At 54.2% G+C, this 110,278-nt stretch overlaps 4 protein-coding genes and 1 long non-coding RNA gene across 8 annotated transcripts; 3 read left to right on the top strand and 2 right to left on the bottom strand.

The window, feature by feature from the left end:
* Positions 1–3,551: 3,551 nt before the first annotated feature.
* PPP1R12C (protein phosphatase 1 regulatory subunit 12C) lies at positions 3,552–31,807 on the top strand. Of its 2 annotated transcripts, none has more exons than XM_050771689.1 (22): positions 3,552–3,872; positions 8,275–8,405; positions 8,485–8,603; positions 18,980–19,139; positions 24,119–24,263; positions 24,356–24,430; positions 27,010–27,083; positions 27,166–27,293; positions 27,404–27,477; positions 27,739–27,897; positions 27,979–28,046; positions 28,525–28,662; positions 28,881–28,971; positions 29,475–29,555; positions 29,632–29,692; positions 29,840–29,922; positions 30,045–30,085; positions 30,163–30,265; positions 30,394–30,498; positions 30,815–30,865; positions 31,021–31,071; positions 31,165–31,807. In XM_050771689.1, the coding sequence occupies exons 1-22, from the start codon at positions 3,552–3,554 to the stop codon at positions 31,249–31,251; spliced, it is 2,346 nt and encodes a 781-aa protein (XP_050627646.1). In that variant the 3' UTR covers positions 31,252–31,807. The 2 variants fall into 2 exon arrangements, with proteins under 2 accessions (XP_050627646.1, XP_050627645.1); XM_050771688.1 differs by having other exon boundaries at positions 29,837–29,922.
* On the top strand, positions 8,444–84,417 carry RDH13 (retinol dehydrogenase 13). 2 transcript variants are annotated; one of them, XM_050771777.1, is made up of 8 exons: positions 8,444–8,449; positions 63,250–63,439; positions 67,688–67,806; positions 70,631–70,786; positions 79,971–80,075; positions 80,500–80,712; positions 81,513–81,614; positions 84,036–84,417. In XM_050771777.1, the coding sequence occupies exons 2-8, from the start codon at positions 63,375–63,377 to the stop codon at positions 84,269–84,271; spliced, it is 996 nt and encodes a 331-aa protein (XP_050627734.1). In that variant the 5' UTR covers positions 8,444–8,449; positions 63,250–63,374; the 3' UTR covers positions 84,272–84,417. The 2 variants fall into 2 exon arrangements, with proteins under 2 accessions (XP_050627734.1, XP_050627736.1); XM_050771779.1 differs by lacking the exons at positions 8,444–8,449; positions 67,688–67,806 and having other exon boundaries at positions 63,308–63,439.
* On the bottom strand, positions 10,726–11,830 carry LOC126943277 (uncharacterized). 2 transcript variants are annotated; one of them, XR_007721724.1, is made up of 5 exons: positions 11,736–11,830; positions 11,608–11,671; positions 11,416–11,479; positions 11,092–11,159; positions 10,726–10,779 (listed from the first exon to the last, which is right to left on the bottom strand). It is a non-coding gene; the product is annotated as an uncharacterized LOC126943277 (long non-coding RNA). The 2 variants fall into 2 exon arrangements; XR_007721725.1 differs by lacking the exon at positions 11,608–11,671.
* Positions 34,632–46,975, bottom strand: EPS8L1 (EPS8 like 1). The gene is made up of 20 exons (XM_050771872.1): positions 46,780–46,975; positions 45,909–45,962; positions 43,953–43,993; positions 43,501–43,559; positions 42,707–42,868; positions 42,280–42,429; positions 41,694–41,776; positions 41,068–41,329; positions 40,661–40,787; positions 40,379–40,467; positions 40,210–40,284; positions 39,957–40,105; positions 39,038–39,179; positions 38,890–38,918; positions 36,570–36,702; positions 36,349–36,480; positions 36,038–36,149; positions 35,673–35,847; positions 35,124–35,256; positions 34,632–35,025 (listed from the first exon to the last, which is right to left on the bottom strand). Exons 2-20 carry the CDS (start codon positions 45,923–45,925, stop codon positions 34,939–34,941), a joined length of 2,157 nt encoding a protein of 718 aa, XP_050627829.1. The 5' UTR covers positions 45,926–45,962; positions 46,780–46,975; the 3' UTR covers positions 34,632–34,938.
* A 6,210-nt stretch (positions 84,418–90,627) lies between the features above and the next one.
* GP6 (glycoprotein VI platelet) lies at positions 90,628–108,590 on the top strand. Its single transcript, XM_050768358.1, has 7 exons — positions 90,628–90,661; positions 95,395–95,427; positions 95,540–95,797; positions 99,674–99,958; positions 104,087–104,146; positions 107,071–107,121; positions 107,643–108,590. The coding sequence occupies exons 1-7, from the start codon at positions 90,628–90,630 to the stop codon at positions 107,876–107,878; spliced, it is 957 nt and encodes a 318-aa protein (XP_050624315.1). The 3' UTR covers positions 107,879–108,590.
* Positions 108,591–110,278: the final 1,688 nt, after the last annotated feature.

Raw genomic sequence — 110,278 nt, 5'->3', positions numbered from 1 at the left:
TACACATAAGTATCTGATAGGTATGTGATGGTGGCTGTGTACATCTTCATATGCCACCCAAGAACATCATCTTTTGCTCTTGTCTTTCTGTGGTAAAGGTTTTGTTTTCACTTCTAGGGCCTGCCGTTTGCTCTCAATGATAACGGTGGAATGCTGGTGCTTAACCTTGGAACTGCAGGCCCTCCTCACTGGTGTAAATAACCTCAGAAAGATAAGAAGAAAATGTTCCCACTTCTGTAACAGCAGAAAAATAGACAGTAGTCTGCATCATAAAGATGGTTCAGATAAAGAGGTGAAGTTAGAACATCCACAAAAGTATAAAATTGACTCTTCTGTCCAGCGTGGAGAGAGGGGTAAGAGTATTAGAAGCCCATTCTGATTTCTGTTATTTTACTCTTTTTTGGTTGCGCCATTGCAATCCAGCCTGGGCGCCGACAAGAGTGAAACTCCATCTCAAAAACAAAAACAAACAAAAAAACCCAAAAAACCAAAACATAAACACAAACATTCATTAACAACATACACCCGGCCACAGACATGATTGCAAATACATACGATTACACATAAAGGCACAGAATACATATAGAACCAGAGCTACAGGATAATACCCTGAAGACTGACTTCCTGTTTTCCTGGGGGAAGGAGGTTGGTGTGTAAGTATGTGGAAAGTGTGGGGTTCAGGGACCACACCTAAGAGCCACCGGAACTATCCCTTTCTATAGAAACAGGCTTCGTGGTGGATGAAGACCCCATCATGGGTTTCCATCAGATATTCCTGTTGAAGAACATCTGCTGGGTACGGTGGCTCACGCCTGTAATCCCAGCAATTGGGGAGCCGAGGCAGGAGGAACACTTGAGGTCAGGAGTTCGAAACCAGCCTGGCCAACATGGTGAAACCCTGTCTCTACTAAAAATACAAAAATTAGCTGGGCGTGGTGGAGCACGCCTGTAATCCCAGCTATTCGGGAGGCTGAGGCAGGAGAATCACTTAAACCCAGGAGGTGGAGGTTGTAGTGAGCCGAGATCATGTCACTGCACTCCAGCCTGGGCGACAGAGTGAGACTCTGTCTCAAAAATAAAACCAAACCAAACCAAACCAAACCAAACATCAGTGAGGCAATGATGTTTGGGTTTCCACCAATGACATGTTCAGGCTTGCCCTGCACAACTTCAGCTGACCTCCTCTCCACCCAGCCCTTGCGCTGCCTCCTCCTCCCTCCTCTTTCCAGAACTATTCCCACTGCTCCAGATGCTCCAGATACGATGCACAAATGAGCAGGGCCGCGGCAGGAGAGGGCACAGTGAGCTGCTGCCACCGAGGTGTTGTGTGTGATGTCTGGACACTAGACTAGCTGCATCTGACGGGAGAAGTTTGTGTTGCACCAGCGCATGCCTCGGAAAGACTTAATGCAAAAGGTTGTCCTTTTTTTAGAAACACAAATCTGGCCAGGCGCAGTGGCTCACGCCTGTAATCCCAGCACTTTGGGAAGCCGAGGCAGTCGGTTCACGAGGTCAGGAGTTCAAGACCATCTTGGCCAACATGGTGAAACCCCGTCTCTACTAAAAATAAAAATTAGCCGGGCGTGGTGGAGCACGCCTGTAATACCAGCTACTTGGGAGGCTGAGGCAGGAGACTCCCTTGAACCCAGGAGGTGGAGCTTGCCGTGAGCCGACATTGCGCCACTGCACTCCGGCCTGGGTGACAGAGCAAGACTCCGTCCCCCCCAAAAAAAAAAAAAAAATCTGACAAGTTGCTCTAGTAACCCAAAGAAAGAGAAGGAGAAAGCAGCTGCCTCACCCAGACAGAGTGGTTCGAATGTTTCAATGCCTCATGATACAATAAAACCACAAAAATTTTCGTAACAACAACAACAAAAAAAAAAAAAAAAAAAAAAAAAAGGAAAAGAAAGAGAGAGGGAAAGAAACAGGCCTCGTGGGATGCACAGTTTACTTCTCCGCGCAAACCCAGGACTTCAGAGTGGGTGGGAAACTCCCACAGCGCTTGGGAAACCGTCTGTAGCCTGTCTGGATTTTGGCCCAATTCTGTGTGATTTTGGTCGGTCTCTTCCTGTCTCAAAGTGCCAGCCACCTTCCCAATTTGGAGCTAGGCGCGGGATCCGCAAGGTGAAGATTAAAGTGTGCTCATCGCTTGGGCCCGCTGTAAGGTGATTCGCCCCCCACCTGCTGGAACTCCTCGCCCGGGACCACCAATCCCAGCATGCCTTGAGAGCGCGCGGGGGCCTGGACGGGTCCCGGGAGGTCCGGTTGGGCGCAGAAGAAGCGCGGACCAGTGAAGGCTCTGGGAGCCCTGTCACTGTTGGGTTCCTTTCCTCCGTGTGGTTCAGGGATTACCACTAGGGACTGTGGACTTCTCCTGCCCCGAGCCCGAGATGCCTTCCACCCGCTGTGTTTTTAGGGGTGTGGCCCTGTGGGCTACATTTCCCAGCGTGCCCTAGGATCGTGGTCCTGACCTTTGCACCGCAAATTTCATTTCCCAGCATGCCCTGGGAGGTCACCCAGGGAAGCCTGGATATGGACCGTCTTTCACGGCTTTTGGGTGGTGGACTCAGTTTCCCATGGTGCCCTGGTGAACCCATTCATTCATTCATTCCAAAAATATTTGCGATCACGTACTCTCAGGTTCTGTTCTACGAACCAAGGACAAGTAGTGCACAGAAGACAAAAGTCCCTGCCCTCGTGGAGCTTATTTCGAGTTAAGGGGTCAGGAAAAAACCCAAAATAAATAAAACCCAGCCGGGCGTGGAGGCTCATGCCCGACATCCCAGCAGGATTACAGGCCGAGGAGGGCAGATCACGAGGTCAAGAGATCGAGACCATCCTGGCCAACATGGTGAAATTCCGTCTCTACTAAAAATATAAAAATTAGCAGGGCGTGGTGGCGGGCGCCTGTAATCCCAGCTACTCTGGGGGCTGAGGCAGGAGAATTGCTTGAACCTGGGAAGCGGAGGTTGCAGTGAGCGGATATCGCGCCACTGAACTCCAGAGTGGAGACAGAGCGAGACTCCGTCTCAAAACAAACAAAACAAAATAAAACAACAATAACAAAACAACCCTGCCTCTCCCCGCACTCCCTCCCACGCGGCTGTCCAGTCGATTTCCTAACTGCCCTGGGGCAGCCTGCTCTTCGTCCCCTTCACCCGGTACTCTACACTTCCTAGTATGCCGTGGGGCATCCCTGCGGTCTGCAGACTCCATTTCCCAGCATTCCCCCGAGGAGGCCCTCATTCGGTGATTTCCACAGGGCGCCTCGGAGCTGCGGACTTCCCAGTGTGCATCGGGGCACAGCGACTCCTGAAAGTGGCCAGGGGCAACTTCCGCTTATGGACTCCATTTCCCGGCGCTCCCCGCGACCTGCCCAGCACACCCTGGGGCAGCGCCGTGACGTCGGCGCGCCGGGCGGGGGCCGGGAGATCCCTGCGGCGGTGGGGGGGGCCAGCGGCAGTTCCCGGCGGCCCCCGGGGCGGGCGGGCGGCGGCGGCAGTTGGGGTTGGGCGCTCGCTCGCTCGCTCGCTGGGCGGGCGGGCGGTGCGATGTCCGGAGAGGATGGCCCGGCGGCTGGCCCGGGGGCGGCGGCGGCGGCTGCCCGGGAGCGGCGACGGGAGCAGCTGCGGCAGTGGGGGGCGCGGGCGGGCGCCGAGCCTGGCCCCGGAGAGCGCCGCGCCCGCACCGTCCGCTTCGAGCGCGCTGCCGAGTTCCTGGCGGCCTGTGCGGGCGGCGACCTGGACGAAGCGCGTCTGATGCTGTGCGCCGCCGACCCTGGCCCCGGCGCCGAGCTCGACCCCGCCGCGCCGCCGCCCGCCCGCGCAGTGCTGGACTCCACCAACGCCGACGGCATCAGCGCCCTGCACCAGGTCAGCGCCCCCTCCGGCTTCTCCCGGGGCCAGGCCCACCCTCCGCAGCGCCGCCTGGGGCATCCTCCTTCCCCGGTTCCGAGCCGCCGTTGCCAGTCTCGATCCGCCCCGTCGTTCCTAGCCCTGGGCTTTGCCACCCTATGCTGACACCCCGTCCCAGCGCCCCCTTACCAGCCCTCTTCGACCACCCTGCTTCCGAATTGGGGCTGCTTCAAGTGGCCCTGGGCTTTGCCACTCTGTGCTTACCACCCTGCCCCAGGCCTCCTTACCAGTCCCCTTCGATCTACCCTCTTCCGCATTGGAGTCGCTTTAACCGGCCCTGGCTTTGCCAGCCTGTGCTGACCCCTGCAGTCCCCCTTACCATCCCTCCCTCGACTTCCCCTCTTCCGATGTTGAGCCTCTCTAGCTGGCCCTGGACTTTGTCTCTCTCCCTGCCCTGCCCTCTCCTGAACCTGAGGCAGCTCCCATAGCTCACTCTGGTCTATCTCCCTGGCCCTGGCCATTGTCACTTTGCGCTGCCCTCCACTCGCCGCCGAGTGCCCTTGCTGTGCCGCCTCTACTCTGCCCTCTAATGCGGCCGTCTCTCTCCGGAGTCCGGACCACTTTGAGCTCTACTGGCTTCTGCGCCGCCTCTGGCCCGCTGTTTCCCCTTTCCAGGCGGGTCCTGCTTTCACTGACCTGCATTCTCTCCCCTGAACCTGCGCCGCTTTCTGCCTGCAGCTTGTGGCCTGGGCCACCCCTACGGCTAGGCCCAGATCCTTCCCCACCACCTCCTTCAGGTTCCAGCTTCCTCCGATCCCTCTTCCCCTTGCTCTGTGCTGTGCGTTGCTGCCCAAGGATGCTCTTTCCAGAGCACTTCCTTCTCGGCGCTGCACCACGTGGTGTCCTCGGAGCGGATCCTGCCCTTGTCTGGGTCCTCTCCGGGCATCCTGCTCCCTACCCCAACCCCCATGCCATCTTCACTCGCTGGGTTCCCTTTTCCCTCTCCTTCTGGGGCCTGTGCCATCTCTCGTTTCTTAGGATGGTCTTCTCCGTGGGAGAAGGGGAGGTGGGGACGCCTCTCCCTTGCGTCCCCACCTCCCCTTCTCGCAGGCCTGCATCATCACCGTTTTTCCCGACAACCCCAAAGTCCCTGTCTCCCTGGCTTTAGCCACCTCTCCGTCCTCTTGCTTTCTTTGCCTGGACACCCCCTCCTCCTGTGGATTTGGGTCACCTCTCACTTCTTTAATTCGGGCAGCTCCCATACCCCCTTTACCTCTCTAGTCTGTGCTCGCTCTTCCGGCCCCTGTCACGGCATCTTCCAGGGGTCCCAGAGCTCGGCTGGGCCTCTTCCTCCAAGCCGGGCCCCCATGGCCACTTCAGGACAAGATCTTGTGTCCCAGAGCCGGGACCACCTTATATTCCCAGGACCGATTAATATGGCTCTGGTTCTGGGTACTTTTATCTGTCCCCTCCACCCCACCGTGGGGCCACTAGGGACAGGACTGGTGACAGAAAGCCCCATCCTTAGGCCTCCTCCCTCCTAGTCTCCAGATATTGGGCCTGACCCCCACCTCCTTTTAGGCACATTCCTTATCTGGTGACACACCCCCATTTCCTGGAGCCACCTCTCTCTCCCCGCCAGAACCCCTAGGGTTTGCTTACTGATGGAGCCAGAGAGGATCCTGGGAGGGAGAGCTTGGCGGGGGGTGGGAGGTAAGGGGGATGCTCGACCTGCTGGTTCTCAGTGGCCGCCCTGCGCTGCCCTCTCCCGGAGCCTGAGCTGCTCTGGCGCGGCCGTCTGGTGCATTTCACTGAGCCGGGTGCTGCTGCTTCCTTACGCTTCCCAAGAGGAGAAGCAGTTTGGAAAAACAAAATCAGAATAAGTTGGTCCTGAGTTCTAATTTTGGGTCTTCACCTTTCTAGCCCCGAATTTGTACTGTTCCTCTGTGCATCAGTTTTCCCTGTGAGATAAGGCCAGTAGCCGCCCCGCCCTGGCAGGGCTGTGGCGAGGAGGGCGTGTCCGTGTGGAAAACTCCCTTTGTGAGAATGGTTCGTCCTAGGTGTTCACCAGGTCGTGGCCGCCTCTACCCCCTTCTCTTTCTCCATCCTTCTTTCCTTAAAGAGGCCCAGTGCTATCTGGGACATACTCCTCCGCCCGGAGCGGGGTCCCGGGGACCCTCTTCCCTAAGGCCCTGCTCCGGGCCCCTGGGTTTCAGTCCTTGGCAAGCCCAGGAGAGGCGCTCAGGTTCCCTGTCCCCCTTCCTCGTCACCATCCCATACCCCTGGCTCTCCTGCACTTTCCCTACAGGGGTTCCTGGCTCTGCTCTTCAGACTGAGCCCCCTTCCCCTGCATCCCCCAGAGGCCCCAGGCCACCTAGTTGGCCTGGACCCGGCGAGAGGTCGCCCCAGCCCAGTCCGCCAGGCCGGCTTTCAGGTGGATTCTCCTCCCACTGTGGGGTGACTGCTTGGCAAACTCACTCTTCGGGGTATCCCAGGAGGCCTGGAGTATTGGGGTGGGCTGGAGTTCAGGGAAGAGGGGAGTCCCTTCTCAGGTTACGTGGCCAGCAAGCAAGGGAGCTGGGTTTGGGTCAGGTCTGGGTGTGGGGTGACCAGCTTATGCCGTTTGCCCAGAACAGCCTGGTTTTAACGCTGAAACCCTAAGTCCTATGAAAACAAGGACGGGATCACCGTCTCTGGGTGACTCTTGAGTCCCGGCCAGTTTCTCCACCTGGGGCTGTGTTTCTCCTGCATCCTTCTTGAGGCAGGTCCCCAAGCATCAGCCCCCTGCTATAGCAGTTTCTGAGTTCTTAGGGTACCCCATGTGGGTTTATCAACCACTTGGTGAGGCTGGTACACTCCCCCCATTGCTGCCCTCCCACTGCCTTAGTGGCTAGGGGATTGGGGGCTAGAGTAGGAGGGGCTGGGAGCCAGGATTCTTAGGGCTGAACAGAGAAGAACTGGGGGCCTGGGCTCCTGGGTCTGAGGGAGGAGGAGCTGGAGCCTGGACTCCTGGGTCTGAGGGAGGAGGAGCTGGAGCCTGGACTCCTGGGTCTGAGGGAGGAGGGGGCTGGAGCCTGGACTCCTGGGTCTGAGGGAGCAGGGGCTGGAGCCTGGGCTCCTGGGTTTGAGGGAGGAGGGGCTGTGGCCTGGACTCCTGGGTCTGAGGGAGGGGGTGCTGGGCCTGGACTCCTGGGTCTGAATGGGGAGAGGCTGGGGGCCTGGGCTCCTGCATCTGAGGACGGAAAGGCTGGGGCCTGGCCTCCTGGGTTGAGTGGGGGAGGGGATGGGCCTGGCCTCCTGGGTTAAATGGGGAGGGGCTGGGCCTGGACTTCGGAGTCCCTGGTGCCCAGGCCTCAGGCATCTTTCACAGGGATGCCTGTACTGGGCAGGTCCTTGAAAGGGAAAGGCCCATCGCTCTCCTTGCCCCCCTCCCCCATTGCCATGACAACTGGATGGAAATAAACGAGTCGAGTTCATCCCGTTCCCAGGGCACGTGCGGCCCCCTTCACAGCCGAGTTTCCATGACCTCATGCTCTTGGCCCTCGTAGCTCCCTCCCCCCTTCTCCAGATGGGCAGCTTTGGAGAGGTGAGGGACTTAGTGGGTAATTTATCCCGTGGATCTAGGAGTTTAGCTTCACTCCTCCCTCAGCTCCAGTTCAGGTCCCAGGGCCCATCCAGTGTCCACAAGGCCTGGGGCAGGTTTCTCCCCCAACCCCCTGGACTTTGGCTTTTGTCCCCCCAAGTTTTGGACTCCTAAGGGAAGAATGAGAAACGTTGGCCCGTGTAAGTCCCTGGCTGCAGTGCCCCGTGCAGAGGAGGCCTCGGTGAACTGGAGTGTGACCGCCTGGGGCCCGGGCACACAGGTGTGCAGCTGTCATCTGGGAGTCCTGCCCGGGCCCCTGAGTCTGTCTAGCACAGGGCGGCCTTCCCCCACCCTGCATAGCCCTGGGCCCGCAGCGTCGCTCCTGCACAGTGTCTGCCGGGGTGGTTTCTAGGCTTGACCCTTGGAAGGACCTGGCTGAGTTTAAGGCAGGAGGGGCTGGGGCCAGGACTCCTGGCTCTGAAGGAGGAGGGGCTGGAACCTCTTCCCTAGTCACAGCCCTGGAAGCGCCACCTGCGGGTGGTCAGGGGGTTTTGCTGTGTCTGACAAGTACCATGTGGGGTTCCCGCACTCTTCCTGTTTGCAGGTAGCCGGGAGTCCTTTTGTAGTTTCCACTGAGCGCGGAAGGTTTGGCGGACCTGACCATTGGGCAATCGGGGGTATCTTAAACAGCTGGCGGCCAGAGGCTCTTGGGGTCGTTTTCCCCACTGTCCTAGCACCATGTCCCTGGATCTGTTTTCATGGCTGCCTCTGGAGTCCTGCCTTGCTGGGACACCGTGGCTGGCGGAGGTGCGGCTGACGGCTGTTTCCCACCCCCAGGCCTGCATTGATGAGAACCTGGAGGTGGTGCGCTTCTTGGTGGAGCAAGGCGCCACTGTGAACCAGGCGGACAACGAGGGCTGGACGCCCCTGCATGTGGCTGCCTCCTGTGGCTACCTAGACATCGCCAGGTGAGGCAAGGGAGGGCTGGGCAGGACCTGGTCGGGGTGGGGGCCTGGACCCTCAGCCCTGACCAACCCCCACCCCCAGGTACCTCCTGAGCCACGGGGCCAACATCGCCGCCGTCAACAGTGACGGGGACCTGCCCCTGGACCTGGCCGAGTCGGACCCCATGGAGGGGCTGCTGAAGGCGGAGATCGCCCGCCGAGGTGGGCTCTGGTGTGCTGTGTGTGGGGTGGGGGACACCTCCTCACCTCTGGTCTCCAGGCTGAGAGCTTTAGAGGCCGCCTGGGCACCGAGGCTGACCCTGCTTGCTAGGATTGTCTTTCTGTGTGCCTCAGTTTCCTCACCTGTGAAATGGGGGCATGGAAGCCTGCCTCCAGGATTGCTTGAGCCCAGCAGAGGCACAGGATAAGAACTCAAATCCCTACCAACTGGGATTGTGATTTCACTCCTTGAGTAGCTGAGGAGATTGAAATGCCAGGGCGGGGGGAGTGGGTGGTTGGACTCACCCTGGAGTGCGTTAGGTAGGATTGCTGGAACCCTGCCACAGGTCTTTCTGGGAGGGGATGCGTTTACTCGGGGGGGAGTAGGGGCATGCAGGGGTTGCCAGGGACTGGTCTCCCTGTCCTCTGAGACTCATAGTACCCCAGGAGCCTTCATATGGGGTCCAGGAGTCCCTGAAACTGTGGCCAGGTTCATTTTTCTAGAGAAGGGCTGTTGCTTCTAGTAGGTGTGTGATGGCCACACAGGATCCCTGGGTCCCCAGCGTGGCTTCTAAAGTCCTGGGCTCACCTCCCCCCTCTGCCTGTGACTGGCGACTCCAGGCATGTCCCTGCAGCTCGCTTCCCTGATTTCCTAAAACAGGACCACCGGCACCGCCGCATGGGGTGGTTGTCAGGGTCTGGCTGGGTTTGGGTGGAAGGGTGTGAGCATGGTTCCCTGCAGGTTCTGGGGGACCGTGTGGAAGGAAAGGAAGCCTGACGAGGAAACGAGATACTGGCAGCCTCCCAGACTTCTGACGCGGCTGTCCTTACAGGGCCGCTGGCCAGGCTGAAAAAGGATAGGATTCCTCAGGGGTTCAGGGGGCCACAAGAGCCACACAGGAGGAGTAGCTAGTGAGACACGTGACGGCGGAGATCTGAGGTTTGGGAGCCCTTCTTTGGTTGAAATGGGGAGTGGCTCAAATCAGCCCTAGACCTGGATTCTTTCTCCTCCCTCCCCCCAACTTTTTACTTTGGGAAAGCTTGAAATTTACAGAAAAGTTGGAACAATAGCATGTGACTACCCATATGACTTTCACTAAGTGTCACCAGTGTGTGGTGGTGTTTTTTTTTTTTTAGACAGCTTTTTGAGATATAATTCACGTACCCTACAATTCACCCAAAGTGCACACTTCAGTGCTTTTTAGTATATTCACAGGGTTGGGCATTCATGACCACATTGATTATAGAACATTTTCATCATCGCCCAGCGAAACCCTGCAACCCCTTAGCCATCACCCCCAACCATGCAGCCCGCCCTCATGCAGCCCTCTCTGTCTTCTGTCGCTGTAGATTTGCTGTTTTGTATGCGTCACATAGAGGGAATCATACAGTATAGAATCATCAGTTTTTAACTTTTTGGTACATTTGTGTTCTCTCTCTCTGTCCCTCCCTTGCGATCTCTTCCCAGGTACAGACATGAACACTTTTTTTCCTATGCTTCCTCCTCCTCTTTTTTCCTTCCAAATCTCCCTTCCTTTCTTCCTTCCCATCCCTGCCTTTCCATTCCTGAGCTTTTTTTTTTTTTTTTGAAATGGGGTTTCACTTTTTGCCCAGGCTGGAGTGCAATGGCATGATGGCATGATTTCGGCTCACTGCAACCTCTGTCCCTCTGGGTTCAAGCGATTCTCCTGCCTTAGCTTCTGGGTAGCTGAGATTACAGGCGTGTGCCACCATGCCCAGCTAATTTTGCATTTTTAGTAGAGATGGGGTTTCACCATGTTGACCAGGCTGGTCTGGAACTCCTGACCTCAGGCGATCTGCCGGCCTCAGCCTTCCAAAGTGCTGGGATTACAGGCATGAGCCGGGCTATTTTGAGACTGTGTTGCAGACATTGTAAATCTTCCCCTGATGCACAGCAGGTATCTCCTGCCACAAGGAAAACCTCCTGCAGAACCACAGTAGGGATGCAACACATTACCCCCTGCGTTGACCTTGAGGCCACACTGTTACACACTGTGTTAACTTCGATGCTACACTATTACCCACTGCACTAACCTTGAGGCCACAGTTATACACTGTGTTAACTTCGATGCTACACTATTACCCCCTGCACTAACCTTGAGGCCACAGTTATACACTGTGTTAACTTCGATGCTACACTATTACCCCCTGCGTTGACCTTGATGCCACACTGTTATACGCTGTGTTAACTTCGATGCTACACTATTACCCACTGCACTAACCTTGATGCCACAGTTATACACTGTGTTAACTTCGATGCTACACTATTACCCCCTGCACTAACCTTGATGCCACAGTTATACACTGTGTTAACTTCAATGCTACACTATTACCCCCTGCGTTGACCTTGATGCCACACTGTTACACACTGTGTTAACTTCGATGCTACACTATTACCCACTGCACTAACCTTGATGCCACACTGTTACACACTTAACTTCGATGCTACACTATTACCCCCTGCGTTGACCTTGATGCCACACTGTTACACACTGAGTGTGTTAAGTTTGATGCTGCACTATTACCCACTGCACTAACCTTGAGGCCACGCTGTTACACGCTGTGTTAACTTCGATGCTACACTATTACCCACTGCACTAACCTTGATGCTGCACTGTTACACACTGTGTTAACTTCGATGCTGCACTATTACCCACTGCACTAACCTTGAGGCCACGCTGTTACACGCTGTGTTAACTTCGATGCTACACTATTACCCACTGCACTAACCTTGAGGCCACGCTGTTACATGCTGTGTTAATTTCGATGCTACACTATTACCCCCTGCGTTGACCTTGATGCCACACTGTTACACGCTGTGTTAAGTTTGATGCTACACTATTACCCACTGCACTAACCTTGATGCTACGCTGTTACACGCTGTGTTAAGTTTGATGCTACACTGTTACCCACTGCACTAACCTTGATGCCACGCTGTTACACGCTGTGTTCAGTTTGATGCTACACTGTTACCCACTGCACTAACCTTGATGCCACACTGTTACACGCTGTGTTAAGTTTGATGCTACACTATTACCCACTGCACTAACCTTGATGCCACACTGTTACACGCTGTGTTAAGTTTGATGCTACACTGTTACCCACTGCACTAACCTTGATGCCACGCTGTTACACGCTGTGTTAAGTTTGATGCTACACTGTTACCCACTGCACTAACCTTGATGCCACGCTGTTACACGCTGTGTTAAGTTTGATGCTACACTGTTACCCACTGCACTAACCTTGATGCTACACTGTTGCCTGCGTTTCTCCTTGAGATTCTTTGTCACCTCTCCCCCTCTGGTTCAGGACCCAGCTAGGGATCCGGATCTGGGTGATTTAGGCTCCCTCTGTCTGGATCAGTCCTCGTCCTCCCTTGGACCTCAGGGAGGCGGGGAAAGGCCTCCAGGGGGTCCGTGGCCTTTCTGCCACTGTATTTTCCTGCAGAAATTGCTCATAACTGGCATCAGCTTCTCAGAGGGGGCCACGCTTCTTCCCTCCCATGGGGTGAGGAGAAGGCTGGAAGGGATACATTGGTGGGGGATGTTGGCTTGTAGGATCAGCCGGGAACGAAGGCCACTGGTGCCACTGGAAAGACTCTCAGCTGTGCTGCTCAGGGTGGGGCTCTGCTGCCCCAAATCACAAAGCCTCTGCCTGTGACACCTCGTGACACCCAGCTCCACACAGGAGCCTTAAAGGGGCTGCAGTACGCAGGACCTGGGTCACAGGCTGCACCCCAGCTCTCAGGTGGGCGGAGGCTTTTGCGCCCCCTGCAGGACATGCCGACATGATGCAGAATTCCCCGAGGTGCTGGCGTGCAGACTGGTGCTGGCCATAGTGTGGCCCTGGCAGCCACTCACAGGCAGGGCTGGGAGAGCAGACAGACCGGCCACAGGTGCGGCCATCCCCTTTGCTTTTCCCTGGATTGCTTGCTGATTTCCTCTCTCTGGGTCTGGGGTTCAGTGAGAGCACATGATCTGCTCAGCCAGTCACCCCGTGGCCTGGAGCTACCGTTCCCTTCAACACCACGAAGGCCTCTGGCCCAGTCGACTCGGGCTGAATCGGGCATGAGTCTTTGCAAGAACCAAAACCCATTCCGCCTGGCTCAGGCCAGAAAAGGCCATTTGAGGCCTGGAGCAGTGGTTCAGACCTGTAATCCCAGCACTTTGGGAGGCCAAGACAGGAGGATCTCTTGAGCCCAGGAGTTTGAGACCAGCCTGGGAGACCTAGTGAGAACTCATCTCTGTAAAACAAAACGCATTAGCCAGGCATGGGAATGCACTTGTGCTCCCAGCTACTCAGCAGGCTGAGATGAGAAGATTGCTTGAACCTGGGAGGTGGAAGATGCAGTGAACCACTGCCACTCCGGCCTGGGGGACAGGCGAGACCCTGTCTCAACTAAAATAAAACAAAAAAGGCAGGTTATGTACGCATGTTCATAGCATCGTTCACAATAGCCCAGAGGTAGGAGCAACCTAGTGCCCATCATCGAATGAATGGAAAATCAACATGCGGTCCTTCCATGCAATGGGATATGATTCAGTCTTAATCCCAGCACTTTGGGAGGCTGAGGTGGGCGGATCACCTGAGGTCGGGAGTTCGAGACCAACCTGACCAACATGGAGAAACCCTGTCTCTACTAAAAATACAAAAGTTAGCCGGGCGTAGTGGTGTGCACCTGTAGTCCCAGCTACTTGGGAGGCTGAGGCAGGAAAATCGCTTGAACCCGGGAGGTGGAGGTTGCAGTGAGCCGAGATCCCACCACTGCACTCCAGCCTGGGCAACAGAGCAAGACTCCATGTCTCAAAAAAACAAAAAAAACAAAAAAAAAACAAGATGGTAAATTTTTCGTATCATGTGTATTTTACCACATTTTTTCCCCCCGAGATGGAGTTTCACTCTTGTTGCCCAGGCTGGAGTGCAGTGGCATGGTCTTGGCCCACTGCAACCTCTGCCTTCCGGGTTCAAGTGAATCTCCTGCCTCAGCCTTCCAAGAAACTGGGATTACAGGCACCCGCCACCACGCCCAGCTAATTTTTGTATTTTTAGTAGAGATGGGGTTTCACCATGTTGGCCAGTTTAGTTTTGAACTCCCGACCTCAGGGGATCCTCCCGCCTTGGCCTCCCAAAGTGCTGGGATTGCAGGCGTGAGCCACCTTACCTGGTCATAAATATATATATATATATATATATATATATATATATATATATATATATATATATATATATATATTTTTTAAAGGCAATTTATGGCCTTATGTAGCTGAAGTCCATGAGTTCTATGGACTTGAGGCATAGTTTGATCCAGGGGCACAAGTGAAGTCCAGAACGTCTCTCCGTCGCTCTGCTGCACTCTGTGCTGGCTTCACTCTTAGGCAGGTTCTCTCCATAAGGCCCTCAGTGTGGGTCCTAACTGCAGGCCCATATCGCAGCCAAAACACAGCGCCTCTTTCCCAGTGCATGATGCTCACGGGGCCACCTCGGTCAGATGGCAGCTCCTGAGCCCACCAGTGTTGCAAAGGTGGCAGGAAGTCCTGGTGATGTGCCCACCCGGGAGCCAGGCTATGGGCCCAGTCACACTGAAACCATGTGGGGCAAAGTGTGGGTGAGGAAAGTCAAGATGAGGTCACAGGGGATGGCAGAATGGATTTTTTAGGCCCGAGCAGCAGCTGTGCTGCAGGGACACACAGCAGCACCATGTCCTACGCAGAAGGGACCCTCCCTGGCCACTTTGCACAGGGGCATGGAACTGGCGGGAATGAGACATGATGTTTTTGAAGCATTTGAAGCCAACTCTCTTGGAATCCCAACATCCGAGTCAGCTGGACGAGGGGGCGTTACACTTGGAGGCAGGCGGAACTGACCATTGGTTCGCTCCAAGTGCTGACAAGGGCGGACCTGGGAGCTGATTTCTGCCTGGTGGGAAAGGCGATGATTACAGCTACTTTGGGAAATGGTTGATCGGCATCGATTATAGCTGAAGGCCCCATCTTTGCCTTGTTCTAGCAGTTCCACTCCTGGGCAACCTGAGAGAGGCCTCCCCGCCCATGGACAAAAGTTCATCGTAGTATTGTGTGCAGTAGTAAGAGGTTGGAGCCCACACTGAAGAGAGAATGGATCAATCACTAAACTAAATGAGTGATCTAAGCAGGGGTCAGCAAACTTTCTCTATAAAGGGCTAGACAGTGAATGTTTGAGGTGTTGCAGGACACACTGTCCCTGGCACCACTGTTCCACCAGTGCTGTGGAGGGACACTGCCAGGGACGGTGTGAGTGAATGGGAGTGACTGTGTCCCGTTCCACTTTTATTGACAAAAATTGCTTTTCAGAATAGGCAAATCCATGGAGACAGAAAGATTGCTGGGTGCAAGGGGCTGGGGGGAGGGAGGTCTGAGAAGTGACTTTTTTTTTTTTTAAAGACTGGATCTCATTCTGCCTCCCAGGCTGGAGTGTAGTGGAGTGATAATGGCTTACTGCAGCCTTGACCTCCTGTGCCCAAGTGATCCTCCCACCTCAGCCTCCCAAGTAGCTGAGACCATAGGTGTGCACCACCACACCCAGCCAGTTTTATGTTTCTAGAGACAGGGTCTCCCTGTGTTGCGCAGGCTGTTCTCAGACTAGTGGGCTCAAGTGATCTCCCATCTTGGCCTCCCAAGTGCTGGGATTACAGGCGTGAGCCATGGTGCCCGGCTGGGAGTGACTTCTTGGATACAGTATTCACTGGGGATCATGAAAAAGCTCAGGAAGTAGATAGTGGTGATGGTTGCACAATATTGGAGGTATCCTAAATGCCACTGAATTGTGCACTTTAAAACAGGGAAGTTGATACATTTTATGTTGTTTATTTTACCACCGCCACCACAACAAAAGATAAAACACAACAGGTGGTGAGCACCCACAAGCTATGGCTTGCTGACCCCTGGTCAAGGGCTCTGTCTACAGCCACAGACAGATCTCAGCAACATGTTGAGCACAAAAAGCAAATCGCAGAGGATGTGCGGCAGACATGCAGAGGGCGCTGACTGGTTGAGTAAAAAGCCAGTCACCCTCCCTCCCCGTCCCTGAATTGAGACCCATCTGGCCATAATAGGATTGAACTGTTGGCGATTCCTTTACAGAAATGACACAGCCAGGCTCGGTGGCTCAGGCCTGTAATCCCAGCACTTTGGGAGGCCAAGGCAGGAGGATCCCTTGAGCCTGGGAATTCGAGGCTTCAGTGAGCCATAATTGCACCACTGCACTCCAGCCTGGTTGACAGTGTGAGATCCTGTCTCCAAAAAAAGAGGGGGATCAGATGTGGTGGCTCACGCCTGTAATCCCAGCACTTTGGGAGGCTGAGGCGGGCAGATCATGAGGTCAGGAGTTCTTCAAGACCAGCCTGACCAACATGGTGAAACCCCATCTCTACTAAAAATACAAAAACAAATTAGCCGGGCGTAGTGGCCGCGCCTAGAGTCCCAGCTACTCAAGACGCTGAGGCAGGAGAACCGCTTGAACCTGGGAGGCGGAGCTTACAGTGAGCCGAGATCGTGCCACTGCACTCCAGCCTGGATGACAGAGCGAGACTCCGCCTCAAAAACAAAACAAAAAAGAACTGCTTGAGGGCAGCAGTTTGCGACCAGCCTGATCAAAATCAGGAGACCCCCTACCTCCCTCATCTCTATAAAAAATAAAAGTAACGGCTGGGCGCGGTGGCTCAAGCCTGTAATCCCAGCACTTTGGGAGGCCGAGACGGGCAGATCACGAGGTCAGGAGATCGAGACCATCCTGGCTAACATGGTGAAACCCTGTCTCTACTAAAAATACAAAAAAAAAAAAAACTAGCCGGGCGTGGTGGCGCCTGTAGTCCCAGCTACTCCGGAGGCTGAGGCAGGAGAATGGCCTAAACCCGGGAGGCGGAGCTTGCAGTGAGCTGAGATCCGGCCACTGCACTCCAGTCTGGGCGACAGAGCGAGACTCCATCTCAAAAAATAAAAATAAAAAATAAAAATAATAAAAATAACTAGCCGGGCATAGTGGCATGTGTCTGTAGTTCTAGCTACTTGGGAGGCTAAAGTGGGAGGATGACTTAAACCCAGCAGATGGAGGCTGCAGTGAGCTGTGATTACGCCACTGCACTCCACCCTAGGTGGCAGAGTGAGGCCCTGACTGTTTAAAAAAAAAAATGTTTGGCCAGACACAGTGGCTCACGCTGTGATCCCAGCATTTCGGGAGGCTAAGGTCGGAGGATTGCTTGAGCCCAGGAGATTGAGACCAGCCTGGGCAAGATATTGAGACTCCATCTCTGTTTATTCTTTGGGAAAAAAAAAGACTGGGTGCAGGGGCTCACACCTGTAATCCTGGCACTTTGGGAGACTGAGGCAGGTGGATCACCTGAGGTCAGGAGTTTGAGACCAGCCTGACCAACATGATGAAACCCTGTTTCTGCTAGAAATGCAAAAATTAGCTGGACATGGTGGCAGGCGCCTGTAATCCTAGCTACTTGGGAAGCTGAGGCAGGAGAATCACTTAAACTCGGTAGGCAGAGGTTGCAGTGAGACCCTGTCTCCAAAAAAAAAAAAGAGAGTTTATAGCATGCAAAAGAATAAGTATCCTCAGAGGCTGTCAGTAGATACGATTTCAGCCTCAACAAGGGTACCTGTTTTGATCCAAAATCAACTTATATTTAATTTTAGGTCATTACTTGCCTTTTTTTTTTTTTTTTTTTTTTTTTGAGACGGAGTCTCGCTGTGTCTCCCAGGCTGGAGTGCAGTGGCGTGATCTTGGCTCACTGCAAGCTCCGCCTCCCGGGTTCACGCCATTCTCCCGCCTCAGCCTCCCAAGTAGCTGAGACTACAGGTGCCCGCCACCACGCCCGGCTAGTTTTTTGTATTTTTAGTAGAGACGGGGTTTCACCATGTTAGCCAGGATAGTCTCGATCTCCTGACCTCGTGATCCACCCGCCTCGGCCTCCCAAAGTGCTGGGATTACAGGCTTGAGCCACCGCGCCCGGCCCCATTACTTGCCTTTTACGTCTATAATACAGTGCAGCAATTGGAGTACATGAAATTGACTGGTTGGGAAACAACAATTGGAGTACATGAAATTGACTGGTTGGGAAGCATGCTTTTCCCAGATTGCTTGCTGTAGGTGGTCGCATGTTTGCAAACGGGTGGAACACCTGGGTAGGAAAGGAGCTGTTGCACTAATGGCACAAGTCCTTCATTTAGTGGCTTTTTGCTTGGTTTATTCTCCTCATGAGAAAAGTGGTAATGGTGATAAAATGTATGAAGATGCTGGATTAAGATTATATTGGGGGCGACACAACAGCTCATGCCTGTGATCCCAACACTTTGGGAGACCAAGGCGGGCAGATCACCTGAGGTCAGGAGTTCGAGACCAGCCTGCCCAATGTGTTGAAGCCCTGTCTCTTCTAAAAATACCAAAATTAGCTCAGCATGGTGATTTATGCCTGTAATCCCAGTTACTTGGGAGGCTGAGGCAGGAGGATCTCTTGAATCTTGGAGGCGGAAGTTGCAGTGAGATTGTGCCACTGCACTCCAGCCTGGGTGACAGAGTAAGACACTGGCTCCAAAAAAAAAAAAGTTATATTGGGAGTGACAGGAAAAGTTAGATGTAATTGAGCACTGGATTTGCTCAGTAAACTTCAGGTTTATATATATATGTTATGTATATAGGAAATATATGTATAGTGTATATATATAGGAGATTGTGTGTGTGTGTGTATGTGTGTGTGTATATATATATATGGTTTTTTGTTTTTAGAGTCTTGCTGTGTCGCCCAGGCTGGAGTACAGTGGTGTAATCTCGGCTCACTGCAACCTCCGACTCCTGGGTTCAGGCGATTCTCCTGCCTCAGCCTCCCAAGTAGCTGGGACTACAGGCGCCCACCACCACATCCGGCTACATTTTTTTTTTTTTTTTTTTTTTTGTAATTTTAGTAGAGATGGAGTTTCACTATGTTGGCCAGGCTGGTCTTGAAGTCCTGAGCTCGTGATCCACCTGCCTTGGCCTCTTAAAGTTGCTGGGATTACAGGCGTGAGCCACTGCATCCAGCCATGGTTTTATATTAAAAATAATAAAAGTAAGGTGATTTTCTGGTTGAGATGGGGAAAGGCCTGTGATCTCCATTTTCCCAGCGCTTAGCACTGACTCAGAGACCCTGAGTGGGACACGTGACTGCATGGAGCACAGTTGGGAAACAACTGGGCTAGTCTAGGCCTCCCACGTCTCAGAGGGGAGCAGCGGTGAAAGCTCTGGGCAAGTCACAGGGCCAAACCCCGGCCAGCCCAGTGTATAACCCTGGGTATTCCAGGTCTTGGGATGTGAGTCCTACTTCGTGCCTCTTCTCCTCCTAGGTGTGGACGTGGAGGCAGCCAAGCGGGCGGAGGAGGAATTGCTACTTCATGACACAAGGTGCTGGCTGAATGGGGGCGCCATGCCAGAGGCCCGGCACCCCCGCACAGGCGCCTCTGCCCTGCACGTGGCTGCTGCCAAGGGCTACATTGAGGTGATGAGGTGAGTCGGGCCGGTGTGTTCCATCTTGCTGTCTTATACCTTCCTGTGGATCCTGTCCTTTCCCTTTCTTTTTAAACGTATGTACCGAAGACTGTATTTCCCTGTAAATAACAGCCTTAGCTGTACCCACAAGTTTTGATGTGTGGTCTTTTTTTAATTGTCATTCCGTGTAAAATATTTCCCAATTTTTTATCTTTTATTATTTATTTATTTTTAGACAGGGTCTTGCTGTATCGCCCAGGCTGGAGTGCAGTGGCGCAATCGTGGCTCACTGCAGCCTCAAACTCCCCAGGCTCAGGTGATCCTCCTACCTCAGCCTCCTGAATAGTGGGGACTACAGGTGCACACCACCATGCCCTGCTAGTTTTTGTAGAGACAGGGTTTCACCATGTTGCCCAGGCTTGTCTCAAACTCCTGGGCTCAAGTGATCTACCTACCTCAGCCTCCCAAAGTGCTGGGATTGCAGGTGTGAGCCACTGTGCTTGGCCTAATTTCAAAATATACAGGACTTCTCTAGTCATCATTTTGTTACCATTTTCCTGGCTTAATTGCACTGTGGTCAGAGAATGGGTTCTATATGATTCTAGCTTTTGAAATGTATTGTTTTGCCTTACATACCCCAGTATATGTAAGTTGGAAAAGAATGGAGTCGTCAAGTACAGTGTTCTCTGTAGGTTATTAGGTCAGCCTTGTAATCATGCTGTTTTATTTGTAGTGCTTCTTTATCTGTACTGACATTTCCCCGCTGCTTATTCTGTCAGTTACTATGAGAGGTGCGTTTAAATTCTTGCTATGATTATGGACTTTGTTTCTTCTTATAGTTCTGTCAGTTACAATTTGTATATATTTTAAGACTGGATTATTTGGTACATATATAGTTTATTTTTGTTTTTGAGATGGAGTCTGGCTCTCTGTCACCTAGGTTGGAGTGCAGTGGTGTGATCATAGCTCACTGCAACCTCTGCCTCTTGGGTTCAAGCAGTTCTCTTGCCTCAGCCTCCCCAGTAGCTGTGACTATGAGAGTAAGCCACCACACTTGAAAATACTTTCGTATTTTCAGTAGAGATGGGGTTTCTCTATGTTGGCTAGGTTGGTCTTGAACTCCTGACCTCAGGTGATCTGCCTGCCTCAGCCTCCCAAAGTGCTGGGGTTACAGGCGTGAGCCACTGCACCCAACCAAGGTGCATGTAGAGTTTAAATTGTTTTGGTGCACATTCCCTTTCTGTCATCCTCACCTCAGTCTTGGGTCTTATTTTGTTCCTATTTGGCTGCCTTTCCCCTTTCTATTAAAGTTGTTGGTTCCAGTTCTCATCCTCAGGCTTCTCATTCTTTTTTCAGTTCCCTCTTCTCTCTTTCATGACCTTATACTTTATTATTTAGTATAAAAATGAAGTTAACATGAATTCCTCCCTCTCTCTGCTCACCTCTCCGTTGACAGTTTTTAGTCAGGTTTTCTCAGTGAGGTACATAAGATGATTCTAACAGCTCCAGACCTCTGTCCCTTCTGCTTAGCACCTGCTGCTGAAGTAGAGCTCCTGGACCTCCGTATCTGGCCCCAGTCCCAGCTCTGTTGCTGACTGGGCCCATCCCTGAGCTGATCCTTTCGACAAGGGGGACTGGAAACTGAATGGTTGGGCCTGGTGATGTGCCCAGGCCTGCAGGCCGTGTCCTTTTCCTCCCATGGCTTCCACCCCTGAATCCTGGAGGCAGCTGCATCTCCTCCACTGCACCTGCATCCCAGCCAGCAGGAAGAGAGGGGCCAAGGAGCAAACACCCATTCCTTTCCAGAGAGCAGTCTGCAAGTGGCACGCACCACTTAATGCCAAGACCCTAGTCACATGGCCACTCCTCACTGCAAGGGACAGTTGGAGATTTGTCTTCAGCTGGGTGGCCTGTGTCCGGCCGGGGGCCTGTGTGGGTACTGTTAGTAAAGGGAGGGATAGAGTCCATATTCGTGGGCAACCTCATTCATTCTCTGCCATAGAACTGAAGCGCTTTGGACTTAGAAATATTCACTGACTGTAATTTCATTACTGCTGCTTTGTAAGGGTACATGTTTACACTCAGATCTATTGACTGCATTTTTAATTTTATTTATTTATTTATTTTGAGGCGGAGTCTCGCTCTGTCACCCAGGCTGGAGTGCAGTGGCACGATCTCCACTCACTGCAGTCTCCATCTCCCGGGTTCACGCCATTCTCCTGCCTCAGCCTCCTGAGTAGCTGGGACTACAGGTGCCCGCCACCACACCCGGCTAATTTTTTTGTATTTTTAGTAGAGACGGGGTTTCACCATGTTAGCCAGGATGGTCTCGATCTCCTGACCTTGTGATCCGCCCACCTCGGCCTCCCAAAGTGCTGGGATAACAGGTGTGAGCCACCGAGCACGGCCATTTATTTTTATTTTTATTTTTGAGATGGAGTTTCACTCTGTCATGCATGCTGGAGTGCAGTGGCTCAATCTCAGCTCACTGCAACCTCTGCCCCCTGGGTTCAAGCACTTCTCCTGCCTCAACCTCCTGAATAGCTGTGATTACAGGTGTGTGCCACCCTGCCCAGCTAATTTTTTGTTTGTGGTAGAGACAGGTTTTGCCAAGTTGGCCAAGATGGTCTCGAACTCCTGACCTCAAGTGATCCTCCTGCCTCAGCCTCCCAAAGTGCTGGAATTACAGGCATGAGCCACTGCGCCCAGCCTGACTGCATTTTAAAAAGAATGTAACCAGTATTCGCATCAAAGATCTGTTGCAGGCTGGGCGTGGTGGCTCACGCCTGTAATCCCAGCACTTTGGGAGGTTGATACATGCGGATCATGAGGTCAGGAGTTCAAGACCAGCCTGGCTAACACAGTGAAACCCTGTCTCTATTAAAAATACAAAAAATTGGCCGGGCGCGGTGGCTCAAGCCTGTAATCCCAGCACTTTGGGAGGCCGAGGCGGGCGGATCACGAGGTCAGGAGATCGAGACCATCTTGGCTAACACGGTGAAACCCCGTCTCTACTAAAAAATAGAAAAAAACCAGCCGGGAGAGGTGGTGGGCACCTGTAGTCCCAGCTACTCGGGAGGCTGAGGCAGGAGAATGGCGTGAACCCGGGAGGCGGAGCTTGCAGTGAGCCGAGATCCGGCCACTGCACTCCAGCCTGGGCGACAGAGCGAGACTCCATCTCAAAAAAAAAAACAAAAAAAAAAAAAAAACAAAAAAATTAGCTGGGCATGGTGGCGGGCGCCTGTAGTCCCAGCTACTTGGAAGGCTGAGGCAGGGGAATGGCATGAACCCAGGAGGCAGAGGTTGCAGTGAGTGGAGATCGTGCCACTGCACTCCAGCCTGGGCGACAGTGTGAGACTCTATTTCAAAACAAAACAAAACAAAAACACTTGTTGCAGAGTAGAGGTATATGTTTATTTGATGATACTGATTCGATGCTTATTTTCTGAGCCCCTGCTGTGTGCCAGGCAGTCTGTTAGTTGCCAAGGAACTGGGTAAACGAGAGAGATCTGGGCCTGTGTGCGGCTCGTACCTCGTGGGGAGACACACATTGTGGACTGATCGCTCTTTGCTGCAGCGCTGTCCCGTGCATCACAGGATGTGGGGCAGCCTCTCTGGCCTCTACCTATGGGACGTCGGGAGCATCCCTGGTTGTGAGACCTAAAAATGTCTCTGGACTTGGCCAAATGTCCCCAGGGGGGCGCATTGTCCCAGATGTCCCCTGGGGGGCGCATTGTCCCAGTTGAGAACCGCTGGCTTAAGATGCAAATAGGGTGATGGGAGAAGACAAGTGTGATGAGGAGGGGCTTCGGGGTCAGGAGACATGGGGGTGAAGGGGTGGTGACTGCCAAAAAGGGGCTCGGCGTGAGACGCTGCAGGGCACAGAACACTCTCCAACGGAGAGCAGCAAGTGCAGAGGCCTGTGGGGTGCGCGCTTCCGACGGAGAGCAGCAAGTGCCGAGGCCTGTGGGGTGGGCGCTTCCGACGGAGAGCAGCAAGTGCAGAGGCCTGTGGCGGGTGGACGCTTCCGACGGAGAGCAGCAAGTGCAGAGGCCTGTGGGGTGGGCGCTTGGGGAAATAGCGGGGGCCGCACAGCTGGGGCTGGGTGAGCTCTGGGCAAAGCGTGGGAAAGGTGAGGGGCGAGGTGAGCGGGGCCAGATAGAGGGACTTGTGCTTATAAGGCTTCTTCGTAGAATATCCCAGGCTGTCCATCTGTTCCCACTTTGCGAAGCTCTTTCTCATTGACACAGAAACTCATTCCAGTTCTCCAAAAATAGACACGTCCTACCCTAAGCTGAGCTTGGAGAGTGCCCTTGGACTTGGAACCCTGCCTTTGCCCTCAAATTGAATGGTTTAAAGTGGTTATTGTTTTCTCGCAGAAAATTGTCTTGAGTGAGGGTTTCTCAGCCTGGGCGCTAGCCACATTTTGGGGCAGATCCTTCTCCTTGTGGGGCAGCTGCTGAGCGCTGCTGGGTGTGGAGCCGCCTCCCTGGCCTCTACCCAGCCGATGCCACTAGCCCCTGCGCCAGGTTATGACAACAAAGATGCCCTGGTTGGGAGTCACTGCTTTAAGCCAGCCCAGGTCCTAGAACACTACTGCCCTGAGACAGCCCTTTGGGGTCCAATCCTTCTGACAGGCGTGAGGGCTGGCACAGGGTCCTGCACCTGCATCCTCCGGGGCTGCCTCCTTATACCCCACTGCCGTCACCTTGGAATCCCACAGCCAGGGTGACCCCCTGCCGGCACCAGGAGCAGGTTCCAGAGGCCACCTGCAGGGCCAGGGTTTAACATGTAGCTGCTGGTCCAAGGGGAGGGACAAGGCCTGGTGCAAAGGGGCCTCTTGTGGCCGGGGACGCTGGGCAGTGGCTCTTTACCAGCCTGTCCGGGGCATTTTAGTCTCGTGGCCTGGGACCTCAGTTACCGCACCACTGGCCGAAATCAGCCCCCGGCCCAGGGCCTCGCCTTGGCCTCTGACCCTGAGACTCCCTGGCCCCCAGGTTGCTCCTTCAGGCTGGCTACGACCCGGAGCTCCGGGACGGGGACGGCTGGACCCCCCTGCACGCGGCGGCGCACTGGGGCGTGGAGGACGCCTGCCGCCTGCTGGCCGAGCACGGCGGGGGCATGGACTCGCTGACCCACGCGGTGAGGGCCAGTGCCCAGGCTGGTGGGGGGCAGGGCGTGGGGAGGACCCAGCGCCTCCTTCATTGTCTGCTCCTGCTCCTCCCCCGACCCAGGGGCAGCGGCCCTGTGACCTGGCTGATGAGGAAGTGCTGAGCCTGTTGGAGGAACTGGCCCGGAAACAGGAAGACGTGAGTGTTAGGGCTGAGGGGCTTGTCCCAGACTCCCCATGTCCCCTCAACTCCTTAGAGGAGGGTGCAGAGGGGGTACCCCACCCCGACTTCTGACACCCACCACCCCAGCGACCTGCTCTTTCCCACTTGGTGACCCAGCTCCAGCCCCAGCCTCAGGAGAGACCCCCAGCCGGGGCAGGATAGAGATGGGGCTGCAGAGCTTCCTACCTGCCTGGTGGGGAGGCAGCAGAAGGATCTGGACAGGGTTGTCTGACACTCAGACAAAATAACAAACCAGCTCAGCGCACCTCATCACCTCAGGGTGGCCCTTGGCAGCAGCCATGTGCAGGACTGTCCTAGACTTAGGCTGGGCTGGTCACCCGCAAGGTGTCCCCCAGCCATCCCCAGGGCAGCCTTGCTGGGAAAACTTAGAGTGAAGGAGTGAAGGGCGTGAGCCCTGGCCAGACTGCCTGGGTTGGAATCCTGGCTCTGCCATGGATCTGCCGTGAGTCCCACCCAGCCACTTTCCTCTCCAGGCCTCAGTTTCCTCATCTGTCAAATGGGAATGGTATGGTGCGCATCTGTATGAGGGGTTGTGCGTGACATGTGGATTGTGCTGTCAGGAGCTCAGGAGTACGTGCCACGGGAAGCACTAGAGCCACGCCAGCGTTCAGTGAGCTCTGTGGGGTGACAGGAAGCTCCCGAGGCCAGGCCTAGGGCTCCTGGTGCGTGGGCAGCAGAGTGGAGACAGCTTCCTCTTTTGAAAGGTTGGCAGGAGCAAGGTGGAGGCTGACGGATGTAGGAGAAGAAGGTCTCACACAGTCTGGGGGGCAAGTGTGGGTGCCCTGAGGTGCCCAGGGAGAGGAGTGTAAGGCAGGGCAAACCCGGGAGGACCATGAGTGCCAGGCGAGGAGCAGGGTGACTTTTGCCCTGAGGGTGATACGGCCAAGGGGGGTTTAATGGGTGGGGCAGGATCAGCTTAGGTGGCCCAGATATGAGGGGAGCCCAGCCTGGGAGCATCTGGGGACAGTTTCTAGAAGACGTGAGTACTACAGCACTAAGAGTTTGCTAGAAGGGCAGGAATGAAGGGCCCTCCCAGTACTCCTGGGCACCACATGCAGAGGCCCGAAGGTGTGAAGACAGTGGTGAACTGTGTGGGGAAGGTGTGAAGACAGTGGTGAACTCTGTGGGGAAGGTGTGAAGATGGTGGTGAACTGTGTGGGGAAGGTATGAAGACAGTGGTGAACTGTGTGGGGGTGTGAAGACGGTGGTGAACTGTGTGGGGAAGGTATGAAGACAGTGGTGAACTGTGTGGGGGTGTGAAGACGGTGGTGAACTGTGTGGGGAAGGTGTGAAGACTGGCGAACTGTGTGGGGGTGTGAAGACAGTGGTGAACTGGGGAAGGTGTGAAGACAGTGGTGAACTGTGTGGGGGTGTGAAGACAGTGGTGAACTGTGTGGGGAAGGTGTGAAGAGGGTGGTGAACTGTGTGGGGGTGTGAAGACGGTGGTGAACTGTGTAGGGAAGGTGTGAAGACGGTGGTGAACTGTGGGGAAGGTGTGAAGACGGGTGAACTGTGGGGAAGGTGTGAAGATGGCGGTGAACTGTGTGGGGAAGGTGTGAAGATGGCGGTGAACTGTGTGGGGAAGGTGTGAAGACAGTGGTGAACTGTGTGGGGAAGATGTGAAGACAGTGGTGAACTGTGTGGGGAAGGTGTGAAGATGGGTGAACTGTGTGGGGAAGGTGTGAAGACAGTGGTGAACTGTGTGGGGAAGGTGTGAAGACGGCGGAGAACTGTGTGGGGAAGGTGTGAAGACGGCGGTGAACTGTGTGGGGAAGGTGTGAAGACAGTGGTGAACTGTGTGGGGAAGGTGTGAAGACGGTGGTGAACTGTGTGGGGGTGTGAAGACGGTGGTGAACTGTGTGGGGAAGGTGTGAAGACGGTGGTGAACTGTGGGGAAGGTGTGAAGACGGTGGTAAACTGTGTGGGGAAGGTGTGAAGACAGTGGCGAACTGTGTGGGGAAGGTGTGAAGACTGGTGAACTGTGTGGGGAAGGTGTGAAGACGGTGGTAAACTGTGTGGGGAAGGTGTGAAGACAGTGGCGAACTGTGTGGGGAAGGTGTGAAGACTGGCGAACTGTGTGGGGAAGGTGTGAAGACGGTGTTGAACTGTGTGGGGCAGGTGTGAAGACGGTGGTGAACTGTGTGGGGAAGGAGGAGGTGAGTGCCAGCGGCAGAAGCCGGGGCAGCTGAGGGCCCACCAGTGCCCTGGGTGTGCTGAGGGGTCGGGATGAGGTCTGAGCAGGTCGCCCCTGGGAGCTAGAAGGACCCCTCTGGGGATGAGACTGGAGGCTTCTCATGGGTGGGGGCTGTGAGGACAAGACGGCAGTGCCTGCACGTGGCAGCCACAGGCACCTGCTGGACACAGGGCGCCTCCTCTCTCTGAGGTGTGCCGCCATCTGTAGGAGAACCAGCAAGCGCTTCCACGAGCCCTCGGTGCCCGCCTGGGCACTGAGCTCCTGACAGCTGTTCATGGTGGTATTGCTGTGGGGGACGTGTGCTCCACCCCTCCCCTGCAGCCTCCTTCCCTCCTTGCAGCTTCGGAACCAAAAAGAAGCTTCCCAGAGCCGGGGCCAGGAGCCCCAAGCGCCCTGTAGCAGCAGACACAGAAGGTATAGGGAGGGAGGAGTCTGGGGCTGGCGGGTGGCTGGAGGCCCCGGGCTTGCACCCCAGCACCCTCTCCTTCCCCAACAGGAGCTCTGTGTGTCGTCTGAGCAGTCGAGAGAAGATTTCCCTCCAGGACTTGTCCAAGGAGCGCCGGCCTGGTGGGGCTGGGGGGCCCCCCATCCAGGACGAGGATGAGGGGGAAGAAGGTCCCGCCGGTGAGGAGCCTGAATCCGGACTCCTGGGTCCGAGGGAGGAGGGGTCGGGTTCTCTGAATCTAGAGGCAGCTGGCATCTTCTGTGACCTACCCGGTGTTCCCACATCACAGAGCCACGCCCTGCAGAGCCCGGAACCCTCAATGGCGTCTCCTCCCCACCGCACCCGAGTCCTAAGAGCCCCGTGGTGAGTGGATGCCCTGAGAGGTCCTGTGAGGCCGGGAGGGCCGGGAGGTGGGAGTCCATAAAGCCTGTGAACCTCTCTGGCAGGGGCAGGTAGGGTGAAGACTATAGTTCCCAGAGTCCTCCTGGACAACCGGCTTCCTTTGTAGGTTGCGCTTGCCCCAGGGGCTGATGGGAATTGTAGTTTGGTGCAGTCCTTTGGGGGCTAACCCTTGAGGTCTGAGAAGAGGGATCCTTTCTCCCTGAGACCTCCTTCTTCTCCCAGCCGCCTGAAGAGGCCCCCTTCTCCAGGCGCTTTGGCCTCCTGAAGACAGGGAGTTCTGGTGCCCTGGGTCCCCCGGAAAGGCGGATGGCAGAGGGAGCCCCGGGGGCTGGGCTGCAGCGCTCGGCTTCCTCCTCCTGGCTGGAAGGGACCTCCACCCAGGTGAGTGAGGGTTGGGCGGGGTCCGGGCCCAGGCCCCTGCCCAGTTGGGGGAACTGCCCCTTCCTCCTCCTCTCCACACAGGCCAGGGAGCTCCGTCTTGCCAGAATTACCCCGACCCCCTCCCGGAAGCTGCCGGAGCCCTCTGTCCTGTGAGTCCCCAAGGCCTGGGCCCCTTGGGGGTAGGCGGCAGATGTGGGTTCCAAGCCTGTCCGTATGATCCTGAGTGAGCCCGTGTACCCCCCGGGTCTGATTCCTGCTCCCACCCCAGAGCCTGTGCTGTGTTCCTCCTGGCGGCTGGCTCCCTCCCTCAAGCCCGTGTTGAAACGTCACCTTCTCCCCATCATCCCCCACCCCGAGGCGCACGGACCACCTGCTGCCACCTCTGACACACGCCCCTCCCGCTCCGCTCCCAGTTCTCGCGCTGCTGCTTCTGTCCAGCGTGCTTTACCCTTCTGACCGGCTGGGTAGAGTGCTGGTCTTTTCATGGCTGTTGTCAGTTTTGTGTATTTCTGCTCAGCTCTGACTCTGGTGGCCCAGATAATTTGTTTCTTTTGTTCACGGCTGCATCTCCAGTGCCGGCACACAATGCACCTGGGTAATGTTTGTTGAATGAATGAATTGATGCAGGTCTGAGGTCACCAAGCCTCCTCCTTGCTTGGAGAACTCCTCGCCTCCCTCCAGGATTCCGGAGTCTGAATCTCCAGCGAAGCCAAACGCCCCCACCGCCTCCACAGCACCCCCAGCGGACTCCCGGGACCGACGGAGGTGCAGAGGCCAGGGCAGGAAGCTGCCGCCCCAGCCAGCAGAGACTATGTCAAGCCGGAGTCCCGGGGCTCTGGGTGGGCTCCTGAGGGAGGGCTGGCCCCGGGTCTGCTGGGAGTTGGAGTCGCCTCCCACAGAACTTGCCTCCCGCGGAGGGTGCCCGCCACGGAATGGGACAGGGTCCCCAGTGCCCCTCTCTGAGGTTGGGACCCTTCCCTCAGGTCCTACCAGATGCCTGTGCGGGATGAGGAGTCGGAATCCCAGAGAAAAGCTCGCTCCCGTCTCATGCGCCAGTCTCGGAGGTCCACGCAGGTGTGGGGTGGGCTGGGGTCTGGACTCCTGGGTCTGAGGGAGGAGGGGACTGGGGGGTCTGGATTCCCGGGTCTGAGGGAGGAGGGGCTGGGGGTCTGGACTTCTGGGTCTGAGGGAGGAGGGGCTGGGGGTCTGGACTCCTGGGTCTGAGGGAGGAGGGGCTGGGGGTCTGGACTCCTGGGTCTGAGGGAGGAGGGGCCGGGGACCTGGACTCCTGGGTCTGAGGGAGGAGGGACTGGGGGTCTGGACTCCCGGGTCTGAGGGAGGAGGGGCCGGGGACCTGGACTCCTGGGTCTGAGGGAGGAGGGACTGGGGGTCTGGACTCCTGGGTCTGAGGGAGGAGGGGCTGGGGGTCTGGACTCCCGGGTCTGAGGGAGGAGGGGCTGGGGGTCTGGACTCCTGGGTCTGAGGGAGGAGGGACTGGGATCTGGACTCCTGGGCCTGAGGAAAGAGGAGCTGGGCCCTGACCCCAGCCTCCCCTGACTGTCCCCTTTCCCTGCCAGGGTGTGACTCTGACAGACCTGAAGGAGGCAGAGAAGTCTGCAGGGAAGGCCCCAGAGTCAGAGAAGCTGGCGCAGAGCCTGGTGAGAGGGGTCAGCGAGGGCGCGTGGGGTGGTGCGGGATGTCCTGGTCCCCTGACTCACCAACCCCTCCCGACAGGACCCTTCCCGGAGGCCCCGCGTCCCTGGAGTGGAGAACTCCGACAGCCCGGCCCAGAGAGGTGAGGTCTGCTCTCTGGGGGAGGTCATTCCCCGGGAATCATCGTCTCTCCGAGTCTTCCTGCTTTCCTGGGGGCTTGACCCGGGGACCCGGGCCCCCAGAGGCGTCTCTGGAGGTGCCTGGACTGATTCCTGCCCCTCCCCAGCAGAGGCGCCTGACGGGCAGGGTCCAGGACCGCAGGCGGCCAGGGAGCCCCGCAAGGTCGGAAAGGAGTGGAGGGGGCCTGCGGAGGTGAGGGGGGCTCAGGTGGGGCCGGGCTGGTGCAGAGGGTGGGCCGGAGGGCGGGCAAAGCCCCTCCCATACCCACTAAAGCCCCTCCCATGCCCATTGAACCCTCCTCTACCTGCCCACAGGGGGAGGAGGCGGAGCCGGCTGACCGCAGCCCGGAGTCCAGGTAGGGGCGGGGTGGGAGAGGTGGGGCCTGCGTGCGGCCCGGGCCGGCCCCTGACGCGCGTTCCGCCCCCGCCCCAGCACCCTGGAGGGCGGCCCCTCGGCCCGCAGGCAGCGGTCACAGCGGGACCTCCACCCAGAACCTGAGCCAGAGTCGGAGGAGCAGGACGGAGGCTTTAGGAAGGTGTGATCCCACCCCTCCTTTGGGGCTCCGCCTGCCGGGTGCCCACCTCCTGGCTTCCCTGCCCCCAGCGTCGCCCCTGCCCTCCACCTGACCCTCCTCCGCCTGACCCTCCTCCACCCGACCCCCAGCTGTATGCAGAGCTGCGCAGGGAGAACGAGCGGCTTCGCGAGGCTCTGACCGAGACCACGCTGCGGCTGGCGCAGCTCAAGGTGGAGCTGGAGCGGGCCACGCAGGTAAAGGCGCCGAGGCCAGGGTCACCAGAACTGGCAGGGCCGCCTGGGTGGGGCTCAGACTGTTGGGAGGCAGAGCCTGGCCTGGAGGGGCCGATGGGGCTTCGCTCCACCTGAGGGCCTGGCCGAGATCTCGGAGGCGGGGTCTGAGCAAATGGGGGTGGGGCTGTGGGCTTGCTGGGGGCGGGGCCTGGCCCATGGGGGTGGGGCTGGTGGGCTGCCTAGTGGGCGGGCGGATCCCCAGCAGGAACGTAGGACCCCTCCTGAGGGCAGTGCTGGCTTCCCCTGCTGACCCCTGTGCTTTCCGTGTCCTCACCAGAGGCAAGAGCGCTTCGCTGAGAGGCCAGCCCTTCTGGAGCTGGAGAGATTCGTGAGTAGGGACAGTGGGGACGGGAGCCAGAGGCGTTCCCAGCCTCACATCACTAAGTTTGGACCAAGAGAGCCACATTGCCCTTCCCAGCTGGCCCCCGGCCTTCCCCTGTCCTCAGCCTCACTCGGTTTCTGAACTTTCCCTGTTCATTCCAGGAGCGCAGGGCCCTGGAACGCAAGGCTGCAGAGCTGGAGGAAGAGCTGAAGGTGGGGGCTGTGGGGGCTGTGGGCAGAGGGCCGAGGGTGGGCGGGGGGCGCAACCCACCAGGGCTGCCCAGCTGACCCTTTGCCGTCCCCCAGGCCCTGTCTGACCTCCGCGCTGACAACCAGCGCCTCAAGGATGAGAATGCAGCGTTGATCCGCGTTATCAGCAAACTCTCCAAGTGACCTGGAGGGACTTTCCCGCACCCGTATTTATACAGCTGCTTCTGCCACACGCACCCCTTCCCCCGTGTGAACACGAGTGACAGGGCTCCGGGGGAAGTCTCAGAGAAGCCATAGCCCCCCTGGGACCTCCGAACTGGGAGGGGAGCAGAGTCCCCAGGAGCCAAGGGGGCCACCCGAGGCCAGGATGGAGGTGGGAGGCCGAGCCAAGTAGGGGGACGTTGCCAGAGGGGACCAGGGCCAGAGCCGGGACTAGGAAGGAACTGAGGACCAAGAAGTGCAAGGACCAGTAGCCAGGACCAGAGTGGCCGCCTGGAGGTCCCCTCTCACGTGTGATGCCACCCCGTCACCCCCCCTCCTGAGCAGGGATCCAAGACTGTGCCGAGAGTCCTGCCGGCCTCAGCCAGGTGGGCCTGTATATAGGGTCCATGTGCAATAGGGAGGGACGTCTTCTATTTTTTGCTGCCCCCTCCCCGCCCACTGTCTGGGGCAGGGGGAGAAGGTATTTTCGAGATAAAGCACAGGCACCACAAATAAAAGTCGTGAAGTTGCCACTCAAGGTCTGTGTTCCCAGCCAGAGGGAGGGCGCCGTTTCCTGCTTCTGTGCTGGGGGGCTGTGCATGTCTGTGACCAAACCACTGGGCCGCTGGGTGGGGTGCCAAGGGGTGGGCTGGTGCTTGCTCACCTGTGTGGCAGAGGAGCTTCAGGATGAGCCCCCAGCGGGAGTGAAGGCTCCAAGACGGAGCCGGCGTGATCACAGGCAGGGGGCTGAGGGAAAGTTGATGGGGGCAGGAAGGATCAGCGGGCAAGACCTCGGGCCAGGGATATGGAGCTGCGGAGCTTGGGTTTTGCCATCAGTGTCTTTGGAACAGATTTAGTCAATTGCCAACATTTAACATTTGGAGTAATCTGTGTATAAAAATCTGGAATTCCGGCTGGGTGCGGTGGTTCATGCCTGTGATCCCAACACTTTGGGAGGCTGAGGCAGGCAGATCATTTGAGGTCAGGAGTTCAAGACCAGCCTGGCCAACATGGTGAAACCCCATCTCTAGTAAAAATGCAAAAATTAGCCAGGCGTGGTGGCAGGCGCCTGTAGTCCCATCTACTCTGCTCGGGAGGCTGAGGCAGGAGAATCGCTTGAACCTGGGAGGCAGAGGTTGCAGTGAGCCGAGACCGAGTCACTGCACTTCAGCCTGGGCAACAGAGTGAGACTCCATCTCAAAAAGGGGGGAAAAAAGGAATTTTGACTTCTTTTGAAAAAACAGGAATCTGTGACAATATGAACTCTTCAGTCCTGCATAGCCACAGTTGACTAGAGCTGAGTAGGAGCCATCTTCTGAGATGAGGCATTCATTCATTCATTCGGTAATTACTGTAACACCAGGAAGAACAGGACTTAGTAAGTACAGTGTGACTGATAATTACTGAACAAAACAAAGATCCAATACTTTTAGGAGGGGAGCATCCAATGTTAAAATAAATGTATTTCAAGGCGGCAGCGCTCTGGAGAAAAGAAGGTTTGGGAAGGCGGGTGCGTGTGTGTGCACATGTGTTTTGAATAGAGTGGTCTAGGCAGGCCTCACGGAAAAGCTGGCACAGGTAGAGGCTTGAAGGTGGTGGAGAGGGAGCTGTGTAGTGACGGAAGGGTGCTCTGGATGATGAGAGCTGTGTGTGTGGAGGCCCTGGGGTAGGAATGCACCTGATGTGTTGCAGGAAGCTGAGGAGCTGGAGAAAGCAGGGAATGAGGTTCGAGAGGTCACGGCGGCTGTGTGGGGACTTGGCCCTGGGAAGGGCTTGAGCTTTGAGGTGAGAGCCCTGGGTGGCTTTTGGAGCATGGCCATGGCCTGACTTAGGTTTTAACAGGTCCCTCTGGCTGTTGTGTGGAGAACAGACTGGGGGTTGGTGGTGAGGACTGGGGAGACCAGCTAAGGGGCTACTGGTAAAATCCCGGCAAGAGAGATGGTGGCTCTGGCCGGGGTGACGGGAGTAGAGATGGTGAGAGATGGTCAGGTTCTGAGAATATTGGAAGATGCAGCTGCCAGGATGTTCAAACAAGCTGGCCTGTGACGGTAGTAGGGCTGAGGCCCAGCTGGCTCACTTGGTCTCTTGTCGGGTTCCTGCAGACCTTTCAGTTTGCAGCCTGGGTGGTGTGAGCCCCGGGGGCTTATTGGGGAGGGGAAAATGGAGCAAGGAGGTTTGGGGGAATTGCCTACCTTTCCGATTCCCCTGTTAAGAATGAGTGGTGGGGCCCTGGGCAAGTGGTAGAGGGGCTGAGAGTATTCTGGGCAGAAGCGACCACATGAACCAAGCCTGGCAGCAGGAGGAGGGAGCTGAGCCCTGTGGGGTCGAAGCCGGTGAGCCAAGTGGCAGCCTGTGACTGCCAAGCTGGGGCCTGGGTTTTGTCTGGTGGGCCATAGGGAGCCAAGGGAAGTGTGTGAGTAGGATCTAGGGACGGGGCAGATAGGGGAAGGACTCTTGGAGATCCAAAGAGGAAGGAAGGAACCGGAAGGAACCAGGCAGGAGTTGGCAAAGTGGGGACTGAGAACTCCTGCCTGCCCCAGGAGGATCTCTCTGATCCTTTCCCATCTTGGAGGGCGCCACCTGGTGCCCCAGGTTGGAACAACTCGGGGACAGGCTTGAGGCCCATAGGCCCGCAGTAATCTGGGGAAGCGGAGCCACGGAAGAAAGAGAAAGGACCATTCTTCCCAAAGGCAGAGAGTGTCCAGTCTGGAAACGGGGGGATCCAGAGAAAAGCAGACCTTACCAGCCGCTTGGACAATGGGGAAAAGAATGTTACAGGGCTTGCCAGAGGGGAAAGGAGTTAGTTCTTGAGGGAGTAGGACGTTTTCAGTTGGCTGCCATCTCCCAGGACAAAAAGTGACCAGAAAGCTGTGGCATGCTGGGGAGGCTGCCAGTTCCACCTGGCAGGGCCATGGCAGGAGGTGGGGAACTAGCTTCGGGGATGAGGGCAGGCTTCGCCACAGTGAGTGAGTGAGCTGAATAGGAGGAGTTTGCCAGGCAGGGAATGGCTGTTTCGGCCAGCAGAGGTAGCAAGTGCAAACCGCAGAGGTTGAAGGGGCTTGGGAGAGTTTGGAGAAGGGCAGGGCCAGGATGCAGGAAGGAATGAAGTGAGAACCTTGGTTCTCAGGGAACCAAGGGAGCCGCGAGCCAGGGAAACCCGAAGATGGGGCAGGCTGGACTTGGCTGGCTAGGAGGTCAGGAGGGAGCCTGGTTTGGGACCCGGGGGATGGAAAGGAGGGTTCTGAGAGAGAAACCAAAGAAGGTGGAACATCTTCCAGGTTCCTTGAGGCTGTGACTGGGGCAAGGGGAAGGTTTCTGGGCCCCCTGGTAGCCGGGTAGAGGACAGCAGTTGACACACCATCTGCCAAGTAAGGAGGCTGTTTATAGGCTGGGCGGCATATTACAATGCTCAGGGCTCTACTGCACCCTCTTGGGGGTCTGCTCGCGCTTTCCGTAGACTGTCTCCACGCCCTCCCCACTCACAGCCACTCCAGATCTGCCCCGGAGGGACTGCAGCAAGGATTATTCAGTCTGTCCACAGGGATGGGGGAAGACCGGGGCCGGAGCAGATTGGCCATCCTTCAGAAGACCGACTTCTGCTATTGAGGAGTCTGAAGAGTCCGTTCTCACACGGGGCCTGGTCACTTTTTGCGAAGGGCGCCGGGCAGGTCAAATGACCTCCATTTCCATCCCGCCTTCCACCTTCTTCTTTTGCTTCTCCATCACTGCCTCCAGCTCTGACACTTTCTCTTTGTCCTAGAGAGCAGGGTGGAAATCGCTTTGTCCTGGTGTCCGAGCCCTCGCCCTCGGCGTCCCAACCCCACCCAGACCCAGGGACCAGCGGCCCGGCTCACCTCCAGCAGGGCGCGCTGCACGGTGACCTGGCTGTACACACGCGCCCCCTCCTCGGGGCTCACCGCCCGCAGCTCCTCCTTCTGCAGCGAGAAAAGCTGCGCCCCAGTCAGCACACCCAGCGCGTCCACGGTCCTGAGCGAGGGCAGCCGGGGCGCAGTCAGGCAGGTCGCCGTCAGGCAGGTCGCCGGATGCCCCAGCCCCCGTCACTCATGTCACGCCCACCCGGCGATGATCCAATCAGAACAGCTCCGGGGGGCAGGGCCCACACCCCCTGAACCCCACCCACCAATCACAATGTGCCACCCGGGGGGCGTGGTCATATGCTTTCGAAGGGTGCGGGATTTCCCTAAGGAATCCAGTCGGAGTCTGAAAACACATGGCAATCACAGCCTGCCACTGGATGTTGCTACCAGACAGACCTTCACTTCGGGCTAATCCCGGCTCCCTGTGGTCTCCACGACTGCTGCCCCCCGACTCCCGGCCGATCGGAACGCTCCGCTCCCAGCCTGCGTATCAACCCGCGCCGAGCCGGCCCCCGCCCCACTCACCCGGAGCTAAAGCCCTTGGCCTGCAGCCAGGCTCGGACCTCGGAGGCGTCCGATTGCGGGCTGAGCTGCGGTTCCGGAGCGCGGGGCCCTGGGACTGCGCGGCTCGGGCCCGAGCGGCCCTGGGCCAGGCGCGCCTGCAGTTCCTCGTTGACAATGAGCATCTGGGAGAATTTCTCTGCAGGTGGGAAACCCGGAGGGAGGGAGTGGGGGCTCAGGGCGAGGGGTCCTGGGGCCAGAGGGCGGGGGGGTGCTCCAGCCTCCCCAGAATGGGGCAGGAGTCCATTTGCTCTTTCTGAGCCCCCGTTTCCCTGCCTGGAAAGCAAGGATAAGAACCTCTCCCCACAGCCGGCGTCCCCACCACTCACCCTTCTCGCTGGGGTCCAAGCTGTTGAGGCTATCGCAGCTGTCCCAGCGGGGCCGAGCCAGAGCTGGAGGTGGGGCTGGGGCTGGGGCTGGTGGCGGAGGAGGAGTGCTGTTCTGAAAGGGAGCAGAGGAGAGCACCTGGGTTAGGGAGAGGAATCAGAGTCCCAGCCTCTCCCCTTTCTGGAGATGCATTTATGAACCCCCAGTCACCACCTGCACCAGCACTCTTGACAGCTGATCCCCACGCCCCTTGTTCCCAGTATCTGGTCCCAGCCTCTCCTCCCTCAAGACCCCAGCGTCTGCGCCGGCTCACCAGGCTGCGGGCAGAGCTTTGGCAGTGGTGCAACCGGGGTCCGGGGTGGGGTGTCAGGATGTTATAGGGCACATATCCCTCCTGCCCCGCTGGGTCCCGAACCTTCCACCACTTGCGCCTGTCATCCAGGACCTGCGTGCGGTAAAAGGCAGAAGGTTCAGAGCCTGCATCTGCAGCTAGGGCTGCCTAATTCCTGCCCCTCAGCCTCCCGCTCCTCTAACCTCCAGTACGTCCCGCTGCTTGACCGACAGCTCACTGCTGTTGCGGGCCTGGAAGTCATAATTACACAGGACCCATTTTCCTGCTGTCTCTGACTCCAGCTGAGGCTCAGATTCTGGCTCCAAGTCTTGGTGACTGAGGAGAAGCAGGAGGGTTGGAGATAAGGAGGCAGCCAGCCCCATTGCTCTGGGGTGCAGGGTGCTGGTGTGAGCTAGGGTTAGAGCCAAGCAGGGGGCACAGCAGGGGCCAGGTTAATACTGTTAATAGAAATTTGAAACGAGAATAACAGCCTGAATATGTTTTGCCCCCTCCGTTGTTTGGCATTGTGCTGTAGGCATATGCAGTGGGTACTATCCCATCATCGGTTCCATTTTACAGAGGAGAATGAGGCTCAGAGAGATAAAACCACTTGCCTACATCACACAGCTAGAAACAGCTGTCATTTATTGAGCATCTAATAGGCACTGGGCTTAAATATCATAACTCATGAGCATAATAAAAACAATAGCTATGCCGGGCACGGTGGCTCACGCCTGTAATCCCAGCGCTCTGGGAGACCGAGGAGGGCAGATCACAAGGTCAAGAGATCAAGACCATCCTGGCCAACATGGTGAAACCCTGTCTGTACTGAAAAATACACAAATTAGCTGGGTGTGGTGGCGCGTGCCTGTAGTCCCAGCTACTCTGGAGGCTGAGGCAGGAGAATCGCTTGAATCTGGCAGGCAGAGGTTGCAGTGAGCTGAGATCTCACCACTGCACTCCAGCCTGATGACAGAGTGAGACCCTGTCTCAAAAAACAAACAATAGCTACCACTTCTGTAGCACTTACTATGTGCTAGGCACTGTTATGTATATTAGTTGATTTGACCTTCATGACAACCGTTGGTAGAACCATGAATTTGGGCTCCCCTCTCCCCGTCCCCAGTTTCTTCCTCCCCCAGAGACCCTATTATCTTCTCCATTTTCACAGAGGAGGAAGCTGAGGCACAGGGATGTAAAGGTCACAGGTGGCATCGCCAGCCTGGGACCAGGGCAGTCCATGTCTGAATAATGCTGCCCTCCTTTGCAGGCAGCTGGACTTGAACTTGAACATGGTCACAGCCTTGAGCCTTGAACTGCTAGTTCCTACAACACCACAGACTTCTCACTGTTCCAGGAAGGGATTACCATCATTCCCAGTTTCCCTGCAAAGAACTTGAGGCTCAGAGAAAGTGACTTGAAGCTGTGAACAGGGAGGGGGGTTGCGATATCAGGCAGCTGGGGGCAGGGGTGGGATTTCAGCTCTGACTCCCAATAAGAGGGACCTCAGCCTGGATCAGGCCTACCTGTGCAGGGGGGAGGGGGGGTCTTCAGGGCCGCGGCACCCCCTGTGTGGGGCTGGCAGCTCCCAGCACGCTGTCCCTGCTGAGACCCTCTGCCCAGGCCCTCACCTAGACCCCCCTTTGTCTCCTCCAGCCTCACTGCTTTGTTTTCGTCTCCTCCCATGTTGTTTCCCTCCAATCTGCCCTCTATTTGCTCAAGGACCCTAGAGTTCTGGTCCATCTACTTCATTTCCTCCCCCAGGACCCAGAGTCTGAACCCCCACTGCTTGGTAGAACATGACGTGGAATGTCCTTTTTTCCCCCAGGGACCTAGGAGTCCAGGTCTCAAGCTTCAATCTTATCCTTTTAACCCTTAAACCTTTTAACCCAGTCCGACACCCAGCAGTGACTTAGACAATTGCATTAGCGCGTCTGGAAAACCAAGAGGTTAATCACCCAGCCTTTACCCCTCTCCGGGGCCCAGAGATACTACCACTTCCTAACTTTCCCAGAAACTTGCCCCTAAGCCCTTGAAGTCCCAAGCCTGCTCCTCTGGGTCTCCAGGATCCCAAGCACCAGACTTGGGCTCTTCTTCAAAACCCAAAGGTCGAATTCCCCAGCCTCTCCCCTCCAATATCCAGGGCTCTGTCCTCGTAGGGAGCCCAGACATGGTGCTTCCCAGGCCCTGAGAAACCAAACTGCCTTCTTCCAGCCTTTTGGGGATCCAGAGATCCAACCTCTCAGACTTTACCCACTCCCAGCCCCTTTCCTCCCTTAGGCCCGGAAACCCCGGTCTCCATTCCCTCCTCCCTTGGCCCCAGAAGTCTGGATCCCGCCCCCTCCCTCCCTGCTCCTCCCTGTCTCCCGGCCCCGGCCCGCCCCTTCACCATCTCACCCACCTGAAAAGAGCCAGGAAGACAGAAGGAAAAACACAGAAAAAAAGGGGGCGGAGTCAACACCGGGAGCCCCCGGGAAGCACCCCTCCTGGACCCCCTTGCCCTGCCCTGGGGCGGACACTCACCCATTGACAGCGACCTGGGGGGCGCTTTGCTGCAGGAAGTAAGAGAGTCGGGTCAGGCGGGGCCAGGCGGACCGGCCACGCCCCCACCCCGGACTTCCCAGCCTCGGCCCTGCCCTGTCGCTTGGGGGAGCTGGCTGCTCCTCCTCACCTGCCGGCGCCTCCGCTCGTGCTGTAGCTGTTTCTCAACTGGGTCTTCCCAAGCGCGGCCCTGCGGGTCAGTAACCGGCGGCTCCCAGCCGCTGAAGAACTCGGGTCTGTATGGGGGTCCCTCTTCCGGGGGCAGCTCCAGCCTGCAGCCAGGGACAGGGCCAAGAGCTCAGGGATCCTGGTACAGCCCCCAGCTGAGCTCTGTCATTAACTTCACTAAGTTTTCCCCTAAAGCTCTCTGTATCTAGCCCCGCCACTTTTCACCAAGTCCTGCCGGTACCTCCAAGCCCAACCCAACAGTAATTTATATTTCTAGGCCGGGTGCAGTGGCTCACGCCTGTAATCCCAGCATTTTGGGAGGCCAAGATGGAAGGATCGCTTGAGGCCAGGAGTTCAAGACCAGCCTGGGCAACATATTGAGACCCGCCCCCCACGCCCATCCATCTCTCTCTCTCTCTGGAAAAAAAATTGCCTTATCTAGCCTCTAAATTTCACCTCTGATTCCAAATCAGGTTTTCCTTAAGCTCGGTTTCAGGTTCTGACCCTTTCCCTACGAAACTCCCAGCCCCCAGTGCACAGACTCTGTCCCATCGCCAAAGTTATAGACCAAACTTTCCAGAAGCCCCGCCCCTTCGCGTAGCCCCGCTCCTGCCCCGTAGCCCCTCTATTCCTTTAAGCCCCACCTTTTCTTTCAATCTGATTGGTCTGCTGGTCTTAAATCTTTCCTTCATATTAATTTCTGGCCTTTCCGCCAATTGAATCTTGGCATCTGTCCTAAGCCCCGCCCCAACACAACGAAGCCACGCCTCCAACCTGTCCCTTTCCTCCTAGTCTCATTTTCCAATCATCATGCCACTCATCTCCCAGCCCTTAAGCTCCTCCAATTACCACGCCCCCCGCCTCCCAGTCCCGCCCCTCACCCGGGGCGGGTCCACGAGTCCCCCAGCGAGGTCCAGAGCTCGTTTTCACGTGGAGTGACGTTGTCCCGCAGCAGCGCCACGGCATCCGACGTCAGGTGCGGCTGCCGCACGCTGCTCGCGAACTCGGGCCCCCCCGACGTGTTCACAATCTGTCAGGGGAGCGGGAGGGGGCAGGCCGTGCCGTCACACCGTCTGCAAGTCGAACCGATTCCTCCCGCCGCAGGGGGGCCCGAGGACCTGGGGCGGGTCTCACCATCTGCAGAGGCCCGAAAAGGAAGTGCAGCAGCTCCGGGGAGGAGGGGTCGGCGATGTTGCCGCGCAGCCGGGCCTGGGGCGTGGGGAGGGAGGTGGTTGGCGTGGGTGCGGGGACGGGGCAGCTTCGCCGTGCCCGCGCCCCGGCCCAGGGGCGGACGCGTCCTCACCAGCAGGCTGAAGGCGTACTTGATCTTCTGCAGCACATCGGTGTACTCGGCCTCCGAGGGCGGCTTGGCCCGCAGCGTCAGCAGGCCCTCTGCGGGGGCCGACGGGCGCGGCGATGGGGACGCGGGGCCAGCACCAGGCAGGCAGAGAGAGAGATGGACACCCGGTTAAGATGGCTGTGAGGTCAGCCCTGGTAAGTGGCGGGAGGGGAGACCCTGGGGAGAGGGGGGGCATCTGGAAGTGATCGGGAGGGGGGTTCAGATCCCACGCGGGGGTGCCCTTACCCCCAGCCGCTCGGCGCCGGGTCCTGCGGCCGCGTTCCCGGTGCTCCAGCACCCTGGCCGCCTCCGCCGACTTCTGCAGCCTCGATACGAAGCTCTCTACGTCGTCGAACACGTGGTTCAGGATGTCCTGGGGGACAGAGGAGGGGGACGCTCAGGGCTCCCGAGTTCCAAAACCATCCCCGTCGAAGCCCTGAACCTGAGCACCTAGACACGTCCCCAGACAGGCCCCGCCCCAAACACCTGGCCACGCCCTACAACCAAGCCCCGCCCCTTCCCCGCCTCCATAACGCCGAAGTCTGACCAGATTGACGGAGAACTCCTATCCCGCAGCTGGCCCCGCCCCCCACGCCCTAGCCCCGCCTCCAGTCGTCTGGCCCCGCCCCCAGCCCCTTTCCCGCGCGACTCACCACTTCCCGCTCCGCCTGCAGAGCCGCCAGGTCAGGACCCCGGGGACCCAGGTCCGGGGAGGCCGGGTCAGCGCTGCTCGAGGTCCCCGCGGGCCCAGGCCTCTGCGTCTCCTCTGCCTCGGGAATGGGCTTCGCCTGGGGTCGCCCGCGGCCTGCGCCCCGCTCCACGGTGCTGATCACTGCGCGGACGGACGGGCGGCGCTGCAGGGGCGGGGTCTCAGCGGCGGGCGAGCGGTCGCGCTGCAACTCCTCCTGCGTGGCCCTGCAGAGGGCGACGGGGACACCAAGGCTGGGTCCACTGAGGGGTCCATGGAGGGGGAAATCCGGGGCGCAGAACGAGACACACTGAGGCTCAAAGGGAGTAAACAAGTTCAACGAGGTAGGGAGAAATCCGATATGGGGAGGGGTAGCACCTCTCTAGAGTGAAACTGAGGGCCTGGACAGGGAACAGGGAAAAGAAGTAAGAGTTCTGGGGAGTCATCTCGTCTGGGAGGTACAGACAAGACTCGACTAGGTTGTGCTTGACTCCATGCAAAACTTGCTCCGTTCCAGTCTGGTGTTGTAGACTGAGGCACAGGGAGGGGAAACCGGCTTCCCAGAGACCCCGCCAACTTCTTCCTTCTCACCTGAGCGCCGCCGCCCTGCGCTCCCCGCGGCCGGAGCGGTAATTGTGCAGAGCCCCCTGGATGTCCTCTCGGATCAGCTCCGCCTGCCAATCACACATCAGGCCACGCCTCCCCACGCCGCACCCCCTTCCTACCCGGGCCACGCCCCTGGCCGATTTTTCTGCTCTGTCCCAGCCCACGTGCGGCCATCGTTCACGCCTATCTTCCCACGCACGTCCACACTCTGGACTCACCCCTCGCCCTACACCTGTCCCTGCCCCAAACCACGACCCGGCCCATGGAGACCCAGTCCAGGTGGTTTCTCGCCCCCATCCTCGTCCTGGTTGCTCCCCCAGGCCCTACTTGCCCATGTTCTGTTCATGTCCTCATCCCACCCTCATGTGCTATCTTGACCCTGGGTCCAGTCTCCTCAAACCCCACTCCCTTTCAGAACTTCCTTCCCAGGTCCCATGCCCTTCCTTGCTGTGATCCCGCCTTAGCCCTACGCCCCGCCTCACCTAGAGGCCCCACCCATTTCCGCCCCGGCTCCAGGCTCCGCCCAGTTCCAGCTCCGCCCCCAGAGCCAACCCGAACGCCGTCCGCTCACCCCAAGGCGCAGGCCCTGGAAGAAGTGCACGTCGGGCTGCGCGCGCTCGGGTTCCTGGCACACGAGCAGCAGCAGCGAGCGGCTCCGGCCGGGTGGCATCACCGCATCACAACGCACGATGGCGCCCAGCGGGTATGACTCCAGCTCCTCCTGCCGGGTGGGATGGCAGGGTAAACTGAGGCCCCGAAATGATGGTACTACTAAATGGCGACGGGAGTGTGGGCCAGCAGGTCAGGGCAACCTCACGCAGTTAGGGAGTTAGGGATAACACCCCTGTTTAATAGATGAGGCTATTAAGGCTCAAGAAGGGGGCTGGGGTCCCTCGCCAGAGTTCCCAGAGGAAGGACATGCAGGAGCCAAGATTCACACCCAGACCCCCTGAAGTCCCTGCCCCAGACACTCCTCCCACCCACGTGCCCCCTGGCACCTTGGAGGCCGGGTCGAGCAGCGTGACATGGTCGGGAGACACTCGCAGCAGCATCTCCTGTGCCCAGACTCGGCCCTGGCTATCCATGACGGCCAGCTTCCTGGAGGCATCCTCCACGGTGTGCACGCCATCGTCCTCACCCAGGCAGAACGTCACCAGGTGCTGGTACGGACCAGGGAGACAGCAGTGAGGCCCAAGATGATGCCAGGTGGGCTCAGAATCCCCCAGAATAATCAGACTTTCAGCCTGAGACTAACCACACCTCCTCCAGGAAGCCTTCCTTGATCACCTGCTCCACAAATCAGCTCCTCCTCCCAGTGCTCTTTGTTTCCCTTTCATCAGAGTGACTAGCACCTGAGTCTGGCTTCTCACAGACTGGAGGCTCCTTGCGGGCAGGGAAGGAGTCTGGATTACAGCTCTCTCCTTCTAAATGCCTCCTCGGGTCTCCCGCTGTGCCCCCTGCCACCTCCATTAGAGCACCAGGCACCTCCGTGGGTTCCTCTGGACCTTGTCTACCCCCTCCTCATGCAGGGCTGTGTCTTGATTTGTCCCCATGGTCCCACTGTCCAGCACAACAGCTAGCCCGGAGAAAAGGCTGGCAGATTTGAGTGGACCCGAGGTCCCTGACTTCATATCCATGACTGAGGTGAGGCAACGGAGGTCCGTTTTACAGATGGGCAAACTGACTTTCCACATGCTTCCTGCTTGGGGGCCCAGCTGCTTTCCAAAGCCCTATCTCCTGAGGCCACCTTTGCCCTAGAAGATGTCCTGGGGAACATAGATCCCAGACTCACATTGACTGGGTACTGGGATACATCGGCCATAACCACTGTGGAGTAACGCTTCCTCTGCTCTGCCAGGGGAGAAAGAAAATGAGCCTGGGAGTCCAGGCCCTCAGCCCCTCCTCCCTCAGACCCAGGAGTCCAGCCTCAACCCCTCCTCCCTCAGACCCAGGAGTCCAGAGCCCCCAGCCCCACCTTCCTCAGACCCAGGAGTCCAGAGCCCCCAGGCCCTCCTCCTTCAGACCCAGGAGTCCAGGCCCCCAGCCCCACCTTCCTCAGACCCAGGAGTCTAGACCTTCAGCTCTTCCTCCTCCCTCAGACCCAGGAGTCCAGAGCCCCCAGGCCCTCCTCCTTCAGACCCAGGAGTCCAGGCCCAGCCTCTCCTCCTCCAAGACCCTGGATTCCAGGTCCTGTTTCTTTAGACCCAGTTCTATGGGCCTGGGGCTCCCTTGCCTCCTACTTACCATAGATAGACTTGGCACTTGGCTTTGGGGCAGCTTCTGGGCTGGTGAAGAAAAGAGGGATCAGTGAGACTGTGGAATTGGGGGCGGACCCTGCGGAAATGCCAAGCAGGGCAGCAAGGGCTTCATTATGAAGGTAATGGGGAGCCATGGAAGGGTTATTATTATTATTTTTACTATTATTGAGCAGGAGAGCTCAGAGCCAGAGCTGGACTTTAAGAAGACAGGTAGACCGGACGAGGTAGCTCACGCCTGTAATCCTAGCACTTCGGGAGGCAGAGATGGGCGGATCACAAAGTCAAGAGATCGAGGCCGGGCGCGGTGGCTCAAGCCTGTAATCCCAGCACTTTGGGAGGCCGAGACGGGCGGATCACGAGGTCAGGAGATCGAGACCATCCTGGCTAACACGGTGAAACCCCGTCTCTACTAAAAAATACAAAAACACTAGCCGGGCGAGGTGGCGGGCGCCTGTAGTCCCAGCTTCTCGGGAGGCTGAAGCAGGAGAATGGCGCAAACCCGGGAGGCGGAGCTTGCAGTGAGCTGAGATCCAGCCACTTGCACTCCAGCCTGGGCCACAGAGCGAGACTCCGTCTCAAAAAAAAAAAAAAAAAAAAAAAGAGATCGAGACCAGCCTGGCCAACATGGTGAAACCCCATCTCTACTAAAAATACAAAAATTAGCTGGGTGTGGTGGCGGGTGCCTATAGTCCCAGCTACGTGGGAGGCTGAGGCAGGAGAATCACTTGAACCTGGGAGGCGGAGGTTGCAGTGAGCTGAGATCGCGCCACTGCACTCCAGCCTGGCAACAGCGAGACCCCACCTCGAAAAAAAAGAAGACAGGTCAGGCGGTGGTGCTGGGTGGTAGGGGGAGCGTGGTCTCGACCATGGCATAGTCCTGGATTCAAATCCTCTGTCTACTGCCTCCTTGCCGTAAGACCTTGAGAAGGGGACTTAATCTCTCTGCCTCGGTTTCTTTCTGTAACATAGTAACTATCTGGTAGGGCTGTTGGGCAAATTCAGTCAGATGATGCAGGTGAAGTATTTTGAAGCCTCAATAACTGTTATTATCATTCTTAAGATGCTGCCAGGGCTTAGCACACAGAAGTTGCTCAATAAATGGGGATTGTTACAATAGCATTAGTAGTATCTGAAGTAGACAGGGAATTATCTGTTTCCCCTCCCACCCCCATGGGCCAGGCGCTTCCCAGCCGCATCCCTCTCTGTCTCCTCTTGTCCTTGATTTCTTCCTAAGGTTACCTTTCCTAAGAATTCTTGGATCCCCACTTCCATGCGCATAACAGAAGCTCAGAGATCAGGTGGCGTCAGGGGAACTGATAAACCCTTTTTCCCAAACTCCTGTTCCTCATCCCGCTCCTGCCAGTCTGATGTCACCAATTTGATTACCTCTGGGCCAGAGAACTCACTACCTACCATGCAGGTATTTTGACTCATCGCTCATTGTTTTTCTCCCTGCTTACTCTAGGAGACTTGAGTCTTCATTATGAACAGTCCTGATTTTCTAGCAAAGGGTTACTATTTACTAACAAGATAACAATCCCAACAGAGGCTCCTATGAGCTGAGCACCGGCTGTCAGTGAGGTGGCCGGCTAAGTCCTGTAATGCACTATCCCACCAATGTTTCAAAATTGTCCCTGTGTCACAGAGGAGGGGGCTGAGGCTCCAAGAGGTGATGTCCTTTGACCGGGGTTACATCAGCATGGAGTGTGAGGGCCGAGCTGGAGCACAGGCCTGTCTGCTCTACAGTGGGGGCCCCTAACCCCAGGCTGGGCAGGGAGGAGAGTGGCTCTGGCTTCCTCCTGAGTGTCCGGGCTTGGGCCAGAGTCTGGGCTGCCAGAAACAGGATCTGCGGGTGTGGGTGAGGAGGCGAGGGGAGGCGGGAGGCGTGCTGGGGCTGGGGCTAGGGGCTGGGGCCTGGGGCCTGGGGGCCAGGGGCACTTACCCGGTGGCGGTGCTCATGGTGCTGAGTGGGAGCTCCTGCCCACCTGGAGGTGCCCTGGGAGCCAGCAAAGATGTGAGGGCCTGGCCAGTAGGAGCCTCTAATTCCTACCCCAGCCTCCTCCCTCAACACAGGCATCCAAGCCCCAGCCCCTCCTCCCTCAGACCCAGGAGTCCAGGCCCCCAGTCCCTCCTCCCTCAGACCCAGGAGTCCAGGCCCCAGTCCCTCCTCCCTAGACCCAGGAGTCCAGGCCCCCAGCCCCTCCTCCCTCAGACCCAGGAGTCCAGGCCCCAGCCCCTCCTCCCTCAGACCCAGGAGTCCAGGCCCCCAGCCCCTCCTCCCTCAGACCCAGGAGTCCAGGCCCCAGCCCTTCCTCCCTCAGACCCAGGAGCCCCGGTCCCCAGCTCCTCCTCCCTCAGACCCAGGAGTCCAGGCCCCCAGCCCCTCCTCCCTCAGACCCAGGAGTCCAGGCCCCCAGCCCCTCCTCCCTCAGACCCAGGAGTCCAGGCCCCCAATCCCTCCTCCCTCAGATCCAGGAGTCCAGGCCCCCAATCCCTCCTCCCTAGACCCGGGAGTCCAGGCCCCCAATCCCTCCTCCCTCAGACCCACGAGTCCAGGCCCCCAGCCCCTCCTCCCTCAGACCCAGGAGTCCAGACCCCAGTCCCCTCCTCCTTCAGACCCAGGAGTCCAGACCCCCAGCCCCTCCTCCCTCAGACCCAGGAGTCCAGACCCCAGTCCCTCCTCCCTCAGACCCAGGAGTCCAGACCCCAGTCCCTCCTCCCTCAGACCCAGGAGTCCAGACCCCAGTCCCCTTCTCCCTCAGACCCATTGGTCAAATCCCGGCCTCCTTCTCTCTGAACCCGGATCTCCTCACCTGCCTGCTCAGGCTCTGCCCTGCTCTCCGCTGTCCTTTCCGTTCCAGGCTGCCGGCCCCTCCTCCTGCTCCCTCCCAGGGCTGTCCTGCCTCCGCCTCCGCATACCTGAGCGTTCACCTGGCACAGCCTGGCTGGAGTGACCCAGGGGCGGGGCTGGCAGACAGATCCAGGAGGGGCTGACTGCAGGGGAGCCGGGAAACTCTCTGCCTCGTAACAACAGACTAATAGCAAACAGTAAATTTGATGTCACACTTGTTCACAGGTCAGAGTTGAAAGCTCTGTCTTTAAAACTCCCTTGAAATTCTAACAACGGGAGGAAGTTCGAGGTTTGATTTCTGCTTGACAGATGAGGAAGCCGAAGGCTAGAGAGGTTCAACAACTAGTCCATTTCAGCACTTGGCTAAGGGAGGATTTGAACCCGGGGCTGACCTTCTGTCTCCAGGGCCAGTGGCAGTCCCCGTTCTGTGGACACCTCCTGTCCGTTGTCACTGCCTCTGCCTATGCCCTCAACACCCCCCCACCCATCCCGTTCCCCCTTCCTTTGGAAATTTTCCTCCATGACTTCCCCCTGCCATTCTGACAAAAGTTAGATTTAGCTCGATAAGTGCCTGGCCCAGCTCCAAGGATATCACAAAAATGAACAGGCTTCCCAGGCATAAACACCTTTCTAAAATCGCTTTTTGAGAACTCCCTCCATGCCGTAGAGGTTACTAGCAAAGCTTTCCACAGTATTTCTCCCCAGAGCCACGTGAGGGAAGTGTGTCTCGGTGGGAGGCTGTCTTAGTCTTACACATGAGAAAATGAGGCAGAGAAGAGTTAAGAAACTTGCGGCCGGGCGCGGTGGCTCACGCCTGTAATCCCAGCGCTTTGGGAGGCCGAGGCGGGCGGATCACAAGGTCAGGAGATCGAGACCACGGTGAAACCCCGTCTCTACTAAAAATACAAAAAATTAGCCGGGCGCGGTTGTGGGCGCCTGTAGTCCCAGCTACTCGGGAGGCTGAGGCAGGAGAATGGCGTGAACCCGGGAGGCGGAGCTTGCAGTGAGCCGAGATCGCGCCACTGCACTCCAGCCTGGGCGACAGAGCGAGACTCCGTCTCAAAAAAAAAAAAAAAGAAAAAAGAAACTTGCGTGGGTGCTGTAATCCCAGCACTTTGGGAGGCCGAGGCAGGTGGATCATCTGAGGTCAGGAGTTCGAGACCGGCCCGGCCAACACGGCAAAACCCCATCTCTGATAAAAACAAAAATTAGCCAGCCATGGTGGTGGGCACCTGTAATTCCAGCTAGTGAGGAGGCTGAGGCAGGAGAATCACTTGAACTTGGGAGGCGGAGGTTGCAATGAGTCAATATTATACCATTGCACTCCAGCCTGGGTAACAAAGCCAGGCTCCATCTCAAAAAAACAAAAAAACAGGCTGGGCGCGGTGGCTTACGCCTGTAATCTCAGCACTTTGGGAGGCTGAGGCAGGCGGATCACTTGAGGTCAGGAGTTCGAGACCAGCCCAGCCAACATGACGAAACCCCATCTCTACTAAAAACACAAAAATTAGCTGGCCGTGGTGGCGGGCACTTGTAATCCCAGCTATTCAGGAGGCTGAGGCAGGAAAATCACTTGAATCCGGGAGGCGGAGGTTTCGGTGAGCCGATAATCGCACCACTGCACTCCAGCCTGGGCAACAGAGCAAGGTCCACCTCAAAAAACAGAGCCAAGCATGGTAGCTCACGCCTGTAATCCCAGCACTGGGAGGCGGGCAGATCATGAGGTCAGGAGATCAAGACCATGGTGAAACCTTGTCTCTACTAAAAATACAAAAAAAAAATTAGCTGGGTGAGGTGACAGGCGCCTGTAGTCCCAGCTACTTGGGAGGCTGAGGCAGGAGAATGGCATGAACCCAGGAGGCGGAGCTTGCAGTGAGCTGAGATCTCACCACTGCACTCCAGCCTGGGCGACAGAGCAAGACTCCGTCTCAAAAACAAACAAACAAAACAGACTGGGCACGGTGGCTCACGCCTGTAATCCCAGCACTTTGGGAGGCCAAGGCGGGCAGCTTACAAGGTCAGGAGTTCGAGACCAGCCTGGCCAATATGGTGAAACCTTGTCTCTACTAAAAATACAAAAATTAGCCGGGTGTGGTGGCGCGTGCCTGTAGTCCCAGCTACTCAGGAGGCTGAGGCAGGAGAATCGCTTGAACCTGGGAGGCGGAGGTTGCAGTGAGCGGAGATCACGCCATTGCACTCCAGCCTGGGCGACAGAGTGAGACGCTGTCTCAAAAAACAAAACAAACCCCCCCCCAAAAAAACAAAAAACTACTTGCCCAAGATTACCTATGCAGTGAGTGGATGATGAGACTGTCAGACTCCAACACTCAGATTGCAGAGAGCAGAGAGCAGAGAGCAGGGCACGGGACGGACCTGCCCATTCTTAGCCTTTTGCATGATCAGTGATTCCCATCTGGTTCCCGCCACCGCTGCCTCTCACCTGGACCATTGCAGTAGCCTTCTAACTGGTCTCCCCGCTCCCTGCGAAGCCCAGTCTCCGTTCAGGGATCCTGTAGAAACTGAAGTCGGCTCATGTCATTCCTGTTTAGAATCTTCTATGGCTCCCCATTTCTCTGTGTATAAAAGCTGACATCTTGCAAGGCCTTACGGGATGTGATTCTGATCTCATCTCTTCCTTCTGTGTGTCAGCACACCGGCCTCCTTGCTGCTCTTGGAACACCGAGACCCGGTTCTGCCTTTGGGGCTTTGCACCTGCTGTTCTCTCTGCCTGGAATGCTCTTCTGCCAGATACCCTCATGCCTCACTTCCTTGCCTCCTTCGGTCTTTGCCTGAATGTCACCTTCTCAGGACTGGGTGACCACCCTGTTTCAAATGGTGGCATCCCTTACCCGACTTCTTTTTTTTTTTTGAGACAGAGTTTCGCTCTTGTTGGCCACGCTGTAGTGCAGTGGTGTGATCTCAGCTCACCACAACCTCCGCCTCCTGGGTTCAAGCCATTCTTCTGCCTCAGCCTCCTGAGTAGCTGAGACTACAGGTGCGCGCTACCACGCCCAGCTAATTTTGTATTTTTAGCAGAGACGGGGTTTCACCAGGATGGTCTCCATGTCGTGACCTTGTGATCTGCCTGTCTCGGCCTCCCAAAGTGCTGAGATTACAGGCATGAGCCACCGTGCCTGGCAACCCAACTTCTTTTTTTTTTTTTTTTTTTTTTCTGGAGACGGAGTCTCGCTCTGTCACCCAGGCTGGAGTGCAGTGGCCGGATCTCGGCTCACTGCAAGCTCCGTCTCCCGGGTTCACGCCATTCTCCTGCCTCAGCCTCCTGAGTAGCTGGGACTACAGGCGCCCGCCACCTCGCCCGGCTAGTTTTTTGTATTTTTTAGTAGAGACGGGGTTTCACCATGTTAGCCAGGATGGTCTCGATCTCCTGACCTCGTGATCCGCCCGTCTCGGCCTCCCAAAGTGCTGGGATTACAGGCATGAGCCACCGTGCCTGGCAACCCAACTTCTTTTTAGTGTCTTTCCTCTCTCCCTACTTTATTTTTGTGTGGAGCACTTTTCACCTTCTTACCCACTGTGTTCCTGGTTCATTTTGTCTGTGTCTCCTCTGTTAGAACGCAAGCTTCACAGGCCGGGCACGGTGGCATATGCCTGTAATCCCAGCACTTTGGGAGGCTGAGGTGGGTGGATCACTCAAGGTTGGGAGTTCGAGACCAACCTGGCCAACATGGTGAAACCCTGTCTCTACTAAAAATACAAAAATTAGCCGGAGGTGGTGGTGCACACCTGTAATCCCAGCTTCTTGGGGGGGCTGAGACAAGAAAATCACTTGAACCCAGGAGGTGGACGTTGCAGTCACCTGAGATCACACCACGTCACCAACATGATAAAACCCAATTTCTACTAAAAATACAAACAATTAGCCGGAGTTGGTGGTGCACACCTGTAATCCCAGCTTCTTGGGAGACCAAGGCAAGAGAGTCGCTTGAACCTGGGAGGTGGAGGTTGTAGTGAGCCAAGATGATCATGCCACTGCACTCCAGCCTGGGTGACAGAGCAAGATTCCATCAAAAAAAAAAAAAAATGCAGGCTTCACAAGGGCAAAGATTTTTGTGTGGTCAGTCCCCGACTTAGTCTGCAGCACACGGAATTGGGTCTAGCACACAGGAAGTGTTGGAGAGATACTTGTTGAGTGAATGAGCTTTTGGCATTTGGTGCATTCATGTGCATTATTGCTTCATTGCTTCATTCAAGATATGTTGCCTCCACAGTCTATGCTGAGTGAGGCTGGAAATCAGAGAAGGCATGTATTTTTGCCTTGGATTGATGGGAATGAAGGAACAGAGAAAAAGAGATATAGTGTGGTCCGACGGCAGAGAGCCTTGGGCAGGTGTGGGTCTGAATCCTGGCTTTGCCACTGCATAATTTTGGAGATACTTATTGTGTGCTTATATCTTCTTCTCAGTACATCATAAATGTGTGTGTGCGTGTGTGTGTGTGTGTGCATAATCCTCACCATATCCTATGGAATGGGTCCTCTTATCCCCATTTTACAGATGAAGAAACAAAGGCACAAACAAGCTAAGTAATGTATTCACAGCCCCACAACAAATACATGGAGGAGACGGTTGAACCCATGCCATACAGTTTAGACCTTTGCATCCTTTGATGCTACCCTATGCTGCCACCTTGGGATCCTGCTCTTTTCTAGCTGTGTGACCCTGGGTAAATTACTTAACCTCTCTGTGCCTCAGTCCTTCAACTATAAAATGGGAATAACAATGTTGGAAGAATTTTTTTCTTTTTCTTTTTTTCTTTTCTTTCTTTTTTCTTTTCTTTTCTTTTTTTTTTTTTTTTTTTTTTTTTTTTTTTTTTTTTGAGATAGAGTCTCCCTCTATTGCCCAGGCTGGAGTGCAGGGCCATAATCTCGGTTCACTGCAACCTCTGCCTCTCAAGTGATCATCCTGCTTCAACCTCCCAAAGTGCTGGGATGACAGGCATGAGCCACCGCGCCCAGCTTATTAGGAGGATGAAGTGAGGTTGTAGAGAGTTGTCAATACAGTACCTGGCAAAGAGGAAACGCAAGGCCGGTGTTAGCAATGGCGAGGATGATGGCCTTTCTTCCCGTGCGTGGTGCAAGGGAGGACACGAAGGGCTCTGCCACGGCCAGGAGAGGCTGCTGAGGGTCAGGACAGGCTGCCTAGAGGAGGAGGGCAGGCCAGGAATCACTTTGAAGGATGAGTTTGACAGCCAGTGTCAAATCCTAGAGGATGAGGAGTGTTCCAGGCCATGAAACTGCCTGAATGAAGGAGGGGGCTGCAGGGGTGGCCAGCGGGGCTCCTGGCTGTGAGCTCCTGGCTACCCAGCAGGTGGTCCTGGTGTGTGAAGCAGCAGGTGGGGGAGGTAGGGGGTGGAAGGAGGGTCCTTATACTTCTCTTTCTTTGGCTTCTGCAATTCTGTGTTCTCATCACATTCATGCCACAAGTATTTCCTGTGCTTGACCCTACCTGGGTTGGTGTTTGAGGGAAGGAGCAGACCCCTTGCCCCATGGACAGAGGAGAAAACAGAGGCTCAGAGGGGGAGGTCAGTAGCCGAAAGTTACAGTGGCTCTGGGCTGTGACACAGATGCAGATCTGACTGGGCCTGGGCTCATTTCTTCATGGGCAAGTGGAGAAAACTATCTCATAGAAGCATTCGGTGTGGGTCTGAGGCCTCTTGGGTCTGAGGGAGGAGGGGCCGGGGACCTGGACTCCCGGGTCCGAGGGAGGAGGGGCCGGGGGCCTGGACTCCCGGGTCCGAGGGAGGAGGGACCGGGGGCCTGGACTCCCGGGTCCGAGGGAGGAGGGGCCGGGGGCCTGGACTCCCGGGTCCGAGTGGGGAGGGGCCGGGGGCCTGGACTCCCGGGTCCGAGTGGGGAGGGGCCGGGGGCCTGGACTCCCGGGTCCGAGGGAGGAGGGGCCGGGGGCCTGGACTCCCGGGTCCGAGTGGGGAGGGGCCGGGGGCCTGGACTCCCGGGTCCGAGTGGGGAGGGGCCGGGGGCCTGGACTCCCGGGTCCGAGGGAGGAGGGGCAGCGCCTATCTCCTTGCTTTGGGGGTGGCGCAGGCAGCCCTCCAGGCCGTGGTCTGGAGCAGCAGGTAAGACCGAAACCCGAGCCTCCACCCTAGTCCCAGGGCCCAGGGCCTCTTTCCTCCTTCTCTGGCCGCAAAGCAGGCCCCTCCCTCTCTGTAACCCACAGCAAATGCCTCCCAAATACCAGTCAAAGTGTCCACCCCTGCACAGTCTGACTCAGCCAGTCCAGGGCGGAGGCAGTAAAGCCCTGTCTTGGCAACGCACCAGGGAAATCCATCAGCGAAGCACCTCTCTTGCCCCCTCGGCCTGGCTATTCTGTCATTGGCAGCTGTTCTTGGGTGAGTGACAGGGCCCTGTGGTCAGGGCAAGGAAGGAGACCACTACTCCTGCTGCCCTCCTCCCCCGACCTTGCCTCGTTCACAAGACAGGAGGAAAGAGAGAAAGAAACAAAAGTAAGATAAATAGCCAGACAACCTTGGCACCACCACCCGGCCCTAGGAGTTAAAAAAAGGAATAATAATAACATCAACCCCTGGCCTAAGCTACTTGTGTTATCTGTAAATCCCAGACACTGTATGAAAAAAGCGTTGTAAAAACTTTTTGTTCTGTTAGCTGATGCACGTAGCCCCCAGTCACGTTTCCCACGCTTGCTCGATTTATCACGACCCTTTCACGTGGACCCCTTAAAGTTGTAAGTCTTTAAAAAGGCCAAGTATTTCTTTTTCAGGGAGCTTGGCTCTTAAGACGCACATCTGCCAACGCTCCCGGCCGAATAAAAACCCTCTTCCTTCTTTAATCCGGTGTTTGAGGAGTTTTGTCTGCGGCTCGTCCGCCTACAAGGGTGTGCCTCTATGCCCAGTCTGGGATAGCTGTCTTGGGGGGCTGGACTTTCTTCCCTGTCACCTAGGATGTCCCAGGAATGGAACAGACTTCTCCCCTGGGGCTTGAAGAGTTCACCCCTCCCCCATCTCCTCCGTTATCCCCACCCCTACACCACCCCACGCATAACCTCCAGTCTGTAGGACTCGCTGACAAATTCCTATGACAGCCGGGTGCGGTGCCTCGCACCTGCTACCCAGCATTTTGGGAGGCCATCACTTGAGATCAGGAATTCAAGACCAGCTTAGCCAACACGGTGAAATGCTATCTCTACAAAAGTAGCCGGGTGTGGTGGCGTGCGCACTTGTAGTCCCAGCTACTAGGGAGACTGAGGCAGGAGAATCGCTTGAACCTGGGAGGCAGAGGGTGCAGCGAGTCATCGTGCCATGCACTCCAGGCTGGGTGACTGACTGAGATTCTGACTCAAAAAAAAAAAAAAAAAATCCTATGACAAGGAGAAAGGTCAGATTCCCTGCCAATGGGAGCTGAGGCATGCTCTTGAGAAGGGGGGAGGTTGTAAATTAGATGGGGGCTGGGTCTCAGAGAGATATAGCTACTTACATATTAAATAATGAGGCAGAGTGTGATGTCTCACACCTATAGTCCTGGTACTTTGGGAAGCGGAGGCAGGAGGATCCCTTGAGCCTAGGAGTTTGAAACCAGCCTGGGCAACATAGGAAGATTCCATCCCTACAAAAATAATTTAAAAATTAGCCAGGCACAGTGGCATGCACTTGTGGTCCTAACTGCTTGGGAGGCTGAGGTGGGAGGATTGCTTGAGCCTGGGAAGTCAAGGCTACAGTGAGCCATGATTGCACCACTGCACTCCAGCCTGGGCGACAGAGCAAGACCTTGTCTCAAAAAAAGTAATTACCATCCTGGCTGACACAGTGAAACCCCGTCTCTACTAAAAAATACAAAAAAACTAGCCGGGCGTGGTGGCGGGCGCCTGTAGTCCCAGCTACTCGGGAGGCTGAGGCAGGAGAATGGCGTGAACCCGGGAGGCGGAGCTTGCAGTGAGCCAAGATCACGCCACTGCACTCCAGCCTGGGCGGCAGAGCGAGACTCTGTCTCAAAAACAAAACAAAACAAAACAAAACAAAACAAAAAAAGTAATTAGGCCGGGCGCGGTGGCTCAAGCCTATAATCCCAGCACTTTGGGAGGCCGAGACGGGCGGATCACGAGGTCAGGAGATCGAGACCATCCTGGCTAACATGGTGAAACCCCGTCTCTACTAAAAAATATAAAAAACTAGCCGGGCGTGGTGGCGGGCGCCTGTAGTCCCAGCTACTCGGGAGGCTGAGGCAGGAGAATGGCGTAAACCCAGGAGGCAGAGCTGGCAGTGAGCTGAGATCTGGCCACTGCACTCTAGCCTGGGTGACTCCAGAGCGAGACTCCGTCTCAGGGAAAAAAAAAAAAAAGTAATTAATTCATTCATTCAATACGTAGTTCCTGAGACAAAATGTGTGCTTTACTCTAGACCCTGCTGGTGTGCACAATTCATGGGGGATATGTGCACTAATGGAAGTGTGTCACAGGGCATGTGTGTCCCCAGAGAAAGCCCTAATCCAGCTTTATGGGTGGTTGTATGAGACACAGAAGCCTTTCTTGGTTAAGGGATAAATGGATGGGGATTTAAAGGATGAATAGGAGTTTGCCAAGGACAATGAAGCAACAATTGAGATTCTAAGCACTGGGAGTGTCCTATGCAAAATCCCAAAGTGACGTAGTAGCAAATACTTAAGCACCTACAGTGTGCCAAGCATGTTTTATGTGCTGGAGACACAGAGGAGGAGGAGACAGATGAAACCCCAGCCCTTGTGATATTGTCATCCTAGTGGGTGTGGTGGGGAGATAAACAAGTAGACACCTACGTGAATAAGACTTTCAGATTGTAGTAAACGCTGTAGAGGAAACGAAACAGAGGTGAAGGGACGGAGTGACTACGAGTAGGCAGGTGCGGCTGCTTCAGATAGGGTGGTCAGGGAAGGAGGCGGTTTTGACCTCAATTTCGAGAATGAGCCAGGAATGCGGAGAGGATTTCAGGCAGAGGAAACCTTAGGGAGGCTGGCGGCTTAAATGTGCAGGGGTGTGGCTGGCCGGAGGACGTGAGGTGTGAGACGGTCACGTTGATGGTGACAGCAGTGACCGTAGCAGCTGAGACGGTGGCTGATGCTTACGCTAATGGGCTGGCCCAAGCCTGAGTCTCTAGACTTCCCAGCCCGCTTGAGGAAGGAAGGAAAATGCAGGCAGCTCTAAGCGTGCGATGAGGGAGGTCTCATCGGCAGTGAGGAAGCCCAGGCGGGTCCCCTTCCCAGTGGAAAGGGGTTCGGGTAGATTTTTCCTGGGCGTTCCTCTGAGACCAGCCAGCACTGGTGAGGGTGTGGGGAGAGGCGCTTATGGCACAGGGAGGGTGGGTCTGGGAACCGGCCTGGCAGGAAGAGGAGGGAGACCTGCGGCGGCCGGGAGCTGTTTGCTCTCTGGGAGGGATCGTGGAGGGGCGGTTTGTGCCGCCCTTTCCTGAAACCGGAGGAGCCTGGCTCCTTCCCAGGTCTGTGGTGGATGGGTCGGGGAGCGGGTGGTGACGGGGACAGGACCCCAGACAGACTTGAGTTTGGATCCTGGGTTGGAGCCAGTGATTTCACTCTCAGCTCCCTGAACATCAGGGTCTTCTTTCTTTCCTCCTTCCTTCCTTCCTTCCTTCCTTCCTTTCTTCCTTCCTTCCTTCCTTCCTTCCTTCCCCCTCCCTCCCTCCCTCCCTCCCTTCCCTTCCTCCCTCCCTCCCTCCCTTCCCTTCCTCCCTCCCTCCCTCCCTCCCTTCCCTTCCTCCCTCCCTCCCTCCCCTTCCTCCTTCCCTCCCTCCCTCCCCTTCCTCCTTCCCTCCCTCCCTTCCCTTCCTCCCTCCCTCCCTCCCTTCCCTTCCTCCCTCCCTCCCTCCCTCCCTCCCTTCCCTTCCTCCCTCCCTCCCTCCCTTCCCTTCCTCCCTCCCTCCCTCCCTTCCTTCCTCCCTCCCTCCCTCCCTCCCCTCCCTCCCTCCCTTCCCTTCCTCTCTCCCTCCCTTCCCTTCCTTCCTCCCTCCCTCCCTCCCTCCCTCCTTCCTTCCCTCCCTCCCTCCCTCCCTCCTTCTTTCCTTCCTTCCTTCCCTTTCTTCCTCCCTTCCTTCCTTCCTTCCCCCTCTGAACATCAGGGTCGGTCCTTCCTTCCTTCCTTCCTCCCTTCCTTCCTTCCTTCCTTCTTTTTTCTTTTTTTTTTCAGACAGGATTTCTCTCTGTTGCCCAGGCTGGAGTGCAGTGGCACCATCTCAGATCACTGCAAGCTCCGCCTCCCTGGTTCACACCATTCTCCTGCCTCAGCCTCTCAAGTAGCTGGGACTACAGGCGCCCGCCACCACACCTGGCTAATTTTTTGTATTTTTTAGTAGAGACAGGGTTTCACCATGTTAGCCAGGATGGTCTCGATCTCCTGACCTCATGATCCACCTGCCTCAGCCTCCCAAAGTCCTGGGATTACAGGTGTGAGCCACCAGCCTCCTCTGACTTTTTCTGAGACAGAATCTCGCTCTGTCGCCCAGGCTGGAGTGCAGAGATGCGATCTCTGCTCACTGCAACCTCTGACTCCCGGGTTCAAGCGATTCTCCTGCCTCAGCCTTCCGAGTAGCTGGGACTACAGGTGTGAGCCACTATGCCAGCTAATGTTTTGGTAATTGTAGTAGAGACAGGGTTTCATGTTGGCCAGGCTGGTTTCAAACTCCTGATCTCAAGTGATCCTCCTGCCTCGGCCTCCCAAAGTGTTAGGATTACAGGCGTGCACCACCATGCCCAGCCATGGGGGAGTTAAACTTATCTTACACTGCTGAGGTCTCTCAAGCTGTGTGTAGGAAGAGAAAGTTGGGGGGAGAGGGAGAGACAAAGGAAAAGAGGAAGAGAGAGAGAGGGAGAAAGAGGAAGAGAGAGAGAAACAGAGAGGAAGACTGAGAGGAGAAAGAGAGTAAGGGGGAGAGAAAGAGAGATGGAGAGAGAGAGAGAGAAGGAGACACGGGGGGGGAGAGAAAGAGGGAGAGAGAGATGAGAGAGAGAGAGCGATGAGAGAGAGAGAGAGAGAGGAGACACAGAGGAAGGGGAGAGAAAGCGAGGGGGGGAGAGAGAGAGAGAGATTGATAGCACCCAGCTGCCAATCAGTGGCTCTAGTGCCGTGAGCCGGAAGGGAAGAATGGATACCGAGGAAGTTACTTGACTTTCCTTAGTGGGACAGTTCCTCCTTCTAGAACTGCCCTTCCTATGTCCCCTGTGCTCCTCTCCAGTCCATACTCTACATCTCAGCCAGAAAAAACGGCAATTCTAAAGCACGTATCTGCCCACGACCCTCCGTGGCTCAACACCCTTCAGTGGTACCCAGCACCCTCTGAGTCTACGCCAAGCTTCCTACCATGGCATTGGAGCCACGCTCTGGGTCCTTTACTGATGGCTCCTGCCTCATCCCTTCCACCCCCTCCCATACCCTGCATGCCAGCCCAGGCAGCCCCTCCCCCCTCCCACAATAGCTTCTCCTGCATTCCTGTCCCCTGCCTTCTGCTTAAGCTGTTCCCACAGCCTGGAGTCTCCCTCCTGGCTGGAGGAAATCCTGCCGGCTCACATGGCCGTGATCCCCATCATTTCCTACAGAAAAGCTTGCCCAGCTCTCCAACACAGGGGCCTTCTGCCCCTCCTGAGCCCTGAGTCCCCTCCGTCTTAACTGGGAGGTCACCTGTTCGCGTGGTGTCTGCTCAGTTTGCAGGCAAGGCCACCAACACGCTCCTTTCCTGTCTTGTTTCCTTCCTCCCATGCTCTCCTGTCCACCCTCTGCCCCTCCCTCCCTTCTTCTTTTCTTTCCTTCTAGTTACTGAGCCATGCCACGTGCTGCATGCAGCGAGGATGAATAAAATAAACCTAGAGCAATCATTCCAGTTACTACAGCCATATAACAAATTATTCTAAAACTCAGTGGCTTCAGACAAGGACCGTATTTATTTTGCTCAAAAACTTACCATCTGCACAGGCCCTGGTGGAGGCAGCTTATCTGTGTGCCCTTTGGTGATGGCTGGGGCTGGCAAGAAGCTGGGGAGGTGCTGGGGCTGGAAAGATTCAAACGGCTGGAGTCTGGGACAACTGGAGCTCGTTGGCCCCTGTGCTTATCTCTGCACAGCTTCAGGGTAGCTAAACTTACCTTACACTGCTGAGGCTTCTGAAGATGTATGTAGGTAGAGAGAGCTGGGGGGAGAGGGAGAGAGAGAAAGAGAGAGAGAAAGAGAGAGAGAAGAAGAGAGAGGGGAGAGAGACAAGAAGAGAGAGAGGAAGAAAAAAGGAGAGAGAGGAAGAGAGAAGGAGAGAGGAAGACAGAGAGAAGGAGGGAGAGGGAGAGAGAGAGGAAGAGAGAGAGGAAAGAGAAAGGAAGGGAAAGACGTGTGTGTGTGAGAGAGAGGGAGAAAAGAGAGGAGACAGAGAGAAAACAGAGGAGAGAGAGAGAAAACAGAGGAGAGAGAGAGGAAGAGAAAAAGGAGGGGGGGGGGGAGAGAGGAGAGTTAGAGAAGAACAAGAAAGGAGAGAGAGAGAATGAGAATGAGAATTGGGTGCCATAAACCCTCTGATGGGGAAAGCAAAGGGCATTGTGGGAGAATCCTCTCAGCACCTGGGACAGCACCCGATGCTGACCAGGAACTTAACAACCAGGAAAATGGTAAAGGGGTGCACAGCCCACCTGGAGTCCAAATAGATGTTCTAACTCTCTTGGGTGTGTCTGGGAATCAGGTAGGAGGTCTTCAGAGGAGGAATTTGCATGCGTTGTTCTCTTTATAATAACCATACTAACGGCCAGCAATGTTCTGGCACTTACTATGGATTAAGTCCTTGTTATGAATGACTTCACGTCATCCTTCCAAATTCAATGACAGGTAGCCGGGCGCGGTGGCTCACACTTTGCAATCCCAGCACTTTGGGAGGCTGAGGCAGGTGGATCACCTGAGGTCCGGAGTTCGAAACCAGCCTGGCCAACACGGCAAAACCCCGTCTCTACTAAAAATACAAAAATTAGCCAGGTGTGTTGGCGAGCACCTGTAATCCCAGCTACTCATGAGGCTGAGGCAGGAGAATCGCTTGAACCCAGGAGGCAGAGGTTGCAGTGAGCTGAGATTGCGTCACTGTACTCCAGCCTGGGCATCGGAGCGAGACTCTCAAACAGGAGCTGGCAGACTATGGCCCACTGCTTGTTTTTGAAAATAAAGTTTTATGGGAACACAGCTATGCTCACTTGTTTTCATATCATCTATGACTGCTTCCCAGTTACTATGGCAGAGGAGGTGCAAGAGCCACTGTATGGGTCACAAGTCTGAAATTATTTACTATCTGGCTGTTCGTAGAAAAAGTTTGCTGATACCTGTCCTGGAGGTCAGTGATATTAGGATTTCAGTTTACAGAAAAGGAGAAAAAGATATAGAGAAAAACAGTTTTTTTTTTCAAGGTTGAGAAAATGAGCATCTGAACCAATTGCCCGTGTTATTAAATTTAAACATTTATTATTATTTTTGAGACAGGGTCTTGCTGTGTCACCCAGGCTGGGGTGCAGTGGCGCAATCACGGCTCATCATAGCCTTGACCTCCTGGGCTCAAGCAATCCTCCCACCTCAGCCTCCCAAGTAGCTGAGGCCGCAGATGCATGCCACCAAGCCTGCTAATTTTTGTATTTTTTGTAGAGATAAGGTTTTGCCGTGTTGTCCAGGCTGGTCTCAAACTTCTGGGCTCATGCTATTCTCCACTTTGGCCTCTGAAAGTGCTGGGATTACTGCCACCATGCGCAGCCTAAAATTTTTACTTTTAGTTGTGGTAAAATATGCATAAAGTAAAATTTACCATCTTAACCATTTTAAGCGTGCAATTCAGTAGTGTTGAGTATATTCACATTGTTGTGCAACCATGTTGCACAAAAGACCTTCAGGTCTTTTTTTTATTTTGCAAAACAAACTCTGTATCTATTAAAAAACAGCCTCCCCCGGCCGGGCGCGGTAGCTCAAGCCTGTAATCCCAGCACTTTGGGAGGCCAAGACGGGCGGATCACGAGGTCAGGAGATCGAGACCATCCTGGTTAACACGGTGAAACCCCGTCTCTACTAAAAAATACAAAAAACTAGCCGGGCGAGGTGGCAGGCGCCTGTAGTCCCAGCTACTCAGGAGGCTGAGGCAGGAGAATGGCGTAAACCCCGAAGGTGGAGCTTCCAGTGAGCTGAGATCCGGCCACTGCACTCCAGCCTGGGCGACAGAGCGAGACTCTGTCTCAAACAAACAAACAAACAAACAAAAAACAAACAAAAAAAAAAAACAGCTTCCCGGCCAGGTGTAGTGGCTCACGCCTGCAATCCCAGCACTTTGGGAGGCCCAGGTAGGTGGATCACCTGAAGACAGGAGCTTGAGACTAGCCTGGCCAACATGGTGAAACCTCGTCTCTACTAAAAGTACAAAAATTAGCTGGGCTTAGTGGCAGGCACCTGTAATCCCAGCAACTTGGGAGGCTGAGGCAGGAGAATGGCTTGAACCCGGGAGGCGGAGGTTGCAGTGAGCCAAGATCACATCACTGCACTCCAGCCTGGGGACAGAGTAAGACTCCGTCTCAAAAACAACAACAACAACAACAACAACAACAACAACAACAACAGCAACAACAGCTTTCGGGCTGGTGCAGTGACTCATGCCTATAATCCCAGCACTTTGGGAGGGTGAGTCAGGTGGATCACCTGAGGTCAGGAGTTTGAGACCATCCTGGCCAACATGGTGAAACCCCATCTCTACTAAAAATACAAAAATTAGCTGGGTGTGGTGGTGCACGCCTGTAGCCCCAGCTACTCGGGAGGCTGAGGCAGGAGAATTGCTTGAACCCAGGGGGCGGAGGTTGCAGTGAGCCGAGATCACGCCACTGCACTCCAGCCTGCGCGACGCAGTGAGACTCTGTCTCTCAAAAAACAAAACAAAACAAAACAAGAAACAAATCCTGCGACTTCCCAATCTCATCTCCTCCAGCCCCTGGCAGCCACCACTCTTATTTTCTGTCTCTATGAATTTGACTCCTCCAAGTGCCTCATGTAAGAGAAATTATACAGCATTTGTCATTGTGTAACTGGTTTAATACGTTTGAGATGGTGAGAGCTTAAGGTCTACAGGACTAAGGTGTTTTTTTTTTTTTTTTTTGTCTTTTTTTTTTTTTTGACAGAGTTTCACTCTGTCGCCAGGCTGGAATGCAGTAGGGCGATCTCGGCTCACTGCAACCTCTGCCTCCCGAGTTCAAGTGATCCTCCTGCCTCAGCCTCCTGAATAGCTGGGACTACAGGTGAGCGCCACCACAACCGGCTAATTTTTGTATTTTTAGTAGAGACAGGGTTTCACCATGTTGGCTAGGATGGTCTCGATCTCCTGACCTCGTGATCCGTCCACCTCCACCTCCCAAAGTGCTGGGATTACAGGCGTGAGCCACCGCGCCCGGCCATGGACTAAGGTCTTAAAATAGCTCTTCCTGTCTGTGTAATCTCCATTATGGCAGGACTCATATAAGAAGATGACAGTTCATCTGATGCGGAAGAAAACTTACTCCTAGTTAGAGTGACTTGGATTGAATTCTTCCCTGTTCCCAGCAGTGTCTGCTCATGGAGTCTCAGGCACTGTCAGGGGTAGGAGGTGGTAATCAGATATGCTCGCTCTGAGCAGTGCAAGGGGAAGCAGGTGCCCAGAGGTGCATCCCAGTTTGGTGGGGGTGATAAACATGGACAGGTAAGTGCAGGAGTGTCTGCAATACTCAATCTAAGAAAGGTAGTTCCGGCAGAGTTCAGGGGAGAGATCTCTGTGCAGAACCAGACATGGGGATGAGATTCTGAGAATTTGGAAATGAATAGGCCACCAGCCCCTCCTCCCTCTGAGTCAGGAGTCCAGGCACTTGTCCCTCCTCCCTGGGACCTAGAAGTCCATGCCCCCGGCCCCTCCTCCCTTGGACCCAGGAGTCCAGGCCCCCGGCCCCTCCTCCCTCGGACCCAGGAGTCCAGGCCCCTAGCCCCTTCTCCCTCGGACCCAGGAGTCCAGGCCCCCAGCTGCCTTCTCCCACAGGACCCCAGGAGCTTGGGTACCCGCAGGCTACTAGATCCTTGTTTCTGTGCATGGAAATTCTCAAATTATCCCCAAAAGTCTATGAAGAAGGTAAACACACATTTCCAGATGAAGGAATAGGCTGATATATTTGAAAGACACACAGAGGGTCACAGTCTGGAATTGACAGTGGTGGGATTCGAACCTGTTTCACTCCAGAGCTGTGACGCGCCTTACATGGCGCGGCAAGTATGACGTCATTCGAAGAAACCATAGGCCCCGCCCCCTGACGTAGCCACGCCCATAGGCTACTGAAACCACTTCTCCCAGCTGTGACAGCGCTCAGGACCGTGCTCATAGGTCCGGCCCCTGGGATCCCCGCCCCCTCCGTCCGCGCCCCGCCCCTCGCAGCCCAGTTCCGGAACCCGCGGGCCCCGCCGCGCCTGCGCCTCCGCACGTGGGTAGCTGCGCCGCGCGCTCTTCCTCCGAGGGGCCGGGGCGGCAGGTGTGCAGCCAGCTCCGCTTCGACCCCCGACCCCTGTCCCCGGCCCGGCATGAACCGCTACCTGCTGCCGCTGTCGGCGCTGGGCACACTAGCAGGCGCCGCCGTGCTGCTCAGGTGAGTACCTTCTAGCCCCGCGTGCACGGTCTAGGCGGGCCTCCCGCGCAGGGGCAGGGAAGACGGCGGAGACCCCCGCCCCTCGCACCCGGGTCCAGCCCCCGCAGCTCCCGACCGGCAGTGTCCGCCCCAAGTGGGGCAAATCTGCGCTCTGGCCGGCCAGGTCACCGGCCCAAGGTCACTCGGAGGGAAGGGCGAACCAGGGCCCTTGTAAATGTTGCTTTCCTTCCAGACTTTTAAACTCTTTATTTTATTGTATTATTTATTTGTTCGTTTATTTTTAAAGGCAGCATCTGGCTCTGGCGCCCAGCCTGGAGTGCAGTGGCGCGCTCTTGGCTCACTGCAGCCTTGTCCTCCTGGGCTCAGGTGATCCTCCTACCTGAGCGTCCCCAGGAGCTGAGACCACAGGTGCGCCACCACGCCCGGCTAATTTTTGTTTTTTTTAGGAGAGACAGGGTTTTTGCCATGTTGGCCAGGCTGGTCTCAAACACCTGCGCCTCAGGTGATCCGCCCGCCTTGGCCTCGCAAAGTGCAGGGATTACAGACGTGAGCCACCTCGCCCGGCCTTCTTAATTTAAACTTACTTAAATTTTTTACTTATAAAATTAGTGGCTGGTGGACACTGTATTGCATGGTGCCCTTCTGTCCTGTGGGTGCAGTGCTGTTAACCTGCTCAGCCTCCTGTTGCTGGAGACTGGCTTGTTTCCAGCATTAGCCTCTGTGGGACATGGGTGTGGTGGGCATGGCTCCACAGAGGGGTCCACGTCCTAATCCTCGGAACCTGTGACTACATTACCTCAGGTGTCAGAGGTTCTTGCTGATGTGTTAAGTGAAGGATCTTTTTTTTTTTTGAGACGGAATTTTGCTCTTGTTGCCCAGGCTGGAGCGCAATGGCGCTACCTTGGCTCACCACAGACTCCGCCTCCCGGGTTCAAGCAATTCTCCGGCCTCAACCTCCCGAGTAGCTGGGATTACAGTCATGTGCCACCACGCCTGGCTAATTTCTTTTTTTTTTTTTTTTTTTTTTTTTTTTTTTTTTTGAGATGGAGTCTGGCTCTATCCCCCAGGCTGGAGTGCAGTGGGGCAATCTCGGCTCACTGCAGGCTCCGCCTCTCGGGTTCCTGCCATTCTCCTGCCTCAGCCTCCCGAGTAGCTGGGACTACAGGCGCCCGCCACGACGCCCAGCTAATTTTTTGTATTTTTAGTAGAGACAGGGTTTCACCGTGTTAGCCAGGATGGTCTGGATCTCCTGACCTCGTGATCAGCCCGCCTTGGCCTCCCAAAGTGCTGGGACTACAGGCATGAGCCACCGTGCCGAGCGCCTGGCTAATTTTGTATTTTGCATGAGATGTCTCCATGTTGGTCAGGCTGTTGGTCTCGAACTCCTGACCACAGGTGATCTGCCCACCTCGGCCTCCCAAAGTGCTGGGGTTACAGGCATGAGCCACCATGGTCAGCCAAGTGAAGGATCTTATGATTATCATGTAGTCTTTTTTTTTTTTTTTTTTTTTTTTTAAGACGGGTCTCTCTGTCCCTGGGCTGGAGTGCAGTCACGCTGTCACAGCTCACTGCGGCCTCAGCCTCCCTGGGCTCATGTGATCCTCCCACCTCAGCCTCCTGAGTAGCTGAGTCTATAGGCGCGCACCACCAAACCCTGCTAATTTTTGTATTTTTAGTAGAGATGGGGTGTCAGCATGTTGGCCATGGCTGGTCTTGAACTCCTTACCTCAAGTGATCCTCCTGCCTTCCCAAAGTGCTGGGATTACATGTGTGAGGCACTGTGCTGGGCCTGCCTTGTGGTCTTATAGGGTCCTTATAAGAGGGAGCAGGAGGCTCAGTCAGAGGGGAGATGGAAGATAGGAGAGGTTGTCAGGTGCGGTGGCTCACACCTGTAATCGCAGCACTTTGGGAGGCCAAGGCAGGCGGATTGCAAGGTCAGGAGTTCGAGACCAGCCTGACCAACGTGATAAAAGTCAGCCTCTACTAAAAATACAAAATAAATTAGCTGGGCGTGGTCGCACGTGCCTGTAATCCCAGCCACTCAGGAGGCTGAGGCAGGAGAATCGCTTGAACCTGGGAGGCGGAGGTTACAGTGAGCTGAGATCATGCCACTGCACTCCAGCCTGGGCGACAGAGTGAGACTCTGCCTCAAAAAAATAAAAATAAAAGCCAGGCGCGGTGGCTCACGCCTGTAATCCCAGCACTTTGGGAGGCTGAGGCGGGCGGATCACAAGGTCAGGAGTTCGAGACCAGCCTGGCCAATATGGTGAAATCCCGTCTCTACTAAAAATACAAAAATTAGCCGGGGGTGGTGGTGGACGCCTGTAGTCCCAGCTACTCAGGAGGCTGAGGCAGGAGAATTGCTTGAACCCGGGAGGCGGAGGTTGTAGTGAGTCGAGATCGGGCCACTGCACTCCAGCCTGGGAGACAGAGTGAGACTCCGTCTCAAAAAAAAAAAAAAATAAATAAATAAAAATAAAAATAAAAAAATAAAAATAAATAAAGGAGAGGTTTCAGTGATTATGCGGTTTGAAGATGGAGGCGGGGCCAGGAGTGGAGGAATGTGGCGATTTGTAGGAGCTGGAAATGGATTCTCCCCTAGAGCCTCCAGAAGGAACCTGACTCTGCCAATACCTTGATTTATTCCAGTGAGACGTATTTTGGACTCTTGACCTAAAGAAATGTGGGAGGATGCACTTACGTGGTTTTAAGCCACTAAGTTTGTGGTAATGTGTACAGCAGCCGCGGAAATCTCATTCAGTGGGCATTTTAAATTTAAATTAAAATTTTTTTGAGACGGCGTCTTTTTTTTTTTTTTTTTTTTTTTGAGACGGAGTCTCGCTCTGTCGCCCAGGCTGGAGTGCAGTGGCCGGATCTCAGCTCACTGCAAGCTCCGCCTCCCGGGTTCACGCCATTCTCCGGCCTCAGCCTCCCGAGTAGCTGGGACTACAGGCGCCGCCACCTCGCCCGGCTAGTTTTTTGTATTTTTAGTAGAGACGGGGTTTCACCGTGTTAGCCAGGATGGTCTCGATCTCCTGACCTTGTGATCCACCCGTCTCGGCCTCCCAAAGTGCTGGGATTACAGGCTTGAGCCACCGCGCCCGGCCAGAGACGGCGTCTTACCCTGTTGCCCAGGCTGGCGCCATTTTGACTCACTGCAACCCCCGCCTTCCGGGTTCAAGCAATTCTCGTGCCTCAGTCCCCGGAGTAGCTGGATTACAGGTGTGCACCACCATGCCTGGCTAATTTTTTTTTTTTTTTTTTTTTTGAGACGGAGTCTCGCTCTCGCCCAGGCTGGAGCGCAAGTGGCACGATCTCCTCCGCTCACTGCAAGCTCCGCCTCCCGGGTTCACGCCATTCTCCTGCCTCAGCCTCCCAAGTAGCTGGGACTACAGGCGCCCGCCACCACGCTCGGTTAGTTTTTTGTATTTTTAGTAGAGATGGGGTTTCACCGAGTTAGCCAGGATGGTCTCGATCTCCTGACCTTGTGATCCGCCCGCCTCGGCCTCCCAAAGTGCTGGGATTACAGGCGTGAGCCACCGCGCTCGGCAATTTTTGTATTTTTAGTAGAGACAGGGGTCTCCCCACGTTTGCCAGGCTGGACTCGAACTCCTGACCTCAAGTGACCTGCCCCCCACCCCCGACTTTGGCCTCCCAAAGTGCTGGGATTACAGGTGCGAGCCACCTTGCCCAGCTGGGAATCTCATGCAGTGGGCATTTATAAAATAACGACTGTCACCAGGCACAGTGGCTCACACCTGTAATCCCAGCACTTTGGGAGACCGAGGCAGGTGGATCACGAGGTCAGGCGATGGAGACCATCCTGGCTTACACAGTGAAACCCCGTCTCTACTAAAAATACAAAAAATTAGCCGGGCGCGGTGGCGGGCGCCTGTAGTCCCAGCTACTCAGGAGGCTGAGGCAGGAGAATGGCGTGAACCCGGGAGGCGGAGCTTGCAGTGAGCCGAGAGCGCACCACTGCACTGCAGCCTGGGCGACAGAGTGAGACTCCATCTCAATAAAAAAAAAAAAAGACTGTCACTTGCGGAAGGCGTTCCACACACCAGACACTGGGTGGAGTCATTTATGGAGAACAGGACGGAGATCCCGTGGTGTGATGTGATGACGTCTGTGTTTCAGTTGGGGGATGTGAGTGAGCTCAGACGGCTTTGCCTGAGATCACTCAGTCAGGGGCACGTGGAGTGAGAGTTGGCAGATAGGACTGACCATGCCGCTGCTCACCCTCAGGGACTATGTCACCGGTGGGGCTTGTCCCAGCAAGGCCACCATCCCTGGGAAGACGGTCATCGTGACGGGCGCCAACACAGGCATCGGGAAGCAGACAGCCTTGGAATTGGCCAAGAGAGGTAAAATCTCCCCTGCTTTGGCTCTCAGAGAGATATCTGCACATCCATGCTCACTGCAGCATTATTCACAGTCCAAAGGTGGAAGGAAGCCAGGCACCCATCCACAGATGAACAGAGAAACAGAATGTGGCTTCTGTAGACAGTGGTATATGATTCAGCCTTAAAAACGAAGGGCATTGGCCGGGCGCAGTGGCTCAAGCCTGTAATCTCAGCACTTTGGGAGGCTAAGGCGGATGGATCACCAGGTCAGGAGTTCGAGACCAGCCTAACCAACGTGGTGAAACCCCATCTCTACTAAAAATACAAAAATTAGCCAGGCATTGTAGTGGGTGCCTGTAATCCCAAGCTACCCGAGAGACAGGTAGGAGAATCGCTTGAACCCGGGAGGCAGAGGTTGCGGTGAACCGAGATCGCACCACTGCACTCCAGCCTGGGCAACAGAGCGGGACTCCATCTTCAAAACAAAGCAAAACAAAACAAAACAAAAAGTAAGGTCATTGAAACGATGAACCTTGAGGACATTCTATGAAGTGAAATCAGTCAGTCGACAGAAGAGCAAATACTGTATGATTCCACTTATAGGAGCTACTAGAGTTAAATTCATAGAGAAGTTTGAATAATGGCTTGCCAGGGGTTGGGAGGGGAGGAGAGAATGGGGAGTTAATTATTTAATGGGCACAGAAGTTTAGTTTGGGAAGACGAAACAGTTTGAGAAACAGGTGGTTGTGATGGTTGCACAACATTAGAAATTATTATTACTGTTTCTTTTTGAGAGGGAGTTTTGCTCTTGTCGCCCAGGCTGGAGTGCAGTGGCATGACCTCAGCTCACTGCAACCTCCACCTCCTGGGTTCAAGTGATTCTCCTGCCTCAGCCTCCCAAGTGGCTGGGACTACAGGCATGTGGCACCACAACCAGCTAATTTTGTATTTTTAGTAGAGACGGGGTTTCTCCATGTTGGCCTCATCTTGAACTCCTGACCTCAAGTGATCCACCCGCCTCGGCCTCCCAAAATGCTGGGATTACAGGTGTGAGCTACCATGAATGTTTTTAATACCAATGAACTGGACGCTTAAAAATGGTTAAGAGGGCTGGTCTTGGTTCACATCTATAATTCCAGCACTTTTGGAGGCTAAGGCAGGAGGATCACTTGAGGCCAGAGTTTCCAGACCAGCCTGGACACTGTAGCAAGACCCACATCTCTACCAAAATTAGCCAGGCATGCTGGCACAGGTGGTGCCTGTAGTCCCAGGTCACTTGAGCCCAGGACTTCAAGGCTGAGGTGAGCTATGATGGTGCCAGCACCCAGCCAGGGCAGCAGAATGAGACTCTGACTTAAAAAAAAAAAAGCGGGGGGGAGGTTAAGATGGTTAATTTTAAGTGATTTGTATTTTACCACAACAAAAAAATTGGAGGCCAGGCACTGTGGCTTATTTGTAATCCCAGTACTTTGGGAAGCTGCGGAGTGGATCACCTGAGGTCAGAAGTTCAAGACTAGCTTGGCTAACATGGTGAAACCCTTGTCTCTACTAAAAAAAAAAAAAAAAAAAAAAAAAAAAATTAGCTAGGTGTGGTGGCAGGCGCCTGTAATCCCAGCTACTCAGGAGGCTGAGGCAGGAGAATCGCTTGAACCTGGGAGGTGGAGGTTGCAGTGAGCTGAGATTGCACCACTGCACTCCAGCCTCGGTGACAGAGTGAGACTCCAACTACAAAAAAAAAAAAAAGGAAAAAAAGTCCTAATGCCCTCCCCAAGTGCTGGGATTCCAGGTGTGAGCCACCGTGCCTGATGAATTCCATGGTGTTTAGTATAGTCACAGAGTGCAGAGTGATGCAACCATCTTTAAAGTCAATCTTAGAACATTTCTGTTACCCTAGAAAGAAACCTTGCTCACTTTTAACTATCAAGCTGTAATTCCCTCTGCCTGCAGCCCTAGAAAACCAATAATCTATTTTCTTTCTCTATGGATTTGCCTTTTCTGGGCATTTCATAGGTGTGAAATCATACACATAGCATTCATGTAAATGGGACTGGACACTGTAGTCTTTCGTGTCTGGTTTCTTTCCCTGAGCACAGTGTTTCTGAGGGTCATCCTTGCTGTAGCGTGAGCCAGTGCTTCACTCCTTTTCATGGCTAATATTCCATCTCTATGGATGGACCACATTTTGTTAGCCCTTCATTCACGGATGGACATTTGGTTGTTTTTTTTTTTTTTTAATTTAAGTTCTAGGGTACATGTGCATAACTTGCAGGTTTGTTACATATGTATACTTGTGCCATGTTAGTGTGCTGCACCCATCAACTCGTCAGCACCCGTCAACTCGTCATTTACATCAGGTATAACTCCCAATGCAGTCCCTCCCCCCTCCCCCCGACATTTGGTTGTTTCTACCTTTTGGCTCTTATGAAGAATGCTGCAGTGAACATTGGTGCACGTGTTTTTGTGTAGACATATGTTTTCATTTCTCTGGGATCAGTACCTAGGAGGGGATTATTATTATTGAGACGGAGTCCCGCTCGTCGCCCAGGCTGGAGTGCAGTGGCGTGATCACGGCTTACTGCAAGCTCCGACTCCCAGGTTCATGCCGTTCTCCTGCCTCAGCCTCCCGAGTAGCTGGGACTACAGGTGCCCGCCACGGCGCCCGGCTAATTTTTTGTATATTTTGTAGAGACGGGGTTTCACCGTGTTAACCAGGATGGTCTTGATCTCCTGACCTCGTGATCCACCCGTCTCGGCCTCCCAAAGTGCTGGGATTACAGGCGTGAGCCACCGCGCCCGGCCAGGCGTGGATTATTAATTTAAATCTTTTTCCATCCTGGGTTTTCAGGAGGCAACATCATCCTGGCCTGCCGAGACATGGAGAAGTGTGAGGCGGCGGCAAAGGACATCCGCGGGGAGACTCTCAATCACCACGTCAATGCCCGGCACCTGGACTTGGCTTCCCTCAAGTCCATCCGAGAGTTTGCAGCGAAGATCATTGAAGGTAGGAGGAGAACGCTGGCCGTGTGGGATGAGGACTGGCAGAGGCGGCTCCCAGGGCCAGGCTCTGAGGAGTGAATGGAGCAAGCAAACTTCAGAGCAGAGTTTTGGCAAACCATGGGCTAGGGACCAAATCCAGCTGCTGCCTTTTTTTGTACAGCCTGCAAGCAATGACTTTATTTATTCATTTATTTATTATTATTATTTTTTGAGACAGAGTCTCACTCTGTCGGCCAGGCTGGAGTGCAACGGCACGATCTCGGCTCACTGGAACCTCTGCCTCCCGGGTTCAAGCGCACAGCCTCCTGAGTAGCTGGGATTAAGGTGCCCGCAACCACACCCTGCTAATTTTTTTATTTTATTTTATTTTATTTTTGAGACGGAGTCTCGCTCTGTCGCCCAGGCTGGAGTGCAGTGGCCGGATCTCAGCTCACTGCAAGCTCCACCTCCCGGGTTCACGCCATTCTCCTGCCTCAGCCTCCCGAGTAGCTGGGACTATAGGCATCCGCCACCTTGCTGGGCTAGTTTTTTGTATTTTTTAGTAGAGACGGGGTTTCACTGTGTTAGCCAGGATGGTCTCGATCTCCTGACCTCGTGATCCGCCCGTCTCGGCCTCCCGAAGTGCTGGGATTACAGGCTTGAGCCACCGCGCCCGGCCAAATTTTTTATTTTTAGTAGAGATGGGATTTCACCACGTTAGCCACGCTGGTCTTGAACTCCTGACCTCAGGTGATCCATCTGCCTCAGCCTCCCAAAGTGCTGGGATTACAGGCGTGAGCCACTGCACCCCGCTGACTTTATGTTTTGTTTGTTTGTTTTGAGACAGACGAAGTCTCGCTGTGTTGCCCAGGCTGGAGTGCCATGGTGTGATCTTGCCTCACTGCAACCTCCATCTCCTGGTTTCAAATGATTCTGCTGCCTCTGCCTCCTGAGTAGCTGGGATTACAGGCTCCCGCCACCACGCCTGGCTAAGTTTTTGTGTTTTAGATAGAGACGGTTTCACCATGTTGGTCAGGCTGGTCTCGAACTCCTGACCTCAAGTGATCCTCCTGCCTCGGCCTCCCAAAGTGCTGGGATTACAGGCATGAGCCACCACGCCCGGCCTGAATAATTAGTTTGTTTGAGACAGGGTCTGTCGGCTGGGCGCGGTGGCTCAAGCCTGTAATCCCAGCACTTTGGGAGGCCGAGACAGGCGGATCACAAGGTCAGGAGATCGAGACCATCCCGGCTAACACAGTGAAACCCTGTCTCTACTAAAAAACACAAACTAGCCGGGCGCCGTGGCGGGTGCCTGTAGTCCCAGCTACTCGGGAGGCTGAGGCAGGAGAATGGCGTAAACCCGGGAGGCGGAGCTTGCAGTGAGCTGAGATCTGGCCACTGCACTCCAGCCTGGGCGACAGAGACAGACCCTGTCTCTTTTTTTTTTTTTTTTTTTTTTTTTTTTGAGACGGAGTCTGGCTCTGTCGTCCAGGCTGGAGTGCAGTGGTGCAAACACAGCTCCCTGCAGCCTTGACCTCCTGGGCTCAAGTGATCCTCCTGCCTCAGACTCCTGAGTAGCTGGGGCTATGGAAGCACACCACCGCATCTGGCTAAGTTTTTCTTTTTTTTTTTTTGAGACAGGGTCTTGCTCTGTCACCCAGGCTGGAGTGCAGTGGTGCAGTCATGGCTCATTGCAGTCTCAACCTCCTGGGCTCAAGTGATCCTCCCACTTCCAAGTAGCTGGGAGTATAGGCTTATGCCACCACACAGAGTAATTATTTTTTTTTTATATATATATATATATATATATAAAAATTCTTTTTTTTGTAGAGCTGGGGTTTCACCATGTTGTTCAAGCTGGTCTCAAACTCCTGGGCTCAAGTGATCCACCCGCCTTGGCCTCCCACAGTGCTGGGATTACAGGCTTGAGCCACCATGCCTGGCCTTATTAAGTATTTATTGATCAATTGCTTTCCCCACCATGGTTAAATAAATATGTGTTAGTTATGGGACTTTTATAAAATACTGCAGTGTAAAGAAGACAGAACTGGCCGGGTGCAGTGGCTCATGCCTATAATCCCAGCACTTTGGGAGGCTGAGGCGGGTGGATCACTTGAGGTCAGGAGTTCGAGACCAGCCTGGCCAACATGGTGAAACCCTGTTTCTACTAAAAATACAACAATTAGCCGGGTGTGGTGGTACACACCTGTAATCCCAGCTGCTTGGGAGGCTGAAGCAGGAGAATGGCGTGAAGCTGGGAGGCAGAGGTTGCAGTGAGCTGAGATTGTGCCACTGTAGTCCAGCCTGGGTGACAGAGCAAGGCTCCATCTCAAAAAAAAAAGACAGAACTAAACACCTTTGATCTGCACCAACCCCAGGAGAATCACTGTTAAAGTTTTGATGGATTTCTTTCCAGTCTTGTTTCTAATTGGTTTGTGTGTGTGAATTTATATATTTTCATGTAAAACTGGGACCATACTCTAGCTTTTCTATTCTTGTTCATCTTTAAATAGACTCAAGAATACATTAAAATTATTTATTGTTTAGTTGACAGGTACACTTGTATATATTACGTACAACATGATGTACATTGTATACATTGTAGAATTACTAAATCAAGCTAATTAACATATGCATTACCTCAAATACTTATATTACCTGTTTTTGTGGTGACCACATTTACAATCTCTTCTCTTAGGATTGCTTGAGCTCAGGAGTTAGAGATCAGCGTAGGAGGCATAGTGAGACCTTGTGTGTACCAAAGATTAAAAAAAAAAAAAAAAAAGGCCAGGCGCAATGGCTCAAGTCTGTAGTCCCAGCACTTTGGGAGGCCAAGACGGACGGATCATGAGGTCAGGAGATCGAGACCATCCTGGCTAACACGGTGAAACCCCGTCTCTACTAAAAACTACAAAAAACTAGCCGGGCAAGGTGGCGGGCGCCTGTAGTCCCAGCTACTCTGGAGGCTGAGGCAGGAGAATGGCGTAAACCCGGGAGGCGGAGCTTGCAGTGAGCTGAGATCCGGCCACTGCACTCCAGCCTGGGCAGCAGAGCGAGGCTCTGACTCAAAAAAAAAAAAAAAAAAAAAAAAAAAAAGATTAGCCGGGCATCCTGGCGTGTGCCTATAGCCCCAGCTACTCAGGAGGCTGAGGCAGGAGGATTGCTTGAGCACAGGAGTTCAAGGCTGCAGTGAGCCGTGTTTGTGCCACTGCACACTAACGTGGACTACAGAGCAAGACCTGGCCTCTTACCAATTTTTTTTTTTTTTTTTTTTTGAGATGGAGTCTTGTTCTGTCACCCAGGCTGGAGTGCAGTGATGCTATCTTGGCTCACTGCAACCTCCGCCTCCCGGGTTCAAGCGATTCTCCTGCTTCAGCCTCCCGAGACTATAGGCGTGTGCCACCATGGCTGGCTCATTTTTGTATTTTCAGTAGAGACGAGGTTTCACTGTGTTGGCCAGGCTGGTCTTGAACTCCTGACCTTGTGATCCCCCTGCCTCAGTCGTGAGCCCTTGTTTCTAGTCTGGCACTGAAAGGGCCAAAGCTTTCTTGTTCGGAGTCAATGTGCCCCACCCAGTTAATGGGTACTCAGGAAATGAACAAGGAAAGGGAGAGTTGTGGGACCTCATTTATTTAGCAAAGGCGATCTGAGACCTGACCAGGTGCTGGAGTTGTGAGGTGAACCAGAGCTGTCCTTGTGCCACTCATAGCCATAGGGAGGCAGGTGCAGGTGCAGGTTTGGTCATTCATTCATTCATTCATTCATATTGAGCCCCTGCTGTGCCCTTGGGGATCAAGAAAGAGCTGGCGCTGTTGTGGAGTAGGTGAGAGGCGCTATGGTGAGATCACAAAGAACAGTGAGAACAGCCTCAGAGTCTCAGAGGTGGATGAATATTTATTAAGCACCTGCTGTGTACCAGGTACAGCACTGTTGCCTTCATGCACACTGTCTGAGGTAATCCCGCCCAGGGCGCCTCTCCTCCTGTCTCTGGCTTGTGGAGACAGGTGTCCAGAGCACTGAGGTCCCTGAGACAGTGCAGGGCCTTGTGGGCAGCAAGGACCCAGGCTGGATGCACCTGGGCAGGTGATGCCTCCTTTTTCTTTTTTTTTGAGATGGAGTCTCGCTCTGTTGCCCAGGCTGGAGTGCAGTGGCCGGATCTCAGCTCACTGCAAGCTCCGCCTCCCGGGTTCCCGCCATTCTCCTGCCTCAGTCTCCCGAGTAACTGGGACTACAGGTGCCGCCACCTCGCCCGGCTTTTTTTTTGTATTTTTTAGTAGAGACAGGGTTTCACCAGGTTAGCCAGGATGGTCTCAATCTCCTGACCTTGTGATCCGCCTGTCTCAGCCTCCCAAAGTGCTGGGATTACAGGCTTGAGCCACCGTGCCCGGCCTGATGCCTCCTTTCTTAGCCACACGTTTCTCTTCCAGGAAATGGAATAATAATTCCTTCTATTTTCTGATATTCTCTAGAGGATGAAGTAAAGCTGTGTCTGTGACATTTTTAGCAAATCAAGTACCAGCTTCTTGGTGTTTTCCTAAGATCAACAGCCAGGCATGAAGACATCAGTGGATTTAAAAATAGTGAAGATGGTGCACTTTATGTCGTGTGTATTCTGCCACATTTGGGCAGGTCCGGTGCAAGGGTTCACGCCTGTGATCCTGCACTTTGGGAGACAGAAGCTTTGGGAAGATCACAGTTTGTGAGTGACACTCTGACAAAGCTGGAAGCCGCAGCTCTTTCCAGCGCCAGACTAGAAAGAACGCAAAGCAAAGAGCCCCAGGAAGTGCCCACAGCCTTGTTCGCCAGGGAGTTTGAGATCAGCCTGGGCAACAGAGCAACACCTCATCTCTACAAAAAATACAAAACAATTAGGCAGGCGTGATGGGCGCGGTGGCTCACGCGTGTAATCCCAGCACTTTGGGAAGCCAAGGTGGGTGGATCACAAGGTCAGGAGATGGAGATCATCCTGGCTAACATGGTGAAACCCCGTCTCTACTAAAAAATACAAAAAAACTAGCCGGGCGAGTTGGCGGGCGCCTGTAGTCCCAGCTACTCAGGAGGCTGAGGCAGGAGAATGGCGGGAACCCGGGAGGCGGAGTTTGCAGTGAGCTGAGATCCAGCCACTGCACTCCAGCCTGGGCAACAGAGCGAGACTCCGTCTCAAAAAACAAAACAAAAAAACAAAAAACAATTAGGCAGACGTGATGGTGTGCACCTGTAGTCCCAACTACTTGGGAGGCTGAGGTGGGAGGATTGCTTGAGCCTGGGAGGTTGAGGCTGCAGTGAGGTTTTTTTTTGAGATGGAGTTTTGCTCTTGTTGCCCAGGCTGGTGCAATGGCAGGATCTCGGCTCACTGCAGCCTCCGCCTCCTGGGTTCAGGTGATTCTCCTGCCCCAACCTTCCGAGTAGCTGGGATTACAGGCATGCGCCACCATGCCTGACTAATTTTGTATTTTTAATAGAGATGGCGTTTCTTCATGTTGGTCAGGCTGGTCTCGAACTCCTGACCTCAGGTGATCCGCCCGCCTTGGCCTCCCAAAGTGCTGGGATTACAGACGTGAGCCACCGCACCTGGCCTGCAGTGAGCTTTGATTGTACCACTGCACTCGGGGTGAGACCCTGTGTCCAAAAAAAAAAAAAAGGTTGAGGCAGTTCCCAGATAAACAAGACAACAGGCCAGGCACTGTGGCCCATGCCTGTAATCCCAGCACTTTGGGAGGCCGAGGTGGGTGGATTGCTTGAGCTCAGAAATTCGAGATCAGCCTGGGCAACACAGCCAAACCCCATTTCTACAAAAAATTTTAAAAGTGGCTGCTCGTGACGTCGGGTGCCTGTGGTTTCAGCTGTGCGGAAGGCTGAGGTGGGAAGATCGTTTGAGCCCTGGCAGTGCAGGTTGCAGTGAGTGGAGATCGCGCCACTGCACTCCAGCCTGGGCCACTGAGTGAGATTCCCTCTCGTAAAAAGAAAAAAAAAACAGGCTGGGTGCGGTGGCTCACACCTGTAATCCCAGCACTTTGGGAGGCGGAGGTGGGTGGATCACGAGGTTAAGAATTCAAGACCAGCCTGACTAAGATGGTGAAACCCCGTCTCTACTAAAAATGCAAAAATTAGCCAGGCACGGCGCAAAAATTGGCAAAGTGCAAAATTAGCCAGGCACGGTGCAAAATGCAAAAATTGGCAGGCACCTGTAATCCCAGTACTCAGGAGGCTGAGGCAGGAGAATCATTTGAACCCAGGCTGTAGAGGTTGCAGTGAGCCAAGATCACACCACAGCACTCCAGCCTGGGTGGCAGAGTGAGACTTCATCTCAAAAAAAAAAAGAAAAAAACAAACCAACAGAAGCCGACGGCACTCCCGGGTCCCCAGCTGTGAGTGGAGTCTCCCTGCTCCCGCCTTGGGGCCTCACCTGACATGTGCCTGCTGCCTGCATTCCCCTTCCCTGGGTCTCCGCACGTGCGCCCTGCCTCATTTTCCTGGTCCCAGCTTTTGTGTCAGCTCCTGAGAGGGGCCTCCTGTCAGCTCCCATGCAGCTCTGTCACGGGTAGATTCTCTCACGAGTGGAAGCGGGTCTCAGCTGCACTGGAATGTCCGGTCTACGCGGACGGGGCCTCGGCTGTGCTGTCCACCCTGTATTTCCAGTGCCCAGTAATAGATGCTTAGAAAATACTTACCGAATGAGTAACTATACAGTCGCACCAGGCAGGTGATGCTGTTATCCTTTTTTTTTTTCTAATGAGGAGTAAACTGCGTCACAGAGAAGCGATGTGACTTGGCCAGGGTCAGGCAGCTGGTCTGGGTGGAGCCAGGGTTTGAACTCAGGTGTGCTGCAACCCCACCTTCTCACACAGAGAACGGGATGGTGTCTGTGTGTGTTACGCACTGGACACCTAATTCATGATCCCCGCTGAAAGCTACTTCGGAGGCCGGGCGCGGTGGCTCAAGCCTGTAATCCCAGCACTTTGGGAGGCCGAGGCGGGCAGATCATGAGGTCAGGAGATCGAGACCATCCTGGCTAACACGGTGAAACCCCGTCTCTACTAAAAATACAAAAAACTAGCCGGGCGCGGTGGCGGGCACCTGTAGTCCCAGCTACTCAGGAGGCTGAGGCGGGAGAATGGCGTGAACCCGGGAGGCGGAGCTTGCAGTGAGCCGAGATCGCGCCACTGCACTCCAGCCTGGGCGACAGAGCGAGACTCCGTCTCAAAAAAAAAAAAAAAAAAAAGAAAACCGCTTTGGGAGCATTATGAATTCCATCGTGTCTGCCACCCTCAAAGATAGGTTGGGGTCCTGACCCCCCCATCCCTCAGCATGTGACTTCATTTAGAGGTGGGTGTTTACAGAGGTCCTCAAGTTAAAATGAGGTCATTAGGGTGGGCCCTAATCCAGTGACTGGTGTCCTTATTAAAAGGGGAAATTTCCACCAAAAAACAGACGTGCCAGCCGGGCACGGTGGCGTGTGCCTGTGGCCCCAACTACTTGGGAGGCTGAGGCAAGACGATTGCTTGAGCCTGGGAGGTTGAGGCTGCAGTGAGCAGTGATTACGCCACTGTACTCCAGCCTGGGTGTCAGAGAAAGACCCTGTCTCAAAGAAATATAAAAAATAGACCGAGTGGACCGAGTGCAGTGGCTCACGCCTGCAATCCCAGCACTTTGGGAGGCCGAGGCGGGCGGATCACAAGGTCAGGAGATCGAGACTACGGTGAAACCCCGTCTTTACTAAAAATACAAAAAATTAGCCGGGCGCGGTTGTGGGCGCCTGTAGTCCCAGCTACTCGGGAGGCTGAGGCAGGAGAATGGCGTGAACCCGGGAGGCGGAGCTTGCAGTGAGCCGAGATCGCGCCACTGCACTCCAGCCTGGGCGACAGAGCGAGACTCCGTCTCAAAAAAAAAAAAAAAAAAATAGGCCGCGGTGACATCACAGCACTTTGGGAGGGCAAAGCAGGAGGATTGCTTGAGGCCAAAAGTTTGAGACCAGCCTGGGCAACATAGTGAGACCATGTCTGAAAAAAAGTATATATATGCATATAAAATTTAAAAAGGAAAAAAAAAAAGAGAGACAGAGATAGCTCCAAAGGGAAGAGGAAGGGAGAAGGGACAGAGGCCAGAGCAGATTCTCCCTGAGGGCCCTCAGAGGGAACCAGCCCTGCCCACACCTTGATCTGGGACTTCCAGCCTCTGGGACTGTGATTGATTGATTGAGTGATTGAGATGGAGTCTCGCTCTTGTTGCCCAGGCTGGAGTGTAATGGTGCGACCTCTGCTCACTACAGCCCCTGCCTCCCGGTTTCAAGCGATTCTCTTGCCTCAGCCTCCTGAGTAGCTGGCATTACAGGTGCCCGCCACCACGCCTGGCTAATTTTGTATTTTTAGTAGAGACGCCATTTCTTCATGTGGGTCAGGCTAGTCTCAAACTCCTGACCTCAGGTGATCCGCTCACCTCGGTCTCCCAAAGTGCTGGGATTACAGACGTGAGCCACCACGCCCGGCCAGGTCTGTGAGGTTTTAAACCACCTGTCTGTGGCACTTTGTTATGGAACCTGAGCCGAGCAATGTAGGGAGGAAGGCCCTGTGGTTCAGCGCATTTTACAGCTGAGGAAACTGAGGCTGCAGTCTCCATCTGTGTGCCCTTTGGTTGTCTGTGCGAGTGAGGTGGCAGGCTTCGGAATGAAACCGCACCTGCAAACCTGCAGTGCCAGGGCTCGCACCGGTAACCCCGTTTGGCCTTGGGGCTCCTGCAGGAAAGAGTCCCAAGGCTTAGGTGGAGGGGGTGTGAGTGTCCTGGACCTGCTGTAACGAGGTACCTCAAACCCAGTGGCTTTACACCCTCAGACATGCATTCCCTCACGGGTCCGGAAGCCGGCAGTCCGAATCACGGTGTCCCTGTGGCTGTGATCCTGTGAGACGGGCGGTAATCCTCCCAGCCTCTTCCACTTCCAGCGGGGGCGCCCACACTCATCTCGGAGCTGCGCCTCTCCGGTCTCCGCTTCCGTCCACATGTGGCCTTCTCCCCGTGTGTCTCTGTCTCTGTTTTCCCTTCCTATAAGGACACCAGTCACTGGATTGGGCTCACCCTAATGACCTCTTCCTGACGTGGCCACTTCAGCACAGGCCATGTTCACGGGTTCTGGGAGCACAGGAACGTTTATACTGCTGCCTCAGGCTGGGGTCTGTCCTCTCCCTGATGTCTCCTTCCCCACCCCTCCCTTCCAGAGGAGGAGCGAGTGGACATTCTAATCAACAACGCGGGCGTGATGCGGTGCCCCCACTGGACCACCGAGGACGGCTTCGAGATGCAGTTTGGCGTTAACCACCTGGGTGAGGCCTGGGCAGGGGGCTGCCCCATGGGCTCAAGCGATCCTCCCCCGTTGTCCTCCCAAAGTGCTGGGATTTTAGACGTGAGCCAAAAGTGACCTTTTTTTTTTTTTTTGAGACGGAGTCTCGCTCTGTCGCCCAGGCTGGAGTGCAGTGGCCAGATCTCAGCTCACTGCAAGCTCCGCCTCCCAGGTTCACACCATTCTCCTGCCTCAGCCTCCCGAGTAGCTGGGACTACAGGCGCCCGCCACCTCGCCCAGCTAGTTTTTTTGTATTTTTAGTAGAGACGGGGTTTCATCGTGTTAGCCAGCATGGTCTCGATCTCCTGACCTCGTGATCCACCCGTCTCGGCCTCCCAAAGTGCTGGGATTACAGGCTTGAGCCACCGCGCCCGGCAAAAGTGACCTTTTTGTCATCCTTAATCCAGGTCACTTTCTCTTGACGAACTTGCTGCTGGACAAGCTGAAAGCCTCAGCCCCTTCGCGGATCATCAACCTGTCGTCCTTGGCCCATGTGGCTGGGCACATAGACTTTGATGACTTGAACTGGCAGACGAGGAAGTATAACACCAAAGCCGCCTACTGCCAGAGCAAGCTGGCCATCGTCCTCTTCACCAAGGAGCTGAGCCGGCGGCTGCAAGGTATGGGGCGCTAGGCTCAGCCTCCCTCTTGCTTTACTCTGAGCCTAGAGCTGATGGGAGGCCAAGCTGTGGCTCCACAACAGAATCCGCAAAAGTAGAGCACACGGACCACCCTGCCCCCTTCTGGTGCCTAAAGCAGACATCACTAATCGATTGTTCTTCTGCTGATTGTCTGTTCATCCCAGGTGGTCTAGTCTGCCTGGATCAGGTGTCCTTCCCTGCTGCTGCTGGGCAGGCAGCTCAGCCTTTTGGCTCCAGCCAGTGAGTCTCAACCAGGGGCAGTTCTGGCCCACAGTTGTCAATGCCTGGAAACACAGTGATCACATCTGGGTGGGGGAGAGATTGCTCTGGGCATCTGGAGTGTAAAGGCCCGGATGCTGCTCAAGGTCCTACAGCACACAGGACAGCCCCTCACTCCTCCCGATCCACAGTGTCGAGGTTGAGGAATCTGTGCTGGGCCTTTGCTTCTGAAAGACCATCTGTGGACCAGCGGTGCCAGCCCCAGTGGGAGCTGGTCAGAGTTACAGTATCTCAGATCCCACCGTCACCCACCGATTTGGATTCCTGGGGTGAGCTCAGCGTTCTGGGTTTATCAAGTGCTCCAGGACAGCTCGGCTCCCAGCAGCCATGTGGCAGAGCCGCCTGCAAGATAAGACCACTAAGATTTCAGAGCAAGAGGGACGACGGGGTTTGAGTGTAGGAAGCAGCCTGGCGCCCGGAAGCCCCACAGCTAGGTGTGGGCTGCCACAGCCTTCCAGGTGAGGCTGGACCTCTCCCTCAGTCTTCTCTTTCTTCCCCAGGCTCTGGTGTGACTGTCAACGCCCTGCACCCTGGCGTGGCCAGGACAGAGCTGGGCAGACACACGGGCATCCATGGCTCCACCTTCTCCAGCACCACGCTCGGTGAGTCCCTCCCAGCCTGGGGTCTGCACGCTGAGCCCTCCACCCCTGCTTTCTCAGCCCGGGGCCCCGGACCCTCCCTCAGAGACGGTCCCTGGGGCTTCATGCCTGCTCCTCGCCTGTGTCTTCTGAGGCACAGGATGGGTCCCTTTCCTCTGTCGACCTGGCCTGCCAACCTCTAACAGCCTCAGGAAGCAGGCAGAGCCCCACTGGCCGATGAGAAAAGCGTGTCTCAGAGGAGAGGCCGTGGAACTGACTCCTGGAGTCAGACTGTGCTCAGGGTAACTCCAGCTTCACCCCAAACCAGCCGCGCCTCCTGGGGAAGTGCTGTTACCCCTCTGAGCCTGTTTCTTCATCTGCAGAGTGGAGGCCATAACAGGACTCACCTCACAGGCACTGGGAGGGTTAGACAAGACCTTCCTTAAAAGGGCCAGCACACGGCCGGGCGCGGTGGCTCACGCCTGTAATCCCAGCACTTTGGGAGGCCGAGACGGGTGGATCACAAGGTCAGGAGATCGAGACCATCCTGGCTAACCCGGTGAAACCCCGTCTCTACTAAAAAATACAAAAAACTAGCCGGGCGCGGTGGTGGACGCCTGTAGTCCCAGCTACTCGGGAGGCTGAGGCAGGAGAATGGCGTGAACCCGGGAGGCGGAGCTTGCAGTGAGCTGAGATCCGGCCACTGCACTCCAGCCTGGGTGACAGAGCGAGACCCCGTCTCAAAAAAAAAAAGGGCCAGCACAGTGCCCTGCCCAGAGAACAGGCGGAATAAACAGTTGGAGCTTTATTTATTTATATATTTTTGAGATGAAGTCTTGCTCTGTCACCCAGGCTTGACTACAATGGCACGATCTTGACTCACTGCAACTTCCACCTCCTAGGTTCAAGCGATTCTCCTGTCTCCAAGTAGCTGGGGTTACAGGTGCACACCACCACACCCAGCTAATTTTGGTATTTTTAGTGGAGATGGGGTTTCACCATATTGGTCAGGCTGGTCTCCAACTCCTGACCTCAGGTGATCCACCTGCCTCAGCCTCCCAAAGTGCTGAGATTACAGGCGTGAGCCACCACCCCCAGCCAGTTGAAGCTTTATAACTAGTTTTTATAATCCTGAAAAACATGGAGTGGGTGAGTGGTTGGCATCAAGAATCTTAACTTGGCCAGGCTAATAGCCATGCCTGTAATCCCAGCACTATGGGAGGCTGTGGCAGGCGGATTACCTCAGGTCAGGAGTTCGAGACCAGCCTGGCCACCATGGTGAAACCCCATCTCTATTAAAAATACAAAAATTAAGGCTGGGCGGGATGGCTCACATCTGTAATCTCAGCACTTTGGGAGGCCGAGGCGGGCAGATCACCTGAGGTCGGGAGTTTGAGACCAGCCTGACCAACATGGAGAAACCCCGTCTCTACTAAAAATACAAAATTAGCTGGGTGTGGTGGTGCATGCCTGTAATCCCAGCTACTCGGGAGGCTGAGGCGGGAGAATTGCTTGAACCCGAGAGGTGGAGGTTGTGGTGATCCGAGATTGTGCCATTGCACTCCAGCCTGGGTAACAAGAGCAAAACTCTGTCTCAAAAAAAAAAAAAAAAAAAAAAAAAAAATTAGCCAGGCGTGGTGGCGGGTGCCTGAAGTCCCAGTTACTCGGGAGGCTGAGGCAGGAGAATTGCTTGAACCTGGGAGGCAGAGGTTACCGTGAACTAAGATCGCGCCACTCTACTCCAGCCTGGGTGACAGTGAGACACCAGGTCTCCAAAAATAAATTATATATAAATTATTTTTTTTGAGATGGGAGTTTTGCTCTTGTCACCCAGGCTGGAGTGCAATGGTGCAACCTTGGCTCACTGCAACCTCCGCCTCCTGGGTTCAAGGGATTCTCCTGCCTCAGCCTCCCAAGCAGCTGGGATTACAGGCACCCACCACCATGCCTGGCTAAGTTTTGTATTTTTAGTAGAAATGGGGTTTCATCATGTTGGCGAGGCTGGTCTGGAAGTCCTGACCCCAGGCCATCCGCCTGCCTCGGCCTCCCAATGTGCTGTGATTACAGGCCTGAGCCACCTCGCCTGGCCAAAAAAAAAGTTCTTAACCTGAGGCTGGTGCTAGGTGCATTTAATAAGTAGAAGTTATTTAAGGAGAAATGGGGTAGGGTGAGGACTGGGGCTAATCAAGAGGAGGAGAGCTTCCATTTTCCTGGACAAAGCCAGGAGGGCTCCTTGGGGGAGGCAGCTTCTGGTCTGATCCCTGGTCTGGAGGGATTAGCCTGGGCAGTGCCAGGGAAGGGAACTGCAGATAGAGGCAGCCAAGGGGAAGGGGCTGGAGGAGGGCTCTGTGGGACTCCAGGGGCCTGGAGCTCCCTGACGGGGGAGTGGGGCTTCCTCACTTCTCTGAGCGTGTGTGGACTGAGTGCCCTGTGGGCTGATTGCAGGGCCCATCATCTGGCTGCTGGTCAAGAGCCCCGAGCTGGCCGCCCAGCCCAGCACATACCTGGCCGTGGCAGAGGAACTGGCGGATGTTTCCGGAAAGTACTTCGATGGACTCAAACAGAAGGCCCCGGCCCCCGAGGCTGAGGATGAGGAGGTGGCCCGGAGGCTTTGGGCTGAAAGCGCCCGCCTGGTGGGCTTAGAGGCTCCCTCTGTGAGGCAGCAGCCCCTTCCCAGATAACCTCTGGAGCAGATTTGAAAGCCAGGATGGAGCCGCAAGACCGAGGGCCACTGTCTGCCATGCCCGCAGCTTCCTGGCACCACCTGAGCCGGGAGACCCAGGACTGCCAGCCCCCATGCCCGCAGCTTCCTCTAGGGGCGGGTGTTGGCACCACCTGAGCTGGGAGACCCAGGACTGCCGGCCCCCATGCCCGCAGCTTCCTCTAGGGGGCGGTGCTGGCACCACCTGAGCTGGGAGACTCAGGACTGCCGGCCCCCATGCCCGCAGCATCCTCTAGGGGCGGGTGTTGGCACCACCTGAGCTGGGAGACCCAGGACTGCCGGCCCCCATGCCCGCAGCTTCCTCTAGGGGGCGGTGTTGGCACCACCTGAGCTGGGAGACCCAGGACTGCCGGCCCCCATGCCCGCGGCTTCCTCTAGGGGGCGGTGCTGGCCGCAGTGGACTGGCCCGCGGGTGACCACTGCCCTGGGCTCCGGCTGGTCCCATGTGCTCTGCTGCCAGCAGGGGAGCGGGGCCATCTGATGCTTCCCCTGGGAATCTAAACTGGCAATGGCCGAGGAGGCACAGGCTCCGTGCACTTGTGGGCCATGTCAGGAGAGCCAGCGGTGCCTGTGGGGGAGGGCTCCAAGGTGCTCCACAAAGAGCATGGGCAAGCTGTCTGACACTCGGATTCTTGGGTACCCGTGGGACCTTGTGCATGCAGGGGTCTTCTCTGAGCCTTGGTTTCTTCAGCGGTGAGGTGCTCAGAATAACCGCTGTCTCCCGTGACGGTGTGGTGCGGCGAGCTGTTGTCTGGTCACTGTGGCTGTGCACAGCCCTTGCCAGGGGCGTTTGCTGAGGGCTTCCTGTGCCAGAGCCCGGCCAGAGAGCAGGTGCAGGTGTCATCCCGAGTTCAGGCTGTGCACGGCATGGAGTGGGAACCCCACCAGCTGCTGCTACAGGACCTGGGATTGCCTGGGGCTCCCACCTTCCTGTCAATTCTCATGGTAGTTCAAACTGCAGACTCTCAAACTTGCTCACTAAAAAAAAAAAAATGTACTTGAGTCGTAGGTTTTACTTTTTCCTCTGTGCATGGGTGAATGCCCTGAGCTGAACAAAGGCAACTCCTGGATTTCTTCCTTTTAGTTTATCACCAGGGCAACAGGCCATGCAGAAGTTCAGACGTTTTAGAGATGAAAGCCCCCTTCACCCCTTTCACAGGCCATAACCGTTTCAGTCCGGGCATCTTACAAGACGGCTTGTTAGAAACTGGGTAGAGATCAGGGTGAGAGGAAGGGGCTCTCAGCTTAGGTGCAGAACCGAAGGAGACACGGAAAAGCTCAGTAATCGAGATATAAAACATGTTTTCATATTTGAGATACTGGGGAGGCCAGGGATGCTGCTCAATATCCTACAGTACGCAGAACAGCCACCCAGTCTCACTCTGTCGCCCAGGCTGGAGTGCAATGGCATGATCTCGGCTCGCTGCAACCTCTGCCTCCCGGGTTCAAGCGATTCTCATGCCTCAGCCTCTCGAGTAGCTGGGATTACAGGCGTCTTCCACCACACCTGGCTAATTGAAGACGGGGCATCACCATGTTGGCCAGGCCTGGTCTTGAACTCCTGACCTCAGGTGATCCACCCGTCTTGGCCTCCCAAAGTACAGGAATTACAGCTGTGAGCCAGTGCACCCAGCCCTTTTTGCTTTTTAGAGACAAGGTCTCACTCTTGCTAAGGCTGGAGTGCAGTGCCATCACAGCTCACTACAGCCTCGACCTCCTGTGATTCTCCTGCCTCAGCCTCCTGAGTAGCTGGGACTACAGGTGCACGCCACCACACTTGGCTAATTATTTGTAGAGGTGGGGTCTTGCTATGTTGCCCAGGCTGGTCTCAAACTCCTGGGCTCAAGTGATCCTTCTGCCACGGCCTCCCAAATTGTTGGGATTACAGGTATGAGCCACTGTACCTGGCCGTAGTTTTCTTTCTGATGCCATACCCAACGGCTGAAGGGTGTATTTGGGATGACCTGACTCTGGTAGGCAACTTCCAGTGGACCCCACAGTGAGACCACCTCCCTTTGACTGTGGGGAGATGTAGCGACTTTATTTTTTTGAGACAGAGTCTTGCTCTGTTGCCCAGGCTGGAGTGCAGTGGCGTGATCTCCCGCTCACTGCAAGCTCTGGTTCCTGGATTCACGCCATTCTCCTGCCTCAGGCTCCCGAGTAGCTGGGACTAAAGGCGCCCACCACCATGCCCGGCTAATTTTTTTATGTTTTTAGTAGAGATGGGGTTTCATCGTGTTAACCAGGATGGTCTCGATCTCCTGACCTCGTGATTCATCCACCTCGGCCTCCCAAAGTGCTGGGATTACAGGCGTGAGCCACCGCGCCCGGCGTAGCGACTGGTTTCTAGCAGTAGGATGGGGCAGAGGTGACAGTTGGTTAGTCTTGTGGTTAGGTTACAAAACCGACCTCTGGATGGTAGCATCCCTCCTGCCAGCCCTCTGTCTTGCCCTCTCGCTGGCTGGCTGTGGTGGAGCCAGCTGTCCTGGTGAGCGGCCCTGTGGAGAAGCCAGGGAGGAACCGGGAGAAACTGAATCACACCAACAACCACATGCGTGAGCTTGCTGTATGCTCTTGCTTGGGGTCAAGTTACAGACTCAGCCCAAGAGGAGTGGACCCCTCCAGGGTGTGATACCAGGAGGGGGAATCGGAAGCACGCCGACAGGAGTGTGTGTGTGTGTAGGACATTATTTCTCACTGGGAGAAAAGCAAGTTTGAAAAACACTCCCGGCCGGGCGCGGTGGCTCAAGCCTGTAATCCCAGCACTTTGGGAGGCCGAGACGGGTGGATCACGAGGTCAGGAGATCGAGACCATCCTGGCTAACACGGTGAAACCCCATCTCTACTGAAAAATACAAAAAAACTAGCCGGGCGAGTTGGCGGGCGCCTGTAGTCCCAGCTACTCGGGAGGCTGAGGCTGGAGAATGGCGTGAACCTGGGAGGCGGAGCTTGCAGTGAGTCGAGATCCGGCCACTGCACTCCAGCCTGGGAGACAGAGCAAGACTCCATCTCTCAAAAAAAAAAAAAAAAAAAAAAAACCACTCCCATGAGATGGGTGGGCTGAGGATAAAAGCCTCAAACCCTCTGGTTCTCTGAATAGGTGCATAGGACTCACCCAGGCACTCTTTCCTTTTTTAAATTGTGATAAAAAGTACACAACACTGGCCAGGCGTGATGGTGCGCTCCTGTAATCCCAGCTACTAGGGAGGCTGAGGCAGAAGAACTGCTTGAACCAAGGGGGCACCGCTCCCGGCTGTAACAAGTTTTCAACATCCCCCTCTTCGGTGGCACAGGGGCTGGCCCCACATACGTATGCGATGGCAACTGACCAGGTCCCTGATACACCGGAGTGCTCCAGAAACACCTCGTTGCCTGGGATGGAGGATGATGTTATGTGGCCCACTGAGGGTTTGAGTTTGATAAATGGGCAAAGGAAGTGGTTTTTAGTAGAAAGCCAGGCTTCCTTTTTTTCCCCCCCCAGCCAGCAAACCCCAAACAGGAACCTATGGTTGGTGATGGATGTGCATTCAGAAGGCGGGGAGGAAGCGGGAGTCAGAGGTGAGGGCAGTCATCAGTCATAGCTGTCCGCTGCATCACCCTCTCACTATCTCCAGAAAGTTTTCTGGACTTCTCCTGTTGTGTAGTGTGGCAGTGCCCCATCTTCATTCATATCGAGTAAAGTCAAAGGACAAACTCTAAAGATGGCAGCATCTTCCTGCCTTCCTAGTCAGGTTGCCGCTGTAGCGGGGTGCCACCCTGATTTCCAGCCCTGCAGCACACAGTCACACAGGGAGAACCTGCCTGGCGTGATCCAGAGGCAACGTATCTCCCAAGGTGATTGTGAAGGAACCAGAGGGATAAACACAGCCCGTGAACCGCGAGCCAGAAGACGGGTCCAGCTGGCTGCTGTTGACTCATCAGGGCGTGTTGCGTCCGAGCACTTCTCCAAACCACCCAAGTGGCACCCAGGGCGACATGTACATCACCTTGAGTACAATTCTCTCAAGGAAAAAAACAAGCCCAGCATCTTCTGCGATGGCAGCCCTGGCTTGGAGCCTCATAGGAGAGAAGGCCTTAAGAATACCATTTTCTTGCTCTAAGTTGCTCTTACAGGAAACAAGTGATAATATTCTTTTTTTTTTTTTTTTTTGAGACGGAGTCTCGCTCTGTCGCCCAGGCTGGAGAGCAGTGGCGCAATCTCCACTCACTGCAAGCTCCGCCTCCCGGGTTCACGACATTCTCCTGCCTCAGCCTCCCGAGTAGCTGGGACTACAGGCACCTGCCACCACGCTCGGCTAGTTTTTTTGTATTTTTAGTAGAGATGGGGTTTCACTGTGTTAGCCAGGATGGGCTCGATCTCCTGACCTCGTGATCCGCCCGTCTCAGCCTCCCAAAGTGCTGGGATTACAGGCGTGAGCCACCACGCCCGGCATGATAATATTCTTTCTAAATGCCATCAATCACACCTACATGTGTCACCGAGGGCCGGATCATTCTCTGCCATGGGGGGGCTGTCCTGTGCATTGAAGAATGCTGAGCAGTGTCCTTGGCTTCAACTGACCAGACGCCAGAGGCACCCCAATTTCTGCCATCGGGTGACTGACTTACCTTCACTGTTGCGTTTGATTCTTTTCATGTATCTTTAAAAAAGGAGGCAGTGGGGCCAGGCACAGTAGCTCACACCTGCAATCCCAGCACTTTGGGAGGCTGAGGTCATCGGATTGCTTGAGCCTAGGAGTTCAAGACCAGCCTGGGCAACATAGTGAAAACCAACTCTACAAAAAAGCAATTTTTTTTTTTTAGACGGAGTTTCGCTCTTGTTGCCCAGGCTGGAGTGCAGTGGTGCAATCTCGGCTCACTGCAACCTCTGCCTCCCAGGTTCAAGCGATTCTCCTGCCTCAGCCTCCTGAGTAGCTGGGATTACAGGCACGCGCCACCATGCCCGGCGAATTTTGCATTTTTGGTAGAGATGGGATTTTTCCATGTTGGTCAGGCTGGTCTCGAACTCCCAACCTCAGGTTGATCCGCCCGCCTCAGCCTCCCAAAGTGTTGGGATTACAGGCGTAAGCCACTGTGCCCGGCCGAGTTTATAGTTTTATAACCCTTGTGGCAAATCTCATAGTATTCTGCAGGGATAAGCACAAAACCACTTGTTCAATAAATGCAAACAGAAACGCTAACAATTCTTAAGACATTTCTAATCTTATTTTACCAATAATTTTAAAGCCAGCTTTTGTATTAAAGATTTATAACCACTGTTATTGTTTAAAATTCTATGCAGCTTAAAGCATTTATAATTGATAAAACTGCCGATACTGAGTACCTGACCTAACATTTGAAAGGTGGCAGGCATTCAGCCACGGTCGCTGAGTTAATCGGAGACGTAGAGAAGATGATGTCAGGGAGGGTTTTTAGATATAAACACCCTGATATTTATCATTTTAACCACTTGGAAGTGCACATACGAGTCAATGGCATTGGCCAGGTGCGGTGGCTCACGCCTGTAATCCCAGCACTTTGGGAGGCCGAATCACAAGGTCAGGGTAGATCGAGACCATCCTACCTAATGCGGTGAAACCCCATCTCTACTAAAAAATACAAAAAACTAGCCAGGCGAGGTGGCGGGCGTCTGTGTTCCCAGCTACTCGGGAGGCTGAGGCAGGAGAATGGAGTAAACCCGGAAGGCAGAGCTTGCAGTGAGCTGAGATCTGGCCACTGCACTCCAGCCCGGGCGACAGAGCCAGACTCCTTCTCAAAAAAAAAAACAAACAAACAAACAAACAAAAACAAAAATTAGCCCAGCGTGGTGGTGCACACCTATAACCCCAGCCACTTGGGAGGCTGAGGCCGGAGAATCACTTGAACCCAGGAGGTGGAGGTTGTAGTGGGCCGAGATGGCGCCACTGCACTCCAGCCTGGGCAAAAACAGCGAGACTCTGTCTGGAAAAAAAAAAAAAAAAAATTATAGCCATCCCAGAAGTTGTGAAGTCATATCTCACTGTGGTTTTGATGAGTATTTTCCTAGTGACATCAGGGAGTTTATGGGAGCACGGGAACACAGGCCAGGCCCCAGCAGGCGGACGAACGGTGCAACGCCAGGCTGGCCAGAGGAGATAAGCGCGGCTCCTTGGAGCTTGTGTGCAAGTCACTGTCCTGGGGAGCCGGCTACGGCTCGATGAGTCTCAATTAGGAAAGGCCGGGGCTGGCGGAGGAAGGGAGGAGAGCATTCTTCATTCTCATCACATCCTGAGCCCGTGCCCAGGCTCCCACCACTTCCCTCCCTGGCCGCAGAACCCAGGACAGGGCTGAGGAACCATGTCTCCATCCCCGACCACCCTCTTCTGTCTCGGTGAGTCCTGAGGGTCGATCTGGGAAGTGCTGAAAGACAGGCCTGGACTGCCAGACAAAGGATTTTTTAAGAAATTTGCATCGGTGATGAATTTCAGGACAAAAAGGGACCTATGAGAGCCCCTTCATTGGTTGGGTGGGGAAGCGGAGGACCAGCGAGGTGGTGTATTTTGCCTGAGTTATTCCAGTGTATTCGTGGCTGGGTCAGGAAATGAACAGAGGTGTCCTAGCATTGGTCACAACTTTGTCCTACGACACTACAGTTGCCCCTTTTTAAATAACTGTGGGCCAGGCACGGTGGCTCATGCCTGTAATCTCAACTTTGGGAGGCCAAGGTGGGTGGATCACCTGAGGTCAGGAGTTCAAGACCAGCCTGGCCAACATGGCGAAACCCCGTCTCTACAAAAATTAGCCGGGCATGACGGGGCGGTGCCTGTAATCCCAGCTACTCGAGAGGCTGAGGTGGGAGAATTGCTTGAAACCGGGAGGCAGAAGTTGCAGTGAGCTGAGGTCAGGCATTGCACTCCAGCCTGGGCAACAGAGAGAGACTCCGTCTCAAAAAACCGCTGAGTGCCGTGGCTCACACACTTTGGGAGACCGAGGCGGACGGATCACCTGAGGTTGGGAGTTGGAGACCAGCCTGACCAACATGGAGAAACCCCATCTCTACTGAAAATACAAAATTATCTGGGCGTGGTGGCGCATGCCTGTAATCCCAGCTACTCTGGAGGCTGAGGCAGGAGAATCGCTTGAATCTGGGAGGCGGAGGTTGCAGTGAGCCGAGATCACGCCATTACACTCCGGCCTGGGCAACAAGAGCAAAACTCCATCTCAAAAAAACAAACAAACAAACAAAAATTGTGGACTTGATGATATCTGGACTAGGTTATGGATTTAATTTGTCAGTATCCCCTACAGCAGTGGAGTAAGTGTCTCCTGACCGATGGGTGGCAGGTCGAATGCATTTCCACTGCCTGCTCTTCACTTGTGCTGGGCATGTCGAATGCATTATTTCCTGATTTCTTCAGGAGAATTTGACCACTAAAGGGACAGCATCTCCAAAAGGCTAAGCAGGAAGGAGATGGTTGTGTTACTGGAGATGAGAGGGTTAACTGTGAATATAAACAACCTCTCATTCATTATCCATCCACGGATGTATTCTTTAACTTTTTTTTTTTTTTTTGAGATGGAGTCTCACTCTGTTGGTTGCTCAGGCTGGAGTGCAGTGGCACGATCTTGGCTCACTGCAAACTCTGCCTCCTGGGTCCAAGTGATTCTCCTGCTTCAGCCTCCGAAGTAGCTGGGATTACAGGCATCCACCGCCAGGTCCGGCTAATTTTTATATTTTTAGTAGAGACGGGGTTTCACCATGTTGACCAGGCTGGACTTGAACTCCTGACTTCAGGTGATCTACCCGCCTCGGCCTCCCAAAGTGCTGGGGTTACAGGCGTGAGCCACCGCATCCGGCCTGTTTTAACTTTTATTTATTTAATTTTACTTGAGACAGGGCCTCACTTCTGTCACCCAGGCTGGAGTGCAGTGGCATGATCATGGCTCACTCTAGCCTCAACCTCCCAGGCTCAACCAATCCTTCCCCATCAGCCTCCTGAGTAGCTGGAACTACAGTTGCACACCATCATGCCTGGCTCATTTTTGTAATTTTTGTAGTTACGGGGTCTCGCTATGCTGCCCAGGCTGGTCTCGAACTCTTGGGTTCAAGCGATCCACCTACCTCGGCCTCCCAAAGTGTTGGGGTTACAGGTTTGACCTGTACAGGTTACTGCATCTGGCTTAATTTTTGGTTCAATTGCTTTTGGGATACAAGTGGTTGTTGGTTACATGGATGAACTATATAGTGGTGAATTCTGAGATTTTAGTGCCCCTGTCACCTGAGTAGTATACCTTGTACCTAATGTGTAGTTTTTCATCCCTACCCACCTTCTGCCCTTCTCTTCTGAGTCTCTGAAGTCCATTACATCACCCTGTATGCCTTTGCATACCCACAGCTTAGCTCTCACTTGTAAGTGAGAACATACAGATTTTTGTTTTCCACTCCTGTGTTACTTTACTTAGAATAATGCCTCCAGCTACATCCAAGTTGCTGCAAGACATTTTTTTTTTTTTTGAGCTGGAATCTCGCTGTTGCCGAGACTGGAGTACAGCAGCGTGATCTTGGCTCACTGCAACCTCCTCCTCCCGGGTTCAAGCAATTCTCCTGCCTCAGCCTCCCGAGTAGCTGGGACTACAGGCGCCGTCACCACGCCCGGCTAATTTTTGTATTTTTAGTAGAGACGGGTTTCACCGTGTTAGCCAGGATGGTCTTGATCTCTTGACCTCATGATCCACCCGCCTCGGCCTCCCAGAGTGCTGGCATTACAGGTGTGAGCCACTGTGCCTGGCCAAAGGACATTATTTTGTTCCTTTTAATGGCTGAGTAGTATTCCACACTCATTTATTTTTACTTATTTTTTGACACAGAGTCTCACTCTGTCGCCCAGGCTGGAGTGCAGTGGTGTGATGTCAGCTCACCGCAACCTCCATCTCCCAGGTTCAAGTGATTCTCCTGCCTCAGCCTCCTGAGTAGCTGGGATTACAGGCTCCTACCACTACGCCCAGCTTATTTTTGTACTTTTACTAGAGACAGGGTTTCCCATGTTGGTCAGGCTGGTCTTGAACTCCTGACTTCAGGTGAGCCATCCGCCTTGGCTTCCCAAAATGCTGGGATTACAGGTGTGAGCCACTGTGCCTGGCCAGTGAGAACTTTAAAACCTACTCTCAGTGATATGCGAGTGTGCAATATGTTGTTATAAAACACTGGATGCCTGGTTAAATTTGAATTTCAGATAATTAGTACCTTTTTTTTTCTCTTCTTCTTATTTTACTGAGACAGGGTCTTGCTCTGTTGCCCAGTCTTGAGTGCAGTGGTGCAATCTCAATTTTTTTTTTCTCGAGATGGAGTCTTGCTGTGTTGCCCAGGCTGGAATGCAGTGGTGCGATCTCAGCTCACTGCAACCTCCACCTCCTGGGTTCAAGCAATTCTCGTGACTCAGCCTCCCAAGTAGCTGGGATTATAGGTACGTGCCACCATGCCCAGCTAATTTTTTATATTTTTAGTACAGATGGTGTTTCACCATGTTGACCAGGCTGGTCTCGAACTCCTGACCTTGTGATCTGCCCACCTTGGCCTCCCAAAGTGCTGGGATTATAGGCGTGAGCCACCGCGCCTGGCCAGTGGTGCAATCTTACCTCACGGCAGCCTTGACCTCCTGGGCTCAAGCAATCCCAGGAGGGGATCACTTATATATATGTATTTATATGCATATATACATGCATATACACACATGTATACATACATATAGCGATCAGATCAGGGTAAGCAGCACACCCATGTTCTCAAACATGCATCCTTTCTCTGTGTTGGGAACCTTCACCATCCTCCTTCAGGCTACTTGAAACGATATATTATCATATATATTACATCCTACCATGTAATCACGGAATATCGATTCAACCAAACGTTGTAAATACTGTGAAACCCATGGCCAGTACACGCTGAGATGACCTGACTTACACACTGGGGCTCCATCCTGCTCCATCCCTGGAGCCCAACGCATCCCATTAGTGTGGGGTTTTACTGCATGTATTACATATACAATAAAATACAACAATATACAATATGCAATAGTATTTACAATACTTGTCTAATACAATTGTGTACTATTGGAATGCCCTTGGATATTATTTCATATTGGAGACCGAAGGGAGGAAACGAAGGGACAGCAATATCTGAGGTCCCATTCCTCACATCCACTGAGGAAGTCAACGGGCAAATGTCTAACACGAAGGAATCCACAGATAGCAGCATGCGTACTTTTTCCTAGAACGATGAAGATATAAAAATGCCAGAAGGAACAACAGAAATAGTAAAAAATGTATGCGGGGCGGGGACAGTGGCAGGAGCTGGACAGGGTGGGTCAAGGAATCTCTGCTTGACTTTCAAAAGATCTATTTTTTGAGATGGGGGTCTCACAATGCTGTCCAGGCTGGAGCGCAGTGGGCACCATCTCGGCTCACTGCAGGCTCGACCAGGAATCCTGGGCTCAAGGAATCCTCCCAACCTCAGCCACCCCAAGTAGCTTGGACCACAGGCACATACCACCGTGCCTGACTTTTTTTTTTTTTGGTAGAAATGAGGTCTCACTATGTTGGCCAGGCTGTTCTCCAACTCCTGACCTGAGATGATCCACCCTCCTTGGCCTCCCAAAGTGCTGGGATTACAGTGTGAGCCACCATGCCTGGCCTTAAAATAGTTGTCATTGTGGTAAAATACATAGAAAAGTCTGCTATAGCTGGCATTTGGTACATTCAATGTTGTGCAACCATCACCTCTATCTAACTCCAAGACATTTCGGCACCCTCCGAGGGAACCCCACGCCGGTTCCGCCGCCACGTCTCGCCCTCCTCTCCCCCCTCCCCCAGCCGTGGATCTGTTTTCTTCTCCTCCTTCTATAGATTTACCTATTCTGGATATTTCATGTAAACGACCTCATAGACTATGTGGCTTTTTCTGACTGGCTTCTCTCACTTAAATTACATGCACATGTATCTTCTGAAGAAATAAATAATTAGGACAGAATAAAGCATATGCGTGCAAATGTCTTATCACCGCGCCCAGCAGGCGGGAATGTCCATACGAGCGCGTCCTGGCATCTGGTCCCTTTCTTCTTTCCTCAGGGCTGTGTCTGGGGCATGTGCCAGCGCAGAGAGGTGAGTCCTCCCCCCAGACCCCTTCCCTCCTGCGGGATCCGCCAGCGTGCCAGGGCAGCGGGGCCCAGGCGGCGTCTGCGGGGAGGCTGACCCAGCCCTGCTCCTCTTCCAGGACCGCTGCCTAAGCCCTCCCTCCAGGCTCTGCCCAGCTCCCTGGTGCCCCTGGAGAAGCCAGTGACCCTCCGGTGCCAGGGGCCTCCGGGCGTGGACCTGTACCGCCTGGAGAAGCTGAGTTCCAGCAGGTACCAGGATCAGGCGGTCCTCTTCATCCCGGCCATGAAGAGACATCTGGCCGGACGCTACCGCTGCTCCTACCAGAACGGAAGCCTCTGGTCCCCACCCAGCGACCAGCTGGAGCTCGTTGCCACCGGTAAAGGAAGGGGGATCGGAGCCTGGGACTGCCTGGTCCTCCATTCAGGGCACAAACATGGGGGACACTGAGAGCAGGGATTAGGGCCGGAATTAGGGCGAGGCAAACCAGGCACTGGCCTAGCAGGTGGTGGTGCCACAACATTTATGGATCAATATGAGTAATATTTTGTTTTGTTTTTTGGACACAGGGCCTTGCTGCGTCACCCACGCTGGAGTGCGGTGGTGCGATCTTGGCTCACTGCAGCCTCCACCTCCTAAGTTCAAGTGATTCTCCTGCCTCAGCCCTCCGAGTAGCTGGGACTACAGGTGTGCACCACCATGCGCAGCTCATTTTTAATTTTTTTTGTGGAGATGGGGTCTCTTGACAGTTTTCACAAAAGGCATTAAAATAAAAGAGAGAGAGAGGGTCTCGCTATGTTGCTTAGACTGGTCTCAAACTCCTGGGCTCAAGCAATCCTTCCACTTTGGCCTCCCAAAGTGTTGGGTTTACAGGCCTGAGCCACTGCATCTGGGTGTGAATAACATTTTAATGCAATTTTTTAAAAAATCAAAAGAAATCGCAAACCATCCACGATGAAAAAAAAATCAGAATTTCACATAAAGGCAGAATCAGGCAGTGCCTGTGCCAAAACGAAAGACAGGCACTCCTTTATCTGTGTTTTAATGCACTTAAAAAAATTAGAGATGGGCTCTTGCTATGTGGCCCAGGCTGGAGCGCAGTGGCTGTTCACAGGAGCAATCATAGCTCACGGCAGCCTGGAACTCCTTGCCTTAAGCAATCCTCCTGCCTCAGCCTCATGAGTAGCAGGGACTACAGTCACAGGCCACCATGCTTGGCTCAGGATTCTTTTTAATTAAAAACTTGGTTTTGGAATCATTTTTAGACTGACAGAAAAGTTGCAAAGATAATATTAATGAAAATATTTCACCCAGGATCCCCTCATGTTAACATCTTACATTTGTTACAACTAAAAAATAAACATAGCACTGGTCCCAGTGGCTCACACCTGTAATCCCAGCACTTTGGGAGGCTGAGGCAGGAGGACCACTTGAGCCAGGGAGGCTGAGGCTGCAGAGAGCTGTGATCGTGCCTCTGCACTCCAGCTTGGGTGACAGAGTAAGATCCTGTATCAACAAACAAACAAACAAACAAAAAACTAACCATAGGCCAGACGCGGTGGCTCACACCTGTAATCCCAGCACTTTGGGAGGCCGAGGTGGGCGGATCACAAGGCCAAGAGATGGAGACCATCCTGGCTAACACAATGAAACCCCGTCTCTACTAAAAATACAAAAAAATTAGCCGGACGCGGTGGCGGGCACCTGTAGTCCCAGCTACTCAGGAGGCTGAGGCAGGAGAATGGCGTGAACCCGGGAGGTGGAGGTTGCTATGAGCCGAGATAGCGCCACTGCACTCCAGCCTGGGCGACAGAGCGAGACTCCGTCTCAAAAAAAAAAAAAATCATAATAAATCTTTCTTTCACGGGAATAAGTATTCAAATAGAATAATGTGAGTTTTAATGACCTACTCTTCAAATTTGCAAACATTTTTTCAAATATGTTAATTGTTTGGGAATAATTACATTTTACATCCCAGGAGAGTGCCTCACTCATGCCACCCTAATTCCTGGCCCACTGCACTGTGGTCTATTCCGCGTTGTAAATTCTGCCTACCTCCCCTCTTTCCCCCCTCACTCCTCTCTGCTGCTAGGATGGACCAGCCTGGCCGCCTCATTACTTCTTTTGGGGTCAGACTCAAATGCCATCTTCTTATTAAGTATTTACCCCACCACCCTAGTCAAAATGGTCCTCCTCACTATCTGGTATGTCAAGTATACCTTTATTTTTACCTTGGTGATGGTTGTCTATTTTTAATTCCTGATGGGATTTTTTTGTTGTTGTTGTTAGAATACAGGGCTGGGAGCGGGTGGTTCATGCCTGTAATCCCAGCACTTTGGGAGGCCAAGGCGGGTGGATCACCTGAGGTCAGAGGTTCAAGACCAGACTGGCCAACATGGTGAAACTCTACAAAATACAAAAATTAGCTGGGCATGATGGCGAGTGCCTGTAATCCCAGCTACTCTCTAGGCTGAGGCAGAAGAATGGCTTCAACCTGGGAGGCAGAGATTGCAGTGAGATCATGCCATTGCACCCCAGCCTGGGCGACAGAGCGAAACAAAACAAAACAGAACCAAACAAAACAAAACAACAAAAAAGGAATACAGACAGACACTTAATAGTTGCTTAAGAGAAAATTTGCTGAGTGAATGTTACGATTATCAGGCAGCTTATATCCTTCCTTCCTTCCACCCTGTCTTCCTCCCTCTCTCCCTTCCTTCCTCTCTTTTTTCTTCTTGTTGAGTGAATGCCATAATTATCAGGCAGTTTATATTTTTCTCTTCCTTACTTCCTTTCTTTTGTTTTCTCTCTTTGTCTTTTTTTTGAGACAAGGTCTCACTCTGTCACCCAGGCTGGAGTACAGTGATCATGGCTCACTGTAGCCTCGACTTCCTAGGCTCAAGCAATCCTCCCACATTGGCCTCCCAAAGTGCTGGGATGACCGGTGTGAGCCGCCGCACCTGGCCTCAACCTTTGTCTTACTGACTCCTGGGTGCAGGCATGCATCACCACACCGGACTACGACAATACCCTCACATCAGAGTAGTGTAGGTTCGTGCTGAGGAGTGGAGACCCTAGAATCAAACTCTGTGAGTGCAAATTTCAGCTCCGCCCCTTATGATCTTGGACAAGTTATTTATTTTTAAATTAAAAATTTTCGGCCGGGCGCGGTGGCTCAAGCCTGTAATCCCAGCACTTTGGGAGGCCGAGATGGGCGGATCACGAGGTCAGGAGATCGAGACCATCCTGGCTAACACGGTGAAACCCCGTCTCTACTAAAAACTACAAAAAAAAAAAAAAATTAGCCGGGCGAGGTGGCGGGCGCCTGTAGTCCCAGCTACTCAGGAGGCTGAGGCAGGAGAATGGCGTGAACCCGGGTGGCGGAGCTTGCAGTGAGCTGAGATCCGGCCACTGCACTCCAGCCCGGGTGACAGAGCGAGACTCTGTCTCAAAAAATTTCCAGGTTTGTTGAGTTATAATTGAAAAACAAAAATGGAACATATCCAAGGCGTACATGTTTTGATGTACGTACCCACTGTGAGATAGTTACCACGAGCAAGCTAATTAACATACATCACCTCGCACAGTTAACTTTTCTTTTGAGTGTGAGAACACTTATAATCTACCCTCTTAGCAAATTTCAAGTACGCACTGCTGTCTTATTACCTAGGGTTGGACAAATTAACGCCATGTGCCTTAGTTTCATTTATAAAATAGGGACGTTAAGAGTGAGGACTCCACAGGTCTCTGAGGATTCACTGAACTGATGTGCGTCATGAGTTCGGAAGGCACCCAGAGCTGGCACCGTCAGCCATGTTTCCAACGTAACGATTGTATGTGGCAATGCAAGCTTACGGCATGGTATAAGCTTAAGCTGTTTACGTACTCCCATCTCATTTCAAGCGCTTGCTAGGCAACAGGCACTCTGCTAAATGCTTACTGTGTACTGTCTCGTTCGATCATCCCCATTTTAGCAGAACAAGGCAGTGAGGCTCAGATACAGAGGAGATTTGTCTCCGGGGCCACTTAAAGGCAGAACCAGGATTCGCACCCAGGCACTAGGATGTGGGCACACAGCCTCGCTTCCTCAACCACTTGGTGCTTGACCTCTCTGTGAGCTTGGGTGGGGGAGTGTGCTGTCTGGGAGGGATACAGCCAGAAAGCTCCCCAGCTCTCAGGCAGGTGTGGGCACCTCCCCAGTCTGAGCTGAGATGCTGGCTGCTGCCTTTAACATCAGACTTTCCTTTTCTCCCAGGAGTTTTTGCCAAGCCCTCACTCTCAGCCCAGCCCGGCCCGGCGGTGTCCTCAGGAGGGGACGTGACCCTACAGTGTCAGACCCGGTATGGCTTTGACCAATTTGCTCTGTACAAGGAAGGGGACCCTGCGCCCTACAAGAATCCCGAGAGATGGTACCGGGCTAGTTTCCCCATCATCACGGTGACCGCTGCCCACAGCGGAACCTACCGGTGCTACAGCTTCTCCAGCGGGGACCCATACCTGTGGTCGGCTCCCAGCGACCCCCTGGAGCTCATGGTCACAGGTAGGGGTGGTGCAGACCAAACCTTTGTTCCTCAGCCTTTGTAGGTCCTGAGGGCCATTCCGAGGGGAGGGGCCATGGTGGGGAGGACGTGGGAGGGCAGGAAGCCCTGGGTTGCAGGCATCTGGGAGGATGGAGGTTTCTTTTCTTTCTTTCTTTTTTTTTTTTTTGATGAAGTCTCACTCTGTCACCCAGGCTGGAGTGCTATGGGGCGATCTCAGCTCACTGCAACCTCCGCCTCCCGGGTTCAAGCGATTCTCCTGCCTCAGCCTCCCGAGTAGCTGGGATTACAGGTGCATGCCACCATGCCCGGCTAATTTTTGTATTTTTAGTAGAGACGGGGTTTCACTCTGTGGGTCAGGCTGGTCTCGAACTCCTGACCTCATGATCTGCCTGCCTCAGCCTCCCAAAGTGCTGGGATTACAGGCGTGAACCACCATGCCAGCCTTGGCTACCATTCTTTTTTTTTTTTTTTTTTTTTGAGAGGGAGTCTCGCTCTGTCGCCCAGGCTGGGATGCAGTGGCCGGATCTCAGCTCACTGCAAGCTCCGCCTCCCGGGTTTACGCCATTCTCCTGCCTCAGCCTCCCGAGTAGCTGGGACTACAGGCGCCCGCCACCTCGCCCGGCTAGTTATTTTTTGTATTTTTTAGTTGAGATGGGGTTTCACCTTGTTAGCCAGGATGGTCTCGATCTCCTGACCTCGTGATCCGCCCGTCTCGGCCTCCCAAAGTGCTGGGATTACAGGCTTGAGCCACCGCGCCCGGCCTGGCTACCATTCTTAAAGGGAGTTTCTTTCAAAAGAGAGCAGCATACCTCATATATATGTGGTTATACACATACCACATGTATATAACAATGTGGTTATATACATGCAATGGAATATTACGCAGCCTTAAAAAAGAAGGAAATTCTGACATATACTACAACATGGATATACCTTGAGAACATTATGCTAAGTAAAATAAGTCAGTCATAAAAGGACAACTACTATTATGATTCTACTCAAAGGAGGTATCTAATGTCAAAATTATAGAAACACAAAGTACAACGGTGGTTGTTAAGGGCCAGAAAGAGGGGAGAGCAGGAATTAGTGTTTAATGGGCATAGAGTTTCACTTTTGCAAGAAAAATAGCTTCTAGAGGTCAACATATTGTACCACAATGTGAACATACCCAATGCCACTGGTCAGTACACTTAACAACGTCATATTAAATCAAACAAAATACATCATTTAGTTTTTTGGTAGAAAAAGTCTGTTTTGCCCCCAGGGTCACAGTGAGGGGTAGGACACAAGAATCCAGAAGAAGAAATAGAACTGAGGTTCAAAAAGGACGGACAGGAGTTGCATGCATTTCCTTGTTAAGTATCCCAGAATGTGCCAGGTGTGCTTTACAAATGCTGCCTTTTTTTTTTTTTTTTTTTTTGAGAGTCTCGCTCTGTCACCCAGACTGGAGTGCAGTGGTGTGATCTCGGCTCACTGCAACCTGCACCTCCCGGGTTTAAGCGATTCTCCTGCCTCAGCCTCCTGAGTAGCTGGGATTACAGGCACCTGCCATCATGCCCAGCTAATGTTTGTATTTTTGTAGATATGGGGTTTCACCATGTTGGCCAGGCTGGTCTTGAACTCTTGGCCTCAGGTGATGCGCCTGCCTCGGCAAAGTGCTGGGATTACAGGTGTGAGCCACCACGCCTGGCTAAGCCTTCTTTTTTTTTCTTTTATTTTTTTTTGAGATAGAGTCTTACTGCATCGCCCAGGCTGGAGTGCAGTGGTGTGATCTTGGCTCACGGCAACCTCTGCCTCCCAGGTTCAAGTGATTCTCCTGCCTCAGCCTCCCAAGTAGGTGGGACTACGGGTGCGTGCCACAATGCCTGGCTAATTTTTGTATTTTTGATAGAGACGGGTTTCACCACCTTGGCCAGGCTGGTCTTGAACTCCTGACCTCAGGCGATCTGCCCACCTCGGCCTCCCAGAGTGCTGGGATTACAGGTGTGAGCCACTGCACCCGGTCAGAAATACCATTTGACCCGGCAAACCCATTACTGGTTATATATCCAAAGGCATATAAATCATTGTATTATAAAGATAACATGCACACATATGTTCACTGCAGCACTATTCACAATAGCAAAGCCATGGAATCTACCCAAATGCCATCAATGACAGACTGCATAAAGAAAATATGGTACATACACAGCATGGAATATTATGCAGCCATAAAAAGGAATGAGGTCATGTCCTTTGCAGGGACATGGATGGAGCTGGAAGCCATTATCCTCAGCAAACTAACGCAAGAACAGAAAAGCAAACACCACACTTTCTCACTTGTACGTGGGAGCTGAACAATGAGAACACATGGACACAGGGAGGGGAACAACACACACTGGGGCCTGTAGGGGGGAGTCGGGGGAGGGAGAGGATCAGGGAAAATAGCTAACGCATGTGGGGTTTAATACCTAGGTGATGGTTGATGGGTGCAGCAAACCACACGTTTACCTGTGTAACAAACCTGCACCTCCTGCACATGGATCCTGTAACTTATAAATTTTAATTAAAAAAAAAAAAAGAAACAAGGCTTATTAATGCATCTCACAGGAAGAGAAGTAACAAAGACCAAATAACACCCACACTCTCATTATGCCACAGAGAGCTGAGCATAAACTAGGTTTTGCCGAGCTAGGTCCACCATAAAAAGACTCCCAGGATGGTACCCACCACCACAAGAGCTTCATATTTATCAGCCGAGGCAGTTCAGGAAACATTTTGGTGGCCACAGGAGGTCCCTGGTTAAGAAAACGGCCTAAGTAGGAAGGTGGAGATCCCATGTTCTGAGGCTAACACAAGCTCATTCTTTTTTTTTCGAGACAAAGTCTCACTCTGTCGCCCAGGCTGGAGTGCAGTGGTGCGATCTCGGCTCACCGCAAACTGCGCCTCTTGGGTTCACGCCATTCTGCCTCAGCCTCCCAAGTAGCTGGGACTACAGGCACCTGCCACCATGCCCGGCTAATTTTTTGTATTTTTAATAGAGACAGGGTTTCACCGTGTTAGCCAGGATGGTCTCGATCTCCTGACCTTGTGATCCACCTGCCTCGGCCTCCCAAAGTGCTGGGATTATAGGCTGAGCCACCGCGCCCAGCTAACACAAGCTCATTCTTCTTCTGAGGCTAACACGAGCTCATTCTTCCTAACATGAGCTCGTGAAGATGTGGATCCACTTATTCTTCTTCAAACTGAGATATAATCCACATACCATAAAATGGACCATGCCAACTAGGATGGCTGTGATTGTTAAAGTAAAACAAACGGACAAGAAGTATTGGTGAGGATTTGGAATAACCTTCCTGTATCTGGTGGGAATATAAAATGGTGCAGCTGCCTTGAAAAACAGTCTGTGGCCAGGCGCAGCCTGTCATCCCAGCACTTTGAGAGGCTGAGGAGGGTGGATCACAAGGTCAGGAGATCGAGACCATCCTGGCCGACATGGTGAAACCCAATCTCTACTAAAGTACAAAAAAAAAGTTGGCCGGGCATGGTGGCGGGCGCCTGTAATCCCAGCTACTCAGGAGGCTGAGGCAGGAGAATCGCTTGAACCCGGGAGGCGGAGCTTGCAGTGAGCTGAGATCGCGCCACTGCACTCCAGCCTGGGCAACAGAACGAGACTCCGTCTCAAAAAAAAAAAAAAAAAAAAAAAAAAAAAAAGAAAAAGAAAAAAAAGAAAAGAAAAGGAAGAAAAACAGTCTGGTAGTTTTTCAAAAAGTAAAAAGTAAAACACAGAGTTACTCTATGACCCAGTGATTCAATCACCCCTGGGTGTGTACCCAAGAGAACAGAAAACTTCTGATCACACAAAAACTTGTATGTGAATGTTCACAGCAGCAATATTCACAATAGCAAAACGTGGAAAAAACCCAAGTGCCCAGCAACTGATGAACGGATCTGCTTCTTACTCAGCCGGCGATGGAAGATAAGTCTTACACCTTTCAAATCTGTCTGTATTCAGCGTCTGCGTTGTGTGTGTCAGAGAAAGGGGTTTCAGGGAGCCTAGACATCTCAGAAGAGGAATGGAGGTATCTAGAGGATATAGGGAACCACGGGGAAGACCTCACACTGTTTTGCTTTCTTATAATTCTTAGAATTCTCAGAAGCCACCACTGAACTGACCGTCTCACTCACAAACAAAGTCTTCACAACTGGTGAGTCACCAGGCATTTCATGCTCAGCAGAAAGGAGTGTGAGGACGGAGCTCTCTCTTCCACTCTCTAAGCCTATAGGCTTTTAATCGCTTCACGGAACTGTCTGTCTCTTCCCAGGAAAGTCCTCGGTGTGAGGATAGAGCATGGGCGCAGAGGGGAGCTCTGGGGTTCAGGAGGAGGAGCATTTTGGGTATTGGGGCCATTTCAAAGACGGCGGGGCCAAGGCTGTGGTGGGAACACCGCCAGCTATCCCTACGCACTGCTCCCAGGATAAAGTCCTAGGCCTTTGGACTTGGCTGTGATCCGAGTATTTAATCTTGCTCCCCGCTGTGTCCAGGCAGAGCCCACGCTCGGACGCACAGACCGTAGGTAGAGCCCGCGCTCGGACGCACAGACCGTAGGTAGAGCCCGCGCTCGGACGCACAGACTGTAGGCGCCTGGACCTAGAACATCTTCTAACCACTCCAGGCCTCTGCAGATACGCTTTCCTCAGTCTCTTTCCCCTTGCCTTTCCTGGAAAATCCCCATTTCCTTCCAGACTAAACACCTTCACGGATTCCCTAATAGGTGAGGTATCTCCATTGGGCCCACGGGACTCTTGCTTTCATGAGGTACCTGATCCGAGAGTTCTATTTTTATTTTTTAGAGGTAGAGTCTTGCTCTGTCACCCAGGCTGTAGTGCAGGGGCGAGATCTCGGCTCGCTGTAACCTCTGCTGCCCGCCACCAGATTCTCCTGCCCCAGCCTCCAAGTAGCTGAGATTACAGGTGCCCGCCACCACGCCTGGCTAATTTTTGTATTTTTAGTAGAGACGGGGTTTCAGCATCTTGGCCAGGCTGGTCTTGAACTCCTGACCTTGGGATCCACCCGTCTTGGCCTCCCAAAGTGCTGGGATTACAGGCGTGAGCCACTGCGCCCGGCATATCCCAGAGAGTTCTAACCCTGTGATGGGGTCTTTCTCTATCTTCAGTTCAGAACCTCCCAGTCACCCTCAGGATGCAGTTCCAATTCGTCAGCTTGCTATTCCATGAGCGTAGATATCCAGCCACTGTTGATCCCTCCAATCTTGTCTGCGTACCTTCCATTCATTCCCACGCTGTTCTCAGCCCCGCACAGTCACTTGAATCTCTTCGGGAGGCTTCCTAACCTCTCCTGACTCTGCATCCAATCTACTTGCTCTGCCTTTTCTTCCATTTCCCCATGGCCTCAATTCCTCACGAAAGCCTTGGCCGTCCAGGCTGGATTGGTGGCTTCCTCTGCTCTCGCTCAGTGTCTTGTGGGCTGTCTATTACAGCAATTTTCACAGTGTATTAAAATTATCGCTTTGCTGTCGTCCCCGCACTTTGGGAGGCCAAGGCGGGTGGATCACCTGAGGTCAGGGGACCAGTGTGGCCAACAGGGTGAAACCCTGTCTCTACTGAAAATACAAACATTAGCCGGGCGTGGTGGCGGGCACCTGTAATTCCGGCTACTTGCAAGGCTGAGGCAGGAGAATCGCTTGAACCCAGGAGCTGGAGATTGCAGTGAGCTGAGATCACTCCAGCCTGGGCAACAGAGTGAGACTCCATATTAAAAAAAAAAAAAAATCAGGCCGGGCGCGGTGGCTCAAGCCTGTAATCCCAGCACTTTGGGAGGCTGAGACGGGCGGATCACGAGGTCAGGAGATCGAGACCATCCTGGCTAACACGGTGAAACCCCGTCTCTACAAAAAAATACAAAAAATTAGCCGGGCGAGGTGGCGGGCGCCTGTGGTCCCAGCTACTCGGGAGGCTGAGGCGGGAGAATGGCGTGAACCCAGGAAGCGGAGCTTGCACTGAGCTGAGATCCGGCCACTGCACTCCAGCCTGGGCGACAGAGCAAGACTCCGTCTCAAAAAAAAAAAAAAAAAAAAAAATCGCTTTACTTCTGTCTCCTCCAATAGTCTGGGAACCGCAGATGGACAATGTCTTATGTTTTTGTTGTTGTTGTTTTGAGACGGAGTCTCACTGTGCTCACTCTGCGATCTCGGCTCACTGCAACCTCTGACTCCTGAGTAGCTGGGACTGCAGGCGCCCGTCACCACGCTCAGGCTAATTTTCGTATTTTTAGTAGAGACGGGGTTTCACCTTGTTGGCCAGGATGGTCTCCATTTCTTGACCTCAGGTGATCCGCCTGCCTTGGCCTCCCAAAGTGCTGGGATTACAGGCGTTCAGCCAGTGCCATGCCTGGCCTGACAATGTCTTATTAATATGTGGGTTCCCATGGCCCAGCACATGGCTGAGTACCTGGCCAGTCTCAGGAGAAACTTGAGAAATAAGAGAACTGGCACGTATGAGGTGCTCATGTCAAGCAAAGTGCTTTATATTACTACCGTTATTATTATCTTGACTTTCACATCAACCTATGAGGGATCTCGTTAATTTTATTGGACACATGGGGAAACCGGCTCACAGATGCTGAGTCACTTGCCAGATAGCTCACATCTAACAGGTGATAGAGTTGAGGTTCAAATCTGGAGGACAGCCTGACTCTATAGTTCATGCTTTTTTTTTTTGGACAGGGTCTTGCTCTGTTTCCCAGGCTAGAGTGCAGTGGTGCAATCCTGGCTCACTGCAGCCTCGACCTCCCAGGGCTCAGGTGATCTTCCTGCCTCAGCCCCCACTGAGTAGCTGGGATTACTGGCACGTGCCACCACGCCTGGCTAATTTTTGTATTTTTTGTAGAGATAGGGTTTTTCCATGTTGCTGAGGTGGGTCTTCAACACCTGGACTCAAGCCAGCCTCCCACCTCAGCCTCCCAAAGTGTTGGGATTACAGGCATGAGGCACCGTGCCCGGCCCATGCTGTGGAATTCAACCTCCCCATGTGTGTGTGTGTTCAGAGTAGGCACAGTGACGGGGGAGGGAATATGGTTTCATTTCACACTTAGCCTTTTTTTTGTTCCCAGAGACTTCTAGGAGTATCACCGCCAGTCCAAAGGAGCCAGGCTCTCCAGCTGGTGAGTAAGTCGTCCCCTCCAGACTCCCTTCCTTCTCACCCATCTCTTCACCCGAACCCAAGTCCTTTGTCTACACAGGGGCTGCAGCTCTCAGCTCTTGGGTTCCAGTGTGTAGAGTGAAGGCAGAATATCAGCGTATGGGGTTCAGAATTGCGCATTAAGACCAGGCGGGAAGGTTGAGATTTTAAAAAGGGTCAGAGAAAGGGAGATTCCATCTCTTCCCCACCCCTTATAACTGTCTTCCCTTTTGCAATACATCAGGTAAGGAGGCGGCATCGGTGTCTGGGGCGGAGTTAGTTGTCTCAGAGCCTTGTGAGAGCACACGAGGGAGAGATGCTACTTAGAGAACTGGGGGCATCTGGCCCTGACACCTACTCGGGAGGGGACGAACCCTCCAGGAAAGAGAATGGCACCCCAGCTAGTGGAGAATAACAGGCTCTCTGAGAAGCCCAGGATGTGGCTTGGAGAGGGTCCTGGAGGTGGGCTTTTCCACCCGCTCCTGCCTGTCCTCATTCCTCCAGGTCCCGCCCGCCAGCACTACACCAAGGGCAACCTGGTCCGCATATGCCTCGGGGCTGCGATCCTAATACTCCTGGCAGGGTTTCTGGCAGAGGACTGGCACAGCCGGAGGAAGCGCTTGCGGCACAGGGTCAGGGCTGTGCAGAGGCCGCTCCCGCCCCTCCCGCCGACCCGGAAATCACACGGGGATCAGGATGGAGGCCGACCGGACGTTCACGGCCGCGGGTTATGTTCATGACCACTGAACCCCAGGCATGGTCGTATCCAAGGGACGGATCATGGCATGGGAGGCGACTCAAAGACTGTGGCGTGTGTGGAGCATGGGGGCAGGAGGGCAGAGGCTACAGGGTGGAAAGGAGGCCATGCTGCCTCCTCCTGGTGTTCCATCAAGGAGCCGTTCAGCCGGTGTCTGTCTGTCTGGCTGTCTGTCTGAGGGCACCTCCGTTTGGGATGGAAGGAATCTGTGGAGACCCCATCCTCCTCCCTGCACACTGTGGATGACCCGGTACCCTGGCTGGACCACATACCGTCCTCTTTCTTCAAGCTTCTCTAATACGGGCTCCACACGGACCTCTAAGGTTCCCAGCTCTCCGGGCTGACGCTGTTCCCTCCTCTGTGCAGGACCTCCCGTGCTTCCCCTTGGCCGTCTGTGCTCTTGTCTCGTGTCCCCCCAGAAACTCTCACCCTCACTCCATCTTCCACTGCAGTCTAACAAATCTCCTTTCGTCTCTCAGAACGGGCCGTGCAGGCAGTTTGGGTACGTCATTCGTTTTCCTTAGTATAAAACTAGCACGTTGCCCTCTTCCCTTCACATCAGAAAACAACATCGGCCTGTGCAATATGGTGAAACCCCATCTCTACCAAAACAACAAACATTAGCCAGGTGTGGTGGTGCATCCCTATTCTCCCAGCACCTCAGGGGGCAGAGGTGGGAGAACGGCTGGAGCCTGGGAGGCAGAGGTTGCAGTGAGCTGAGATCACACCACTGCACTCCAGCCCGGGTGACAAAGCCCGACCATGTCTCAAAAAAACAAAGTGATGAATATGCTAATTACCCTGATTTGATCAAAACACATTGTACACATGTATTGAAATATTGCTGTCTACCCCATAAATATGTACAATTATGTATACATTTTTAAAATAATAAAAATAAAATAAGATAATGCACCATCTCTACCCCTCTCATATTTACTTTCTGAAGGAAATGTTAGGTCTTCTCAAAGTAAAGTTCTATACTTATTATCGCATTAGGCATTTCTTGACCATCTAATGTGTGTAAAACTGTACCACTGGGTCGAGTGCAGTGGATCATGTCTGTAATCCTAGCACTTTGGGAGGCCAAGGCAGGAGGATCACTTGAGCCCAGGAGTTCAAGACCAGCCTGGGCAACATAGTGAGATCCCATCTCTACTTAAAGAAGATAAAAATTTTTTTAAAAAAGGAAAAGAATGGCCGGGCGCAGTGGCTCAAGCCTGTAATCCCAGCACTTTGGGAGGCCGAGACAGGCGGATCACGAGGTCAGGAGATCAAGACCATCCTGGCTAACACGGGAAACCCCGTCTCTACTAAAAAATACAAAAAACTAGCCAGGCGAGGTGGCGGGTGTCTGTAGTCCTAGCTACTTACTCGGGAGGCTGAGGCAGGAGAATGGTGTAAACCTGGGAGGCGGAGCTTGCAGTGAGCTGAGATCGCACCACCGCACTCCAGCCTGGGTGACTGAGCAAGACTCCGTCTCAAAAAAAAAAAAAAAAAAAAAAAAAAAATTTTTTTTTTTAAAAAGGAAAAGAATGACTGGCCATGATGGTTCATGCCTGTAATCCCAGCACTTTGGGAGGTTGAGGTGGGTGGGTCACTTGGGAAAAGACAGAAGGATGGCAGAAAGAAGCTCCAGGATGACGGCTGTGAATCAGGGCTAGTGAGCACACAGCTTGGGTGAAGGGGGAACGGGAAGGGTGCTCAGAGAAACCTCCAAATGTAAGAATGGGTCAATTATTTGTCTTAACATAGTGGAAAATCATACTGAGATGCTATCAGAAGACAGATGAAAAATAATTACAGAGGTCAAGTAAACTAAGTAGATTTTTAAAAGACAAGTATAGCCTAGGCAGAGTGGCTCACACCTGTAATCCCAGCACTCTTAGAGAATGAGGCAGGATCGCTGGAGCCTAAGAGTTCAAGACCAGCCTGGGCAACATGGTGAAACCTCATCTCATATACAAAAAATACAAAAAATTAGCTGGGTGTGGTACCACATGCCTACTCTCAGATACTCAGGAGGCTGAGGTAGAGGCTGCAGTGAGCCATGATTGCACCACTGCTCTCAAGCCTGAGACCCTGCCTCAAAAGAAAACAAAAATAAAGAGCAAATATAAACGTTAGGGGAACAACCACCACAAAAATAAAAGAAGCAAGTTATATTACCTGAAAATTCTCAGCTGTGAATATCTGTGGGTATAAAAATGTGATACTGGCCAGGCGTGGTGGCTCATGCCTATAATCCCAGCGCTTTGGGAAGCTGAGGCGGGCGGATCACCAGGTCAGAAGATCGAGATCAGCCTGGCCAACATGGCGAAACCCCGTCTCTACTAAAAATACAAAAATTAGCCAGTCGTGGTGGCACACGCCTGTAGTCCCA

Source organism: Macaca thibetana, chromosome 19 (genome assembly GCF_024542745.1).
Source record: "Macaca thibetana thibetana isolate TM-01 chromosome 19, ASM2454274v1, whole genome shotgun sequence".
NCBI classification, from domain to species: domain Eukaryota; kingdom Metazoa; phylum Chordata; class Mammalia; order Primates; family Cercopithecidae; genus Macaca; species Macaca thibetana.
Note: the sequence above shows the minus strand (reverse complement) of the source record. Positions and strands in the feature narration are given on the sequence as shown.

Coding starts and splice junctions, on each gene's coding strand:
- EPS8L1 (XM_050771872.1), bottom strand. Junction 39,180..39,956: donor GACTCGTGGACCCGCCCCGG/GTGAGGGGCGGG, acceptor CCCTGGCTGCAG/GCTGGAGCTGCCCCCGGAAG. Junction 38,919..39,037: donor ACGAGCGGAGGCGCCGGCAG/GTGAGGAGGAGC, acceptor TACTTCCTGCAG/CAAAGCGCCCCCCAGGTCGC.
- RDH13 (XM_050771777.1), top strand. CDS start 63,375: ATGAACCGCTACCTGCTGCCGCTGTCGGCGCTGGGCACACTAGCAGGC. Junction 67,807..70,630: donor CTTGGAATTGGCCAAGAGAG/GTAAAATCTCCC, acceptor CTGGGTTTTCAG/GAGGCAACATCATCCTGGCC. Junction 81,615..84,035: donor CTTCTCCAGCACCACGCTCG/GTGAGTCCCTCC, acceptor GGCTGATTGCAG/GGCCCATCATCTGGCTGCTG.
- PPP1R12C (XM_050771688.1), top strand. CDS start 3,552: ATGTCCGGAGAGGATGGCCCGGCGGCTGGCCCGGGGGCGGCGGCGGCG. Junction 27,898..27,978: donor TGGAAGGGACCTCCACCCAG/GTGAGTGAGGGT, acceptor CTCTCCACACAG/GCCAGGGAGCTCCGTCTTGC. Junction 30,866..31,020: donor TTCTGGAGCTGGAGAGATTC/GTGAGTAGGGAC, acceptor TGTTCATTCCAG/GAGCGCAGGGCCCTGGAACG.
- GP6 (XM_050768358.1), top strand. CDS start 90,628: ATGTCTCCATCCCCGACCACCCTCTTCTGTCTCG. Junction 95,428..95,539: donor GCATGTGCCAGCGCAGAGAG/GTGAGTCCTCCC, acceptor CTCCTCTTCCAG/GACCGCTGCCTAAGCCCTCC. Junction 107,122..107,642: donor GGAGCCAGGCTCTCCAGCTG/GTGAGTAAGTCG, acceptor TCATTCCTCCAG/GTCCCGCCCGCCAGCACTAC.